Source organism: Engystomops pustulosus, chromosome 6 (assembly GCF_040894005.1).
Source record: "Engystomops pustulosus chromosome 6, aEngPut4.maternal, whole genome shotgun sequence".
In the NCBI taxonomy this organism is placed as follows: domain Eukaryota; kingdom Metazoa; phylum Chordata; class Amphibia; order Anura; family Leptodactylidae; genus Engystomops; species Engystomops pustulosus.
The window spans coordinates 184,615,710-184,733,688 of NC_092416.1; the positions used below are offsets into that span (position 1 = coordinate 184,615,710).

At 48.5% G+C, this 117,979-nt stretch overlaps 3 protein-coding genes and 1 long non-coding RNA gene across 7 annotated transcripts; all 4 read right to left on the reverse strand.

The window, feature by feature from the left end:
* Window positions 1-11,491: 11,491 nt before the first annotated feature.
* Window positions 11,492-66,705, reverse strand: LOC140065388 (uncharacterized). Of its 4 annotated transcripts, XM_072112989.1 has the most exons (9): window positions 46,746-46,900; window positions 46,045-46,159; window positions 45,864-45,961; window positions 39,505-39,595; window positions 38,866-39,284; window positions 38,562-38,652; window positions 37,110-38,342; window positions 18,454-18,657; window positions 11,492-18,285 (listed from the first exon to the last, which is right to left on the reverse strand). In XM_072112989.1, exons 2-9 carry the CDS (start codon window positions 46,130-46,132, stop codon window positions 17,708-17,710), a joined length of 2,802 nt encoding a protein of 933 aa, XP_071969090.1. In that variant the 5' UTR covers window positions 46,133-46,159; window positions 46,746-46,900; the 3' UTR covers window positions 11,492-17,707. The 4 variants fall into 4 exon arrangements, with proteins under 4 accessions (XP_071969090.1, XP_071969091.1, XP_071969089.1 ...); XM_072112987.1 differs by lacking the exons at window positions 11,492-18,285; window positions 18,454-18,657; window positions 46,746-46,900 and adding an exon at window positions 46,667-46,740 and having other exon boundaries at window positions 36,594-38,342; XM_072112990.1 differs by lacking the exons at window positions 11,492-18,285; window positions 18,454-18,657; window positions 38,562-38,652; ... (3 more) ...; window positions 46,045-46,159; window positions 46,746-46,900 and adding an exon at window positions 65,779-66,705 and having other exon boundaries at window positions 36,557-38,084.
* Window positions 66,706-66,845: 140 nt separating this feature from the next.
* Window positions 66,846-107,045, reverse strand: LOC140065412 (uncharacterized). Its single transcript, XM_072113032.1, has 5 exons — window positions 106,926-107,045; window positions 106,747-106,844; window positions 67,862-67,952; window positions 67,229-67,647; window positions 66,846-67,018 (listed from the first exon to the last, which is right to left on the reverse strand). Exons 1-5 carry the CDS (start codon window positions 107,008-107,010, stop codon window positions 66,920-66,922), a joined length of 792 nt encoding a protein of 263 aa, XP_071969133.1. The 5' UTR covers window positions 107,011-107,045; the 3' UTR covers window positions 66,846-66,919.
* LOC140065448 (uncharacterized) lies at window positions 75,529-76,596 on the reverse strand. The gene is made up of 3 exons (XR_011847914.1): window positions 76,500-76,596; window positions 75,809-75,923; window positions 75,529-75,727 (listed from the first exon to the last, which is right to left on the reverse strand). It is a non-coding gene; the product is annotated as an uncharacterized lncRNA (long non-coding RNA).
* Window positions 100,705-101,655, reverse strand: LOC140065408 (uncharacterized). The gene has a single exon (XM_072113026.1). The coding sequence runs from the start codon at window positions 101,627-101,629 to the stop codon at window positions 100,709-100,711; it is 921 nt and encodes a 306-aa protein (XP_071969127.1). The 5' UTR covers window positions 101,630-101,655; the 3' UTR covers window positions 100,705-100,708.
* Window positions 107,046-117,979: the final 10,934 nt, after the last annotated feature.

Consider the following 117,979-nt stretch of genomic DNA (forward strand, 5'->3'; position numbering starts at 1 on the left):
CCCCCCGGTAATCCTGACAGACAACACCGGTGACTACATACATACCTCCGCCTGCAGAGCTGTGCTCCAGATATATGTGAGAGGGGGAAAGGACCTGTGATTATGTCATAGTCATGTGATCATCCCTATGTGTGGGAGGAGTCCGGCTTTGGGGGTGGAGAAGCTATAGGACCTGTGATGATGTCATAGTCATGCATAGCTCCCAACCGTCCCGCTTTTGACGGGACAGTCACGGTTTTTCAGACCTGCCCCGCTGCCCCGGATAGATAAGATAATGTCCCGATAAGCTCTGCATTGTCCCGGAACAACTGGCTTGTGGTCCCGACACAATGCAGAGCGGAGAACACGCGGCAGGAGCTGCAGGTTGTAGTGTTTATTATACCTGGCAGTGCGGAGTCTTCTGCCTCCTCAGTGCAGGCTCCGCCCCCAGTGTCAGTCTCTGCCGGGGGATGACACAGAGTGGAGACACAATCTCCCGGGTCACAGCAGCAGGAGATGAGCTGATATGGGGCACAGTGTGAGACGTCTCCTCTGCAGCTCCGTTCAGTTGTCGGGTCACAGAGATGACAGAGGGAGAGATGTCTGACACCAGGGCTGCAGGTGGGAGCAGCCTCACAAGTAAGAAGTAATCCTGCTCTGTACTCCATGTGCTCTGACTCCTCTTATTCCTGCTCCGTGCTGTGTCCTCTCTTCCCCCACATTTAACCCTCTGTTGACTGAGGGCTCCACAGGAGACACCAATAAATAACTGAATAGGTGACTGCCACTTATGTCATAGTGTAACATGTCAGTGTATGATGGAGTACATGTGTCTATGTGTGACTAGAGTGTATTTATATGTGTATGTGTAACCTGAAGGGGTTGTTATGGAGATCAGCTATTAACCCAATACCACTGACTGGAGTAACAGTACGTCAGCAGGAGGCAAGGGGGTATGGAGAGGGGTCACAGACAGAGCGTTCTCCATACAGCAGGGATAAGTATTGCAGCTAACGCCCCAAATTGGTGCGAGCAAGGAGGACAGGGTTGGCTGGGACAATAGGATGAGGCTGGAGGATGCTGGGGGACAATAGGATGAGGCTGGAGGATGCTGGAGGACGATAGGATGAGGCTGGAGGATGCTGGGGGACAATAGGATGAGGCTGGAGGATGCTGGAGGACAATAGGATGAGGCTGGAGGACAATAGGAGGATGCTGGGAGGACAATAGGATGAGGCTGGAAGATGCTGGAGGACAATAGGATGAGGCTGGAGGATGCTGGGGGACAATAGGATGAGGCTGGAGGATGCTGGGGGACAATAGGATGAGGCTGGAGGATGCTGGGGGACAATATGATGAGGCTGGAAGATGCTGGAGGACAATAGGATGAGGCTGGAGGACAATAGGAGGATGCTGGGAGGACAATAGGATGAGGCTGGAAGATGCTGGAGGACAATAGGATGAGGCTGGAAGACAATAGGAGGATGCTGGGAGGACAATAGGATGAGGCTGGATGATGCTTGGGGACAATAGGATGAGGTTGGAAGATGCTGGGGACAATAGGATGAGGCTGGAGGATGTTGGGGACAATAGGATGAGGCTGGAGGATGCTGGGGACAATAGGATGAGGCTGCTGGGGACAATAGGATGAGGCTGGAGGATGCTGGGGGATAATAGGATGAGGCTGGAGGATGCTGGGGGACAATAGGATGAGGCTGGAGGATGCTTGGGGACAATAGGATGAGGCTGGAGGATGCTGGAGGACAATAGGATGAGGCTGGAGGATAATAGGATGAGGCTGGAGGATGCTGGAGGACAATAGGATGAGGCTGGATGATGCTTGGGGACAATAGGATGAGGCTGGAGGATGCTGGGGGACAATAGGATGAGGCTGGATGATGCTGGGGGACAATAGGATGAGGCTGGATGATGCTGGGGGATAATAGGATGAGGCTGGAGGATGCTTGGGGACAATAGGATGAGGCTGGAGGATGCTTGGGGACAATAGGAAGAGGCTGGAGGATGCTGGGGGATAATAGGATGAGGCTGGAGGATGCTGGGGGATAATAGGATGAGGCTGGAGGATGCTGGGGGATAATAGGATGAGGCTGGAGGATGCTGGGGGACAGTAGGATGAGGCTGGAGGATGCTGGGGACAATAGGATGAGGCTGGAGGATGCTGGGGGACAGTAGGATGAGGCTGGAGGACAGGAGGTTGCTGGGGAACAGTAGGATGAGGCTGTGTGACAGGAGGATGAGGCTTCGGACAGGAGAAGGCTGGAGGACAGGATGAGGATAGAGGAGGGAGGGACTGGAGGACAGGAGCAGGAGACTGGAGGACGGGAGAAGGAGGCTGTAGGACAGGATGAGGATGGAGCGGGCTGGGGAACAGGAGAAGGATAGATGACAGAGGGGCTGGGGGACAGGAGGAGGATGGTAGGAGGTGGCTGGGGGACGGGTGCAGGAGGCTGGGGGACAGGAGGCCACAGGGGGAGGAGGCTGGGGGACAGGAGGGCACAGGGGGAGGAGGCTGGGGGACAGGAGGCCACAGGGGGAGGAGGCTGGGGGACAGGGGGAGGAGGCTGGGGGACAGGAGGCCAAGGGGGGGAGGCTGGAGGACAAGATGCCACAGGATGAAGAGGCTGGAGGACAGGGGCCTACAGGAGGAGGCTGTGGGACAGGAGAAGGATAGTGGACAGGGGGCCTGATGGACAGGAGGAGGATGCTGGAGGACAGGAGGAGGATGCTGGAGGTGGAGGCTGGGGGACAGGAGGAGGTTGCTGAAGGAGGAGGAGGATAGGGGACAGTGTGGGCTGGAGGATAAGAGGAAGCTGGGGGACAGCAGGAGGAGACTGGAGAACAGGAGGAGAATAGAGTACAGAGAGGCTTGAGGACAGGAGGAGGATGGGAGGAGGTGGCTGGGGGATGGGAGAAGGAGGCTGGAGCAAAGGGGCCACAGGAGGAGGCTGGAGGAAAGGAGGCCACAGGAGGAGGCTGGAGGAAAGGAGGCCACAGGAGGAGGCTGGAGGAAAGGAGGCCACAGGAGGAGGCTGGAGGAAAGGAGGCCACAGGAGGAGGCTGGAGGACAGGAGGAGGATAGAGAACAGGGACCACTACATGTGAGGAGGGGTGGGGGTAGGAGTACAGATAGGATTATGTGTAAGTTTGGGGAGATAAATATAAGTGCAAAACCAAATGTAAAGGGAGGATAAAATTAAAGGGGGGTTTTGTATGTTGCAGAGTTGCATTAGGGGTATTTTACGGGTCCATGGGGGGGGGGGTTGGGCAAAGTTAGGGGCATCGTACTGTGGACTATGCCAGTAGGTGGGGAAATGGGTGTGGTTTAGAAAAAGGGGGAGGGGCTTTTGTCCCTCTTTCTCTCGACCAAAAGTTGGGAGGTATGGTCATGTGATTAGTCACATGTGTGGGAAGATTCCGGCTATCCCTGTTAGAGACTATCCCTGATCCTCATGTGAGGAAAAGTTCCGACCAGCGATTAGACTGATGGAAGCCCCACATGGTGTAATAATATACACCAATAGAACTATTGATTAAATAGAAAATTAAAGTGTCTTTTTCTATACCGAACACAAAAACCCCAGCGCGCCCCTTCTATTTCTCATCCACATTAGAGGGGTGCGACGTGGAGAATACCTGTTTCAACACCTAAGATGGGTTATTGAAAACACTTGGTCATGGTGTTAGACCTCCCACTGCAATACTTCTGCTGTATTTCCAGAATTTGTTAACACAGTTGCCTGAAATCTGTTATTCTGTTTGGTGGTGCACCCATGGGTCCTGGGCTGTATGAATATTATAGCTCCCACATGTCTGGAATCACTTCCTACATCTAGTATTTGAATTGAGCTTTTTGGGGAATGGGGAATGCGCCTCTCCTGCGGACACTTCAGGACATTTGGAAAACCTTCAAAGGTCCTGAAATGGCTGTTATGTACATGTGTATTGAGAGCATGAAGAAACGTACATGGCTTACATGGGTGAAGGTTAGAGATGAGTTCGCCCGCCCAAGAAGATGTTATCTCGCAGCGTTTAGATTTTTGGCGGCCAGAAACAGAGCCAATCACAAGCCAGGAGACTACAGTACACCCAGCATCACGTGGTACACTTACATGTCGATAGCAGTGGTTGGCTGGCCTGATCAGGTGACCCTAGAATAGACTAGCCCCTGCCCGCGCTGCTCGGATCATTCTCTGTCTGGATGCCGTTAGGGAGAGAGCTGCTGCTGGTCAGGGATAGCGTTAGGGTGTTCTATTAGATTACTGTTAGGCAGGAGTGATTCTCCAAGATCCTTACTGTTAGGCAGGAGTGATTCTCCAAGAACCCAACAGCCCTTGGTAGGGCTTTTCAAAAGTTAAAGTGACACACTCAGTCACAGCACAAAATCCACAGCACGAGGACGTGGTCGTCCAATTACTGCAGGGGTCAGAGGCCATGGTCCTTGGCGGGGTGAGACACCACCTGCTGATGAGGGAGCAGGGGAACGCCGCAGAGCTACACTCCCTAGCTTCATGTCTCAAGTTACTGGGACTCGTGGTAGAGCACTGTTGAGGCCAGAACAGTGCGAACAGGTGATGTTGTGGATTGCGGACAATACTTCAACTAATTTGTCCACCAGTCAGTCTTTCACGCAGTCCACCCATGTTACCCAAGTGAGCACTCCTCCAGCTCCTCCACCTCAACCTCCTTCCCCCAGTCTGCCCCCTCCCAGGAAAATTTGGAATTTGAGCCGACATACTCTGAGGAATTGTTTTCTGGACCCTTCCCAGAGTCACAAACCACTTGTCCGGTTGCTGCTGAGCTCTTTCCCGATGCCCAGGTTTTCCACCGGTCGCAGTCTGTGGGTCATGATGACAGTCTTGACGTAGTGGAAGAATGTGAAGAGGTGTCGGACGATGAGGAGACACAGTTGTCAGACAGTGGTGAAGTTGTTGTCAGGGCAGGAAGTCCGAGGGGGGAGCAGACTGAGGGATCAGAGGATGATGAGGTGACAGACCCAAGCTGGGTTGTTAGGCCGGGTGAATACAGTGCTTGTGAGACAGAGGCGAGTCCTATACGAGAACAGGTTGGAAGAGGCAGTGGTGGGGCCAGACGGAGAGGCAGGGCCAGAGCTGGTGCATCAGTGCCAAATGTTTCACGTAGTGAAGCTTCCGTGGCGAGGGCTAGATTTTCTGAAGTCTGGAGGTTTTTTAAAGAAACAGCAGATGACTGACGGACTGTGGTGTGCAACCTTTGCCACACCAGGATCAGCAGGGGTTCCACCACTACTAGCTTAACCACCGCCAGTATGCGCAGGCGTATGAATGCTAAACACCCCACTCAATGGCACCAAGGCCGTTCACCTCCGGCCGGGCCCACCACTGTTCCTTCCCCTGAGTCATTTGCTCCCCTGAGTCATTTGCTACCCCAGATGCTGGAGCGCAAGAGGAAATACAGTTCCTACCAACCCAAACGCCCAAGTCGTCAACATCCACATCTCCAAAATACTCAGCCTGGAGATGCTGCCCTATAGGCTGGTAGAGACCAAGGCCTTTCACAACCTCATGGCGGCGGCCGCCCCTCAGTGTTCAGTCCCCACTACTTTTTCCGATGTGCCATCCCAGCCCTGCACCAGCCCGTGTCAGACAACATCATCCGTGCCCTGACCATATACTGCCGACGCCGAGGATTGCGGGGCCTACCTCGGTCACGGTCTCTCAGGCCTACTATGCCTCCTCCTCCACCTCCTCCTCCGAATTACCATCCGTGGGCATGGCGCTATCAGTCGGTAGCTCTAGGCACAGCAGCAGTGCCGTCGCTAAGCGACAGCAGGCGGTGCTCAAACTGCTGAGCCTAGGCGATAAAAGGCACACCGCCCAAGAGCTATTACAGGGCATCACGGCACAAACCGATCTGTGGCTGGCACCGCTGAACCTGAAGCCAGACATGGTTGTGTGTGACAATGTGGCGGCTCTGCAACTCGGCAGACTGACACATGTGCCATGCCTAGCCCATGTTTTAAATCTCATAGTTCAGTGGTTCCTTAAGACATAGCCCAATCTGTCTGATTTGCTCACGAAGGTGCACCGCATCTGTGCGCATTTCAGAAAGTCAACCACAGATGCTGCCACTCTCAGGGCAGCGCAGCGCCGCCTACAACTGCCCGCTCACCGACTGTTGTGCGACGTGCCCACGAGGTGGAATTCAACATTAACCATGTTATCCAGAGTTTACCAGCAGCCAGGGGCGCACCAGCCATGAGGCGAGTTGAGACTTTCGCTTCAGGGCGGCACGCCTCCTGCTGGTGGAGGGGCGGCATTTTGCAGGCTGCTCCACTACTACTAACAACAGTATTTGCATCATTCAGATGCGAGTACTATTGCTGACAGCACCGCGCAGGACGTCCTGTGCGGCGCTGCTGTGACACAGGAAGCCCTTGCTAGCGCTTCCTGTGTCACTAGCACAGAGGCAGCCTGGAGGAGGAGGAGGAGCGGGAGCGCCACATTCAAACATGTGGCTGGTCTCCCTGGTGCAGCCCGGGCAGAGCTGACAGGAGAAGCCCCGCCCACCAGCCCGGGCCTCCTGCACAGAGGAGACAGCTCCATCCACTGCCATGATGTATCCCCTGCCTGACCTGGACCTGCTGCTGTATACCAGGTAAGTGACAAGTGTATATACATGTGTGTGTGTCTTGTCATGTGTATATATGTGTGTTTGTTCCCTGTTTATATGTGTTTTGTCATGTGTATATGTGTGTAAAACATGTCATGTGTGTGTATATAGAGGTATAACATGTAATAGCTGTATATATAGGTGTCATGTGTGTGTGTGTGTATATAGATGTATGACATGTAATAGCTGTATATGTATAGGTGTAGTATTTGTGTTTATATAGAGGTATGACATGTAATAGCTGTATATATATACGGTATATATATATGTGTAGTGTGTATATAGATGTATGACATGTAATAGCTGTATATATAGGTGTAATGTGTGTGTATATAGAGGTATGACATGTAATAGCTGTATATATAGGTGTAGTATGTGTGTGTATATAGATGTATGACATGTAATAGCTGTATAAATATAGGTGTAATGTGTGTATATAGATGTATGACATGTAATAGCTGTATATATAGGTGTAATGTGTGTATAGAGGTATGACATGTAATAGCTGTATATGTATAGGTGTAGTATTTGTGTGTATATAGAGGTATGACATGTAATAGCTGTATATATATATAGGTGTAGTATGTGTGTGTATATAGAGGTATGACATGTAATAGCTGTATATACAGGTGTAATGTGTGTGTGTGTATATAGAGGTATGACATGTAATAGCTGTATATGTATAGGTGTAGTATTTGTGTGTATATAGAGGTATGACATGTAATAGCTGTATATATATAGGTGTAATTCGTGTGTATATAGAGGTATGACATGTAATAGCTGTATATATATAGGTGTAATGTGTGTATATAGAGGTATGACATGTAATAGCTGTATATATAGGTGTAATTCGTGTGTATATAGAGGTATGACATGTAATAGCTGTATATATAGGTGTAATTCGTGTGTATATAGAGGTATGACATGTAATAGCTGAATGTATTGGTGTAATGTATTATATATGTGTGTTTATAGTGGTATAACATGTAATAGGTGTGTATATATAAGTGCCATGTATGTGTATATGCAGGTATACCATGTAAAGGGTGTAGATATAGGTGTAATGCGTGTATACTGTATATACAGGTATAACATGAAATAGGTTTATATATATATATATATATATATATATATATATATATGTATATGTGTGAAATTTGTGGTGTGTGTGTGATATGTATACAGTGATTGCTTGCTTTGGGGGGAGCTGTATACAGTCATTGATGGCTTGGGGGGAGCTTTATACAGTCATTGCTGGCTTGGGGGGAGCTGTATACAGTCATTGCTGGCTTGGAGGGTATATTACTGTTCCCTGTCTGGACTACATTCAATGGGGATCCTGGCTGTATATGTTTTCAACTACATGACGGTACTCTATGAATTTTATACTACATGGCTGTACACTGTATCTATCTTGCACTACATGGCGGTACTCTGTATGCATTTTGCATTGATTTATTTTCACACCAAACCAATATGATGGATCTGACACTCCCTTATATATTACATAAATTGGGGGGGGGGGCGTCTCTCTATGGCTCGCCTCAGGCAGCAGACAGGCTTGGTACACCCCTGCCAGCAGCGCAGAGCAATTGTAGACTGCCAGATGTCAACTTCCCCAAGAACTGATAGTCAGGTCAGTCAGCTTCGTCAGGTCTACAATGAGGAGTGGATGTGGATGTCTGATATCTGTCAGGTACTGAGTAACTGAGGAGTCAACACAGATGGTCAGTGGCGATGCCGCCATCATCAGCCTCACCATCCCGCTGCTTGGCCTGTTGAAAAACTCTCTGGTCAGCATGAAGTCGGAAGCTTTGTGCTCGTCACAAGAGACGAGGGGTAGAAGATTCCCTTGTTGATAGCCAAAGCACCCTCAGGTCTGTTTCTCAGCGCGTATCAGAGGAGGTGGAGGAGGATAAGGAGGAACAGGAGGAGAATGTTGGCGAGACAGAAGAGCATTGCTTAGTCCTTCACTGTTCAGCGTGTTTGGGCAGAAGAAGAGGAGTTGGAGGAGGAGGAGGAAATGGAGAGTCAGGCCAGTGAGGGGAGTGAATTCTTGCACGTTGGGACTCTGGCGCATATGGCAGATTTCATGCTAGGCTGCCTATCCCTTGACCCTCGCGTTCAAAGAATTTATTCCAGCACGGATTACTGGGTATTCACTCTCCTGGACCCACGGTACAAGCAAAATCTTTCCAATCTCATCCCTGTAGAGGAAAGGAGTGTGAGAATGCATGAATACCAGCAGGCCCTGGTGCACAAGCTGAAACAGTATTTCCCTTCTGACAGCGCTAGTGGCAGAGGGCGTTCTTCTGCGGGACAAGTAGGAAGGGAGAGTTGGAGAGTAGGCAGCTTGTCCAGCACTGGCAGGGGTTCTTGCCTGCCCTGCCGCTAGCGTGTTGTCAGAGCGGGTTTTCAGTGCAGCTGGTGGCATCATCACCGATAAGCGTACACGCCTGTCGACTGACAGCGCTGACAGGCTGACGCTTATCAAGATGAATAAAGCCTGGATTTCTCAGGATTTCCATTCTCCACCAGGTAAAAGCAGCTCAACCTGAATAATGTATGCACTCCTCCTCCTCCTTCTCCTCCTCTTTGTACACTAAAGCAGAGGAAACTGGATATTTTTTGCCAGGGCTATTGCCAGGGAATATATAGAGTAGCTATAGTGCTCTATGTATTTAATTTTTCTGGAGAGCCACCTACCCGCTCCTCTGGTTTGAAAACTTTTTTGGAATGCCACATACAGGCACTATCCAAATGTAATTGTTTCCATAGCAGCCTCCACACGTCATCTCCATAGCTGCCTCCAAAAGTCTTCCACATAGCTGCCTCCATACATCGTCCCCTTAGCAAACGAGCTGTGTCAGGCAGAATTTTGGGTTGTTATCACGGCTTCCACATCAAACTTGTTAACTTTGTCGCCACCCTGCTGTGTTATCCAAAAAATATACCGCCAATCTTTTATCATTTACCGATATTATTTCAGCGCTATTTGCGCATCTGTTTACGTTCCCCTCCCCCGCTATAACCAGGCCAATTACATATAAGAAAAGTACTACACTTGATATTATAAAAAAGGGTCTTAGAAGTGCTGTTTGTAGCCCCCGCCTGCTTTGAAAATTATAATTTAGTAAACGCTTCTGGCCCCCAGGCCCATTTTGGGTGGGGAGGAGCCGAGAGACAGGGGCTTGGACAGGCGAAAGCTCTCCTGGCAGCGGACCGCCAGCTCCATCCCAAGATTAGGCAGCCTCAGAGGCATCCATGCATGCTGCCCCTGCTGTTTCCTGTCCATTTTGCCTCCACGATCCTCCACAGCGTCCACCAATGTCTCCATGCGCAACTTTCAACTGTCTATACCCCAGACACTGGAATGCGAGAGGAAATCCCCTTATCAAACGAGCTGTGTAAGGCAGAATTTTCGGGTGTTTCACCAGATACATAATGGAACTCTGCCCATCTGTCGCCACCATGCTGGAGACCTGAAGTTTCAATCATAGCAGCGCAATATGGATGCCCCGTACTGTCGCTCTTAATCATGGAAGTCGTCTCCATGGCTGCCTCCACATGTCGTCCCCTTAGAAAACGAGCTGTGTCAGGCTCATTTTTTGGGTGTTTCACCAGATACGTTATGGAACTTGGTCACTATGTCGCCACCATGCTGTGTTATCGACTAAATATACCGTCATCCTTTTGCTCACATAGGAAATCATTTCAGTGCTTCTTGCTCACCTCCTTTGGTTCCTCTCTGCCGCCTTAACCAGGCAAAATACCTATACATACAGTGCTACTCCCTATCCTCGCCAAAAGGAATTTTTTTAATTGGTTTGAAGCCCGAGTCCATTTGGGGTATGTCGCCATGCCACTCTCTAGCCTGCCGCTGCTGCCGCTGCCTCTGCATGCTGTCCCCTATAGTGTCAGGGTCAATTATTGGATGTTTTAGATGCTATCTAGCCTCATTCGGTCACTCTGTCATCGCCATGCTGTTGCCCATAATTTTGGCATAATGGTGCGATTAAACAGCCTCAGAGGCATCCATGCATGCTGCGCCTGCTGTTTCCTGTCCATGCCCCTGCTGTTTCCTGTTTACGTGGTTTTTCTCCATCATTTTCTGAGGTTTCCAGATGTTTGGCCAAGCTTCCCTGTGCAGAGCCTTGGTCCCCTTAAAAAATGCTCGAGTCTCCCATTGACTTCAATGGGGTTCGTTATTCGAAACGAACACTGGAGCATCTAATCGAGTAACGAGCGCTCGAGCATTTTAGTGCTCCCTCATCTCTAATCTCATTATTCTTGAGGTCTTGCATGAATTCATGCAATTCACCTTCAGTCCCCTGCCAGATCATTATCATGTCATCAATGAAGCGTGACCAATTATGAACTTTGTCAGCATGGCGTGTAGGATTATTCAAGAAAATTTCCCTTTCCCACAGCCCCAGGAAGAAATTGGCATATGAGGGCGCACAAGACGCCCCCATCGCCGTTCCCTAGAGCGGTGGGTAAAGGGTCTCACGAAACATAAAAAAATTATGTGACAAAGCGAATTCCAGAAGTGTAACTAAAAACGCTATCATTTCTGGTTCCAGATATTGTGAGAAAGTATTGTGTGTCTCTCCATCAGCATGGCGTATTGATGTATATAGTGATTCTACATCACATATAACTTACCACATATCAGGCTCTAACTGGATTCCTTCCATCTTTCTCAATGGGGAAGATTTACTTATCCGGCCCAAGAGTCAGTGTGGTTTCTAAGGGACGATATCACTACATTTATGAGAAATTATCTTCACACAGGAACATTTTTTTAATGACATCTAATTGAAGAAATGTATATATATGGCAGATTAATGAAACTGAATGTAAATGCCCAGATGAGAATACCCTTTTAAGGTATGATGGAAGCAGCTCCACCAATGGTCGAAGAAAGGGATCAACGTACTTGCAGATCGGTTCACATAAGCTTCCTATCCCGGAAATGTTCGGACATCCTGGAGGGTTATTCAATGCTTTATGTACTTTGGGAAGTAGGTAGAAACTTGACACTTTTGGGAATTGTGGTAACAGTGCAGATGCTTAATTCTTCGTGATGATTCCATTCTCCACGGCATCTGTAAGAAGGAAGAATTATGGACAGTTCATCTGTATACTTAAAGAGTGGATTAAATGTTAATCTTTTGTAACATGCCACATCCCTCAGTTGACATAGGGCCTCTTTTTCATAGGCCCTAGTTGACCAAATCACCACATTACCCCCTTTGTCAGAGGATTTGATTACAATGTCACTCATTCTGCTCAACTCTCTTATCGCTTCCCTTTGGGCCAATGAACAATTACCCATTTTTCCCATCCTAGATAGTTTCTGTAAATCTCTAGTCACCAGTTTGACAAATAAGTCAATACTCTGGTGTCCTGAGAATAGCTTAGATTTGGGGAGCAGAGAGGTAGGAAACTTACCCGTTGTCGCCAGTCCCTCTTGTTCGTTCATCAATTCATCCAGGGATCTTAATGCTGCCTGTTCATATGCTGCTGGAAAGTGGTGTGGGTCAATTTCTTTGTGAAAATTTTTAAAAAATAAATAAATTTCCGTGCGAAAAGGTGGAGATCCTTTGGTGAAGTAGTTGAGAAAGACATGCCCAAACTAAGAACCTCTATCTGAGTTTCCGTCAAAGTCTTTCTGTCCAGACGCATTACAGAAAGAGGTAGAGGAAGAACTGTCTGGCAAGACGTGGAGCAGATGGCAAACCTGGCAGAGGAACAAAGTGGGACATCTTCGAAAAATGTTCAGTCACCACCCAGATGACGGTATTGCCTGATGAAGGCGGCAGGTCCGTGATGAAGTCCATGGCCACATGAGTCCACGGACAGCTGTGTATCGGCAATGACATCCGAGTCACGGCAGAGGGCGTCAGTCTTGATGTTCTTCTCAGCCGGACAGAAATGAATGATGAAATCGAACTGGGAGAAGAGTGACCAGCGAGCTTGACGTGGATTGAGTCGCTGAGCAGTCTGGAGATAGAGGAGGTTCTTGTGGTCCGTGTAAATGCTGACCGGAAAACAAGCTCCCTCCAGGAGGTAACGCCACTCTTCTAAGGCGAGCTTAATCGCCAGCAGTTCTCGATCTCCTATAGAATAATTCACAGGTGAGGGTTCGACCTTTGGGACCCTTCTGCGTGAGCACCACACCGGCCCCTACTGAGGAGTCATCCACTTCCAGATGGAAAGGCCTCTCTGTGTTGGTACGTAGAAGAACTGGAGCTGAACAAACATAGACTTTAAGTTCGACAGCTGAGGAGGCCTTCAAGAAGGCCAGAGACGGGGTTGGCACCCTTCTTGGTGGGTGCCACAATAGGAAACACCAGAGAGGAGAAGTGCAGGATGAACTGCCGGTAGTAATTCACGAAGCCCAGAAACCACTGTATAGCGCGTAGTCCTACAGGGCGAGGCCACTGAAGAACTGCAGATAGCTTGGCAGGATCCATCCGGAGACCTCTTTCGGAGAGCATATAGCCAAGATATGGAAGACTCTGCTGATGGAATTGGCACTTCTCAAGTTTGGCGTAAAGGCAATTGGCCCTTAAACGACTGAGGACTTGCCGTATGTGGGTCTCAAGGTCCGGAGAGGATACCAGAATGTCGTCCAAATAGACCACTACACAGACATAAAGCAAGTCTCTAAAGATGTCATTAACAAATTCCTGGAAAACGGCAGGTGCGTTACAGAGTCCAAACGGCATTACCAGGTACTCGAAGTGTCCATCACGGGTATTAAAAGCAGTCTTTCACTTGTCTGCCTGGCGGATACGAATGAGGTTGTAGGCCCCACGAAGATCCAATTTGGAGAAGATCTTGGCTCCACGAAGACGGTCAAACAGATCCGTGATCAACGGCAATGGATAGCGGTTCTTAACTGTGACCTTGTTAAGACCGCGGTAGTCAACTCAACTTTTTGGACACAAAGAAAAAGCCTGCACCAGCCGGAGAAGAGGACTTACGTATGAATCCCCTCTGCAGGTTTTCTTTGACATAGTCCAACATGGCTGCGGTTTCTGGTACTGAGAGTGGGTACACACGGCCCCGCGGAGGGGACGTATCCGGCAGCAGATCCACAGGACAGTCATAGGGGCAGTGAGGCGGCAACGTCTCGGCCTGCTTCTTCGTGAAGACGTCAAAAAAGTCCTTATAGCAAGCGGGAAGACCCTCCAGGGGCTTGAGAGTCACAGAAGAAACCAAGACTGGCACTGGATGAGGTATCTCCACACAGCGAGACTGGCAATCAGGACCCCACTGAAGGATCACCCCCATCTTCCACTTAAGAACGGGAGCATGGAGCTGCAACCATGGTAGACACAACAGGATGGAGGGCGTGGACCGTGGTAGAAAATAAAAAGACAGTCTCTCCTTGTGCAGCACACCGTCCTGCAAGGACAAAGGCTTGATGCAGTACTGGACCGGGTCAGAGAGGATTTTGCCACTGACAGAGGAGATGACTAAGGGCTTCTAGAGGCAAACCCAGGGATGTGATGCCGGGAGACAAGAGCGGCATCCAGGAAGTTCCCTGCAGAACCGGAGTCCAAGAAGGCAGAGACCTGCAACTGGGTTCCAGTGCCAATGCTGAGAAGCACTGGAATAATGAGGTGTGCAGAAGCTTTGCTTACACCTAGGGACACTTCTCTCAAGAACCCTAGGTGCTGGAGTTTCCCAGACGCTGGGGACAGATAGGGCAGGACCCAAGGAAGTTTCCCTGACATCTTCCTTTATGCTCCTGGGAAGAGAGTCTGGCTCTGTCCACCTCCATAGGCTCCTCTGCAGATGGTACGACCGGAGGCTGGAGCGGCCATTGGAAAGCAGGAGCCAGGTGAGGAAGGTGTCGTGGGCAGGCTTGGGGTTGCTTCAGGTGTAACTGTTCGGCACGCTCCCTAAACCGCATGTCAATCCGGGTGGCAGGGTGATGAGACCACTTGGGGTAGATAGACGCCAGATCACGAGCGGCCAAGCGTATTTAACGGGAGAGGAGGGTCCCTTTTTAAAAGCTGTGGCAGGGCCGTGTTTTTCCAGGAGAGTTCCAAGGCCAGGGTATAGAACTAGACAGCATATTCTCCCACGGAAGTGTTCCCCTGGCGCAGATTCAACACCGCAGTCAGCCGAGGAGGCTCGTGCAGGTTCTTTAAACACGGACCGGAGCTCCACCAGAAATGTTGTGACAGTAGCCGTGACCGGGTCGTCTCTGTCCCAAACAGGGGTAGCCCAGGCCAGGGCTTTCCCAGAGAGGAGACTGACGATGAATGCCACCTTGAATCACTCTGTGACAAATTGAGATGGCACGACTTCAGCACTGGGTTACATAGACATGGGTTGGGCATAGACAGCCGTAGCCTAGGTTCAGCGGCAGGAAGACAGGTTGGGGTAGCAGCAGCTGCAGGAGCAGTCTCTGGAACCTGTTGCTGATGTTGAGCGGCTAGCAGCTGTTGCAGCATGGTGGTGACCTGTCCCACCTGTCCCGCGTTAAGTGACAACCGGCGGGATTGCTGAACCACAATGGTGGCAAGATCAGCTCAACCGGGAAGCAGAACCTCGGCCCAGAATCTTACTGTCAGGATTCGGGATGAGTGGATCCTCTGGACCACCGCGGGAGGTGGTACTAGCCGACACCTGGGACCGGAATCTAAGTGGTCTTCAAAAGAGCCCGCTGCAAAGCAAGATGGTCTTGAGGCAGGGTACCACCAGGTCGTTCCACAGGTGCGACTAGCCCGCGGTGGCAGCCGAGGTCGAGGTACCTTACCAGAAGACAGTCTCGTGGTCGGGTCCAGGCACAAGTTCAGGACAGGCGGCAGAGATGCAAGGTCATGTCCAATCCGGGGTCAGCAACGGGAGGTCCAGGCAGATGGGAAAGGGAACACACGCACACGGGACACAGGAAATCAGGAACACAGCAACACGAAGGAACTCTGGTAACACAGGAACACGGAGGGACTCTGGTAACACAGGAACATGGCAACACAGGAACACACTGGAATGCAGGAATACTCAGGAATGTCGCAAATCCTAGTGAAGCTGGCGCGCGCGCCTCTAGGACTCGGGTACACTCGTGCTTCCAAAAGGCAGAAAATTCTACCTTGGGGTCGAAATAAAAAACTGTCTGGTTCCCCTGGACTTTATTACTGATCTGCTAATATAATCTAGAAGTTCTAGTGCTTGGGTGGCAGATGATAAGTTCTCTATGACGGCCTAATAGCACTCTTTTTTTTTATAATTGTATTGTTATTATCATTTTTCAAAAAAGACATAACAAGAATTATCAAGTACATATGTTTCAATAATAATACGAGAGCAAGACAGAGTTGTTCCATGGAATGTTAAAAATTGCACTTTCCATTGGGATAACAAGAGGCTTTGAACCTAAGCCTAACAGTATAATGGCTGGACCATTATACAACCTCTTGTGTCACCCCCTCATCCTCATAGTCTGTAAGCTCTTGTGAGCAGGGCCCTCACTCCTATTGTTCCATATGACTGTTTGTTCTTTGTAATGTAATATAGTTGTATATGTCCCCTATGATTTGTAAAGCGCTACGGAATTTGATGGCGCTATATAAATAAAGATTATTATTATTATTATTATAATGTTCCCATAATATTAAAGCTTTACAGAAGAAGCCATTAAAATTATACTCAACAGGCCCAAGTCCCGCAAGATATTTCATTTCTACAAGTCTCCGTCTAAAAATCTGTGGGTAGATACAAACTGCGATATCTTTCTCCTACATTGGAGGGACCTGGAGGACGTAGAAAAGGACAAAAAAAAAACAGACAGAGGGAAGCCATTCATACTTAACAATAACAACAAATAACATTTCAAATGGGGGTATTCATATCACTCTCCCACCCTTCTACCCAGAAGCGATCCCATTGCTCACATGTTTTATCAAACAATGAAATGCGATTATTCAGGGAGGCAGTCAGGGATTCCATACTGCGAGTTTCCCTTACCCTGGAGAGTAGGTCCATTCCAGAGGGAAGGGGCTTGCCTTTCCCAGAATTGCGCTATCAAACACCTCGCAGCTGTGAGTATGTGTAAACTCAGTTTATTAGCTGTCTTGGCCATGGGCTGAGGGGAGACATTCAACAGGTAAAATAAAGGAGAGAGTGGAATATCCACCGCTACCACCGCCTGGAGGAGAGTCTTCACCTCCTGCCAAAAAGGCTGTGTGAATGGACATGTCCAGAAGATGTGCTGAAGAGTCCCCCCAACTCCATAATTTTATTGTGAATGAAATAGGGCCTAGCTGAGAGCTGGGTAACGCGGGTGCCTCTTTAGGACAGAGATAGGAGTTAGGGTGAAAGGGGGCCCACCACAATTTTTCTATCTCCATCCATTTAGAAAATGCCAACAGGGTGGACCATGCCGGAATACGCCACCAGTGTGTCGCCCAGTAATACCTGGTTATATTCGGCACCGATAAACCCCCCCTTGGATTTGTGAGAGATCAAAACAGTCCTAGAGATCCTGTGTCTCTTCTTCGCCCATATAAAGTGTAATAGCGCCCAGTGACACCGATACTGGTAACGTCTCGAAAACATAAAGCAGCTTAGGCAGGATAGTAATTTTTACCACCGCTATCCTGCCAAAAAGGGAAAGGGGAACTTCTCTTTATTCTATCATCCTCAGACTACAGGACAAACTGCATTTTTGGCAGCCTGTGCTCCATGTAGTGTCACTTTTGCACTGCTATCAATCCTGAGATGCCTCAGCAGGAAATGTGGAAAAGCCTCAGCACTACATCAGAAAACACTATCAGGGCCAAGTCCATCCCTAGTGTTAAGGTGTAAAATGAAGTTATTTATTTCTGTCTGTTTCATCATTTTAATTTCTTTAAAGATGGGGCAGCGACAATTCTATTTTATAAGTTTATGTCTGGTAACTAGTAACAAATTCTTAGATCTTAAAATTAAATATAGATATGACTTGGAATCATCCGTTTTTTAACGTGTTCCTCTTAGTACGTTACACAATCTAAGGCTAAAACATCTGCGATCTGTTGCCCAAACGTTTCCCCCCGATTTATAACGTGAATTCTGCTTTACCACTGTGTACACACGTTTTATGGTTAACAAAATCCGGTTTCCGAGAAAAACATTTTCCGCAATCTAAACATGAAAATGGCTTCTCCCCTGTGTGACTTCTCAGATGTCTAACAAGAGCTGATTTCTGGGCAAAACATTTCCCACATTCTGTACATGAAAATGGCTTCTCCCCCGTGTGACTTCTTTGATGTAAAACAAGATTTGTAATGCGGGAAAAACATTTTCCACATTCTGAACATGAAAATGGTTTCTCTCCCGTGTGAGTTCTCTGATGTCTAACAAGAGTTTCAGTGTAGGAGAAACATTTTCCACATTCTGAACACGAATACGGCTTCTCCCCTGTGTGAATTCTCTGATGTCTAACAAGATTTCTCATGGTTGGAAAACATTTCTCACATTCTGTACATGAAAATGGCTTTTCCCCTGTGTGAATTCTCTGATGTCTAACAAAATTTCCGAAAAGTAGAAAACATTTCCCACAATCTGAACATGAAAATGGCTTTTCCCCTGTGTGAGTTCTCAGATGTTTGTTAAGATGAGATTTTAGCCTAAAACCTTTTCCACATTCTGAACATGAAAATGGCTTTTCTCCTGTGTGGTTCATTTGATGAATACGGAGCTCATCATTTTGATTAAAACCTTTCCCACATTCTGAACATGAATACGGCTTCTCCCCTGTGTGAATGATCTGATGGCTAACAAGATTTCTCATGCTTGGAAAACATTTCTCACATTCTGTACATGAAAATGGCTTTTCCCCTGTGTGAATTCTCAGATGTCTAACAAAACTTCCGAAGTGTAGAAAACATTTCCCACATTCTGAACATGAAAATGGCTTTTCCCCTGTGTGAATTCTCAGATGTTTGTTAAGATGTGATTTCAGCCTAAAACCTTTTCCACATTCTGAACATGAAAATGGCTTCTCTCCTGTGTGGTTCATTTGATGAATAAGGAGCTCATTATTTTGATTAAAACATTTCCCACATTCTGAACATGAATACGTCTTCTCCCCTGTGTGAATTCGCTGATGTCTTACAAGACTTCTTTTCTCTGTAAAACTTTTCCCACATTCTGAACATATAAATAGCAGTTTCCCTGTATGACTTATGATAATGTTCTTTGCAGTTCCTGATGATTCTGTAGATGGAACCAATTTAATAGGATCAGGCGATGGATTGGTCCTGTGAAGGTCTGACGATTCATCTGGGATGTTGTCCTGCTCTTCGGATGTATCTTCTGTCATATAAGGTTCCTCTGCTTCAGATTCTGATATCATATGTTCCTCTGAGCTCTTGGTACAGTCATCTGCAAAAAATGAACATTGGCTGTGAGAAAACTCTTTCCTGCTTACCATAAGGTTCTGTATTATTACTGATATAACATCACCGCCTCTTCCTCCGAGGTCCTGGTGAGCAGTATTCCTGACCCTCATAGCTCCCACCTTCCAGCTTTTCTTAGTCTATGTCTCCATGTTCTGTATTGTGTTATCACTCGTCTCTGCTTTATCTAGTGGTTACTACTGACCTGGGCAGTTACCTGTGGGAATCTCCTCCTTACATCGCTCATCGCCCCTCACATATGTCTCTGGAGCAGTAATATTCTTCACATCTTCATCCTGATACAAAGAAAAAGGTGAAAAATTGGAAAAGTCACCAGACAATGAAGAAGGTTCTTTTTAACCCCCAACTTGGACACTATAAAATCTGTCCTCCACTCAGGGCAGATGAATCTGTGACCCTGTATACCCCTTTACTAAATGTCTTGAGAGGCCTAAGAATTTTACTAGGGATTGCTCCACCAGATCTATAAAGGGAAACATCCAAAACTTACTATAGCAGTTTGCCCAGAATATGAATACGGCTTCTCCCCTGTGTGAATGCTCTGATATCTAGCAAGATATGATTTCTGAAACAGTTTTGTTTTTCCACATTCTGAACATGAAAATGGCTTCTCCGCCGTGCGAATTCTTTGATGTCTTAAAAAATTTCTTTTCCCTGTATAACTTTTCCCACATTCTGAACATATAAATAGCAGTTCCTCTGTATGACTTATGATGATGTTCTTTGCAGTTCCTGATGATTCTGTAGATGGATCCAATTTAATAGGATCAGGCGATGGATTGGTACTGTAAGGGTCTGAGGATTCATCTGGGATGTTGTCCAGCTCTTCGGATGTATCTTCTGTCATATAAAGTTCCTCTGCTACAGATTCTGATATCATATGTTCCTCTAAGCTCTTGTTACAGTCATCTGCAAGAAATGAACATTGGCTGTGAGAAAACTCTTTCCTGCTTACCATAAGGTTCTGTATTATTACTGATGTAACATCTCAGCCTCTTCCTCCAAGGTCCTGGTCAGCAGTATTCCTGACCCTCATAGCTCCCACCTTCCAGCTTTTCTTAGTCTATGTCTCCATGTTCTGTATTGTGTTATCACTCGTCTCTGCTTTATCTAGTGGTTACTACTCACCTGGGCAGTTACCTGTAGGAATCTCCTCCTTACATCGCTCATTGCCCCTCACATATGTCTCTGGAGCAGTAATATTCTTCACATCTTTACCCTGATACAAGAAAAAGGGTGAAAAATTGAAAAAGTCACCAGACAATGAAGAAGGTTCTTTTTAACCCCCAACTTGGACACTATAAAATCTGTACTCAGGGCAGATGAATCTTCGACCCTGTGTACCCCTTTACTAAAAGTCTTGAGAGGCCTAAGAATTTTACTAGGGATTGCTCCACCAGATCTATAAAGGGAAACATCCCAAACTTTCTATAGCAGTTTGCCCTCCCTAACTGGTTGTGCATGAAACCAAGCTTTTTTTTCATACAGGTTTCAATTACAAAAACAAAAACTAAGAATAAAGAAAACTCGTCATTTGGAGTGCAAAGAGAATGTCACGGGTTCTCCTGCGACCCATGTCCCAAGCTGCAGGCACACCAAAGTGCCTCCCTGTGCCCCCTCACGCCAGCAGCAGGTTTACTTACCTAGCTGTGCTCCAGCGATGGTCTTCTCACTGCAGCGTGCGCGCCCGCCTCCTAGAGCTTGTGTGCCGGCCGTCTGAAATTTAAAAGGGCCAGTGCACCACTAATTGGCGTTGGCCATCTGATCTATAAATAGGCAACCTCTTTCCTTATGCTCCGCCGGATCTTTGTGCCCTTATACCATTGAGAAAGCTTTCCCTGACTGTCTGTGCAGTACCCATTGTGAACTTCTAGTATGTTCCTGACATTGATTCTTTGCCGCCTGTCTTGACCTTCCTCTCCTTCCCAACTCCGCTCCTGTCCTGCCTGTCCTGACCTTCCGCCTGACAACAACTGTTGACTCTGTACCCCGCCTTGGCTGCCTGTGAAGCAAGTCGCGCCTGTGAAGTGACCTGGTGGTATCCCGCCCCAGCAAGTATAATCCGCTTTGTGGCGGGTTCTGGTAAAAACCAGGTGTCACTTAGATCCTGCTCCCAGGTGTCGGCTAGCGACATCGCTCGCAGGGTCTACTACCCCGACCCTGACAGTAAGATCCGGCCATGGATCCCACCAAGGTTCCCTTGCCAAAACTGGTTGACCTCACCACCATCGTGGCTCAGCAGTCACAGCAGATTGCAGGACAAGCAACTTTCCCATCTCACCGCCATCATGCAGCAGTTCCTGATCACCCAGCAGCATCCTGTTCCTACGGAACCATCTGTTACAGCAGTTACTCTGCCGCCTACTGAACCCCATGCAGTCCAAATATGACAGAGGCGCCAAGTCGTGCAGGGGCTTAATCACCCAGTGCTCACTGCACTCTCCGGGAAAGCCCTGGCATGGGCCACCCCCCTTGGGATAGGAACAACCCGGTCATTGCCAACATCACCGCGTTCCTCACGGAATTCCGGGCCATCTTTGATTAACAAGCCCAGGCATTTTCTGCTGAGACCACCTTGTTGAAGGATGACCTGCAGAAGGGGTTTATACACGAGTCCTCTCCTCCTGCTGATGCAGGGTTCTTTTTTCGTGGCCAAAAAGGATGGCTCACTCCGTCCATGCATAGACTATTGTGGCCTTAACAAAATTACAGTGAAGAGTCGCTAACCATTGCTTTTGATCACAGAACTTTTCGACCGCCTTTGTGCAGCCAAGGGGTTTACCAAACTAGACCAACATGGCGCGTATTACCTCATCCATATTTGCGAAGGCGATGAGTGGAAGACTGCCTTCAATACTCCTAATGGGCACTTTGAGTATCTCGTCATGCCGTTTGGACTCTAAAGCACCAGCTGTATTCTAGGAGTTCATCAACAACATTTTCAGAGATTTGCTATATACTGTGTTGTGGTCTACCTGAACGATATCCTGGTGTTCTCTGCAGACCTCGAGTCCCATCAGATTCAGGTACGACAAGTTCTCAGGTGCCTAAGCGCCAAACTCGAGAAATGTCAGTTTCATCATAAGAGTCTTCCATTCCTCGGTTACCTCATCTCTCACAAAGGACTACAGATGGATTCTATCAAGTTATCTGTGGTACTTCAGTGGCCTTGCCCAGTAGGACTTTGTGCTATCCAGAGATTCCTGGGCTTCACTAATTACTATCGGCAGTTCATTCCGCATTTCTCCCATTGTGGCACTGACAAAGAGAAACACCAATCCTAAGCTGTGGCCTCCGGCGGCTGAAGAAGCTTTCTCTGCCTTTGCCTCTGCTCCTGTTCTCAACCAGCCCGATACTGAGAAACAGTTCCTGCTCAAGGTTGGCGCCTCCTCGGTTGGTGCTGGAGCTGTTCTCACCCAAAAAGGGACCAAAAGTCGAACCCTTACATGCGGCCTCTTCTCTAAGACCTGCAGAGAGGAACTACTTTATTGGTGATCGGGAGCTTCTGGCCATAAAACTTGCTTTGGAAGAGTGGCATTATCTTCTGGAGGGAGCTCTTCATCCAGTCAGTATCTATACTGATCACAAAAACCTCCTGTACCTCCAGACTGCTTAGTGTCTTAATCCACGACAGGCTCGCTGGTCCCTCTTCTTCTCCCGTTTCAATTTTTCGATAACATTCTTCTCTGCAGGATGGAAATGTAAAGCCTATGCCCTCTATCGTGCCACTGACGAAATGGGGGAAGAACCCGTTCCTAGACACATTGTTCCTCCTGAACGTTGTTTGTTGTTGCTCCTGTGGACCTACAGCAGCTTCCTCCTGGCAAGACCTATGTCCGATCCTCTCTATGGAGGAGGATATTAATTTGGGGACATTGCTCTAATATGGCTGTGCACCCTGGTGTGAAGAGATCTGTCGCTCTCATATCTCGTTTCTACTGGTGGCAAGATCTGGTCAAGGACGTTCGAGATTTTGCGAGTTCCTGTACTTTGTGTGCCCCTAACAAGTCATCACTTCTTAAGCCAGCAGGTCTGCTCCTGCTGTTGCCGATATCCAGTTGTCCGTGGACTAACATAGCCATGGACTTTATTATCAATCTCACATCTTCTTCCAGTAATACAATCATTTGGGTGGTAAGAGATCAGTTTTGTAAGGTGTCCCACTTCATTCCTCTGCCTGGTCTACCTTCGTCTCCTCGTCTTGCTAGCCTGTTCCTTCCTCCATATCGTCCGGCTTCATGGACTTCCCCTGCGCATTGTCTCAGACCATGGGGTGCAGTTTGTTTCCCATTTCTGGACTTCTCTGCGTACCCTCCACAGTCCAATGGGCAAGTTGAGAGGGTTAATCAGACCCTGGGCTGCTGCTATCTCCACCTAACAGGACGACTGGTCCACTCTGCTGCCATGGGCAGAATTCCCCTACAACTCTCTAGACTCGAGTCTGCCAGTGCGACTCCTTTCTTTGTTGGTTATGGACGACATCCACGCCCACCTCTTCCTCCCACCGTGTCTGCTGATGTTCTTGCCATAGAAGAGTTGGTAGAAGACCCTTCAATTTCTACTTCGGGCGTCCGCCCGAACCAAAACTCAGACCTCCCCCAGTTTATTCTCCAGATGATAAAGTGTGGCTCTCCTACAGATATGTCCGGCTGAAAATTCCCAGCTATAAACTTGGGTCCTTTAGAGGTGCTGAAGCGCATCAATCATGTGGCCTATAAGCTGCTCCTTCCTCCCACCCACCATGCGCATCCCGAACTCCTTCCATGTCTCTCTCCGGAAGCCAGTCATCCTAAACCACTTCTCCCGACAAGTACCTCCTTCTGTTCCTGAGGCTGATGCCACCAATGTATATGAGGTAAAAGAGGTCCTGTATATGAAGTCGGTCAGAGGGAAGCGGTTCTTTCTCGTCGTTTCGGTCCAGAGGAGAGGTCTTGGGAGCCTGAGGACAACATCCTGGACCATGCCCTTCTGCAGAGGTTTCTTCAGACCATAAGGAGGGGGGGAACTTCACGGATCCTCCTGCGACCCATGTCCCGGGTTGCAGGCGCACCAGCAGCAGGGTCACGTACCCCGCCACGCTTTAGTGGCGGTCTCCTCGCTCCAGCGCACGTGTCCCCTCCTCCTAGGGCGCGAACGTGCTGGCCACCTGACAATCTATAAATAGCCAACCTCTTGCCTCATGCCCCGCCAGATCTTTGTGCCCTTATGCCATTGAGAAAGTGTTCCCTGACTATCTGTGTTCAAGCCGTTGTGACCTCCTGCTACATCCCCGACTCCGATCCTGTGCCGCCTGTCCTCACCTTCCGCCTGACAACTACTCCGGCGCCCTGCAGAAGAAAGAAGACGGGCGCAGATGCCTGAAGATGAGCTGCGCGGACATTGGGGGAACAGCGCTACGCATCAGAGCCACCGGAGGGTGAGTATATAAGTTTTTTTTTTTTTTTTAATGCTGGGCTCACTGTATACTACTGGGGGCAGGCTGTATACTACTGGGGGCGGCTGGGGTGACTCTATACTACTGGGGGCAGTGCTGTATACTACTGGGGGCAGTGCTGTATACTACTGGGGGCAGTGCTGTATACTACTGGGGGCAGGCTGTATACTACTGGGGACAGGCTGTATACTACTAGGGGCAAGCTGTATACTACTGGTGGCAAGCTATATACTACTGGGGGTAGTGCTGTATACTATTGGGGGCAGTGCTGTATACTACTGGGGGCAGTGCTGTATACTACTTGGGGCAAGCTGTATACTACTGGAGGCAAGCTGTATACTACTGGAGGCAGGCTGTATACTACTGGGGGCAGGCTGTATACTACTGGGGGCAGGCTGTATACTACTGGGGGAAAGCTGTATACTACTGGGGGCAGGCTGGGCTGGCTGTATACTACTGGGGGCAAGCTGGCTATATACTGGGGGGGGGGGGGGGCTGTGACCAATGCATTTCCCACCCTCAGCTTATACTCGAGTCAATAGGTTTTCCCAGTTTTTGGTGGTAAAATTAGGGGCCTCGGCTTATACTCGGGTCGGCTTATACTCGAGTATATACGGTACATAATTTTATGAATAAAATAATCCTCCGCAGATCAGTGAAGATGTCATGAAGTCTTATATCCATCTACCTGATGATCCTGTGGGACATATTTCTCCTCTGAACAATCCTGTGGTAGAAGAAGAGGACTGGGACATCTCTCCAGTGATGTTCTCTTACTGGATCTACCTGTAGGAAACACATCCAGAGACTGAATTCCTTCTTTCCATACAGATATGAAAGGACGTGTGGATTTAGTCCTGTCTATTACCTGCTGATGTGAGGGGCTGGTGGTCCTCCATCATGACGTCCTTGAGGGTGAGGTTTATTATTCTCTCTGACATCTTGACTCTGTCCATCGTTGACGGGCCAGTGAGGAAATTTTTCTGGAATGAAAATAATCAGAACCAGAGCCAAATCATAAGGAACTCTGTACCATGGCTCAGCTTAAGCGCCGGTACTTGACAAAAGTGAAGCTACGGGCAATGTCTCCTCTGCCAAACCAATAGCAGCAGCAGGACACCACTGATTTACCCCAATCACTGTTAGTGCCGCACCGGCACCCCTTCTGTAGTAACCCTTATGCATGTCTATCGAGATTGTGTCCATTTGCCACAACACTATGTACAAAACTATTTCCCCCCAGGGGATCAATAAGGTTTTATTGTATTGTATCATAATAACATTCAGTAATTACTGTAAACATTTTACCAGATAGATAGAAGTGAGGGGTCACTGATGCCCCAGTAATCCTTACAGACAACACCGGTGACTACATACATACCTCCGCCTGCAGAGCTGTGCTCCAGATATATGTGAGAGGGGGAAAGGACCTGTGATGGTGTCCCTATGTGTGGGAGGAGTCCGGCTTCAGGGGTGGAGAAGCCATAGGACCTGTGATGATGTCATAGTCATTTGATTATCCCTATGTAAGGGAGGAGTCCGACTTTGGGGGTGGAGAAGCGATAGGACCTGTGATTATGTCATAGTCATGTGATTAGTCACATGTGTGGGAGGAGTCAGGCTCCAGGACATGTTACTAGAGGCAGGACTATCCCTGCTCCTCATGTTAGGAGAAGGTTCCGACCAGGGATTAGACTGAAGGAAGCCCCACGTGGTGTAATAACGGACACCAATAGAACTATTGACTAAATATGAAATGAAATTGTCTGTTCCTTTACCGAACACAAAAACCCCAGCGCGCCCCTTCTATACAATAAGCAAATTACTGACAACACGTGGGAGGATCATTACATGAAATGGAAGATATTTATATAAATGGGCAACTTTTTTTTTTACCTTCTCTACTTTACCTGCAGGAGCAAACATGTTCTTGTGTACATGACAGACGTCTCCCTTATTATCTATATTTCATGGCTTGCACAAAATGTCTGTCAAGAACAAATCTCTCATACACATAAAGGGAAAGACGTGGAGAAGACCAACACCTAAGATGGGTCATTGAGAACACTTGATCATGGCACCTCCCACTGCAAAACTTCTGCTGTCTGTCATGGGTGCCCCCGCGATCACACCTGTGCCCCTCTCCATGGCGTAGCTCCCCCGGCCTTCACTCACCTCTACACGCTCCTGCTCCCGGCTAGGCCGGGCGCTCGCACCCGTTCCCTAGAGCGCGTGCACTGGCACTCAAAAATTTAAAGGGCCAGCACACAGCTGATTGGCGCTGGCCACTTCTGGGTTCTGATTTAAACCGGCAGCTCCCATCACTCCCCGCCGGATCTTTGAACTTTATGGTGAGAAGAGAAAACTTCCTGTTCCTTGTGCTTGTTCCTATCCTGTACCTTGTTCCCGTTTCTGCTGATCTCCTGTTGCTGACCACGGACCTGAACTCTGTATCTCTGTCGCCAGCCCTGACAACCTGCCTGTTCCTGACTACGAGACTATCTCCTGAATTGGTACCTCGACCTTGGCTGCCTCCGTGGGCTGGTTGCACCTGTGGAGCCACCTGGTGGCACCCTGCTGCAGCAAGTCCATCCCAGTTTGCAGCAGGCTCCGGTGAAGACCAGGTGCCACTTAAATTCCGCTCCCAGGTGTCGACTAGTACCATCTCCCGCGGTGGTCCATGGGGTTTCGCTGACCCTGAGTCCTGACACTGTCTTTATATAATTTGTTAACACTGTTGCCTGAAATCTGTTATTTGTGTGTTTTGTTGCACCCATGGGTCCTGGGCTGTATGAATATTATAGCTCCCACATGTCTGGAATCACTTCCTACATCTAGTACTTGAATTGAGCTTTTTGGAGAATGGGGGATGCGTCTTTTCTGCTTTTGTTTTCAATCTGCAGTTTCAGGACATTTGGAAAATGGCTCTTATGTACATGTGTATTGAGAGCATGAAGAAAATGACAAGGCTTACATGGGTGAAAATTTGGTGGGTTGTTTGGGTGGCCATGGGCACCAGGCTACTGTCCAAGTCACCTATATTTTGATCCACTACTGATGACATCCTGATATACTTGACTGATTTGAGATAGAAGGGAAAAAGATCTTTACAGCTTTTTCTGCATAGAAAAAAAAACAAAAAAACAGAACTGATGGTGATAAAACTCCCAAAGAGCAGAGATATCTGCTGGAAAGAGCTAAACATCCTGTAGTCATCTCCCCAAACCATGAGAACCTCCAGACTGACTGACGCGTAAACCCTCCATAAGCGAGATGGGCTCTGGTTTCTTACTTCTTGTTACATTCAGGACATAAAAAATGAGATGGCTGGTGCCTTATCACCATCATTTAAAAGTACTGACCTACGCAACTGTTCAAGCTTGCATCCTTGATTTACACTCACCGGCCACTTTATTAGGTACACCATGTAGTAACGGGTTGGACCCCCTTTTGCCTTCAGAACTGCCTCAATTCTTCATGGCATAGATTCAACAAGGTGCTGGAAGCATCCTTGCCAAAAGGAATTTTTTAAATTGGTTTGAAGCCTGAGTCCATTTGGGGTATGTCGCCATGCCACTCTCTAGCCTGCCGCTGCTGCCGCTGCCTCTGCATGCCGTCCCCTATAGTGTCAGGGTCAATTATTGGATGTTTTAGATGCTATCTAGCCTCATTCGGTCACTCTGTCATTGCCATGCTGTTGCCCATAATTTTGGCATAATGGTGCGATTAAGCAGCCTCAGAGGCATCCATGCATGCTGCCCCTGCTGTTTCCTGTTTACGTGGTTTTTCTCCATCATTTTCTGAGGTCTCCAGATGTTTGGCCAAGCTTCCCTGTGCAGAGCCTTGGTCCCCTTGAAAAATGCTCGAGTCTCCCATTGACTTCAATGGGGTTCGTTATTCGAAACGAGCACTCGAGCATCGGAAAAAGTTCTAATCGAGTAACGAGCACTCGAGCATTTTAGTGCTCCCTCATCTCTAATCTCATTATTCTTGAGGTCTTGCATGAATTCATGCAATTCACCTTCAGTCCCCTGCCAGATCATCATCATGTCATCAATGAAGCGTGACCACATATGAACTTTGTCAGCATGGCGTGTAGGATTAGTAAAGAAAATTTCCCTTTCCCACAGCCCCAGGAAAAAATTGGCATATGAGGACGCACAAGACGCCCCCATTACCCTTCCCTGGAGCGGTAGGTAAAGGGTCTCACGAAACATAAAAAAATTATGTGACAAAGCGAATTCCAGTAGTGTAACTAAAAACGCTATCATTTCTGGTTCCAGACCAGATATTGTGAGAAAGTATTGTGTGGCTCTCAAGCCATCAGCATGGCGTATTGATGTATATAGTGATTCTACATCACATATAACTAACCACATATCAGGCTCTAACTGGATTCCTTCCATCTTTCTCAATATGTCTGTCATGTCCTTAAAGGGGTTTTCCCATCTGGGCATTTACATTTAATTTAATTCATTTGCCACATGTAAACATTTCTTCAATTGGATGTTATTAAAAAAAATGTTCCTGTGTGAAGATAATTTCTCATAAATGTAGTCATTTTGTCCCTTAGAAACGAGATAGCTTCCTCGGATACGACCACCTCACAATTTGGCAGCAGTGACCAGACATGCGCTATCGAGCCCTGCCTGACCACCTGGATTCAGCGATCATTACCACAGGACGGCTGTAGTATATACAGTAACTCCTGGACATTTCATGTACCAAAACTGTTTGTTTCTTTGTGCAATCTCTCCAGCAGAGTTGGCCGTAACCAAGGAGTCAGTGTGGTTTCTAAGGGACGATATCACTACATTTATGAGAAATTATCTTCACACAGGAACATTTTTTTAATGACATCTAATTGAAGAAATGTATATATATGGCAGATTAATGAAACTGAATGTGAATGCCCAGATGAGAATACCCCTTTAAGGTATGATGGAAGCAGCTCCACCAATGGTCGAAGAAAGGGATCAACGTACTTGCAGATTGGTTCACATAAGCTCCCTATGCCGGAAACGATCGGGCGTCCTGGAGGGTTATTCAATGCTTTATGTACTTTGGGAAGTAGGTAGAAACTTGACACTTTTGGGAATTGTGGTAACAGTGCAGATGCTTAATTCTTCGTGATGATTCCATTCTCCATGGCATCTGTAAGAATTATGGACAGTTCATCTGTATACTTAAAGAGTGGATTAAATGTTAATCTTTTGTAACATGCCACATCCCTCAGTTGACGTAGGGCCTCTTTTTCATAGGCCTTAGTTGACCAAATCACCACATTACCCCCTTTGTCAGAAGATTTGATTACAATGTCACTCATTCTGCTCAACTCTCTTATCGCTTCCTTTTGGGCCAATGAACAATTACCCATTTTTCCCATCCTAGATAGTTTCTGTAAATCTCTAGTCACCAGTTTGACAAATAAGTGAATACTCTGGTGTCCTGAGAATAGCTTAGATTTGGGGAGCAGAGAGGAAGGAAACTTCCCCGTTGTCGCCAGTCCCTCTTGTTCGTTCATCAATTCATCCAGGGCTCTTAATGCTGCCTGTTCATGTGCTGCTGGAAAGTGGTGTGGGTCAATTTCTTTGTGAAATTTAAAAAAAAAAATAATAAATTTCCGTGCGAAAAGGTGAAGATCCTTTATGGCTGCAAAGCAATCAAATGGTGAAGTAGTTGAGAAAGACATGCCCAAACTAAGAACCTCTATCTGAGTTTCCGTCAAAGTCTTTTTGTCGAGACGCATTACAGAAAGAGGTAGAGGAAGAACTGTCTGGCAAGACGTGGAGCAGATGGCAAACCTGGCAGAGGAACAAAGTGAGACATCTTCGAAAAATGTTCAGTCACCACCCAGATGACGGTATTGCCTGATGAAGGCGGCAGGTCCGTGATGAAGTCCATGGCCAAATGAGTCCACGGACAGCTGTGTATCGGCAATGACATCCGAGTCACGACAGAGGGCGTCAGCCTTGATGTTCTTCCCAGCCGGACAGAAATGTATGATGAAATCGAACTGGGAGAAGAAGAGTGACCAGCGAGCTTGATGTGGATTGAGTCGCTGAGCAGTCTGGAGATAGAGGAGGTTCTTGTGGTCCGTGTAAATGCTGACCGGAAAACAAGCTCCCTCCAGGAGGCAACGCCACTCTTCTAAGGCGAGCTTAATCGCCAGCAGTTCTCGATCTCCTATAGAATAATTCCTCTCTGCGGAGGAGAAGGTCTTGGAAAAAAATTCACAGGTGAAGGTTCGACCTTTGGGACCCTTCTGCGTGAGCACCACACCGGCCCCTACTAAGGAGGCATCCACTTCCAGATGGAAAGGCCTCTCTGTGTTGGTACGTAGAAGAACTGGAGCTGAAGCAAACATAGACTTTAAGTTCTTGAAGGCCTCCTCAGCTGTCGAAGGCCAGAGACGGGGGTTGGCACCCTTCTTGGTGGGTGCCACAATAGGAAACACCAGAGAGGAGAAGTGCGGGATGAACTGCCGGTAGTAATTCACGAAGCCCAGAAACCACTGTATAGCGCGTATTCCTACAGGGCGAGGCCACTGAAGAACTGCAGATAGCAGGATCCATCCAGAGACCTCTTTCAGAGAGGATATAGCCAAGATATGGAAGACTCCGCTGATGGAATTGGCACTTCTCAAGTTTGGCGTAAAGGCAATTGGCCCTTAAACGACTGAGGACTTGCTGTATGTGGGTCTCAAGGTCCGGAGAGAATACCAGAATGTCGTCCAAATAGACCACTACACAGACATAAAGCAAGTCTCTAATGATGTCACTAACCAATTCCTGGAAAACGGCAGGTGCGTTACAGAGTCCAATTACCAGGTACCAGGTATTCAAAGTGTCCATCACGGGTATTAAAAGCAGTCTTCCACTTGTCTCCCTAGCGGATACGAATGAGGTTGTAGGCCCCACGAAGATCCAATTTGGAGAAGATCTTGGCTCCACAAAGACGGTCAAACAGATCCGTGATCAACGGCAATGGATAGCGGTTCTTAACTGTGACCTTGTTAAGACCACGGTAGTCAATTCATGGATGGAGTCACCCTTCCTTTTTGGTCACAAAGAAAAAGCCTGCACCAGCCGGAGAAGAGGACTTACGTATGAATCCCCTCTGCAGGTTTTCTTTGACATAGTCCAACATGGCTGCTGTTTCTGGTACGGAGAGTGGGTACACACGGCCCCGCGGAGGGGACGTATCCGGCAGCAGATCCACAGGACCGTCATAGGGGCAGTGAGGCGGCAACGTCTCGGCCTGCTTCTTCGTGAAGACGTCAAAAAAGTCCTTATAGCTAGCGGGAAGACCCTCCAGGGGCTTGAGAGTCACAGAAGAAACCAAGACTGGCACTGGATGAGGTATCTCCACACAGCGAGACTGGCAATCAGGACCCCAATGAAGGATCTCCCCCATCTTCCACTTAAGAACAGGAGCATGGAGCTGCAACCATGGTAGACGCAACAGGATGGAGGGCGTGGACCGTGGTAGAAAATAAAAAGACAGTCTCTCCTTGTGCAGCACACCGTCCTGCAAGGACAAAGGCTTGATGCAGTACTGGACCAGGTCAGAGAGGATTTTGCCACTGACAGAGGAGATGACTAAGGGCTTCTAGAGGCAAACCGCAGAGATGTGATGCTGGGAAACGAGCAGCATCCAGGAAGTTCCCTGCAGAACCGGAGTCCAAGAAGGCAGAGACCTGCAACTGGGTGCTAGTGCCAATGCTGAGAAGCACCGGAATAATGAGGTGTGCAGAAGCTTTGCTTACACCTAGGGACACTTCTCTCAAGAACCCTAGGTGCTGGAGTTTCCCAGACGCTGGGGAGGGATAGGGCAGGACCCAGGGAAGTTTCCCTGACGTCTTCCGATATGCTCCTGGGAAGAGAGTCTGGCTCTGTCCACCTCCATAGGCTCCTCTGCAGATGGTACGACAGGAGGCTGGAGTGGCCATTGGAAAGCAGGAGCCAGGTGAGGAAGGTGTCGTGGGCAGGCTTGGGGTTGCTTCAGGCGTAACTCTTCGGCATGCTCCCTAAACTGCATGTCAATCCGGGTGGCCAGGGTGATGAGACCACTTAGGGTAGATAGACGGCAGATCACGAGCGGCCAGAGCTTATTTAACGAGAGAGAAGGGTCCCTTTTTAAAAGCTGCGGACAGGGCCGTGTTTTTCCAGGAGAGTTACAAGGCCAGAGTATAGAGCTAGACAGCATATTCTCCCACAGAAGTGTTCCCCTGGCGCAGATTCAACAGCGCAGTCCGCCGAGGAGGCTCGTGCAGGTTCTTTAAACACGGACCGGAGCTCCACCAGAATGTCCTGAGAGTAGCCGTGACCGGGTCGTCTCTGTCCCAAACAGGGGTAGCCCAGGCCAGGGCTTTCCCGGAGAGGAGACTGACGATGAATGCCACCTTGAATCGCTCTGTGACAAATTGAGATGGCATGACTTCAGCACTTGGTTACATAGACATGGATTGGGCATAGACAGCCGTAGCCTAGGTTCAGCGGCAGGAAGACAGGTTGGGGTAGCAGCAGCTGCGGGAGCAGTCTCTGGAACCTGTTGCTGATGTTGAGCGGCTAGCAGCTGTTGCAGCATGGTGGTGACCTGTCCCAGCTGGTCGCGTTAAGTGACAACCGGCGGGATTGCTGAACCACAATGGTGGCAAGATCAGGCCGACCGGGAAGCAGAACCTCGGCCCCGGATCTTACTGTCAGGATTCGGGATGAGTGGATCCTCTGGACCACCGCGGGAGGTGGTACTAGCCGACACCTGGGACCGGAATCTAAGTGGCACCTGGTCTTCAAAAGAGCCCGCTGCAAAGCAAGATGGTCTTGAGGCAGGGTACCACCAGGTCGTTCCACAGGTGCGACTAGCACGCGGTGGCAGCCGAGGTCGAGGTACCTAACCAGAAGACAGTCTCGTGGTCGGGTCCAGGCACAAGTTCAGGACAGGCGGCAGAGATGCAAGGTCATGTCCAATCCGGGGTCAGCAACGGGAGGTCCAGGCAGATGGGAACGGGAACACACGCACACGGGACACAGGAAATCAGGAACACAGCAACACGAAGGAACTCTGGTAACACAGGAACACGGAGGGACTCTGGTAACACAGGAACATGGCAACACAGGAACACACTGGAATGCAGGAATACTCAGGAATGTCGCAAATCCTAGTGAAGCTGGCGCGCGCGCCTCTAGGACTCGGGTACACTCGTGCTTCCAAAAGGCAGAAAATTCTACCTTGGGGTCGAAATAAAAAAACTGTCTGATTTCCCTGGACTTTATTACTGATCTGCCAATATAATCTAGAAGTTCTAGTGCTTGGGTGGCAGATGATAAATTCTCTATGACAGCCTTTTTTGAAAAATGATAATAAAAATACAATTATAAAAAAAGAGTGCTACTCTTTTTTTTATAATTGTATTTTTATTATCATTTTTCAAAAAAGACATAACAAGAATTATCAAGTACATATTTCTCAATAATACGACAGTAAGACAGAGTTTGTCCCATGGAATGTTAAAAATTGCACTTTCCATTGGCATAACAAGAGGCTTTGAACCTAAGCCTAACAGTATAATGTTCCCATAATATAAAAGCTATGCAGAAGAAGCCATTAAAATTATACCCAACAGGCCCAAGTCCCGCAAGATATTTCATTCCTACAAGTCTCCGTCTAAAAATCTGTGGGTAGATTCAAACTGCGATATCTTTCTCCTACATTGGAGGGACCTAGAGGACGTAGAAAAGGACAAAAAAAAGAACAGACAGAGGGAAGCCATTCATACTTAACAATAACAACAAATAACAAATGGGGGTATCCATATCACTCTCCCTCTCCCGCCCGCTCTTCTTCCCAGAAGCGATCCCATTGCTCACATGTTTTATCAAACAATGAAATGCGATTATTCAGGGAGGCAGTCAGGGATTCCATACTGCGAGTTTCCCTTACCCTGGAGAGTAGGTCCATTCGAGAGGGAAGGGGCTTGCCTTTTCCAGAATTGCGCTATCAAACACCTCGCAGCCGTGAGGATGTGTAAACTCATTTTATTAGCTGTCTTGGCCATGGGCTGAGGGGAGACATTCAACAGGTAAAATAAAGGAGAGAGTGGAATATCCACCGCTACCACCGCCTGGAGGAGAGTCTCCACCTCCTGCCAAAAAGGCTGTGTGAATGGACATGTCCAGAAGATGTGCTGAAGAGTCCCCCCAACTCCATAATTTTATCATGAATGAAATAGGGCCTAGCTGAGAGCTGGGTAACGCGGGTGCCTCTTTAGGACAGAGATAGGAGTTAGGGTGAAAGGGGGCCAACCACAATTTTTCTATCTCCATCCATTTAGAAAATGCCAACAGGGTGGACCATACCAGAATACGCCGCCAGTGTTTGCCCAGTAATACCTGGTTATATTCGGCACCGATAAACCCCCCTTGGATTTGTGAGAGATCAAAACAGTCCTAGAGATCCTGTGTCTCTTCTTCGCCCATATAAAGTGTAATAGCGCCCAGTGACACCGATACTGGTAACCAGGGGTGTACCAAGCCTGTCTGCTGCCTGAGGCGAGCCATAGAGAGACGCCCCCCACCCCAACATATATGTAATATATAAGGGAATGTCAGGACCAGATCCATCATATTGGTTTGGTGTGAAAATAAAGCAATGCAAAATACATACAGCGTACAGCCATGTAGTATAAAATGTACGCAGCTCCCCCAGCAATCACTATATACAGCTCCCCCAGTAATCACTATATACAGCTCCACCAGCAATCACTATATACAGCTCCCCCAGCAATCACTGTATACAGCTCCCCCAGCAATCACTATATACAGTCCCCCAGCAATCACTGTATACAGCTCCCCCAGCAATCACTGTATACAGCTCCCCCAGCAATCACTATATACAGCTCCCCCAGCAATCACTATATACAGCCCCCTGCAATCACTGTATACAGCTCCCCCAGCAATCACTATATACAGCTCCCCCAGCAATCACTATATACAGTCCCCCAACAATCACTGTATACAGCTCCCCCAGCAACCACTATATACAGCTCCCCCAGCAATCACTATATACAGCTCCACAGCAATCACTATATACAGCTCCCCCAGCAATCACTGTATACAGCTCCCCCAGCAATCACTATATACAGCTCCCCCAGCAATCACTATATACAGCTCCCCCAGCAATCACTGTATACAGCTCCCCCAGCAACCACTGTATACAGCTCCCCCAGCAATCACTGTATACAGCTGTATACATACCTCTATATACACACACACATTACACCTATATATACAGCTATTACATGTCATACCTCTATATATACACACACACATTACACCTATATATACAGCTATTACAAGTCATACCTATATATACACACACACACACACACACATTACACATGTATATACAGCTATTACATGTCATACCTCTATATACACACACCTGACATGTTGTACACACATATATACATGACAAAACACATATAAACGGGGAACAAACACACACATAAACACATGACAAAACACAGATACACAGGGAAGACACACACATATACACATGTCACTTACCTGATATCCAGCAGCAGGTCCAGGTCAGGCAGGGGATACATCATGGCAGTGGATGTCTCCTCTGTGCAGGAGGCCCGGGCTGGTGGGCGGGGCTTCTCCTGTCAGCTCTGCCGGGGCCTGCACCTCCAGGGAGACCAGCCACATGTTTGATTGTGGCGCTCCCACTCCTCCCCCTACTCCTCCCCCTCGCTCCTCCAGGCTGCCTCTGTGGTAGTGACACAGGAAGCTAGTAAGCACTTCCTGTGTCACAGCAGCGCCGCACAGGACGTCCTGCGCGGCGTTGTCAGCAATAGTACTTGCATCTGAATGATGCAAGTACTATTGTAAGTAGGAGCAGCCTCGCATCCTGCAAAATGCCGCCCCCTCCTCCACCAGGAGGCGCACCGCCCTGAGGTGAAAGTCTCAACTCGCCTCATGGCAGGTGCGCCCCTGCTGGTAACGGCTCGAAAAGATAAAGCAGCTTAGGCAGGATAGTAATTTTTACCGCCGCTATCCTTCCAAAAAGGGAAAGGGGAAGGCTGTTCCAGCTAATAGCGCTCTTTAATCTGTTAGATTTCAAGTTGAACTTCTCTTTATTCTATCATCCTCAGACTACAGGACAAACTGCATTTTTGGCAGCCTGTGCTCCATGTAGTGTCACTTTTGCACTGCTATCAATCCTGAGATGCCTCAGCAGGAAATGTGGAAAAGCCTCAGCACTACATCTGAAAACACATCAGGGCCAAGCCCATCCCTAGTGTTAAGGTGTATAATGAAGTTATTTCTGATTTCTTCAGCCACTATAAAGAGAGACCAAGCTGTCTGTTTCATCATTATAATTTCTTTAAAGATGGGGCAGCGACAATTATATTTTATAAGTAAATGTCTGGTAACTAGTAACAAATTCTTAGATCTTAAAATTAAATATAGATATGACTTGGAATCATCCATTTTTTAACGTTTTCCTCTTAGTACGTCACACAATCTAAGGCTAAAACATCTGCGATCTGTTGCCAAAACATTTCCCCCTGATTTATAACGTGAATTCTGCTTTACCACTGTGTACGCGCGTTTGATGGTTAACAAAATCCGGTTTCTGAGAAAAACATTTTCCGCAATCTAAACATGAAAATGGCTTCTCCCCTGTGTGACTTCTCAGATGTCTAACAAGAGCTGATTTCTGGGCAAAACATTTCCCACACTCTGTACATGAAAATGGCTTCTCCCCTGTGTGACTTCTTTGATGTAAAACAAGAGTTTCAGTGTTGGAGAAACATTTCCCACATTTTGAACATGAATACGGCTTCTCCCCTGTGTGAATTCTCTGATGTCTAACAAGATTTCTCATGGTTGGAAAACATTTCCCACATTCTGCACATGAAAATGGCTTTTCCCCTGTGTGAATTCTCTGATGTCTAACAAAACTTCCGAAGTGTAGAAAACATTTCCCACATTCTGAACATGAAAATGGCTTTTCCCCTGTGTGAGTTCTCAGATGTTCGTTAAGATGTGATTTCAGCCTAAAACCTTTTCCACATTCTGAACATGAAAATGGTTTTTCTCCTGTGTGGTTCATTTGATGAATAAGGAGCTCATTATTTTGCGTAAAACCTTTCCCACATTCTGAACATGAATACGGCTTCTCCCCAGTGTGAATGCTCTGATGGCTAACAAGATTTCTCATGGTTGGAAAACATTTCCCACATTCTGTACATGAAAATGGCTTTTCCCCTGTGTGAATTCTCTGATGTCTAACAAAACTTCCGAAGTGTAGAAAACATTTCCCACATTCTGAACATGAAAATGGCTTTTCCCCTGTGTGAATTCTCAGATGTTTGGTAAGATGTGATTTCTTCCTAAAACCTTTTTCACATTCTGAACATGAAAATGGCTTCTCTCCTGTGTGGTTCATTTGATGAATAAGGAGCTCATTATTTCGAGTAAAACCTTTCCCACATTCTGAACATGAATACGGCTTCTCCCCGGTGTGAATCATCTGATGGCTAACAAGATGTGATTTGTGGTAAAAACCTTTTCCACATTCTGAACATGAAAATCGCTTCTCCCCCGTGTGAATTCTCTGATGTTTACGAAGATTTGATTTTAGGGTAAAACTTTTCCCACATTCTGAACATATAAATAGCAGTTTCCCTGTATGACTTATGATAATGTTCTTTGCAGTTCCTGATGATTCTGTAGATGGAACCAATTTAATAGGATCAGGCATATAAGGTTCCTCTGCTTCAGATTCTGATATCATATGTTCCTCTGAGCTCTTGGTACAGTCATCTGCAAAAAATGAACATTGGCTGTGAGAAAACTCTTTCCTGCTTACCATAAGGTTCTGTATTATTACTGATGTAACATCTCAGCCTCTTCCTCCGAGGTCCTGGTCAGCAGTACTCCTGACCCTCATAGCTCCCACCTTCCAGCTTTTCTTAGTCTATGTCTCCATGTTCTGTATTGTGTTATCACTCGTCTCTGCTTTATCTAGTGGTTACTACTCACCTGGGCAGTTACCTGTAGGAATCTCCTCCTTACATCGCTCATCGCCCCTCACATATGTCTCTGGGGCAGTAATATTCTTCACGTCTTCACCCTGATACAAAGAAAGGGTGAAAATTGGAAAAGTCACCAGACAATGAAGAAGGTTCTTTTTAACCCCCAACTTGGACACTATAAAATCTGTCCTTCACTCAGGGCAGATGAATCTGTGACCCTGTGTACCCCTTTACTAAATGTCTTGAGATGCCTAAGAATATTACTAGGAATTGCTCCACCAGATCTATAAAGGGAAACATCCAAAACTTACTGTAGCCGTTTGCTCAGAACATGAATACGGCTTCTCTCCTGTGTGAATGCTCTGATGTCTGGCAAGATATGATTTCTGAAACTGATTTTTTTTTCCACATTCTGAACATGAAAATGGCTTCTCCCCCGTGCGAATTCTTTGATGTCTTAAAAGATTTATTTTTCCTGTATAACTTTTCCCACATTCTGAACATATAAATAGCAGTTCCTCTGTATGACTTATGATAATGTTCTTTGCAGTTCCTGATGATTCTGTAGATAGATCCAATTTAATAGGATCAGGCGATGGATTGGTCCTGTGACGGTCTGAGGATTCATCTGGGATGTTGTCCTGCTCGTCGGATGTATCTTCTGTCATATAAGGTTCCTCTGCTTCAGATTCTGATATCATATGTTCCTCTGAGCTCTTGGTACAGTCATCTGCAAAAAATGAACATTGGCTGTGAGAAAACTCTTTCCCTGCTTACCATAAGGTTCTGTATTATTACTGATGTAACATCTCAGTCTCCTCCTCCGAGGTCCTGGTGAGCAGTATTCCTGACCCTCATAGCTCCCACCTTCCAGCTTTTCTTAGTCTATGTCTCCATGTTCTGTATTGTGTTATCACTCGTCTCTGCTTTATCTAGTGGTTACTACTCACCTGGGCAGTTACCTGTGGGAATCTCCTCCTTACATCGCTCATCGCCCCTCACATGTGTCTCTGGAGCAGTAATATTCTTCACATCTTCATCCTGATACAAAAAAAGGGTGAAAAATTGGAAAAGTCACCATACAATGAAGAAGGTTCTTTTTAACCCCCAACTTGGACACTATAAAATCTGTCCTCCACTCAGGGCAGATGAATCTTTGACCCTTTAGTAAATGTCTTGAGAGGCCTAGGAATTTTACTAGGGATTGCTCCACCAGATCTATAAAGGGAAACATCCAAAACTTATTATAGCAGTTTGCCCTACCTAAATGGTTTGCATGAAACCTTTTTTTCATACAGGTTTCAATTTCAAAATCAAACAAAAACGAAGAATAAAGAAAACTCGTCATTTGGAGTGCAAAGAGAATGTCACGGGTGCTCCTGCGACCCATGTCCCAGGTTGCAGGCACACCAATGTGCCTCCCTGTGCCCCCTCATGCCAGCAGCAGGTTCACTTACCTCACCGTTTTCCAGCGACGGTCTTCTCACTGCAGCGCGCACCCTTCTCCTAGAGCTTGTGTGCCGGCTGTCTGAAATTTAAAGGGCCAGTGCACCACTAATTGGCGCTGGCCATCTGATCTATAAATAGGCAACCTCTTCCCTTATGCTCCAACGGATCTTTGTGCCCTTATAATATTGAGAAAGCATTCCCTTACTGTCTGTGCAGTTCCCTTGTGAACTCCTACTATGTTCCTGACATTATTTCTTTGCCGCCGGTCTTGACCTTCCACACCTTCCCGACTCCAATCCTGTCCTGACCTTTCGCCTGACAACAACTGTTGACTCTGTACCTCGCCTTGGCTGCCACCGTTAGCAAGTCGCGCCTGTGAAGTGACCTGGTGGTATCCAGCCGCAGCAAGTATAACTCGCTTTGTGACGGGTTCTGGTGGAAACCAGGTGTCACTTAGATCCTGCTCCCAGGTGTCGGCTAGCGACATCGATCGCAGGGTCTACTACCCCGACAGTAAGATCCGGCCATGGATCCCACCAAGGTTCCCTTGCCAAAACTGGTTGACTTCACCACCATCGTAGCTCAGCAGTCTCAGCAGATTGCCGTGCAGGACAAGCAACTTTCCCATCTCACCGCCATCATGCAGCAGTTTCTGATCACCCAGCAGCATCCTGTTCCTACGGCACCATCTGTTACAGCAGCTACTCTGCCTTCTACTGAACCCCATGCAGTCCAAATATGACAGAGACGCCAAGTCGTGCAGGGGCTTCATCACCCAGTGCTCACTGCACATTGAGCTGATGCCTCCACAGTTCCCCACAGAGAGGCTTAAGGTGGCATTTGTGGTCAGTCTACTCTCCGGGAAAGCCCTGGCATGGGCCACCCCCCTCTGGGATAGGAAAATCCGGTCATTGCCAACATCACCGCGTTCCTCACGGAATTCCGGGCCGTCTTTGAGGAACCAGCCCAGGCATCTTCTGCTGAGACCACCTTGTTGAAGGAGGACCTGCAGAAGGGGTTTATACACAAGTCCTCTTCTCCTGCCGATGCAGGTTCTTTTTTGTGGCCAAAAAGGATGGCTCACTCCGTCCATGCATAGACTATTGTGGCCTTAACAAAATTACAGTGAAGAGTCACTGCCCATCACAAAACTTTTCGAGCCAAGGTCTTTACCAAACTAGATCAACATGTGGTGTATAACCTCATCCATATCTGTGAAGGCGATGAGTGAAAGACTCCCTTCAATACTCCTAATGGGCACTTTGAGTATCTCGTCATGCTGTTTGGACTCAGCTGTATTCTAGGAGTTCATCAACAACATTTTCAGAGATTTGCTATATACCGTGTTGTGGTCTACCTGAACGATATCCCGGTGTTCTCTGCAGACCTTGAGTCCCATCAGATTCAGGTACGACAAGTTTTCATGCGCCTAAGGGCTAAACTCGAGAAGTGTCAGTTTCATCAGAAGAGTCTTCTATTCCTTGGTTACCTCATCTCTGACAAAGGGCTTGAGATGGATCCTATCAAGTTATCTGTGGTACTTCAGTGGCCCTGCCCAGTAGGACTTTGTGCTATCCAGAGATTCCTGGGCTTCGCTAATTACTATTGGCAGTTCATTTTGCATTTCTCTTCCTTTGGGTCTCCCATTGTGGCACTGACAAAGGGAAACGCCAATCCTAAGCTGTGGCCTCCGGCGGCTGAAGAAGCTTTCTCCAAGCTTAACTCTGCCTTTGCTTCTGCTCCTGTTCTCAACCAGATTCTGAGAAACAGTTCCTGCTCAAGGTTGGCGCCTCCTCAGTTGGTGCTGTTTTCACCCAGAAAGGGCCCAAAAGTTGAACCCTTACATGCGGCTTCTTCTCTAAGACCTGCAGAGAGGAACTACTTTATTGGTGATCGGGAGCTTGTGGCCATAAAACTTGCTTTGGAAGAGTGTCATTATCTTCGGGAGGGAGCTCTTCATCCAGTCAGTATCTATACTGATCACAGAACCTCCTGTACCTCCAGACTGCTTAGTGTCACTATCCACGACAGGCTCGCTGGTCCCTCTTCTTCTCCCGTTTCAATTTTTTGATACATTTCTGTCCTATAGAGAAGAATGTTAAGGCCGATGCCCTTTCCCGTGCCACTGACGTAATGGGGGAAGGACCCGTTCCTAGACACGTTGTTCCTCCTGAATGTTGTTTGTTTTTGCTCCAGTGGACCTATGGCAGCTTCCTCCTGGCAAGACCTATGTCCGATCCGCTCTACGGAGGAGGATATTAACTTGGGGACATTGCTCTAGTGTGGCTGTGCACCCTCGTGTGAAGAGATCTGTCGCTCTCATATCTCGTTTCTACTGGTGGCAAGATCTGGTCAAGGACGTTCGAGATTTTGCACATTGTGTGCCCCTAACAATCTGTCACTTCTCAAGCCAGCAGGTCTGCTCCTGCTGTTGGCGATACCCAGTTGTCTGTGGGCTCACATAGCCATGGACTTTATTAGATCAGGAAAAGGCAGCACTCCGTAGTTGGTGTCAAATAAAGTGGGTGTCTTTATTCCATGCATGATAAAGCATGATATTCCATGCATGATTCAAGCATGATAAAGGCTCGAAAGGAGCTGAAACATTGCTCATGGAATAAAGACACCCACTTTATTTAACACCATCTACGGAGTGCTGCCTTTTCCTGATCTTATAGTACAGTCCCCTGGCCTGGGGACTTACGGTCTGTGCACCCACCGAAGTTGCTGTGCTGCTCCGAACTTTCCCTTACCTCATGGACTTTATTATGGATCTCCCATCTTCTTCCAGTAATACAATCATTTGGGTGGTAAGAGGTGTCCCACTTTATTCCTCTGCCTGGTCTACCTTCGTCTCCTCGTCTTGCTAGCCTGTTCCTTCTTCCATATATTCCGGCTTCATGGACTTCCCCTGCACATTGTCTCAGACCATGGGGTCCAGTTTGTTTCCCATTTCTGGCAATCCCTGTGTGGTCAACTTCAACGTGATGCTGGACTTCTCCTCTGCGTACCCTCCACAGTCCAATGGGCAAGTTGAGAGGGTTAATCAGACCCCGGGCTGCTGCTGCTATCTCCACCTAACAGGATGACTGGTCCACTCTGCTGCCATGGACAGAATTCCCCTACAACTCTCTGGACTCTGAGTCTGCCAGCGCCACTCCTTTCTTTGTTGGTTATGGACGACATTCATGCCCACCTCTTCCTCCCACCATGTCTGCTGATGTTCCTGCCATAGAAGAGTTGGTAGAAGACCCGTCAATTTCTAATTCGGGCATCCGTCTGCACCAAAACTCAGACCTCCCCCAGTTTTTTTTCCAGATGATAAAGTGTGGCTCTCCTACAGATATGTCCGGCTGAAGATTCCCAGCTGTAAACTTGGGTCCTTTAGAGGTGCTGAAGCGCATCAATCATGTGGCCTATAAGCTGCTCCTTCCTCCCACCCATCATGCGCATCCCGAACTCCTTCCACTTCTCTCTCCAGAAGCCAGTCATCCTGAACCGCTTCTCCCAACAGGTACCTTCTTCTGCTCCTGAGGATGATGCCACCAATGTATATGAGGTAAAAGAGGTCTTGGATATGAAGTCTTTCTCGACGTCTGGAAGGGGTTCGGTCCATAGGAGAGGTCTTGGGAGCCTGAGGACAACATCCTTGACCATGCCCTTCTGCAGCGATTTCTTCAGACCACGAAGAGGCGGAGGCCGATGGAGGGGGGGGGGACATCACGGATCTTCCTGCGACCCATGTCCCAGGTCGCAGATGCACCCACGTGCCCTCTCACACCAACAGCAGGTTCATTAACCCCGACGCGCTCCAGTGGCGGCATCCTCGCTCCAGCGCGCAAGTCCCCTCCTCTTAGGATGCGCACGTGCCGGGCGTCTGAGATTTAAAGGGCCAGCGCACCACTAATTGGCGCTGGCCACCTGACAATCTATATATAGCCAACCTCTTGCCTCATGCCCCACAGGATCTTTGTGCCCTTATGCCATTGAGAAAGCGTTCCCTGACTATCTGTGTTTTAGCCGTTGTGACCTCCTGCTACGTTTCTGACTTTGATTCTTTGCCGACTGGTCTTGATCTTCTGCTACATCCCCGACTCCGATCCTGTGCCGCCTGTCCTCACCTTGTGCCTGACAACTACTCCGATTTTGCCTGTTGACTCTGTACCTCGCCTTGGTCACCGCGACCAAGTTTCGCCTGTGGAGCGACCTGGTGGTATCCCGCCGCAGCAAGTCAAACCCACTTTGCGGCGGGCTCTGGTAAAAACCGGGTGCCACTTAGACTCCGCTCCCAGGTGTCGGCTTGCATCATTGCTTGCAGTGGTACAGTGGGTCCACTACCACGACCCTGACAGTGAAAGCTGTAAACAGCAAGAAAGAAGTTGTCCGTGGCACTTAAGTAAGATCACAACGGGGCATATTTATTATACACTGGCACTCGTGCGCCAGTGTATGATAACCCCGCCGTTGCTTAGTCGCAGCTCGATACATCAAGAGGCAGAAGCCTCTTGATGTATCGGGGCAGCCAGCTGCGTAGCATGTATTCCACGCCAGGCGGCAGCAGTGAGTGCGCCGGTGCGAGGACAGTAATGCCCAGCGTCGGCCCACACCCGGGCGGGTAGTATATGTAATATATATTCTGCTTGCCCCCTGTAGTATATAGACAGCCCCTGTAGTATATAGCCTGCCAGCCCCTATAGCATATAGCCCGCCAACCCCTATAGCATATAGCCCGCCAACCCCTGTAGCATATAGCCCACCAGCCCCTGTAGCATATAGCCCACCAGCCCCTGTAGCATATAGCCCACCAGCCCCTGTAGCATATAGCCCACCAGCCCCTGTAGCATATAGCCCACCAGCCCCTGTAGCATGTATATCGCTGGTTCCTGTAGTATCTAGCCAGACGGCCCCCTGTGGTATCTAGCCAGACGGCCCCCTGTGGTATCTAGCCAGACGGCCCCCTGTGGTATCTAGCCAGACGGCCCCCTGTGGTATCTAGCCAGACGGCCCCCTGTGGTATCTAGCCAGACGGCCCCCTGTGGTATCTAGCCAGACGGCCCCCTGTGGTATCTAGCCAGACGGCCCCCTGTGGTATCTAGCCAGACGGCCCCCTGTGGTATCTAGCCAGACGGCCCCCTGTGGTATCTAGCCAGACGGCCCCCTGTGGTATCTAGCCAGACGGCCCCCTGTGGTATCTAGCCAGACGGCCCCCTGTGGTATATAGCCAGACGGCCCCCTGTGGTATATAGCCAGACGGCCCCCTGTGGTATATAGCCAGACGGCCCCCTGTGGTATATAGCCAGACGGCCCTCTGTGGTATATAGCCAGACAGCCCCCAGTCTGCCCAGCACATAAAAAAATAAACTTATTAAAAAAACTCACCCTCCGGTGGTCCCTGATGCTTGCCACGGCTCCCCGATCCTCCCGTCATTGCAGCTCCTCCTCTTTCTTCTCTATGCTGTAACAGCCGGCAGAGCTGCGGCCATGCCTTCTGCCCGTCGGCGCACACTATGAAGTATTCAGCAGCGACACATAGTGTGCACCGGCCGGCAGAGTGGCCGCATCTCTGTCGGCTGTTACAGCAGAGAGAAGAGAAGCCGTGGGGAGCCACACCGGAAGGTGAGTATGTGCGTTTATTTTTTAATTGACTCCTGTATAAGCCAAGACAATTTTTGTGCTTAAAAACTCAGCTTATACACGAGTATATACGGTACGTTATATGACACAGAGACTATATATGGGGATGGCATTTTACAGTAAGACAATTTTAAGATTTCATAGGTTTTACAATATACATAAGTTTATGATTAAAATAAATCTCCACAGATCAGAGAAGATGTCATGAAGTCTTATCTCCGTCTACCTGATGATCCCATGGGACATATTTCTCTTCTGAACAATCCTGTGGTAGAAGAAGAGGACTGGGACATCTCTCCGGTGATGTTCTCTTACTGGATCTACCTGTAGGAAACACATCCAGAGACTGAATTCCTTCTTTCCTTACAGATAATGAAAGGACGTGTGGATTTAGTCCTGTCTATTACCTGCTGATGTGAGGGGCTGGTGGTCCTCCATCATGACGTCCTTGAGGGGGAGGTTTATTATTCTCTCTGACATCTTGACTCTGTCCATTGTTGACGTGCCAGTGAGGAAATTTTTCTGAAATGAAGATAATCAGAACCAGAGCCTTATTGCAAATCAGGAGGAACACTGTACCATGGCTCAGCTTAAGCACTGGTACTTGACAAAAGTGAAGCTACGGGCAATGTCTCTTCTGCCAAACCAATAGCAGCAGCAGGACACGACTGATTTACCCCAATCACTGTTAGCGCCGCACCGGCACCCCTTCTGTAGTACCCCTTATGCATGTCTGTCGAGATTGTGTCCATTTGTTACTGTCACTATTGTATTTCGTACTGTAATTGTTTCACCTTATGTCATGTAATGTGGTATTGTTGACCTGTACTGTCCTGTAAACGTTTGCTTGTAACTAAGGAACTAGCAACATGTAAGAACGCGCCTCTCGTAGTGTATGTATGTAACTGTAAAATTACATCTGTCTCTGTGATTAACATCTGCCACAACACTATGTACAAAACCATAAGGTACTAAAATATTGTATCATCATAATAACATACAGTAATACAATTACTGTAATCATTTTACCAGATAGATAGAAGTGAAGGGTCACTGATGAATATTCCCCGGTAATCCTGACAGACAACACCGGTGACTACATACATACCTCCGCCTGCAAAGCTGTGCTCCAGATATATGTGAGAAGGAGAAAGGACCTGTGATGGTGTCCCTATGTGTGGAGGGAGTCCGGCTTCGGGGGTGGAGAAGCTATAGGACCTGTGATGATGTCATAGTCATGTGAACCTAACTATGTAAGGGAGGAGTCCGTCTTCGGGTGGAGAAGCTATAGGACCTGTGATGATGTCATAGTCATGTGATTAGTCACATGTGTGGGGGGGATTCAGGCTCCAGGACATGTTACTAGAGGCAGGACTATCCCTGCTCCTCATGTTAGGAGAAGTTCCGACCAGGGATTAGACTGAAGGAAGCCCCACGTGGTGTAATAACCGACACCAATAGAACTATTGACTAAATATGAAATGAAAGTGTCTGTTCCGTTACCGAACACAAAAAGCACAGGGCACCCCTTCTATTTATACAATAAGCAAATTACTGACAACACGTGGGAGGATCATTACATGAAATGGAAGATATTTATATAAATGGGACAGTTTTTTTTTACCTTCTCTACTTTACCTGCAGGAGCAAACATGTTCTTGTGTACATGACAGACGTCTCCCTTATTGTTTTTATTTCATGGCTTGCACAAAATGTCTGTCAAGAACAAATCTCTCATACACATAAAGGGGGAGATGTGGAGAAGACCTGTTTCAACACCTAAGATGGGTAATTGAGAACACTTTATCATGGTGTTCGACCTCCCACTGCAATGCTTCTGCTCTCTGTCATGGGTGCCTCCGTGATCACACCTGTGTCCCTCTCCGTGGCGTGGCTCCCCCCGGCCTGCACTCACCTCTCCCTAGACCGCGTGCACTGGCACTCAAAGATTTAAAGGGCCAGCGCACCGCTGATAGGCGCTGGCCACTTCCGGGTTCTGATTTAAACCGGCACCTCCCATCATCCGGATCTTTGAACTTTATGGTGAGAAGAGAAAACTTCCTGGGACAAATTTACTTACCCGGTCCATTCGCGATCCAGCGGCGCGTTCTCTGCGGAGGATTCAGGTCCGGACGGGATTCACTAAGGTAGTGTGCCCGATGACCACCATGTGTCGCTGCTGCGCTGAAGTCCGTCAGAGTGCACTGAACTTCAACGCTGGGTGCAGGTAAGCGCGTGTCAAGCGTCCCTTTTTTTTTTTAATGCGGCGGTTTTTCCGAATCCGTCGGGTTTTTTACAGCCACACCGATGCCGGCACCGATGCGCCACAATCCGATCACATGCGCCAAATTCCTGGGGCAATTCAGGGAAAATCGCCGCAAATCGGAGATATTCATATAATCCGCCGGAAAAACGTGATTCGGGCCCTTAGTAAATGACCCCCCCCCTTGTCCCCGCTCTTGTTCCTATCCCGTTCCTTGTTCCCGTTTCTGCTGATCTCCTGTTGCTGACCTCGGACCTTAACTTTGACCTCTGCATCTCTGCCGCCAGCCCTGACAACCTGCCTGTTCCTGACCAGGAGACTGTCTCCTGAATTGGTACCTAGACCTTGGCTGCCACTGCGGGCTGGTTGCACCTGTGGAGCGACCTGGTGGCACCCTGCTGCAGCAAGTCCATCCCGCTTCGTGTGGTGATGCACCCATGGGTCCTGGGCTGTATGAATATTATAGCTCCCACATGTCTGGAATCATTTCCTACATCTAGTACTTGAATTGAGCTGTTTAGAGAATGGGGGATGCGTCCTTTCTGCTTTTGTTTTCAATCTGCTGTTTCAGGACAATTATAAAACCTTCCTTCCTGAAATGGCTCTTATGTACATGTGTATTGAGAGCATGAAGAAACGTACAAGGCTTACATGGGTGAAGGTCCTTCTTAGTATAAAATTTGGTGGGTTGTTTGGGTGGCCATGGGCACCAGGCTACCGTCCAAATCACCTATATTTTAATCCACTACTGATGACATCCTGATATACATGACTGATTTGAGATAGAAGGGAAAAAAGATCCTTACAGCCTTTTCTGCATAAAAAAAAATAAAAGATATCTGCTGGAAAAAGCTAAACATTCTGTAGTCATCTCCCCAAACCATGAGAACCTCCAGACTGACTGACGTGTAAACCCCCATAAGCGAGATGTGCAAGCTTGCATCCTTGATTTAAATCTTATAAGGTATGGATAGAACTGGAGACTATACTTGCCCCAAGCCTTCTGCAATCCCTCCTTTACACACGAACACCACCTTTCAAAGCTCCATTACGTCATGGAGCAGACCCTAAAGACTTTAAGAAAGCTACCTGAGCCTTACCAACTCTTTGCCGGCGACAGCCCTCTTACTGGTCTCGTCAACCTATCTGTCACCCCTCAGAGCCAATGATAGGCTTATTTTTCACACAATCTGCCTCAATCTCATCCATTGAGGAATTGTTACTTGATCAACTGGTCTTGGTGCGCTCCAGGTGGGAATACTCAAAATTACTCCACTTCTACTCATCCTCTAAATCTACACTACACCTGCACAGAGACATCAACCCATTTTAAAAGATGTGTATTGCCCCTTCGCCCACCTTCTGCTATATACGCCATCTACTTAGACAAATTGCCATAGAGGCTGTCCCACCCTATGTTGGTGCCTGGGAACACGAGTTAATGGTCTCCTACATCCTCGAAGACTGGGCGGCAAATTATTTGAATTGTGCCATAAGCTCTCCATCTCTAACAAAGCCCAAGAAACCAACTACAAAAATTATTTCTAGGTACTACTGGGTCCTGGCTACACTGCATTTGATTTCCCTTCTTGCCAAGCGGAGAGCTGGAGATGTAAGCAAGCCCCCAGTACAATGTTACATATCTGTTTGGAGCTACAAAATGACCTGCCACCCTTGCTTTTATCCATAATATCCCGCTCACTACCTTCAGTCAGATGCTCTCTCATGGGCTTCATCTTAATTGCGGTGCGTGTCCTGATCCCCAGGTTATGGAAAACTTACTATAGAAATCCTCCACGAAATATTATCACTCCAAAGAATGGAGGAGCTTACGGCATTCAAAAATGCTACGTTAGTAAAACAACTCCAGACTTGGGGTCCGTGGATGGCTTTTCACCGACCCCCTGAGTTCAACACCTTCACCTGAGCTAGTTATCTCTTCTGCTAATCGATCAATCAATTATACCTGAACTACTTAATTCTACAGGTTTTTTGTCTTTTAGTACCCGCCCCCTCTCTTTCCATTGCCCCCCCTTCTCTTATAGTAGATATGTTTTTATGTATTGTTTCCGTTTTTTTTGTTGTTCATATATATCTTCTCAGACACATTGATATGAATAGGTCTGTAGAAACACTGTGTAAACAACACTTAACTGATAGTACCTCATTGGCTGGTTATGTACCTACAGATGCTTAGGGTAGAAATTTTGATTGACCTCTGTTCCACCTTTCTTTCATTCCTTGGGAGGATAACTGTTGCTTGTCTATTAGTGTCAGGATTCGGGATGAGTGGATCCACTGGACAACCGCGGGAGGTGGTACTAGCCGACACCTGGGACCGGAGTCTAAGTGGCACCTGGTTTTCACCAGAGCCCGCCGCAAAGCGGAATGGTCTTGCTGTGGCAGGGTACCACCAGGTCGTTCCACAGGTGCGACTAGCCCGAGGTACCTTAACAGAAGATAGTCTCGTGGTCGGGTCCAGGCACAAGGTCAGGGCAGGCGGCAGAGATGCAAGGTCATGTCCAATCTGGGGTCAGCAACTGGAGGTCCAGGCAGATAGGAATGGGAACAGGCACACGGGATACAGGAACGCAGAAACACAGCAATACGGAGGACCTCTGGTAACACAGGAACACACTGGAATGCAGGAATACTCAGGAATGTCACAAGGAAACTTTCTCAGTGGCGTAAGCACAAAGCTTCGGTAGGGTTATCAGGAAGAGGCAGGCTTAAATAGATTACCTGATAATGGGCAGCGCCAATTAGCGGCACGCTGGCCCTTTAAATCTTTTGAAGACATCAGGAACGATGAGAGAGGGGCACGGGTGTGTCTGTGACCTGCGATATGGGTCGCAGGATCACCCGTGAAAGTACCCCCCTTTGGCCCCTCTCTGCAGGAGGTCCTGGTCCTGGATATTGTCCTCGGGCTCCCAAGATCTCTCTTCCAGTCCGAACCCCTTCCAGTCAACCAAGAAGAACTGCTTACCCCTCACCGTCTTCATATCAAGGATCTCATTTACCTCATAGATGTCAGAGGAGTCGGCCACGGGAGCAGGAGGAGACACTTGTCCAGTGAAGCAGTTCATGGTGACAGGCTTGAGCAGGGAGACATTGAAGGAGTTTGGGATGCGCATGGTGGGAGGAAGGTGCAGCTTTTAGGAAACCGGATTGATGTGACTCAGCACCTAAAAAGGACCCAGGAACGAGGACCAAACTTGTAGCCAGGGATCTTAAGCCGGACATACTTGGAGGACAACCAGACTTTGTCACCAGGAGCAAAGAGGCCTGCATCTTTTATCGGCCTAGAACTTGGTTCGGGCCGAAGCCTGTAATAAAGAACTGTCACCTGAACCTTAGTTACGCGGTTCGCGGCTCTATTGTCCAGTTCCTGGATACCCCTCAAGATCCTGGACCGGCCGCGTTTTTTTTCCAAGATGGCGCTGGACCACGAGGTGCCAACCGCTGCTCCTAATAAGATGGAGCCGAGAACACCACCCGTTCCTCACCCAGGCTCAGCAGAGACACCAGCAGCCGACATAGCCTTAACGGGAGATGAACTATGCAACACAGAGGTATGCTCCCCCTCACATGAAGCACCCCCTGAGCTGTCCTCGTCACACATTAGTGGGGGAGACGGGGACTTCCCACCACTATGGGCCTCAGCACTGCGGGATAATGGAGCAACATGGAGGGGCAACATGCCAAAACCCCGATCCTCTCGGGGGGCCAGCAACCTATCTCTATGGCCCAAATCAGGCCAAAATATAAGCTCACCACACGGGGGGGCACCCATCCTCCCCCCATCTTAGCGTCTCGCCCCGTCTTTCCTTCAGACTATGGGGCTCACAGGGCTCATCCCCAGCATGGGCAGCAGCCTCACCATCACCGCCACATGTGCCAATGGCAATCCCAAATCTTTTGACACAGGACCCCGGATGGGACTGGCAAGCCCACCTACGCTCCATAGCGACCAAAGGTGTCCTAGAGACTCTCCTGGCCAAACTTGAGACCTCACATAAACGGGACATGGATATCCTGCGACAAGATATACATCATGTGGGTGCTAGAGTAGTGGAGATAGAAGAGTCGCAGGAACATACTCTTAAACTCATAGCGGACCACCATCAAGTAATACAGGCCCACTCCAACCAAATCTCTGATATTCTGACACATATTGATGACATTGAAAATCGCCACAGGAGAAATAACATCCGGATCAGGGGCCTGAGTGAAGAAGTGGAACCCTCTCAGCTGGAAAAGTGGGCCCAAGGCTTTTTTGCATCTATCCTCACTGCCGCTAAGGACCGCCCTATTGAAATTGATCGCATACACAGGGCGTTGGGCCCCAAACCTACTGATGGCTCTAGGAATGGAGATATTATTTGTCACATCCATATTTTCAAAAACAAAGAAGCCTACAAAGGCCAGTTAACAATACTACCAGACCTGGCGAGACGCACATTGCAATTACGGAAAGCCTTAAAACCGTTATTGACCCTTCTTCGAGAAAAAAATATCACATATAGATGATATATCTATCCAAAACTCTAATGCTTCCTTATTATGGGAGACATTAAAAGGCAATATAAGAGGCGTCCTGATGTCCCATGGCTCCTGTCTTAAGAAGGCTCGTACACACGAACTTAAAACGTCATTAATTGACTTAGAGCGACTTTAATCTAATAACAAATCCTCCCCATGTGACCTCACTAAGGCAGAACTATCCGCTGTGAGACAAAAGATTTTGTCTATCCTAGACCAGAAGACACAATGCGCGCGTAACCGACTATTATTATTACCTATTACGAATATGCAGTTCGTGGCTTGCAAAGGCACTACACCCAAAAGCTCCACGCACACACTTTCTTTCTATTACCTCAGCAGATAAAGGCATAATCCGTTTGCCTGGATGAATTCCGAGACTTCTACAAACGCCTTTATAATCTAGGCAGGATGCAGGAGCGCGGCCTCGGAGGAAGCCAGCGTGGGACCCAGACGGGATCGACGTGGAGTCCGGAGCCAGGTGAGGTGAGTATAGACCTGGAGGAGTGGGGACCGCCGCAGCACAGTGGAACGCGGGTGCCCCCGCGATCCAAAACATGGATCGCGGGGTCACCCGTCACAGTACCCCCCCCCTTTAGGGTCCCTCTTCTCTTCTTCTTCAGCTCGCTGTTCTTCCTTCTTTGCCTCCTCCAATTCTTCTTGGTGATGAGACACCTTAGGAGGAGAGCAGGCACCCAGAAGACTTGGGAAGCTGCAGGCTGGGTCGGCTCTAGACACACCAGAGCGGCCTCAGGGGAGGCCGGTGGAGACTCTGGAGTGGCCCCGGGAGACCGGTGGAGACTCTGGAGTGGCCTCAGGGCTCAGGGGAGGCCGGTGGAAACTCTGGAGCGGCCTCAGGGGAGGCCGGAGCAGCCGCGGGAAGCTGCGGAGTCACCAGAGCAGCCGTTTGAAGCTGCGGAGTCACCAGAGCGGCTTTTGGAAAAGCCGGAGCAGCTCTGGCAAGCTGTGGAGGCTGGGGTGACTTCTGGAGAGCCGCTGGATCAGCAATGGCAAGCTGCGGAGTCTCTGGAGCAGCACTGAGAAGCTGCAGAGTCTCTGGAGCAGCAATGGGAAGCTGCGGAGCCTCTGGAGCAGCACTGGGAAGCTGTGGAGCCATTGGAGCAGCACTGGGAAGCTGTGGAGCCATTGGAGTAGCTGCAGGAAGCTGCGGAGCCACTGGAGTAGCTGCGGGAAGCTGGGGAGCCACTGAAGCAGCTGAGGGAAGCTGCGGAGCCACTGGAGCAGCTGCGGAAAGCTGCGGAACCACGGAGCAGCTCTGGGAAGCTGCGGAGTCACGGGAGCAGCTCTGGGAAGCTGTGGAGGCTGGGGTGACTTCTGGAGAGCCGCTGGATCAGCAATGGGAAGCTGCGGCGTCGCTGGAGCAGCACTGAGAAGCTTCAGAGTCTCTGGAGCAGCAATGGGAAGCTGCGGAGCCTCTGGAGCAGCACTGGGAAGCTGCAGAGCCACTGGAGTAGCACTGGGAAGCTGTGGAGCCTCTGGAGCAGCACTGGGAAGCTGTGGAGCCATTGGAGTAGCTGCGGGAAGCTGCGGAGCCACTGGAGTAGCTGCGGGAAGCTGCGCAGCCACTGGAGTAGCTGCGGGAAGCTGGGGAGCCACTGGACCAGCTGCGGGAAGCTGCGGAGCCACTGGAGCAGCTGCGGAAAGCTGCGGAACCACGGAGCAGCTCTGGGAAGCTGTGGAGTCACGGGAGCAGCTCTGGGAAGCTGTGGAGGCTGGGGTGACTTCTGGAGAGCCGCTGGATCAGCAATGGGAAGCTGCGGCGTCGCTGGAGCAGCACTGAGAAGCTTCAGAGTCTCTGGAGCAGCAATGGGAAGCTGCGGAGCCCCTGGAGCAGCACTGGGAAGCTGCAGAGCCACTGGAGCAGCACTGGGAAGCTGTGGAGCCATTGGAGTAGCTGCGGGAAGCTGCGGAGCCACTGGAGTAGCTGCGGGAAGCTGCGGAGCCACTGGACCAGCTGCGGGAAGCTGCGGAGCCACTGGAGCAGCTGCGGAAAGCTGCGGAGCCACGGAGCAGCTCTGGGAAGCTGCAGAGTCACGGGAGCAGCTCTGGGAAGCTGCGGAGTCACTGGGGTCACTGGGACCAGGCAGGAGGACGTCAGTTTGATGTACAACGAGCATTGGACAACAAAACTCCTGCAAAAATTGGGGTTGCCATCAAATTTGTTAGGCATCAAAAAATATGGTCCAGAGTCTGCTGCCGAAAAACATGGCTGTGAGACAGAAGCAACAGGAGGAGTCGCAGGAGCCTGCTGCTGAGAGGCAATAATCCGCAGGGTCGCAGAGAGTTTGTCCAAGAGTTCTTTTTGCTCAGCAATCTCTTGGGACTGCTGGGTAATAGTGCTGGGAAGGTCACCCAGAATCTGGTACGGATCCTTGACGCTGTCCATGGCTTTTGCAGAGATCATGACCTTGGTGGAGTCCATGGCCGGATCTTACTGTCACAGTCTATGGGAATAGTCAGTGGACTCCCTGGACCATACTAGCCGCAACCCGGGAGCGGAGTTTAAGTGAACTCCTGGTCTTTGCCAGAGCCCGCCACAAAGCGGGATGGTCTTGCTGCAGTGGGGAGTCACCAGGTCGCTCCACGGGTGTGACTTGGCCTGCGGTGGCAGCCAAGATAGGGACACGGGGACCACAGGAGGGCTGGACCACGGGAAGGCAGGACCACGGATGGCTGGCAGGACCACAGGACACCAGGACCGCCACAGGACACCGGATCGCCACAAGACACCAGGACCGCCACAGGACACCGGGACCACCACAAAACACCACGGAACACGGGAGCACCGCGGAACACAGAAAACACAGGGGCATCTGGAAACGCTCGGGAACACTGAGGGCTTTCTCTTCAGTAACAGGACATGAAGATCCGGCAGGGGATGCTAGGAGTCACTAGGCTATATAGCAGAGCCTGGATGCCAGCTCCAATAAGGAAGACGCTGGCCCTTTAAATTCCTGAAGAGCCGGGCGCGCGTGCCCTAGCATCGGGAGCGCACTGCCTCGGTAGGAAGCAGGAGAGTGGCTTCGGAGGAAGCCAGCATGGGACTCGGACGAGATCGACGTGGAGTCCGGAGCCAGGTGTGGTGAGTATGGACCTGGGGGAGCGGGGACCGCCGCAGCACAGCAGAACACGGGTGCCCCCGCGATCCGAGACACGTATCGCGGGGTCACCCGTGACAGGAGCTATGCATGAAGCATGGTGTTCTTTCTGGAAAAATTGTCTGAAAATGTCATTCTTGGTTTACCCTGGCTCCGGATCCATAATTCGGTATTTAATTGGGAAACTCTGGAGCTGGTTCATTGGGGTCCTCACTGTAAGGATCACCTGCCCAGAGTTTCATTATGTACAGTAGTGGCGAAAGGTCAGAGTCTTCCAGGTTTTCTCTCTGATTACTCAGATGTGTTTTCAAAACCCTTGTCTCAAGTCCTTCCTCCTCACAGGGAGTTTGATTGTAATATATAACCTGTCAGTACCAGAAAGGGAGTCACTGAAGAGTTATATTGATGAGAGTTGGGCAATCGGACATATCCGTCCCTCTGGGTCGCCCACTGGGGCCGGGTTCTTTTTTGTTGAGAAAAAAGATTGTGGTTTACGGCCATGCATTGATTACCGAGAATTAAATAAGATAACGGTAAAAAACTCCTCTGCCCTTGATCCCGGATCTCTTAAATCAGGTTTCTGGGGCCCAAGTTTTCTCTAAATTAGATCTCAGAGGGGCTTATAACCTGATTCGCATCCGGGAAGGGGATGAGGGGAAGACCGCATTGCCCCAGCGGTTTTTCAAGGGTTTATGAACTCCAACTTTCATGATTACATCGGTGTGTTTATGGTGGTGTATCTTGACCATATTTAGATTTTTTTTCTCCTGATATGGTTTCTCACCAGCAACATCTCCGCTAAGTACTTACCAGGTTACGCAAAAACCACCTCTTTGCTAAGCTGGAAAAGTGTGTTTTTTGTGTCCAGAAGGTTTCCTTCTTAGGTTATGTTGTTACTCCCTCTGATGTACAGATGGAACCGAGTAAGGTTCAGGCGCTCACAGACTGGGTACGGCCTACCAATCTTAAGGCCTTACAACATTTTTTAGGTTTTGCTTAAAATTATCGGAACTTTATTAAGAACTTTCCCGTGATCCCCAAACCCCTCACGGATTTAACCCGTAAGGGTGCTGATCCACGTAATTGGTCCCCTGCTGCTTGCTCTGCGTTTGAAACTCTAAAAGCGGCTCTCTCTTCAGCCCGTTTTGATTCAACCTGACATCTCTCAACCATTTGTTGTGGAGGTAGATGCCTCCGAGGTTGGAGTAGGTGCAGTGTTGTCTCAGGGGGTCCTCCACTGTCACCAGAGTTAGGCCCTGTGCATATTTCTCTAGAAAGTTTTCTTCTTGTGAGAGGAATTATGATATTGGTAATTGAGAGCTCCTTGCCATTAAGTGGGCATTTGAAGTCTGGCAACACTTTTTGGAGGAATGCTCTTCATCCTATAAATGTGCTCACTAATCATAAGAAGTTAGTATATTTGGATACTGCTAAGGACTTGAACTCATGTCAGGCTAGGTGGGCCTTGTTTTTCTCTCGCTTTAATTTCGTGGTCACCTACCGACCTGGGTCAAAAAATGTGAAGGCTGATACCTTGTACAGAAGGCTGATGCCTTCGGGACTCCTGAGCTTCCAGAGGCTACAGACAGTAATATTTTATCTCCAGGTGTTGTCCTGGCAGCTGTCTTCTCCCACCTCTCCTCTCAAATTTTAGCAGGACAAAGATCTGCACCTAAAGACCTTCCGGAAGGCAAATTATTTGTTCCTCTTTCTTGTCATTTGAGAGTGTTGGAGGAGACGCATTGCTCGGTATAGGCAGGTCATCCGTGAATGCAGAGTACCTTGAATCTCTTTAAGAGAAGTTACTGGTGGCCTCACATGACTAATGATGTGCACGCATTCGTCTAAACCTGTCAGGTGTGTGTGCGAGGAAAGACTCCCAGGAGACATCCTGAGTTGGCTGAATTGTTTATACAGAATATTGTATGCCTCCATGGTGTACCAGATAATATTGTGTAAGATAGAGGCGTACGATTTGTTTTCAAGTTTTGGCGAGAATTTTGTTCTAGACTGGAAGTGGAGAATTTTGTTCTAGACTGGACCAGTGGTTTTTATCCTCGTTTCTCCTTTTCATCTGTGCCTGTCTCTAATATTCCTCGGGCGGAAGCTATTACGTCCAAGTTGCGCACACTCTGGTCACAAGTTCAGCAGAATATTCAGAGGGCACAAAATTCTATGGTCCAACAGACTCAAAGAAGGCACACTAACTCTGATATGTTTGTGGTGGGGGATAAAGTGTGGTTATCCACAAAATACCTTAAATTGAAGGTCCCCTCTTTGAACTTTGCCCAGGTTTGTAGGTCCTTTTGTTGTTACTCAAATTGTTAACCCGGTTTCCTTCAAGATTACTCTTCCAGCAGGGTTGGGTGTTCATAACACCTTCCATAAGAGTCTTCTGAAGCGCTACTTTGAGCCTGTTTTGCCTCTTCCTGACCCTCCTTCTCCATCTATTGTGGAGGGGAATTTGGAGTTTGAGGTGAAAAAGGTCATGAATTCCCTGCAGTACCTGGTCCATTGGAAAGGTTTTGGTCCTGAGTATAGGTCTTGGGTTCCGGCTAGAGATGTTCATGCTCCGCTGATACTCAGGTTATTTCATCAGGCCCATCCTCAGAAGCCATCTTTACGATCCAGGGGTCCGAAGGCCCCCGTCAGGGGGGGGTACTGTTAGGTGCGCTAGGGAGAATGCTGGGACTTCTGGTTCTTCTGGTGGTGCTAGCAGTGTTCTCCGACCTCCGGCGCGTATCCGCGCAAACTCCACCTCTCGTCTGCTACCAGCGGTCTCTGGCGTGCTCCCCGGGCAGTGGCTGCTAAGATCTTGCGCTGTCTAGGAGTTGTGTTCGGAACTGCTGGGACTTGTGGTACCTCTGCATGGTGCCTGCTATTGTGCTTGGTTATGCTGCACCATGAGGGGTGAATTCCCAGAAGTTGTCCAGCTCCTATCAGTTTCTGGAGGTGGGGTTCTGGCTGCATAAATTGCAGCTTCATTAGTCACCTGTGCCAGTGTTTGAAATCCCTTTCTTCACTTGCTCCTTGCTGTTAGTTTGACTTGCTCTGTGTCTGAATTGTTGTGATCTCGGCTAGTTTTTTAACATTGACTCTTTGCTTACTGATTTTGCTTTTGACGTAACTCTCGTTGTGACTCCGGCTAGTTTTTTTTTGTGTTTTATGTTTGTCAGTCTGTTCGTGTTTTCCCATCCCACACTTATCCAATGTATTTCGAGTCTTCAAGTAGTCGCCCCACAGTTTAGTGTGGGGGGGCTAAAGGAAGGGACAGAGGTTGGGGCAAGCTCAGGGCACACTATCGCCTGTCTTCTGTGTTACTCAACCCTAACAGTTCCCCTCTGTCCCAGACACCTGCTGGCATTGTGGAGCGGGAGTGGGCTCCATGCTCCACATTTGGTGGGAGTGTGGGCCCATCCAGGATCTATGGGGGGCTGTCTTCGATCTCTACAACACTATCTACAAAGGAAAGATTGTTCCAACCCCTGAGTTGGCGCTCCTATCCATGTATTCTGGAACTATCGCTAAATACAAAAAAAAAAGCACTACGCCACTTCCTTATGGCCACACGACAAATAATTCCCAGACTTTGGAGATCGACCGAGACACCCACCAGGTTGCAATGGATAGAGGCGCTTGACTCAAACACATGGAGGAATTGAAGGCGAGTGACGAGGGCAGATATGAACAATTCAATAACATATGGCCTGTTTGAATTGATTACCGCCACACCCCTGCCTTACGCGATTGGCTGGCCACAGACAACGACATACATGACCCGCAAATATTGGTATGCGGCGCTGTTCACCCCTCACCCCCCATATCTCTCTACCCCCGCCCCATCCCCTCCCTACCCTCTCCCAAACCCTACTACTCTTGTGTGTGCTGTCTTGTCTTATGTTTGCCAACCACTTCCAAGTTTTTTCAGCTACCCTTGACAGGCTGTACTGTTGTTTTGATAATTGTTATTGTTTAAAAAGTTTACTTCTTGTTCCAAGTACGATGTATACCACTACGAAGGTCCATATATACTAACAATCTGAGTGTATAAGTATATCTACATGTTGCAAACTGAGCAATGTTTTACTACATGTTGTAATAACGTGCAACAATCAATAAAGTTTGGTGTTGAACTACAAATTCCTCAACAGCAGGAACATCAGATGACACAGGCAGAGGAAGAAATGGGGCGGAGCCCGCGGATGCAGAGTCCAAGGAGTTTCTTGTTTCTGTCCTGACCGGCAGGAACAAAGTGGCGTAGATATCAGCCCAGGGTCTGATTAACTCTTTCCACCTGCCCATTAGACTGGGGATGATAGGAGGAAGAGAAGTCCAATTTCACTTGAAGTTGGTTGCAGAGAAAACGCCAGAATGTAGAGACGAACTGAACCCCACAGACAGTCCATGGAGTCGGAAGATGTGATGGAAGAACTGGCTGGCAAGACGTGGAGCAGATGGCAAACCTGGCAGAGGAACAAAGTGGGACATCTTCGAAAAATGGTCAGTCACCACCCAGATGAAGGTATTGCCTGATGAAGGTGGCAGGTCCGTGAAAAAGTCCATTGCCACATGAGTCCACAGACAACTGTGTATCTGCAATGGCAGAAGAAGACCAGCAGGATTGAGACATGACGGCTTATTCTGGGCACAGGAAGCACAGGAACCCACAAAGTCCCGAACATCCTTGGCCAGATCTGGCCACCAGTAGAATCGGGAAATGAGGACGATAGAGTGTTGCACCCCAGGATGCCCAGCGACACGTGAGCAATGTCCCCAAGTCAGAATCTTCCTCCGTAGAGCAGATCGTACATAGGTCTTGCCAGGAGGTAGTTGTCGAAGATCCACAGGCGCGGCCAGTGCCAGTCGTTCAGGAGGATGTGCGCCAATTGTTCTTGACCCCACTATACCGACAGTCGTTCAGGAGGGATGACATACTGAGGAGCTGGTTCTTCCCCAATGACATCCGAGGCACGAGAGAGGGCTTCAGCCTTGATGTTCTTCTCAGCCGGATGGAAATGAATGATGAAATCGAACCAGGAGAAGAAGAGTGATCAGCGAACTTGATGTGGATTGAGTTGCTGAGCAGTCTGGAGATAGAGGAGGTTCTTGTGGTCTGTGTAGATGCTGACCGGAAACCGAGCTCACTCCAGGAGGCAACGCCACTCTTCTAAGGCGAGCTTATTCGCCAGCAGTTCTTGATCTCCTATAAAATAATAATTCCTCTTTGCGGAGGAGAAGGTCTTGGAAAAAAATCCACAGGTGAGGGTTCGACCTTTAGGACTCTTCTGCGTCAGCACCGCACCGGCCCCTATTGAGGAGGCATCCACTTCCAGATGGAAAGGCCTCTCTGTGTTGGTACTTACAAGAACAGGAGCTGAAGCACACATAGACTTTAAGTTCTTGAAGGCCTCCTCAGCTGCCGAAGGCCAGAGTCGGGGATTGTCACCCTTCTTGATGAGCGCCACAATAGGAGACACCAGAGAGGAGAAGTGCGGGATGAACTGCCGGTAGTAATTCCCGAAGCCCAGAAACCGCTGTGTAGCGCGTAGTCTTACAGGACTACACAGACATAAAGCAAGTCTCTAAAGATGTCATTAACAAATTCCTGGAAGACGGCAGGTGCGTTACAGAGTCTAAACGGCATCACCAGGTACTCAAAGTATCCATCACGGGTATTAAAAGCAGTCTTCCACTTGTCTCCCTGGCGGATACGAATGAGGTTGTAGGCCCCACAAAGATCCAATTTGGAGAAGATCTTGGCTCCACGAAAACGGTCAAACAGCTCTGTGATCAACGGCAATGGATAGCGGTTCTTAATTGTGACCCGTTAAGACCACGGTAGTCAATGCATGGACGGAGTGACCCGTCCTTTTTTGGTCACAAAGAAAAAGTCTGCACCAGCCAGAGAAGAGGACTTGCGTCTGAATCCCCTCTTCAGTTTTTCTTTGATATAGTCCAACATGGCTGCGGTTTCTGGTACTGAGAGTGGGTACACACGGCCCGTGGATGGGGACATATCCGGCAGCAGATCCACAGGACAGTCATAGGGGCGGTGAGGTGGCAACTTCTCGGCCTGCTTCTTCGAGAATACGTCAAAAAGTCCTTATAGCAGGCGGGAAGACCCTCCAGGGGCTTGAGAGTCACAGAAGAAACCAAGACTGGCACTGGATGAGGTATCTCCACACAGCAAAACTGGCAATCAGGACCCCACTGAAGGATCTCCCCCCGTTATTAGCAAATAAAAAGACAGTGTCTCCTTGTGCAGCACACCGACCTGCAAGGACAAAGGCTTGGTGCAGTACTAGACCGGGTCAGAGATGATTTGGCCACTGACAGAGGAGATGACCAAGGGCTTCTCAAGGCAAACCACAGGGATGTGATGCCGGGAGACCAGAGCGGCATCCAGGAAGTTCCCTGCAGAACCGGAGTTCAAGAAGACAGATAACTGGAACTGAGTACCGGTGCCAATGCTGAGAAGCACTGGAATCATGAGGTGTGCAGAAGCTTTGCTTACACCTAGGGACACTTCTCCCAAGAACCCTAGGTGCTGGAGTTTCCCAGACGCTGGGGATGGATAGCGCAAGACCCAAGGAAGTTTCCTTTCACGTCTTCTGATATGCCCCTGGGAAGAGAGTCTGGCTCTGTCCACCTCCATAGGCTCCTCTGCAGATGGGACGACTAGAGGCTGGAGCGGCCTTTGGAAAGCAGGAGCCAGGTGGGGAAGGCGTCGTGGGCGGGCTTGGGGTTGCTTCAGGCATAACTCTTCGGCACGCCCCCTAAACCGCACGTCAATCCTGGTGGCCAGGGTGATGAGACCACTCAGGGTAGACAGCAGATCACGAGCAGGCAGAGCGTCCGTAACGTGAGAGGACAGGGTTGTTTTGTTCCTGGAGAGTTCCAAGGCCAGGGTATAGAACTGGACAGCATAATCTCCCATGGAAGAGTTCCCCTGGGGCAGATTCGACAGCGCAGTCTCAGCCGAGGAGGCTCGTGCAGGTTCTTTAAACATGGACCTGAGCTCCACCAGAAATGTCGTGAGAGTAGCCGTGACCGGGTCGTCTCTGTCTCAAAGAGCGGTAGCCCAGGCCAGGGCTTTCCCGGAGAGGAGACTGGCGATGAATGCCACCTTGGATCGCTCTGTGACAAATTGAGGTGGCATGAGTTCTATGTGCAGGGAGCACTGGGTTACAAAATCCTTGCACAGCCTGGGATCTCCATCATACTTGTTGGGCATAGACATCCGTAGCCTAGGTTCAGCTGCAGGAAGACAGGCTGGGGTAGCAGCAGCTGCGGGAGCAATCTCAGGAACCTGTTGCTGATGTTGAGCGGCTAGCAGCTGTTGCAGCATGGCGGTGACCTGTCCCAGCTGTTTGCGTTGAGCGGCAATCTGCCGGGATTGCTGGACCACGATGGTGAAAAGATCGGGCTGACCGGAAAGTGGAACCTCAGCAGGATCAATGGCCGGATCTTACTGTCAGGATTCGGGATGAGTGGATCCTCTGGATCACCGCGGGAGGTGGTACTAGCCGACACCTGGGACCGGAATCTAAGTGGCACCTGGTCTTCACCAGAGCCCGCCACAAAGCAAGATGGCCTTGCTGAGGCAGGGTACCATCATGTCGTTCCACAGATGTGACCAGCCCGCGGTGGCAGCCGAGGTCGAGGTACCTTAACGGAAGACAGTCTCGTGGTCGGGTCCAGGCACAAGGTCAGGGCAGGCGGCAGAGATGCAAGGTCATGTCCAATCTGCCAATGGCACACGGGACACAGAAAATCAGGAGCTCAGCAACACGAAGGAACTCTGGTAACACAGAATCACGGAGGGACTCTGGTAACACAAGAACACGGACACAGAAACATACTGGAACGCAGGAATACTCAGGAATGTCACAAAATCTTTTGAAGCTGGCGCGCGCGCCTCTAGGACTCTAGGACCAAAAGCCAGAAAATTCTACTTCGGGGTCGAAATAAAAAACTTGTTTCTCTGGACTTTATTACTGATCTGCTAATATAATCCAAAAGTTCTAGTGCTTAGGTGGCAGATGATAAGTTCTCTATGACGGCCTAATAGCACGGCCTTTATGATTGTATTTTTATTATAATTTTTCACAAAAGACATAACAAGAATTATCAAGTACATTTTATGCATTTAAGATTTTCAATAATAATACGAGAGTAAGACAGAGTTTGTCCCATGGAATATTAAAAATTGCACTTTCCTTTGGGATAACAAGAGGCTTCAAACCAAAGCCTAACAGTATACTGTTCCCATAATATTAAAGCTATACAGAAGAAGCCATTAAAATTATACCCAACAGGCCCAAATCAGGCAGAGGGAAGCCATTCATACTTAACAATAACAACAAATAACATTTTGGTAGAAAGAAAAGGGGGTATCCATATCACTCTCCCGCCGCTCTTCTTCCCAGAAGCGATCCCATTGTTCACATGTTTTATCAAACAATGAAATGCGATTATTCAGGGAGGCAGCCTGGGATTCCATAATACGAGTTTCCCTTACCCTGGAGAGTTGGTCCATTTGAGAGGGAAGGGGCGTGCCTTTTCCAGAATTGTGCTATCAAACACCTCGCAGCCGTGAGTATGTGTAAACTCAGTTTATTAGCTGTCTTGGCCATGGGCTGAGGGGAGACATTCAACAGGTAAAATAAAGGAGAGAGTGGAATATCCACCGCTACCACCGCCTGGAGGAGAGTCTCCACCTCCTGCCAAAAAGGCTGTATGAATGGACATGTCCAGAAGATGTGTTGAAGAGCCCCCCCAACTGAGCCACATCGCCAGCAATTGTCCGCATGTCTGGGAATAATTTATGAAACAAGGATGGAGTATGATACCATTGCGACATTAGCTTGTACTGGTTCATAAGGAGGTTTTAGCCGCCCTCACCAAATCAGTTGCCATGTTTCTTGTGATAGAGGTCCCCCCACTATGTCCTCCCACTTGGCCATGTATGGGTGTGCCATAGGTTCATCTGAGTTCGGGTGCAATAGTATCATGTAGATATCTGATATAAGGCCGGAGGTGTGGGTAGCAGTACTGAGACTGTCTTGGTACTATCCAAAGATTGCAGTAAGTGTCTAATGCGTATGTAATAGAGATTGGCCGAGGGCGGGAGGTGAAATTTTTCCTGTAAGGCGTCAAAGGGCAAGATCTTCCTATCTCGGTAGTCTACAATGTCTGCAAACCGGAATAATCCCTTCTCATGCCAGGGTTCGATTTCCTGCCCAATTCCTGCTTGCTGCATAGAGGTAGTGTGTAAGAAAGACTGCACAGGAGAACACTGAGATACCAGTGGAAACCTGTTCAAACATAATTTTATCGTGAATGAAATAGGGCCTAGCTGAGAGCTGGGTAACGCGGGTGCCTATTTAGGATAGAGATAGGAGTTAGGGTGAAAGGGGCCAACCACAATTTTTCTATCTCCATCCATTTAGGAAATGCCAACAGGGTGGACCATGCCGGAATACGGCACCAGTGTGTTGCCCAGTAATACCTGGTTATATCCGGCACCGATAAACCCCCCTTGGATCTGTGAGAGATCAAAACAGTCCTAGAGATCCTGTGTCTCTTCTCCACCCATATAAAGTGTAATAGCGCCCAGTGACACCGATACTGGTAACGTCTCGAAAAGATAAAGCAGCTTAGGCAGGATAGTCATTTTTACCGCCGCTATCCTGCCAAAAAGGGAAAGGGGAAGGCTGTTCCAGCTAATAGCGCTCTTTAAGCTGTTAGATTTCAAGTTGAACTTCTCTTTATTCTATCATCCTCAGACTACAGGAAAAACTGCATTTTTGGCAGCCTGTGCTCCATGTAGTGTCACTTTAGCACTGCTATCAATCCTGAGATGCCTCAGCAGGAAATGTGGAAAAGTTATTTCTGATTTCTTCAGCTACTATAAAGAGAGTCCAAGCTGTCTGTTTCATGATTATAATTTAATTAAAGATGGGGCAGCGACAATTATATTTTCTAAGTAAATGTTTGGTAACTAGTAACAAATTCTTAGATCTTAAAATTAAATATAGATATGACTTGGAATCATCAGTTTTTTAACATGTTCCTCTAAGTACGTCACACAATCTAAGGCTAAAACATCTGCGATCTGTTGCCAAAACATTTCCCCCGGATTTATAACGTGAATTCTGCTTTACCACTGTGGACGCGCGCTTGATGGTTCACAAAATCCGGTTTCCGAGAAAAACATTTTCCGCAATCTAAACATGAAAATGGCTTCTCCCCTGTGTGACTTCTCAGATGTCTAACAAGAGCGGATTTCTGGGCAAAACATTTCCCACATTCTGTACATGAAAATGGCTTATCCCCTGTGTGACTTCTCTGATGTAAAACAAGATTTTTAATGCAGGAAAAACATTTTCCACATTCTGAACATGAAAATGGTTTCTCTCCCGTGTGAGTTCTCTGATGTACAACAAGAGTTTCACTGTAGGAGAAACATTTTCCACATTCTGAACATGAATACGGCTTCTCCCCTGTGTGAATTCTCTGATGTCTAACAAGATTTCTCATGGTTGGAAAACATTTCCCACATTGTGTACATGAAAATGGCTTTTCCCCTGTGTGAATTCTCTGATGTCTAACAAGATTTCCGAAGTGTAGAAAACATTTCCCACATTCTGAACATGAAAATGGCTTTTCCCCTGTGTGAATTCTCAGATGTTTGTTAAGATGTGATTTCAGCCTAAAACCTTTTCCACATTGTGAACATGAAAATGGCTTCTCTCCTGTGTGGTTCATTTGATGAATAAGGAGCTCATTATTTTGAGTAAAACCTTTCCCACATTCTGAACATGAATACGGCTTCTCCCCGGTGTGAATGATCTGATGGCTAGCAAGATGTGATTTGTGGTAAAAACCTTTTCCACATTCTGAACATGAAAATCGCTTCTCCCCCGTGTGAATTCTCTGATGTTTACTAAGATTCGATTTTAGGGTAAAACTTTTCCCACATTCTGAACATATAAATAGCAGTTTCCCTGTATGGCTTATCATAATGTTCTTTGCAGTTCCTGATGATTCTGTAGATGGAACCAATTTAATAGGATCAGGCATATAAGGTTCCTCTGCTTCAGATTCTGATATCATATGTTCCTCTGAGCTCTTGGTACAGTCATCTGCAAAAAATGAACATTGGCTGTGAGAAAACTCTTTCCTGCTTACCATAAGGTTCTGTATTATTACTGATGTAACATCTCAGTCTCCTCCTCCGAGGCCCTGGTGAGCAGTATTCCTGACCCTCATAGCTCCCACCTTCCAGCTTTTCTTAGTCTATGTCTCCATGTTCTGTATTGTGTTATCACTCGTCTCTGCTTTATCTAGTGGTTACTACTCACCTGGGCAGTTACCTGTAGGAATCTCCTCCTTACATCGCTCATCGCCCCTCACATATGTCTCTGGGGCAGGAATATTCTTCACATCTTCACCCTGATACAAGAAAAAGGGTGAAAAATTGGAAAAGTCACCAGACAATGAAGAAGGTTCTTTTTAGCCCCCAACTTGGACACTATAAAATCTGTACTCAGGGCAGATGAATCTGTGACCCTGTGTACCCCTTTACTAAATGTCTTGAGAGGCCTAAGAATTTTACTAGGGATTGCTCCACCAGATCTATAAAGGGAAACATCCAAAACTTACTGTAGCAGTTTGCCCAGAACATGAATACGGCTTCTCCCCTGTGTGAATGCTCTGATGTCTAGCAAGATATGATTTCTGAAACTGATTTTTTTCTCCACATTCTGAACATGAAAATGGCTTCTCCCCCGTGTGAATTCTTTGAGGTCTTAAAAGATTTATTTTTCCTGTATAACTTTTCCCACATTCTGAACATATAAAAAGCAGTTCCTCTGTATGACTTATGATAATGTTCTTTGCAGTTCCTGATGATTCTGTAGATAGATCCAATTTAATAGGATCAGGCGATGGATTGGTCCTGTGAAGGTCTGAGGATTCATCGGGGATGTTGTCCTGCTCTTCGGATGCATCTTCTGTCATATAAGGTTCCTCTGCTTCAGATTCTGATATCATATGTTCCTCTGAGCTCTTGGTACAGTCATCTGCAAAAAATGAACATTGGCTGTGAGAAAACTCTTTCCAGCGAATCAAAAGGTTCAGTATTATTTCTGATGTAACATCTCAGCCTCTTCCTCCGAGGTCCTGGTGAGCAGTATTCCTGACCCTCATAGCTCCCACCTTCCAGCTTTTCTTAGTCTATGTCTCCATGTTCTGTGTTATCACTCGTCTCTGCTTTATCTAGTGGTTACTACTCACCTGGGCAGTTACCTGTAGGAATCTCCACCTTACATCGCTCATCGCCCCTCACATATGTCTCTGGAGCAGTAATATTCTTCACATCTTCATCCTGATACAAAAAAAGGGTGAAAAGTTGGAAAAGTCACCAGACGATGGAGAAGGTTCTTTTTAACCCCCAACTTGGACACTATAAAATCTGTCCTCCACTCAGGGCAGATGAATATTTGACCCTGTATAACCTTTTACTAAATGTCTTGAGAGGCCTAAGAATTTTACTAGGGATTGCTCCACCAGATCTATAAAGGGAAACATCCAAAACTTACTATAGCAGTTTGCCCTCCCTAACTGGTTGTGCATAAAACCAAGCCTTTTTTTCATACAGGTTTTAATTCAAAACAAAACAAAAACTAAGAATAAAGAAAACTCCTCATTTGGAGCGCAAAGAGAATGTTACGGGGGCTCCTGCGACCCATGTCCCAGGTTGCAGGTGCACCAAAGTGCCTCCCTGTGCCCCCTCACACCAGCAGCAGGTTCACTTACCTCGCCGTGCTCCAGCGATGGTCTTCTCACTGCAGCGTGCGCACCCGCCTCCTACAGCTCACGTGCAGGCCGTCTGAAATTTAAAGGGCCTGTGCACCATCTGATCTATAAATAGGCAACCTCTTCCCTTATGCTCCGCCGCATCTTTGTACCCTTTTACCATTGAGAAAGCATTCCCTGACTTCTGTGCAGTACCCGTTGTAAACTCCTGCTATGTTCCTGATATTGATTCTTTGCTGCCTCTCGACTTTCCACACCTTCCTGACTCCGAACCTGTGCTTCCTGTCCTGACCTTCCACCTGACAACAAATGTTGATTCCATACCTCGCCTTGGCTGCCACCGCTAGCAAGTTGCGCCTGTGAGGTGACCTAATGGTATCCAGCTGCAGCAAGTATAACCCGCTTTGTGGCGGGTTCTGGTGGAAACCAGGAGTCACTTAGATTCTACTTCCAGGTGTCGGCTAGTGACATTGCTCACAGGGTCTACTACCCCGACCCTGACAGTAAGATCCGGCCATGGATCCCACCAAGGTTCCCCTGCCAGAACTGGTTGACCTCACCACCATCGTGGCTCAGCAGTCCCAGCAGATTGCTGTGCAGGACAAGCAACTTTCCCATCTCACTGACATCATGCAGCAGTTCCTGATCACCCAGCAGCATCCTGTTCCTATGGCACCATCTGTTACAGCAGCTACTCTGCCTTCTACTGAACCCCATGCAGTCCAAATATGACAGAGACGCCAAGTAGTGCAGGGGCTTCACCCAGTGCTCACTGAACATTGAGCTAAAGCCTCCGCAGTTCCCCACATAGAGGTTTAAAGTGGCATTTGTGGTCAGTCTACTCTCCGGGAAAGCTCTGGCATGGGCCACCCCCCTCTGGGAAAGGAACGACCCGGTCATTGCAAACATCACCGCGTTCCTCACGGAATTCCGGGACGTCTTTGAGGAACCAGCCCGGGCATCTTCTGCTGAGACCGCATTGTTGAAAGAGGACCTGCCGATGCAGGTTCTTTTTTGTGGCCAAAAAGGATGGCTCACTCCGTCCATGCAAAGACTATTGTGGCCTTAACAAAATTACAGTGGAGAGTCGCTACCCATTGCTTTTGATCACAGAACTTTTCGAGCCAAGGTCTTTACCAAACTAGATCAACATGTGACGTATAACCTCATCCATATCTGCGAAGGCGATGAGTGAAAGACTCCCTTCAATACTCCAAATGGGCACTTTGAGTATCTCGTCATGCCGTTTGGACTCAGCTGTATTCTAGGAGTTCATCAACAACATTTTCAGAGATTTGCTATATACCGTGTTGTGGTCTACCTGAACGATATCCTGGTGTTCTCTGCAGACCCCGAGTCCCATCAGATTCAGGTACGACAAGTTCTTAGGCGCCTAAGGGCCAAACTCGAAAAGTGTCAGTTTCATCAGAAGAGTCTTCTATTCCTCGGTTACCTCATCTCTGACAAAGGACTTCAGATGGATCCTATCAAGTTATCTGCGGTACTTCAGTGGCCGTGCCCAGTAGGACTTTGTGCTATCCAGAGATTCCTGGGCTTCGCTAATTACTATCGGCAGTTCATTTTGCATTTCTCTTTCCTCGTGTCTCCCATTGTGGCACTGACAAAGGGAAACGCCAATCCTAAGCTGTGGCCTCCGGCGGCTGAAGAAGCTTTCTCCAAGCTTAACTCTGCCTTTGCCTCTGCTGCTGTTCTCAACCAGATACTGAGAAACAGTTCCTGCTCAAGGTTGGCGCCTCCTCAGTTGGTGCTGGAGCTGTTCTCACCCAGAAAGGGCCCAAAAGTCGAACCCTTACATGCGGCTTCTTCTCTAAGACCTGCAGAGAGGAACTACTTTATTGGTGATCGGGAGCTTCTGGCCATAAAACTTGCTTTGGAAGAGTGGCATTATCTTCGGGAAGGAGCTCTTCATCCAGTCAGTATCTATACTGATCACAAAAACTCCTGTACCTCCAGACTGCTTAGTGTCTCAATCCAGGCTCGCTGGTCCTTCTTCTTCTCCCGTTTCAATTTTTTGATACATTTCCATCCTGCAGAGAAGAATGTTAAGGCCGATGCCCTCTCCCGTGCCACTGACGTAATGGGGGGAGAACCCGTTCCTAGACATGTTGTTCCTCCTGAATGTTGTTTGTTTTTGCTCCTGTGGACGTAGGGCAGCTTCCTCCTGGCAAGACCTATGTCCGATCCGCTCTACAGAGGAGGATATTAACTTGGGGACATTGCTCTAGTGTGGCTGTGCACCCTGTTGTGAAGAGATCTGGCGCTCTCATATCTCTTTTCAACTGGTGGCAAGATCTGGTCAAGGACGTTCGAGATTTTGTGAGTTCCTGCACATTGTGTGCCCCTAACAATCTGTCACTTCTCAAGCCAGCAGGTCTGCTCCTGCTGTTGGCGATACCCAGTTGTCCGTGGACTCACATAGCCATGGACTTTATTATGGATCTCCCATCTTCTTCCAGTAATACAATCATTTGGGTGGTAAGAGATCAGTTTTCTAAGGTGTCCCACTTTATTCCTCTACCTGGTCTACCTTCGTCTCCTCGTCTTGCTAGCCTGTTCCTTCTTCCATATCTTCCGGCTTCATGGACTTCCCCTGCACATTGTTTCAGACCATGGGGTCCAGTTTGTTTCCCATTTCTGGCAATCCCTGTGCGTATGCTGGACTTCTCCTCTGCGTACCCTCCACAGTCCAATGGGCAAGTTGAGAGGGTTAATCAGACCCCGGGCTGCTGCTGCTATCTCCACCTAACAGGACGACTGGTCCACTCTGCTGCCATGGGCAGAATTCCCCTACAACTCTCTGGACTCTGAGTCTGCCAGTGCCACTCCTTTCTTTGTAGGTTATGGACGATATCCATGCCCACCTCTTCCTCCCACCGTGTCTGCTGATGTTCCTGCCATAGAAGAGTTGGTAGAAGACCCGTCAATTTCTAATTCGGGCGTCCGCCTGCACCAAAACTCAGACTTCCACGAGTTTTTTCTCCAGATGATAAAGTGTGGCTCTCCTACAGATATGTCCGGCTGAAGATTCCTAGCTATAAACTTGGGTCCATTAGAGGTGCTGAAGCGCATCAATCATGTGGCCTATAAGCTGCTCCTTCCTCCCACCCACCATGCGCATCCCGAACTCCTTCCACTTCTCTCTCCGGAAGCCAGTCATCCTGGACCGCTTCTCCCAACAGGTACCTTCTTCTGCTCCTGAGGCTGATGCCACCAATGTATATGAGGTAAAAGAGGTCCTGGATATGAAGTCTTTCTCGACGTCTGGAAGGGTCTCGGTCCATAGGAGAGGTCTTGGGAGCCTGAGGACAACATCCTGGACCATGCCCTTCTGCAGAGGTTTCTTCAGACCACGAAGAGGGCGAGGCCGAAGGAGGGAGGGGGGACATCACGGATCCTCCTGCGTCCCATGTCCCAGGTCGCAGAAGCACCCACATGCCTCCAGGTGCCCTCTCACACCAGCAGCAGGTTCATTAACCCCGCCGCGCTCCAGTGGCGGTATCCTCGCTCCAGCGCGCAAGTCCCCTCCTCTTAGGGCGCGCATGTGCCAGGCGTCTAAAATTTAAAGGGCCAGCGCACCACTAATTGGCGCTGGCCACCTGACAATCTATATATAGCCAACCTCTTGCCTCATGCCCCACAGGATCTTTGTGCCCTTATGCCATTGAGAAAGCGTTCCCTGACTATTTGTGTTTTATCCGTTGTGACCTCCTGCTACGTTCCTGACTTCGATTCTTTGCCGACCGGTCTTTATCTTCTGCTACATCCCCAACTCCGATCCTGTGCAGCCTGTCCTCACCTTGTGCCTGACAACTACTCCAGCAGAAGCCTCTGGATGTATCGGGGCAGCCGGTGCGAGGACAATAATGCCCAGCGTCGGCCCACACCCGGCTGGCCAGGTAGTATATGTAATATATATTCTGCTTGCCCCCTGTAGTATATAGCTAGCCCCTGTAGTATATAGACAGCTCCTGTAGTATATAGCCTGCCAGCCCTTGTAGCATATAGCCCGCCAGCCCTTGTAGCATATAGCCCGCCAGCCCCTGTAGCATATAGCCCGCCAGCCCCTGTAGTATATCGCTGGCTCCTGTAGTATATAGCCAGACAGCCCTCTGTGGCATTTAGCCAGGCAGCCCTCTGTGGCATTTAGCCAGGCAGCCCTCTGTGGCATTTAGCCAGGCAGCCCTCTGTGGCATTTAGCCAGGCAGCCCTCTGTGGCATTTAGCCAGGCAGCCCTCTGTGGCATTTAGCCAGGCAGCCCTCTGTGGCATTTAGCCAGGCAGCCCTCTGTGGCATTTAGCCAGGCAGCCCTCTGTGGCATTTAGCCAGGCAGCCCTCTGTGGCATTTAGCCAGGCAGCCCTCTGTGGCATTTAGCCAGGCAGCCCTCTGTGGCATTTAGCCAGGCAGCCCTCTGTGGCATTTAGCCAGGCAGCCCTCTGTGGCATTTAGCCAGGCAGCCCTCTGTGGCATTTAGCCAGGCAGCCCTCTGTGGCATTTAGCCAGGCAGCCCTCTGTGGCATTTAGCCAGGCAGCCCTCTGTGGCATTTAGCCAGGCAGCCCTCTGTGGCATTTAGCCAGGCAGCCCTCTGTGGCATTTAGCCAGGCAGCCCTCTGTGGCATTTAGCCAGGCAGCCCTCTGTGGCATTTAGCCAGGCAGCCCTCTGTGGCATTTAGCCAGGCAGCCCTCTGTGGCATTTAGCCAGACAGCCCTCTGTGGCATTTAGCCAGACAGCCCTCTGTGGCATTTAGCCAGGCAGCCCTCTGTGGCATTTAGCCAGGCAGCCCTCTGTGGCATTTAGCCAGGCAGCCCTCTGTGGCATTTAGCCAGGCAGCCCTCTGTGGCATTTAGCCAGGCAGCCCTCTGTGGCATTTAGCCAGGCAGCCCTCTGTGGCATTTAGCCAGGCAGCCCTCTGTGGCATTTAGCCAGGCAGCCCTCTGTGGCATTTAGCCAGGCAGCCCTCTGTGGCATTTAGCCAGGCAGCCCTCTGTGGCATTTAGCCAGGCAGCCCTCTGTGGCATTTAGCCAGGCAGCCCTCTGTGGCATTTAGCCAGGCAGCCCTCTGTGGCATTTAGCCAGGCAGCCCTCTGTGGCATTTAGCCAGGCAGCCCTCTGTGGCATTTAGCCAGGCAGCCCTCTGTGGCATTTAGCCAGGCAGCCCTCTGTGGCATTTAGCCAGGCAGCCCTCTGTGGCATTTAGCCAGGCAGCCCTCTGTGGCATTTAGCCAGGCAGCCCTCTGTGGCATTTAGCCAGGCAGCCCTCTGTGGCATTTAGCCAGGCAGCCCTCTGTGGCATTTAGCCAGGCAGCCCTCTGTGGCATTTAGCCAGGCAGCCCTCTGTGGCATTTAGCCAGGCAGCCCTCTGTGGCATTTAGCCAGGCAGCCCTCTGTGGCATTTAGCCAGGCAGCCCTCTGTGGCATTTAGCCAGGCAGCCCTCTGTGGCATTTAGCCAGGCAGCCCTCTGTGGCATTTAGCCAGGCAGCCCTCTGTGGCATTTAGCCAGGCAGCCCTCTGTGGCATTTAGCCAGGCAGCCCTCTGTGGCATTTAGCCAGGCAGCCCTCTGTGGCATTTAGCCAGGCAGCCCTCTGTGGCATTTAGCCAGGCAGCCCTCTGTGGCATTTAGCCAGGCAGCCCTCTGTGGCATTTAGCCAGGCAGCCCTCTGTGGCATTTAGCCAGGCAGCCCTCTGTGGCATTTAGCCAGGCAGCCCTCTGTGGCATTTAGCCAGGCAGCCCTCTGTGGCATTTAGCCAGGCAGCCCTCTGTGGCATTTAGCCAGGCAGCCCTCTGTGGCATTTAGCCAGGCAGCCCTCTGTGGCATTTAGCCAGGCAGCCCTCTGTGGCATTTAGCCAGGCAGCCCTCTGTGGCATTTAGCCAGGCAGCCCTCTGTGGCATTTAGCCAGGCAGCCCTCTGTGGCATTTAGCCAGGCAGCCCTCTGTGGCATTTAGCCAGGCAGCCCTCTGTGGCATTTAGCCAGGCAGCCCTCTGTGGCATTTAGCCAGGCAGCCCTCTGTGGCATTTAGCCAGGCAGCCCTCTGTGGCATTTAGCCAGGCAGCCCTCTGTGGCATTTAGCCAGGCAGCCCTCTGTGGCATTTAGCCAGGCAGCCCTCTGTGGCATTTAGCCAGGCAGCCCTCTGTGGCATTTAGCCAGGCAGCCCTCTGTGGCATTTAGCCAGGCAGCCCTCTGTGGCATTTAGCCAGGCAGCCCTCTGTGGCATTTAGCCAGGCAGCCCTCTGTGGCATTTAGCCAGGCAGCCCTCTGTGGCATTTAGCCAGGCAGCCCTCTGTGGCATTTAGCCAGGCAGCCCTCTGTGGCATTTAGCCAGGCAGCCCTCTGTGGCATTTAGCCAGGCAGCCCTCTGTGGCATTTAGCCAGGCAGCCCTCTGTGGCATTTAGCCAGACAGCCCTCTGTGGCATTTAGCCAGACAGCCCTCTGTGGCATTTAGCCAGACAGCCCTCTGTGGCATTTAGCCAGACAGCCCTCTGTGGCATTTAGCCAGACAGCCCTCTGTGGCATTTAGCCAGACAGCCCTCTGTGGCATTTAGCCAGACAGCCCTCTGTGGCATTTAGCCAGACAGCCCTCTGTGGCATTTAGCCAGACAGCCCTCTGTGGCATTTAGCCAGACAGCCCTCTGTGGCATTTAGCCAGACAGCCCTCTGTGCTATATAGCCAGACAGCACTCTGTGCTATATAGCTAGACAGCCCCCAGTCTGCCCAGCACATAAAAAAATAAACTTATAAAAAAAACTCACCCTCCGGTGGTCCCTGATGCTTGCCACGGCTCCCCGATCCTCCCGTCATTGCAGCTCCTCCTCTTTCTTCTCTCTGCTGTAACAGCCGGCAGAGCTGCAGCCATGCCCTCTGCCCGTCGGCGCACACTATGAAGTATTCAGCAGTGATACATAGTGTGTGCCGGCCGGCAGAGTGGTCGCATCTCTGCCGGCTGTTACAGCAGAGAGAAGAGAAGCCGTGGGGAGCCAAGCCGGAAGGCGAGTATGTGCGTTTATTTTTTAATTGATTCATGTATAAGCCAAGACATTTTTTGTGCTTAAAAACTCAGCTTATACACGAGTATATAGGGTACGTTATATGACACAGAGACTATTTATGGGGATGGCATTTTAAAGTAAATCAATTTTAAGATTTCATAGGTTTTACAATATACATAAGTTTATGATTAAAATAATTTTCCACAGATCAGAGAATATGTCATGAAGTCTCATCTCCATCTACCTGATGATCCTGTGGGACATATTTCTCCTCTGAACAATCCTGTGGTAGAAGAAGAGGACTGGGACATCTCTCCGGTGATGGATCTACCTGTAGGAAACATCCAGAGACTGAATTCCTTCTTTCCATACAGATAATGAAAGGACGTGTGGATTTAGTCCTGTCTATTACCTGCTGATGTGAGGGGCTGGTGGTCCTCCATCATGACGTCCTTGAGGGTGAAGTTTATTATTCTATCTGACATTTTGACTCTGTCCATCATTGACGGGCCAGTGAGGAAATTTTTCTGAAATGAAAATAATCAGAACCAGAGCCTTATCACAAATCAGGAGGATCTCTATACCATGGCTCAGCTTAAGTGCCGGTACTTGACAAAAGTAAAGCTACGGCAATGTCTCTTCTGCCAAACCAATAGCAGCTGCAGGACACCACTGATTTACCCCAATCACTGTTAGAGCCACACCGGCACCCCTTCTGTAGTAACCCTTATCTGTCGAGATTGTGTCTATTTGTTACTGTCACTATTGTATTTTGTACTGTAATTGTTTCACCTTATGTCATGTAATGTGGTCTCGTTGACCTGCACTGTCCTGTAAACGTTTGTTTGTACCTAAGGAAGTAGTAACATGTAAGAATGCGCCTCTCGTAGTGTATGTATGTAACTGTAACATTACGTCTGTCCTGTGTGTAACAACTGCCACAACACTATGTACAAAACCATAAGGTTCTATAGTATTGTATCTTATCATAATAACGTACAGTTATACAATTACTGTAATCATTTTACCAGATAGATAGAAGTGAGGGGTCACTGATGAATGTGCCCTGGTAATCCTGACAACACCGGTGACTACACACGTACCTCCGCCTGCAAAGCTGTGCTCCAGATATATATGAGAGGGGGAAAGGATCTGTGATGGCGTCCCTATGTGTGGGAGGAGTCTGGCTTTGGGGGTGGAGAAGCTATAGGACCTGTGATGATGTCATAGTCATGTGATCATCCCTATGTAAGGGAGGAGTCCGTCTTCGGGTGGAGAAGCTATAGGACCTGTGATGATGTCATAGTCATGTGATTAGTCACATGTGTGGGAGGGGTCAGGCTCCAGGACATGTTACTAGAGCCGGGACTATCCCTGCTCCTCATGTGTGGAGAAGTTCCGACTAGCGATTAGACTGAAGGAAGCTCCACGTGGTGTAATAACGGACACCAATAGAACTATTGACTAAATATGAAATGAAAGTGTCTGTTCCTTTACCGAACACAAAAACCCCAGCGCGCCCCTTCTATTTATACAATAAGCAAATTACTGACAACACGTGGGAGAATCATTACATGAAATGGAAGATATTTATATACAGTTTTTTTTACCTTCTCTACTTTACCTGCAGGAGCAAACATGTTCTTGTGTACATGACAGACGTCTCCCTTATTGTCTTTATTTCATGGCTTGCACAAAATGTCTGTCAAGAACAAATCTCTCATACACATAAAGGGGGCGACGTGGAGAAGACCTGTTTCAACACCTAAGATGGGTCATTGAGAACACTTTATCATGGTGTTTGACCTCCCACTGCAATGCTTCTGCTGTCTGTCATGGGTGCCCCCGTGATCACACCTGTGCCCCTCTCCGTGGCGTGGCTCCCCCCGGCCTGCACTCACCTCTACATGCTCTTACTCCCATCCCGGCTAGGCCAGAAGCGCGTACCTAGAGTGCGTGCGCTGGCACTCAAAGATTTAAAGGGCCAGCGCACCGCTGATAGGCGCTGGCCACTTCCGGGTTCTGATTTAAACTGGCAGCTCCCATCACTTCCCGCCAGGTCTTTGAACTTTATGGTGAGAAGAGAAAACTTCCTGGGGCAGATTTACTTACCCGGTCCATTCGCGATCCAGTGGCGCGTTCTCTGCGGAGGATTCGGGTCCGGACGGGATTCAATAAGGTAGTGTGCCCGATGTCCACCACCTGTAGCTGCTGTGCTGAAGTCCGTCGGAGTTCACTGAACTTCAACGTCCAATGCTGGGTGCAGGTAAGCGCGTGTCAAGCGACACTTTTTTTTAAAAATGCAGCGGTTTTTCCGAATCCATCGGGTTTTTTACGGCCACACCCCCTGATTTCCTGTGTGCATGCCGGCACCGATGCGCCACAACCCTATCGCATGCGCCAAAATCCTGGGGCAAAATCCTGGGATAACCCGTCGGAAAAACGCGATTCGGGGCGTTAGTAAATGACTCCCCCTGGTCCCTGCTCCCTGTTCCTATCCCGTTCCTTGTTCACGTTTCTGCTGATCTCCTGTTACTGACCTCGGACCTGAACTTTGACCTCTGCATCTCTGCCGCCAGCCCTGACAACCTGCCTGTTCCTGACCAGGAGACTGTCTCCTGAATAGGTACCTCGACCTTGGCTGCCACAGCGGGTTGGTTGCACCTGTGGAGCGACCTGGTGGCACCCTGCTGCAGCAAGTACATCCCGCTTTGTGTGGTGTTGCACCCATGGGTCCTGGGCTGTATGAATATTATAGCTCTCTGGAATCTGGAATCAGTTTCTACATCTAGTACTTGAATTGAGCTTTTTGGAGAATGGGGGATGCATCCTTTCTGCTTTTGTTTTCAATCTGCTGTTTCAGGACATTTATAAAACCTTCAAAGGTCCTGAAATGGCTCTTATATACATGTGTATTGAGAGCATGAAGAAACGTACAAGGCTTACATGTGTGTAGGTCCTTCTTAGTATAAAATTTGGTGGGTTGTTTGGCCATGGGCACCAGGCTACCGTCCAAATCACCTATATTTTAATCCACTACTGATGACATCCTGACATACTTGACTGATTTAAGATAGAAGGGAAAAAAGATCCTTACAGCTTTTTCTGCACACAAAAAAAATAAAAAAACAGAACTGATGGTGATAAAACTCACAAAGAGCAGAGATATCTGCTGGAAGGAGCTAAACATCCTGTAGTCATCTCCCCAAACCATGAGAACCTCCAGACTGACTGACGCGTAAACCCCCCCATAAGCGAGATGGGCTCTGGTTTCTTACTTCTTGTTACATTCAGACTGGTTATTAAAAATGAGAAGGCTGGTGCCTTATCACCATCATTTAAAAGTACAGACCTACGCGACTGTTCAAGCTCGCATCCTTGATTTATATCACAACAAATCTTATAAGGTATGGATAGAACTGGAGACTATACTTGCCCCAAGCCTTCTGAAATCCCTCCTTTACACATGAACACCACCTTTCAAAGCTCCCTTAAGTCATGGAGCAGACCCTAAAGACTTAAAGGGGTATTCCGGGAATATAAACGTCTGACACAAAAACCAGTGATGATATAAATAAATGAATGCAACAATACTCAATGTCATTAGTCACAAAACGGAGCTTAAATAATTTGATTTTATGATTTACAAAATTTATGGCCTCTCTAAAGTAGGTGGAGTTATCACTAAGATGGCCGCCACTGGAAACTACAAGTTCCATGATCCTTTAGTTCTCAGTAACTCCTCCTCCCTCTTATGCTCTGCTCCCAGTGATGATGTAACAGGTTTTCTTGCTCTGTTACCATAGTAATGATGTGTAACTGCTATTATCACAACACCGGCCATACTGGATGCACTGCAACCAACCGACTACAGCCTAACATAGTGGTGGTCACATGACCCTGCCCAGGCAGGTACAGGACATGTGATGTGGACATATGACTAGCAGCCATCTTCTGTCCTGCAACGGACAACGCGGAGGAAATTAACGGACTGATTAAAGGGCCAGTAGCATTTTAATTCTTCATTACAGTCTATGTCATCAGCATTTTCTGCTAAGGGGAGCAAAATTTTAAATAACAACTAATTACACATTAGCTTATATTTTGAGTGCCCACTTGTATATGAATTATGCTGATTAATGGAATACCCCTTTAAAGAAATCCACCTGAGCCTTACCAACTCTTTGCCGATGACAGCCCTCTTACTGGTCTCGTCAACCTATCTGTCACCCCTCAGAGCCAATGATAGGCTTATTTTTCACACTATCTGCCTCAATCTCATCCATTGAGGAATTGTTACTTGATCAACTGGTCTTGGTGCGCTCCAGGTAGGAATACTCAAAATTACTCCACTTCTACTTGTCCTCTAAATCTAGACTACTCCAGCACATAGTCATCAACCAATTTTAAAATATGTGTATTGCCCCCTCGCCCACCTTCTGCAATATACGCCATCTACTTAGACAAATAGCCAGAGACTTTCCCACCCTATGTTGGTGCCTGGGAACACGCGTTAGTGGTCTCCTACATCCTCGAAGACTGGGCTGCAAATTATTTCAATTGTGCCATAAGCTCTCCATCTCTAACAAAGCCCAAGAAACCAACTACAAAAATTATTTCTAGGTACTACTGGGTCCTGGCTACACTGATTTCCCCTCATGCCAAGCGGAGAGCTGGAGATGTAAGCAAGCCCCCAGTACAATGTTACATATTTGGTGGGAGTGTCCCCCATTACAAGCATACTGGCATCTAGCCATAAGATGTATTCATAAAGTCACTGGAATTAAGCTACAAAATGAGCCGCCACCCTTGCTTTTATCCATAATATCCCGCTCAATACCTTCAGTAAGATGCTCTCTCAAGGGCTTCATCTTAATTGTGGTGCGTGACCTGATCCCCAGGTTATGGAAAACTATGGACATCCTCCGAGAAATATTATCACTCCAAAGAATAGAGGAGCTTACGGCATTCCAACATGCTACGTTAGTAAAACAACTCCAGACTTTGGGTCCGTGGATGGCTTTTCACCGACCCCCTGAGTTCAGCACCTTCACCTGAGCTAGTTATCTCTACTGCTATTCGATCAATCAATTATACCTGAACTACTTAATTCTACAGGTTCTCTTTTAGTAACCCCCTCTATTTCCCTCGGCTACCCCCCTTCTCTTATAGTAGATATATTTTCTTGTATTGTTTCCATTTTTTTGTTTTTCATATACATCTTCTTAGACACATTAATATGAATAAGTCTATGGAAACACTGTGTAAACAACACTTAACTGATAGTACCTCATTGGCTGGTTATGTACCTACAGTTGCTTATGGTAGAGATTTTGATTGACCTCTGTTCCACCTTTTTTTCCTTCCTGACAAGGATAACTGTTATTTGTCTATTACATATGGTCATACCTATGTGAGAGATATCATATTTTTCTCCAGACACCATTTTGTCCAACTGGAGGCCATCTAGTCTTAGCCGGGGGCCATGTTGTCCACTGTCTAGCCATGTCATGATTCAAAAATCTTTTTTTGTGAACTGTTTAGAAATTACTTTGTCCTCGCTACTGTTTGCCTTGTCTTTTTCTGCAGCTTCTCTGCTTGAAGGTTATATTGTGACTACACAGGACATAGTATAAACATTCTATTTCCCTCTAGTTTAGTATTTTTCCAATAAAAACTATACATAAAGTTCATTTGGGAAAATGGCTTAAAGGGGAGGTTCTGGTATATTCAAGCTAACCTATAGCATTTTAGTATTTTATCAACTTTTCATGCCATCTGCAAGGTTTTTTTTGTTTCTGGGCTGAGAACAAAGATCTATAAATTTGGCAATCACCTTACAGTTGTAGAAGGTCTGTTTGAGCCCTAGATCAAACAATTTACATAAAAGATCTTTGACAAATCTGGCGTCGCTGGGTTGAGCGTTACTAAAAATGGACATTCGACCGTCGAGGTGACCTCTGCAGGAGTCCAGACTGCCAGTGACCAGAATTGACAAAGAGCGCTCGGGGTAAGCCTACTTTTATTGTCTACCATGACTGTCACTTGTTTCACTGACCAGATGGACTGGGTGAGGTCATTTCTTTGTGTGAAATGATATACTTTGCCTTTAAACGTCCATTAATGACACTACGCTCACTATAATTGTGGCAAAGAATCATTTGTAAGGCTATTGGACAGTGACGGACAGATAGACAGTCTGTGATGTTAGCTAAAGCTGTGAGATGGGATGGAGGAAGCAACCTTTAGATGTCCAGAGATCTGCAGTGCTTGAGTGGGGGATATTGTGTTGTGATTGTCATAGTGTCTGTGATACTGTTCGTCATTTGGGTTGCCCACAGATATGGGTCTCAGATATTTGCAGAGACCTGCCCTTGGCCAGGTGTGCATTCCACTCCCTTCGGGGTTTGAACGTTTTTATAGGACTTTAAGTCTGAAAGAGTCAGTCTGAAGGCAGTGACTTGGTATAAAGACAGTCTAATCTTTACTGTGTTAACATCACTAGGGGATTGAGATGTGAGAATTGTCTTTCATGTGAAAACACCTTTAAATTCTCTCCACATCAAAAACTTTGAAATGTCCGTTATCGCCAGTCTCTTTCTTCAGGTGAAACTCTGAAGGATTTGTAACAACTAAGGCCTTCTGGACTTCTGTCACTCTGTTCTGGTTCATCTATTAAACTCAGAGGTTCTAAGTGTCTGGAAATCTGATCAGGTTTCTCAAGGAATTTTCTGAGATATTCAAAACATTCATAACTTCACTACTACTACCCTTATGTTCCATTATGTCAACATTGCACTTTTCCATCAGTCCTACATAACTCTCGCCCTCAACAACCAACTGTCTACTTACATCAAGTCAATCTTCTGTCTGTTCATCTTTCCCTTTATGTGAGACACAATCTGAGATGCTTTACTTGGTCCGCAGTGCCCTTCAGTGACCTTACTCTGTTCACTACCCATCACAAAAAGTCTACTACTCCAATGCTGTCAAAGGAACCTGTCCCCACAGACTCAAAAGGGTTTCACAACGGATGCCGCCAGCTCGATTTACTAACCCCCAAAGAAAGTAGACACCTGAGACTTTCATAGATGACTCTACACTGAGTCACTGCCCTCATTTTAACCCCTTACTTTACTATTTTACTCAGTTACATTGCTGTTTTAGTTTTATCACTCTCTAGGCTGGTTAGTGTAATATTCCAGGGAGTACACAAAAAATAGAGAAAATTTTTTTCTATAACCGGAGCTCCAAGGAATCTTCTTCTCCCTCTTATTTTATCTTAAAACTTCGATGAATAGCACCAATCCGCCCGGGGCGGAGTATGAGCATGAGTATGATTAATTGGAATAAATTTTAACCTTATTGGAACGTACCACACCATCTGCCCGCATATTTTCTTCCAGTTACAATACAATTAAAAGAGGAGAATGAGAATGCGATGGTGCTAGTCTGAATGGTGACATACTTTCAGCAGGAGAAATTGAAGATTGGTGCTATTCATCGAAGTTTTAAGATAAAATAAGAGGGAGAAGAAGATTCCTTGGAGCTCCGGTTATAGAAAAAAAATTTTTCTCTATTTTTTGTGGACTTTTTCAAAGACTGTGTGGACCGGTCTTATACCGTGAGTAGCTCCTTAAGGGGCAAACTGTGCACCACGAACAACTGTGTTTTTATTCCAGGGAGTAGGCGGGGCCTCTCTGAGCAGACACGTTACTGTATTATCCATCTAGTTCTGTGGGGGGACAATGTGGTTACATTATCAGGGTACAGGTGTATATACACTTTGATCTGGCTTCTGTACTAAGACACCGAAACAGAGATTGAGATGAGACCCATCAGAGATGCATGGTGCCGATTACACATAGACTGACAGACTTTTACAATGTTACACTGTGAGCTCTGCTACATCTCACAGATCTATGCCTGCCTCACCCTTCCCCCTGATCACTTATGTCCTCGTAACTTGTAATTTGAAGCCTCTCTCTCTCCTCACGATCTCCTGGCCAGATGTGAGTGTCTCTGAGCTCCGTGCAGGGAACGTGGTTACAGACATTTAGCAGAGACAGACTGAAATCTGATCTCCATGCTGCAAATACAAATCCAAGATGGCGGCCCAACCCTAAGTCAGAAGTTACAGGGTTGTGTCAAGGGGCAACTGAAATTGTCTACAGCAGGACTGATAGAGACAGGTTGGACTGTGAAATTCTGCATTTTTGTTAATGTGAATTAGAGAATGTGTTATTTTGTTATCCTGAGTACATATAAGAAACTTGTCTTCATGGGAGGAAAACCCCTTTACGAAAAAGAGATTTTATGTATTTTCCTTCCTGAAACAAAGGAAAAAGGATGGTGTCTAGGATCCAGACCAGACCAGTATCCATCACCTGCAGCACATTGCACCGGGTGTATCCATCGCCTGCAGCACATTGCACCTGGTGTATCTGCAACATCCCCCACCGGGGCCTAGACTTTTCTTGGGGCCTGGAGACAGCCAGGGCCCGGAATACCTAACTGGCTGGCGGTTGCGGCCTAGGCACGCTAGTGTAACGGTGCTTGGTATGGGGAACCGGAGGGCTGGCCTACAGCCTGGCAGGTCTCCAGCAGGGTAGTGTTGGCAAGAAATGATGAGGGAGAGGCTGCTATAGCGGTTCTCCCTGGGGCAACCCTTTGGTGTCTGTAGTATGACTCTCTGTGTGGTGGATAGGGTGCCCGTGATGGTGACAGCTGTAGTAGCAGGGACCAGACGGAGGTAAACGTTGAACAAAAATAGCTTACAGTTCTTTATTGGAACCGACAGGAACAGTAGCAACGTGCCTTGACAAATGGTAGAATGCTAGGGCTGCAGTTGGAGATGGAACCACAGGAGTAGATCATCAGCCTGGATGCAATGGCAGGCTGGGAGATAGCTGTGTCCTAGTAGGATGCTTCAGCTTGTCCTGGGTTGCTTCAGATATCACCCTTAAAGGTAGGATGATACCCCTATCTCTCACTAGCTAGCTCCTCAGAGCTGCTCAGGCAGTGAGCCGAGCTCTGGCTGCACTGGTCTGCTCTCTACTCTATTCTGCCTCTAGAACTTTCCTGACCAGGGGTTTTGTTACTCCCACTGGTCAGGTGGTGGTTCCTCCTCCAATCACATCCCAGCTCACAGATACAATAGGATAACACTTGTGATTGGTTGACACATATTACCTCACATAAAACCTGCCTTACCAGGCAGACTCTACCGCTGCAGTGTTCCCCTGTGTTATGTAGTGACATGCTGTGGGGTTGATCAGACCCTACACAGGCTGCAAGCTACATGTTGGGACGTATTTGCAACAACCCCTCTGCCTTGCATTGGCAGGGGTGTTGTATACCCCCGGGGCAGTTGAAAGAGCCGCCCTCGGCTCGACTACTGACTGGTTATGGCGCAGAGGACCAACCGCTGGCCAGCAGCGGGGACCTCCGGGGGGTCCGTGTAAGCAATGGCCGGTAGAGGTAAATTACAAAAGGGCACTTCTGTGAAGTGCAGGCTACTTGATCTGTAGGGACAAACCGCCCATGGTCCTGGAGACAGGCACCTGGGTTGGTGTCGGACTAAGACAAGGACATGTGTATGCGAAGGGTGACAGTTGGTCGCTGACGCCATTAAACCAACCTGTACAGTAGGAAAGGTGTGGTGTCATGTACTGTAATCCACTCCTTGCACCAAGGCCTGTATATTTGTTTTATAAACACTTCTTCCCTGGCGACAACTATATAGTGTATATATGCATTCCATTGGCATATGTGACACAATAAGACATTATACAATGTACAAGTACCTGCCGACTGACATTCTTACACCTGTATTAGTGGTATCCAGGTTCTACAAATTTAACACCCCCGGTCCCCTAAGGACCCGCAGTTTACAGACTACCCCCACTTAAGCAGCTTCTGTTTGAGGCATAAGATAGCGGTCAGGGTTTACATAGAGACGGTCCGACACAGCCACACTACAGTCTGGAAAGTCTATAAAAGGTTAGTGCAAACTACTGACATAAATTGACAGTGTGCAAACATTTTTTGGTAAACTCTCATTGGCTTAGAAGCCCAATGGGTACACATCTTAAAACATTAACGTTGCAAACGTTACAGAGGTAGGATACTCAGGGTAGCAGGATAAAATGTCTCTTTACCTAAAAAGGGAAAGGCATAATAGTGCATGCAGAATGTCCATACCTAAAAGGAAGGCATTAAGTGCAATACAATGAGATAGGTAGCAACTTTTCCTTTGAGTTGGCAAAAGTCTCTCATAAGGTCTTTAATAGCAAAGTCCATCTTCTGGGTACGGCCCTTGATGTTGGGAAAAGTGCAATAAAGGAAGAAGGGTCTCCTCTATGTGTAGAGGGACAGAGTTCTTTGTAGGAATCTCTGCTGTGGCAGAGGAAGGGGTGCTCTCATAGCACATGACAGTGGGCAGTTCAAGGAAAGTCTCTTGACTGAGATAAGTAAATAAGGGAAAGAGTCTCAGGAAAGTTTCTGGCTCTATAGAGTTAGGGGCGTTCAGCCCAATTGGGAGTAGCAGAAATAAAGAAATAAACATATTTACAATATTCACAGTACCTGAAGAAGGCTACAGCCCATCAGGGGTTATTCAGTATCTTCTTCGGTGGTAAGTACTTTGGTGTCAGAAAAATGTACCTGCCTCCTCCTTCTATGTGACACCAGTTGATATTCCTGCAGGTAAGCAGGAGCTTTACCTTTTGTCTCCCTTTGAGACCTCCGAAGTTCCGGTTGAGAGAAGATAACAACCTCCTCATCGTCCTCCTCCGAGTCGGGCGCTAGAGTCGGAGTCTCAGCTGCCTCTGAGGCTGCAGGGGTTGCAGATTCTGAAACCGGATCATCCTCCACGGGTAGCAGTATTGGAGACTGCGGTGGGGATGATGGTCTCTCTGGGGTACCTCTTACTGGAGTGGAAACAACAACACAGAGTTGAGGCACAGTCACAAGTTTTAAGAAACTGGGGGTAGGTGAACACAATGAGGTCTGTAAGTTGGGGGTTGAGGTGAGAGGTGTGGACATAGCGGCGAAAGGACGAAGACATCTTTTCAACCGGTTCCTATGCACCCGGAGTAGTCGACGGTCTCCTCTTGAAATCTCGTAGACTTCAGGGGAGAGACTGTCCTTAACTATGTATGGCTCACGCTCCCAACGCCCATCTAGCTTACTGGTGGGATGGTTGTTGCGCAGCCACACTCGATCTCCTGGGGCAAGAGGCTCAGCACAGGCATTACGATCGAAGTCCCTTTTTTGTTTCATTCAGGCCTCTTCCAACCGCAGATCCACAACTTCTCTGGCATCCACCAGCCGCCTCTGGTGTTCGTGAACCCAGTCAGTCTGGGGGAGTAGAGACTGGGAATCAGGGGACTCCATGTCCCAGGTCATATCAGCAGGGAAATGGCCGTGCTTCCCGAACATCAGATAATATGGGGTGTATTCTGTGGAGCAATGAGTGGTGTTGTTGTACAGTTACACTAAGTCGGGCAACAGTTTTGGCCAGTCAGCCCTTTTTGCAGGGGTCAGAGTCCTAAGCATGTTGATTAGAGTCCTCAGCATTAGATTCATCTTCTCACAAAGCCCGTTGCCTTGAGGGTGATAGGCTGTGGTCCTCAGCTTTTTACGAGTGCACAGTTCTTGGAAGACTTGGGACTCAAATGCTGTTTCTTGGTCCGTAAGGATCTGGTCCGGACAGCCATAGGGGAGGATGGAGCTCTTCCACAGGGCCGCTGCGGTGGTCCTTGCAGATAGGTCTCTGACGGGGACTGCAACCATAAATTTGGTATAGTGGTCGATGATCATGAGAGCATAAGTGTGACCGGATCTGCTGGGCTCCAACTTCACATGATCCAATGCCAGGATCTCTAAGGGACGTTGGCTCACAATGGGATGTAGAGGGGCCCTTTGATTGTGTCGCTCTCCTCGAGCGATGGCGCAGGCTGGGCATTCCCGACACCAGGCTTCGATGTCGGGCTTCATGTTGACCCAGTAGAAGCACCCTCGGAGGGTGGCTTCCGTCTTCTGAGCACCAAAGTATCCGGACCGGTCATGGTACATATCCAGTACTATCTTGGCGTCCCTCCTGGGAATCACAATCTGATACAGCCGGTCATAAGTGATAGGGTCCAGAGTTCTTCTCTTTAACAGGCCCTGATGCATGTTCAGAGTCTTTCTCTGGTGCCACAATTGAGACAATTCTCCATCAGCTCTTCTCCGGCGGATTCTTTCAGGCACTCGCCCACTAGAGAGATAGTCCATCACTTCTCCTATTGCGTGGCTATCAGCCTGAAGACTAATCCAGAGGTCCTTTTCCGCAGGGGGCTCTGACTCTTCTTGAGAAGTAGTTGGCGCTGCCTCTGCCGGTAAGAAGTAAACTCTTTGGGCATCTTGGCGCACAAACCGGGCTTAGAACGCTGGCATCTCCACATCTTCCCGCTGAGCATCCGTGGAGGGTCCCTTCCACTGGTCAGGGAGACAGGACAGAGCGTCGGCGTTGTCATTGGTCTTGCCAGCCTGATACTTGATGGTAAAGTTGAAGTTGGCAAGTCTGGAGGCCCACCGTTGTTCCAGTGGTCCAAGGTGAGCGGTGTTCAGATGCGCCAAGGGATTATTGTCTGTGAAGACAGTGAAGAAGGATTCAGTCAGGTAGTCCTTGATCTTTTCGGTCACAGCCCAGACTAACGCCAGAAACTCCAACTTGAATGAACTGTAGTTCTGGTCATTTTGCTCCGGTTCTCGGAGGGAACGACTGGCGTAGGCTATGACCCTTTCAGTTCCATTCTGGAGCTGGGATAGTACAGCCCCTAGGCCTTGCTTGCTGGCATCGGCGTATAGGGTGAAAGGCAGATTGTAGTCTGGATATCCCAACACCGGAGGCTCAGTCAACCGTTGCTTTAGCATCTGGAAGGCAGCTTCTCGTTCTGCTGTCCATTCGATGGATGCTCGGGAACGTCGGCCCTCTTTCGGCAGGCCCCTTAGAAGTTCTTGCAAGGGAGCCGCAAGCTGGGCAAACTTCGGGATAAAACGCCTGTAATAACTGTCAAATCCCAGGAAGCTTTTGATGTCCCGTATGGTTGACGGGGTAGGCCAGTCGTGGACAGCTGCAATCTTCTCTGGATCTGGCTCAATTCCATGAGCGCTCACCACATGTCCCAGGTTCTTGACGCTAGATTGTAGCAGGTGGTACTTGGACAGCTTGACCTTCAAACCATGTTGGGTCAGGATTTGGAAAACTTCAGCCAGATGGTGGAGGTGGTCTTCATTGGCATTGGAGTAGATGCCAAGTATAGCAGGACGGTCTCGAAGTTTCAATGACCCAAACATCTCTCCATCAGCCGTTGAAATGTGCCTTGGGAGTTGCATAGCCCGAAAGGCATGTTGTTGAACTTGAACAGACCCATTGGGGTGGTGAAAGCCGTCTTCTCTCTGTCTTCAGGCGCCATGGCCACTTGCCAGTAGCCACTGGTCAGATCCAGGGTAGAGAAGAAGGCAGCTGACACTAGGGCTGCGAGGGATTCCTCAATTCGAGGCAACGGATAGGCATCCTTGTGGGTGATATTGTTAATCTTCCTATAGTCAACACAGAATTGAAGGGTTCGAAGGGTTCCATCCTTCTTTTTCACAAGGACCAGTGGGGCAGCCCATGGGCTGTGACTCTCCCGGATAACATTGGCTGTCTTCATCTCCTGTACCAGCTTTTTCACCTCTTGGTAGCGGGCTGGAGGCTTCAGGCGCGGCCTGTGCCGAAATCCAAGATGGCCGATTAACCCTCTTTGTTGCCGGCCGCAAACGCTCCAGCTCCTCCTCCACAGTACTTCGCGCCACTCACACAGTGGGTGGAGCTCGATGATACCTCTGGATTCCCTGCCAGTGTAGATTTTTGGCGGGCTGGAAATGCTTGCTGCGCCACCGCCTCTGAGGTAAATGCTTGAGGCGTGGCAGCGCCGGATGTAGCAGAGCTGACAAGGTTCTTTGCAGGGTTTAACCTCCTAAGTGCTGGATCGATGCTCAACAGCACGTGGCAGCAGTAATACAGTTCATTGTATAAATGCACACAATCACTTGGGCCTAAACCCGGATGGCAGCAGCGTTAGGCAGCACAGTCTTTGTAATAAAAGACAGTTTATAGTGCCAGTATAAGGCACAGAAGTATAAATCCTGTTCGTGACGCCACTTGCAACATCCCCCACTGGGGCCTAGCCTTTTCTTGGGGCCTGGAGATAGCCGGGGCCCGGAATACCTGAGTGGCTGGCGGTTGCGGCCTAGGCACGCTGGTGTCACCGTGCTTGATATGGGGAACCGGAGGGCTGTCCTACAGCTTGGCAGTTCTCCAGCAGGGTGGTGTTGGCAAGAAATTATGAGGGAGAGGCTGCTATAGCGGTTCTCCCTGGGGCAACCCTTTGGTGTCTGGAGTATGAGTCTCTGTGTGGTGGATAGGGTGCCCGTGATGTTGACAGCCGTAGTAGCAGGGACCAGACGTTGAACAAAAATAACTTACAGTTCTTTATTGGAACCGACAGGAACAGTAGCAACATGCCTTGACAAATGGTAGAATGCTAGGGCTGCAGTTGGAGATGGAACCACAGGAGTAGATCATCAGCCTGGATGCAATGGCAGGCTGGGAGATAGCTGTGTCCTAGTAGGATGCTTCAGCTTGTCCTGGGTTGCTTCAGATATCACCCTTAAAGGTAGGATGATACCCCTATCTCTCACTAGCTAGCTCCTCAGAGCTGCTCAGGCAGTGAGCCGAGCTCTGGCTGCACTGGTCTGCTCTCTACTCTATTCTGCCTCTAGAACTTTCCTGACCAGGGGTTTTGTTACTCCCACTGGTCAGGTGGTGGTTCCTCCTCCAATCGCATCCCAGCTCACAGATACAATAGGATAACACATGTGATTGACACATATTACCTCACATAAAACAATTAACTCCTGCCTTACCGGGCAGACTCTACCGCTGCAGTGTTCCCCTGTGTTATGTAGTGACATGCTGTGGGGTTGATCAGACCCTACACAGGCTGCAAGCTACATGTTGGGACGTATTCGCAACAACCCCTCTGCCTTGCATCGGCAGGGGTGTTGCATATCCATCGCCTGCAGCACAGTGCACAGTCTGGTATATAATAACTTCTGTTGAGAGAATTTTTGGAGTGGGAAGTTTTGTTGTTTGTTTTGCTTATGGTGCAGTTAAAACGTATTTGATTTTGACGATTATAGAAACATTACCATGTGTTTCAGCATCTCCTGTACGTCGAAAAGGGAGAAGGGGGGGTGGCTCTGAATCTGGGGTGCTTTGGATTGGAATGTTATGTCTGTGTTATGCTCAGAGCTCAGACCGTGTACAACCTTGGAGGGAGAAATTTCTACCTGAGATTGATAATGCAGTGCACCCAGATTATACCACCTATTGTCACCCTATGACAGAGTCTATGGGGCAGATTTTCTTACCCGGCCCATTCGCGATCCAGCTGCGCGTTCTCTGCACAGGATTCGGGTCTGGACGGGTAGTTCCTCCGCCGCCCACCAGGTGGCGCTGCTGCGCTGAACATCTGAACGCTCCCGAATACACCGAGCCGAACCAGGTGAAGGTAAGCGCTTCCGAAACGACACATTTTCGGTTTTTAAATGCAACGGTTTTTCCGAATACGTCGGATTTTCGTTCGGCCACGCCCACCGATTTCCGTCACGCGCATGCCGGCCCCGATGCGCAACAATCCGATCGCGTGCGCCAAAATCCCGGGGAAATTCAGGTACAATCGGCGCAAATCGGAAATATTCGGGTAACACGTCGGGAAAACGTGAATCGGGCCCTTAGTAAATGACCCCCTATGACTTTTGTTTCCCTTTTGACCAAGACTTTACCTAAGTATACCTGGCAAGACTTTGGCGAGACGTTGAGTAACATGTGTTTCCCTCACTTTGCCAGCTATTTTGTTAATGGACTAGAAACTTCTCTGCCAGACTGGCATACAGAGGAACCGACAAGACTGTTACAGAAAACCAGGGGGAACAGAGACCAGGATTGTCAGTTTCACAGACCACTCCCTAAATGGGACTGACAGCAGTTCCGGACCAGGAGCGCGAAGCTCATGGAGAGACATTACTGAAGTGACTGCCCACACTCTAGGAAACCGAGACGCCCCCAATAGGGAGGAACTCAGGGAGGGGCAGTAACGGACGAGGACGTCAGCAAGCACAATCTCCCTAAGATACAGCTGCAGGGCGCTCCTTCCCTTCTGCGCCTCGCTGTGCCCCCATAAAACAAATAACGTCCACATGTGGGGGGTCTCTGTACTCAGGAGAGATCGCATAACAAATTGTACAATGAGTTTTCTCTTTTTATCTTCTGGAGATGTGGACATTTTAGGGCTAAATGAACGTATAACCAACAAAATTTGACCATTCTAAATTTCACCTCCATTTTGATTTAATTACTATGAAGATCTCAAGGGGTTAACAGTCTTCCCAAAAGCCATTCCTGATAGTTTGAGGAGTGCAGATATGAAATGGGTTGATTATATAGGGGGGAGTTTGATGTTAAATATTTGAAATTTCATCAACAACAGTAATTATCCCCCAAATAGTCAATTCTGAAAATACGGAAAAGCGATATTCGATTTGTAAACCCTGTGACGTCAAAATAAATTATCCAGACATTTCAAAAATTATGAAAATGTAAAGTAGACAAATGGAAAATGGCAAATTTTTTTAAAATTCAAAACTTATCATGCAAATCTCAGAATCGTTTTGATAAGTAACAGTGTCCTGGGAGAAACCTCCCAGGAGCAGTGTTATTCATGTGCATGAAGGGTCGGCTTATCAATATTATGGATCCTGGATAGCTCCTCCTTCAGGCATGTCTTTTAACAATGAGGAATGAGAAGAGGAGGGATCTCGGGAAAAGGGACGGTCACCAGACTTCCTGTGTGCGCCAGTGCTTGGCTGCACGTCACATCCGGCTGTGTTTCGTGTCCGTACCTCGTGTGTGTCCATGTGTGTGTCCGGGAGCAGAACGCTGAGGGAATCACTGCGATCGTTCGAGATCCGGGAGCAGAACGCTGAGGGAGATTTTCTGAGATCCGGGAGCAGAACGCAGAGGGAGATCGTCTGAGACTTGGGAGTAGAACGCAGCGGGAATCACCGGGATCGCGGATAGTGGAGTGCAGGAAGCGAGGAAAGAAATCGGAGCGTCGGTTGTGGAGAAGCTGGGAGTGTAACTGCGGGTGAAAAAGCCATCGTCTCTGCCGCGAGTGGAGTGTGGAGAACATTGTTTGGACATGCAGTGAAGGACGCAGCAGAAACGGCAGCAGGGACGCAGCAGGGTCGGTCAAGTAGGTACAAAGTTGGCTCTGTTTTTCTTCACTAGGGCAGGGTGACGCTGCGGTGGGATTGTCCTGACTGGCTCATATGGGGGACACTGTTGAAGGTGTCTCTGGCATGGTGCCCGCAGGCGGAGGGTCCACCTATCTCCGGTGTCTGCGGGGCGCCCCTTGTCACTCAATAGGTGATTACGTGGGGGTTCCTCGGGTCTCAGATGTGCTGTGTGGTGCGTCCCGGGACTCGGGCGTTTTGGACCTTCCCGATATGCCTGTGTGTGCGTCTTTGCCAGACCCATGTGAGACCAAGGGCCTTCCCAGCTATGTAGATTCCGCGTAATTTCATCCAAACTGCACATGTGGGTTCAGGCCAGCGTGTATCAAACTGACTGACTCGGCTTTTGCTGCTGAGGCTCCCTTAGTCTACCCATGCGTACTCAAGTCAGAGCATTCGCATCAAACTGAACTGTCTGTCATAACCCATAACAATACTAATATTTTTACTAACCGTGCTGGAACTAATCACCGTGGTTTGTTGTCAGTGGAATGTAAAGAACTCATCATCTATAGGAAAGACTCATTATTAGGAATTAAGTCATCTATGCCAAAAGCTATGTTAAACTCATACTGGGTCCCAGCGTGTGTACGTAAACGCTATAGACGATGCAGGGCTGGGTTGAGGAGGAAATTATCTAGGAGAGGGATGAGACCGTTTGTACCGTCTGTTTTAACAGGGAATCACTAACAAAATGGATGAACTACATGCCATTGTGACTGATAAAGGACTTTTATTTGATTATCTATGTAAATACCAAGTGGTGCCGCAGTAACCATATTACAGTACGAAGCAAAATATGTCTGCCTGACCTAGAGTTGTTGGCACTAGCACTCAGGCCGGGTTATCTGCCTAGAGAATTTCAGGCGGTGATTGTGGTAGTGGTGCATATCCAGCCATCAGGGAATGGGGCCACCGCAAAAGAGTTGTTATCAGCAGAGTTAGGTGTGTTACAGAACAGATACCCAGAGGCTCTCTTCATAATCACAGGTGATTTTAACTGGGTAATCCCAACATTACCGAAATTTGTGCAATATATAACTATGCCAACGCGTGGCGAAACTGTGTTAGACCTCTTTTTCGCTAATGTTACAAACGCTTTTAGACCGGTTCTGATGGCACCTTTGGGTCTCTCCGATCACAACCTGATATACCTACGCCCCACGTACAGTCCGGTAAGGTTGCGGTGTCCGGCCACCGTTAAGGCTGTGTGTCAGTGGACTGACTCCGCAATCGGGGAACTGAGGCTCTGCTTTGACACGACAGACTGGAACTTATTTTTAGATGGCTGCATTGAGAACATGGACGCTTGTGTGGATACTATCACTGACTACATAAATGTTTGTGTAAAATCTATTGTTCCCGAGAAAGTTGTAAGACTACATCACAATAATAAACCCTGGGTTAACACTGAATTAAGAGAGTTATTCAGAAAGCGCTGTCATGCGTTTCGTAGCAAGGACGATGTGTACTTCCACACGTTGTCTATGGAGGTCAAGTCAAAAATTAAAGACTTCAAGAAGCAGTACAGGGATAAACTGGAGAAGAAGTTATCTGTGGGTGATCCTAGGGAGGTATGGAGGGGCTTAAGAAACATCACGGGATTGCCTGGTAAGGTAAGGCGAGTGGAAGAATGTGGCAAATTAGTCAAGGAACTAAATAGGTTCTTCAACAGATTCACAGCAGAAGCTGAAGGAAATTACGAAATAAGTAGTGAGGTTCCCCAATCGTGCAATCCGCGGAATACGGTAATCAGGAACATAGAGGTGTGGGAGGTCCAAAAGGAACTAAGCAAATCAAAATTGAGAAAGGCCCCGGGTCCCGACGATATTCAAGCTAGGGTCCTAAGGGAATGTAGTCAGGAGTTAAGTACGGTGTATGCTAGAATATTTAACAGCAGTCTAGACTCTGCTTATGTGCCAAAACTCTGGAAGACATCTATGATAGTCCCACTGGCTAAAGTTAATAGGCCGACAAATTTGAATGACTGCAGACCAATTGCACTAACTGCCCTGATCATGAAAGTCTTTGAACGACTAGTGTTATATAGACTGAGTGCTGTTGTTTCTCCACTTCTGGATCCGTTAGAGTTTGCCTATCGGCCTGGACTAGGTACTGATGATGTGTTGATCTATTTGCTGGAAAGGGTGTACTCACATCTGGACAATGTAGGGAACATGGTACGCCTGATGTTTTTTTATTTTAGTAGTGCTTTTAATCGTATTGTGCCAGAGTGTTTAGTTGAGAAACTACAAAATTATCTGTGGACAAGAAAACTGGATTTTAAATTACTTGCTAAACAGGCCGCAAAGGGTAAGAGTTGGAAATTATTGGTCGGGGGAAGCTCTGTCTAGCATAGGAGTCCCCCAAGGGACAGTTTTGTCGCCTTTTTTATTTTCGGTTTATACTGCGGATTTCCGAAGGAACGACCAAGAGTGTTTCGTCCAGAAATACTCAGACAACACAGTCTTGGTTGGACTGATAAAAGACGGAGAGGATGGGGGGTACAGGACAAGTGTGTCCGAATTCTTTGACTGGTGTACTGTAAATAGCCTGCAGTTAAATCTGTCAAAAACCAAAGAGATTATAGTTGATTTTTCAAGAAAAAGGAATTCCTCATTCGAACCACTGAACATCGGAGGGGTTGATATTGAACGTGTAGGGGAATATAAATACCTGGGTATAATGATTGATGATAAATTAAAGTGGAAAACTCAGACTGATTACGTTTATAGGAAGGCGACTAGTAAGTTGTTCTTCCTGAGGTCGCTTAGAGCCTTTTCAGTGAACACCCATCTTCTTATCGCTTTTTTCGAGTCTGTGGTACTTAGTACTCTTATGTATGGGGTCTGTGCATGGGGCCCCTGTCTGTCTGCCCAGGACCAATGCAAATGCAGGAAGATCCTTAAAAAAGCGGAAAGCATCATTGGTGTGAAAATGGAGCACTGGGAGGCCAGGCTGCGTCGTTGCGTGCTAGGATATTGTCAGATTCTTCACATCCTTCATTTAGCCTACTTGAATTGCAACAAAGCAGTTTTAGCGGCAGACTAAAAGAAATCAGGTGCAGGACTGACAGATACAAAAAATCATTTGTGTCGACTTCTATCCATCTGTTCAATAAAAATAAGGGGGCGAAGATAGCTTCGAGTGGCGAATAATTTCCGGGTCTCTTAGATCAGTAAACTTTGAGTTTGTTTCGTATTGTGTATATTTTAGTAGTTTTTATTCAATATATGTTGTATGTCCGTGGTATTTTTGTAATGTATTTAAAATAAGTCTCATAGCCTTTTGTGACAACTTTCTTTTCCTCTGTCGGGGAATAATAAATTGTTTATTATTATTATTATTATTATTATTATTATACAAAGCGACGCAAGTCAGAATACAAAAAAATGGGGCTGAGCCTTAAGCTATAAAATGGCTGCGTCCTTAAGGGGTTAAGCATATATCCTGGTCTCGTTTCCATAATATTTCAATATTCAAGATTTTAAATGAAAACTAAAAAAAACTACTGTTGTGTTTCCCCTCTGGCAGGATCTGCTCTTCTATTAGCTTCTCATGCCCTGTGTCACGGGCGCCCCCGCGATCCATACCACGGATTGCGGGGGCAACCGTGCCCCTGTCACGGGCACCCCCGCGATCCATATCGCGGATCGCGGGTGCGCCTGTGCCTCTCTCCGCTGCCCCGGTCCCGCTCCTGTGCACTTACCCCTCCTGGCTCCTGCTCCCGTCCGGACTAGGTCTCCCATCATTCCCTGCCGGATCTTTGTGCCTCATAGCCTTAGAGAAATCCTTGACTTTTCTTCTGCTTACCACCCTCAGTCGAATGGTCAAGTAGAGAGGGTGAACCAGACTTTGGGCTGCTACTTGCGCCACTTCGTCTCAGCCTGTCAAGATAATTGGACTGACCTTCTACCTTGGGCTGAGTTCTCTTACAATTCACTGGACTCGGGATCTACTGGTTCGGCTCCGTTCTTTGTGGTCTATGGACGTATTCCTCGCCCACCTCTCCCGCTGTCTACTCCCTCTGTTGTCCCTGCGGTGGAGGATCTGGTGCAGGATCTCAAGGCTGTTTGGGACCAGACCCGCCAGTCCCTTCCACGAGCTACAGACCGTACCAAGACCCAGGCTGATAAAAGACGTCGAGCTCCTCCTGTCTTCTCTCCTGGTGACAAAGTATGGCTATCCTCCAGATACATCCGGCTTAAGATACCCATCTATAAACTTGGGCCCCGGTTCCTTGGCCCCTTTGAGGTAATCAAGCGCATTAATCAAGTGGCACTCACCAAGAAGGGTGCCAATCCACGTGCCTGGTCTCCAGCTGCTGAAATGGCCTTCTCCAAGTTAAAGTCTGCTTTTTCCTCGGCTCCCGTGCTCTCTAGGCCAGATATGGACAAACCCTTTCTTCTGGAGGTGGACGCATCCTCCATTGGAGCTGGAGCGGTGCTCACTCAGAAAGGGCCCAAGGGCCGAACTTTGACTTGCGGTTTCTTTTCCAAGACTTTTTCCCCAGCTGAGAGAAATTATTCCATTGGAGACAGAGAATTATTGGCCATCAAACTTGCTCTTGAAGAATGGCGGTATCTTCTGGAGGGAGCTCTCCATCCTGTTTGTGTGTACACTGACCACAAGAATCTTCTGTACCTCCAGACAGCCCAGCGCCTGAATCCCAGGCAAGCCCGGTGGTCTTTGTTCTTCTCCCGCTTTGACCTGCTGATTCATTTTCGTCCGGCAGACAAGAATGTCAAGGCTGATGCTTTGTCCCGTTCTTCAGATGTTGTTGGAGATGAACCAGTTCCTCGGCACATAATTTCTCGTGATCAGCTTGTTGTTGCAGCTCCGGTGGACCTTCGGCAGCTACCTCCTGGCAAGACGTATGTTAGACCTGCTCTCAGGAAGAGGATTCTGTCTTGGGGACATTCTTCTCGTCTGGCTGGGCACCCTGGGGTGCAACGCTCCGTGGCCCTCATCTCCCGCTATTACTGGTGGCCAGACCTGGTCAAAGATGTTTGGGAGTTTGTGGGATCCTGCTCCTCCTGTGCCCGCAATAAAGCCTCTCGTCTCAAACCGGCTGGACTGTTACTCCCGTTACCGATACCCAGTCGCCCGTGGTCTCACGTGGCTATGGACTTTGTTACCGATCTGCCTGTCTCCTCGGGCAATACTGTCATCTGGGTGGTGACGGACCTGTTTTCCAAAATGTCCCATTTTGTTCCCCTTCCAGGTCTTCCGTCTTCACCACAGCTTGCCAGTTTGTTCTTCAATCATATCTTCCGGCTGCATGGCCTTCCGCTTCACATTGTGTCCGATCGAGGAGTCCAGTTTGTGTCAAGATTCTGGCGTTCTTTATGTAACCAGCTGCAGGTCATCCTTGACTTTTCTTCTGCTTACCACCCTCAGTCGAATGGTCAAGTAGAGAGGGTGAACCAGACTTTGGGCTGCTACTTGCGCCACTTCGTCTCAGCCCGTCAAGATAATTGGACTGACCTTCTACCTTGGGCTGAGTTCTCTTACAATTCACTGGACTCGGGATCTACTGGTTCGGCTCCGTTCTTTGTGGTCTATGGACGTATTCCTCGCCCACCTCTCCTCTGTCTACTCCCTCTGTTGTCCCTGCGGTGGAGGATCTGGTGCAGGATCTCAAGGCTGTTTGGGACCAGACCCGCCAGTCCCTTCTACGAGCTACAGACCGTACCAAGACCCAGGCTGATAAAAGACGTCGAGCTCCTCCTGTCTTCTCTCCTGGTGACAAAGTATGGCTATCCTCCAGATACGTCCGGCTTAAGATACCCATCTATAAACTTGGGCCCCGGTTCCTTGGCCCCTTTGAGGTAATCAAGCGCATTAATCAAGTGGCATACATGCTCCGCCTTCCTCCATCTATGCGCATCCCGAACTCCTTCCATGTATCCCTCCTGAAGCCAGTCGTCTTGAACCGCTTCACCCAGCAATCCCCTCCTCCGGCTCCTGAGGCTGATTCTCCAGGAGGACGAAGCATCAGCGACACGCGCGTCGGGGTGTAGTTCATTGGCCTCATGGGGACCCCCATCATACCTGTCATTATGCTTACGGGTAAGAACTCTATTTGATTTTGTGCAAAGTGGGAGCCGGAAGGTAATTTCTCTACCCATTTTCCCGTTTGCATCATTTACCATTACTTATTAGACATTTTTTGTCTTTATATTATTATTTACCTATAGGTTTTGGGGTGTCTGCAGGGGCTTATGCTTTTCGTGGTTGCCCCATTTTTCATCAGGGGCCACTTGTTTCCCATTATTGTCTTTCCCTATTATGTGATAGAATTTTCTTGTACATTGTGTATCAATTTCATAATAAAATACATTATTAATTTTATTTTTGATGATCTTTTGTGGCTCTCCTTTTTGGGTCATTGATTATGTTGTGTGTTGAGAGCTATAGTGATATTCTATGAGGCTCTTTTTCTTCTATTGGTTTTTGTTGTATATGAAGTCAAGGAGGTTCTGGACATGAAGTTCGTAAGGGGTAAGCGGTTCCTTGTAGATTGGAAGGGGTTCGGGCCTGAGGAGAGATCCTGGGAGCCTGAAGAGAATATTCTTGATCGGACTCTCCTCCAGAGGTTTCTTGGGACAAAGAAGAAGAGGGGGAGACCAAAGGGGGGGGGGGGGTACTGTCACGGGTGCGCCCGTGCCTCTCTCCGCTGCCCCGGTCCCGCTCCTCTGCACTTACCCCTCCTGGCTCCCGCTCCCGTCCGGACTAGGTCTCGCGCACGGCCCCGCTCCCTATGGCGCGCGCCACTGTCTCAAGATTTAAAGGGCCAGCGCGCAGGTGATTGGCGCTGGTCATTTCCTGTCTTGTATTTAACCCTTTGTCTCCCATCATTCCCTGCCGGATCTTTGTGCCTCATAGCCTTAGAGAAAGCTTCCTAGCGAGTATTCCTGTGTTCCTGTATTCCTGTGTATTCCTGTGTGTTCCCATTCCTGAGTCCTGTGTTGCCGTGTTACCTGAGTTCCTCCGTGTTGCTGTGTGCCTGTGTTCCCGTTCCCACCTGCCTGGACCTCCTGTTGCTGACCCCGGACTTGGACCTGACGTTGCATCTCTGCCGCCTGCCCTGACCCTGTGCCTGGACCTGTCTACGAGATTGTCATCCGCTAAGGTACCTCGACCTTGGCTGCCACCGTGGGCTGGTCACACCTGGGAACGGCCTAGTGGTATCCTGCCGCAGCAAGTCCAACCCGCTTTGCGGTGGGCTCTGGTGAATAGCAGGTGCCGCTAGGCTCCGGTTCCGGGTGTTGGCTAGTTCCATCTCCCGCGGTGGTCCAGAGGATCCACTAATCCTAACACCCTGGTTGTTAAAAAAAAAGGCTTTCAAAATTATGCAAATGTGCCTAAGGGGCTCCAGGTTCCATGGGTGCTAATGGAGCATGGTGCCCATCAGGCTCATTTGTGTCATTTTTAAAGACTTTTATTCATAAAAACAAGGCCATAGGAAGCTAAAAGAAGAGCAGATCCTGCCAGAGGGGGCGCACACCAGTATGTCAGTGTGCTTGGTTTACAGTCCTTCATCCTGGTGGTATATTTCCTTTAAGCTGTTGGACTTCTCAATATTCTATCAACCTCAGACTATGTTACAAGTGGAGCAAATGAACTGCATTTTTGGCAGCCCGTGCTCCATGTACTCTCATTTTTGCTGTCAATCCTGAGATGCCTCAGCACAAAATGTGGAAAAGCCTCAGCACTACATCAGAAAACACTGTCAGGGCCAAGTCCATCCCTAGTGTTAAGGTGTATAATGAAGTTATTTATTTCTGATTTCTTCAGCCACTATAAAACTATAAAGAGAGACCAAGCTGTCTGTTTCATCATCATAATTTCTTTAAAGATGAGGCAGTGACATCTGTGATCTGTGGCCAAAACAATTCCCCCCCCCCCCCCCCCCGATTTATTACATGGATTTGGCTTTACAACTGTGTGTGAACGTCTGATGGTAAACAAGACTTGATTTCCGAGAAAAAAATCTCCCGCAATCTAAACATGAAAATGGCTTCTCCCCTGTGTGAGTTCTCAGATGTCGATCAAGAACTGATTTCTGGCTAAAACTTTTCCCACATTCTGAACATGAAAATGGCTTCTCTCCCGTGTGACTTCTCTGATGTCTAACAAGTTTTTCGGCGGCTGAAAAACATTTTCCACATTCTGAACATGAAAATGACTTTTCCCCTGTGTGACTTCTCCGATGTCTTGCAAGATCTGATTTCTGGCTAAAACTTTTCCCACATTCTGAACATGAAAATGGCTTCTCTCCTGTGTGAGTTCTTTGATGTCTGACAAGATTATTGATGCTTGAAAAACATTTCCCGCATTCTGTACATGAATATGGCTTTTCCCCTGTGTGAATTCTCTGATGTCTAACAAAACTTCTGAAGTGTAGAAAACATTTCCCACATTCTGAACATGAAAATGGCTTTTCCCCTGTGTGAATTCTCAGATGTCTTGCAAGATCCGATTTCTGGTTAAAACCTTTTCCACATTCTGAACATGAAAATGGCTTCTCCCCCGTGTGAATACTTTGTTGTCTAACAAGATTTGCTTTCGCTGTATAACTTTTCCCACATTCTGAAGATATAAATTTCAGTTCCTCTGTAGAACTTCTCTGAGACACAGGAACGCTAATATGATTACCATAATCTAAACTTATCATAACGTTCTTTCCAGTTCCTGATGATTCTGTAGATGGAACCAATTTAATAGGATCAGGCGATGGATTGGTCCTGTGAAGGTCTGACGATTCATCTGGGATGTTGTCCTGCTCTTCGGATGTATCTTCTGTCATATAAGGTTCCTCTGCTTCAGATTCTGATATCATATGTTCCTCTGAGCTCTTGGTACAGTCATCTGCAAAAAAATGAACATTGGCTGTGAGAAAACTGTTTCCTGCTTACCATAAGGTTCTGTATTATTACTGATGTAACATCTCAGCCTCTTCCTCCGAGGTCCTGGTGAGCAGTATTCCTGACCCTCATAGCTCCCACCTTCCAGCTTTTCTTAGTCTATGTCTCCATGTTCTGTGTTATCACTCGTCTCTGCTTTATCTAGTGGTTACTACTCACCTGGGCAGTTACCTGTAGGAATCTCCTCCTTACATCGCTCATCGCCCCTCACATATGTCTCTGGGGCAGGAATATTCTTCACATCTTCACCCTGATACAAATAAAAAATGGTGAAAATTTTTTAACCCCCAACTTGGACACTATAAAATCTGTCCTCCGCTAAGGGCAGATGAATCTTTGACCCTGTAGGAATTTTACTAGGGATTCTCCACCAGATCTATAAAGGGAAAGATCGAAAACAAACTCTACCAGTTTGCCCTCCCTAACTGGGAACCAATGCAATGCATACAGGTGCGTGTGGGACAATTCTAAGAGTTAAACTGGGGTCCCCACAATATCAGCCTTAAACTAAAAGAGAGTCAAGTTTACTCTGCAACGGTGAACCTCTTGCAGTGAGGTACAAAGACAAGAAAGATGTTTTTCTTTTAACGATCATTCGGTCACCAGAATTTTACCCCTCACATCAGTAATATCTGCTGATAAAGGGTTAAAAGTCCCGGCATATCACCTAAAATTATCTACCACCGAGGCTCTGTGCTTTCATTACAGCCTTTTTCTTGGTATGCAAATGAGCAGACGCGAGTCAGCTTCTGAAGAGAAGAGTCAAGTTTTCACCACGCTGCCAGGGAACAACGTCTCCATCTTTTGACAGCTCTGTTTCTCTTCAAATCTCGACCTTGTTAGACAGCGAGTCCTCTCTCTGTCCTTACCAGAATGCCTTCCCTCTTACTCCATGTTTTTTTTTTTTAGTGGTGAACACTGTGTGGGGAATTTCCAGATCTTCTCACCATTTCATGTACCCCCACGATGGGTGGGGGGTAATTGGTGGTGGGCAGAGCCACATACAGGTGGCGCACTTTTACAGATCTATAGTCAGAACAGGAGCACATTGAGCGTGTGCGGCATGACGGAACACAATCCGCACTGGCTCTATCTCCTCCTCCATGTGGTCGGGCTACGGCGAAGAATACCCTAAACAGACATACCCTGACTTTCCTTTACGCCCAAAACCTATCCTTAGCCAGAGCCTGCGACTCTCTGCTACGATTGCCCTCAGCGGGCTGGCTATCGGGAGTGAGACTTAAACGAAATATTGCAGATGGACCAGAGGTCTCTTTTGTGGAGAAAATCTTTTGTGCGTGCAAGCGCGGGAGGATCAGTGCCGACCTGGTGGTGGACACAGTTCACTGAGAGTGCATGGCAACGTGGACGGCGCAGTCAGCTCAAACGGAGTCTTGATCTGGGAGAGGAGTGGAGCACCCAGTCTCCTTGCCCTGGTGGGAATTCGTTGGCTCCCCCTACCTGGCTCCTTCGGATGACGGCTTCCGTGGATAGATAAGTACTTTCTCATGCTACTATACACAAGCCTGTTTAGTCCATAAGAAACCGTTTTTGCTTTTCGATCTCCCCTGGTGTATAGAGCTGGTTTCGACCTATATTACGCACTAGAGCGTCTGCCAAAAGTTCTCCAACTCTGGACTTTGTCAAATCTAGAACGGTCTTTAACTTGGTGTCATTTCTCAGCACGTACACTTGCAAAAATTTTTTGGACTAGAAGCTTTCATCGTACATAAAGACTGCTCGGTTCATAACAATATTTGTCTGCGAAAGCACGTACAGAATCCTTCATGGTGAAAGTATCAGCCAACCATAAAGTGAGAGATATTATTATTAGCCTGACTCAGAACTTTTTTATACTTTGAATCGGCCTCCGCTGTGGGATATTTTAAAGCACTTGTATCTGTTTACATCTTTCCTTAAAAGTCTTTTTTTGGCGTAAAAAGACTAATTGGTTTGTTACACCGCGTATACTTATCTTTTATGGTGAAAGTACTGGACACTCATAATTGGAAAACAGCAGACTGGAATTTTGTTATGTATTGAATCGGCCTCTGCTGTGGGACATTTTGAAGCATTTGTATTTGCTTACGTCTTTTCGCAAACTTTTTTTTTTTGACATGTCAAGATGAACTGGTTCGTTACACCATGTATACTATCTCTTGCGGTGAATGTACTGGACACTTGGGTTACGTACCAGATAGGTTCCATAGGTTTGTTCTTAAGTTGAATTTGTATGTAAGTCGAAACTGCATATTTTAGAATTGTAGATCCAGACCAAAAATTTTTGGCTCCAGTGCCAGTTGAAGTTTCAAAATTCTTTACTGTGATTGGAACAAGGATTATCAATAAAGCTTCATTACAGACACTTTACAGCTGATCATTGCAGTCTGGGACTATGGTAAAGCATCCAGAGAGGTCACCAGAGGTCACAGTGGGCAGGGGGGTCCGTCTTTAACTAGTGGTTGTCTGTAAGTCGGGTGTTCTTAAGTAGGGGACCGCCTGTAATTGGAAAATAGCTGAATGGAACTTTGCTATAGTTCGCCGGACACTCTACAGCAGGGCTCCCCAAACTTTTTACATAGGGCACCGTTCACTGTCCCCCTCAGACCGCTGGAGGGCCGGACTAAAGTCTAAAAATAAATAGCGGTACTTGTGACCGCATCCATAATACACTGGTACCCCCCTCAATTAATTATTTAATATACCGGTACTGCACCCCCTTGTGAACTATTTTATATATTGGCCCAATTAATTAATTAATATACCGGGACCTCTCTCCATTAATTATTGAATATGCCTCCCCCCCCCCATTAATTACTAAACTGCCCCTCATAATTAATTATTTCCTATACCCGCACCATTAATTATTTCCTATGCTGCCCCCACCATTAATTATTCCTATACTGCCCCTCATAATTAATTCATTCCTATGCTGACCCTTATAATTATTTCCTAATCTACCCCTCATAATTAATTATTTCCTAAGCTGCCCCTTATAATTAATTATTTCTTATTCTGCCCCTCATAACTAACTATTGGCCCCCCCAGTCGCCACAATCTTTTTACTGCCCTTTTTAATAAAAAAATAAAAACCCTGTACTCACCTAAGTCTTCTATCTTCTTGCCGTGTCCGGGCAGGAAGGGGTGCGCGGCCGCGTGATGACGTCATCGTGCGGCCGCGCAGCCTAGTTCATGGAGCGATGTGCGCCGGGGTTGTATTCCGGCCACATCGCTCCAGTGATAGTGCTCGAGCAGCCGTTTCCGCCTGCACCGAGCACTATACAGTGACGAGCAGGAGCTTCCTGTCCGGACGGACGGAGGCTCCGGCCCGACTGTTGCGGGCCGCGAGAGCCCGGTGCTGGCGCGCCAAGTGTCGGTGGCCAGATCAAAATGGCCCGCGGGCCGTAGTTTGGGGAACCCTGCTCTACAGCATCCGTAGCTGTTAATATCTTTGCTTTAAAGGTTTTTACTGTGCACAAAGATCATTTGGTCTACTACTTCTACACTAAACTTTGTGGTGAAAGCATTGGTGAAATATAAGTGGAAATTATCAGTCTGTTTGTATTGTAGAGTTTGCACTAGGATTGTTTAGGGGCCAGTAGTCGGCTTACTACTCTCTACTATAGCGGTAAAACAAAGAAGTTACTATTTACTTTGTTGGATAGGGATCATCTGATTCTGTGTATACTCTGACGCCTAAAGGGAGCACTAGGAAGTCCATTGGGCCCAGTCCTGAGTCTTGAGGAGACAAACCTTCAAGATTTAGAAAATTTTTTAAAAAATCCCCTCCCACCAAGATTCACTCCTTTACGAAGCAAAACTGAGGAAGAAAAGGGAGGGTAACTCAGCAATAGGGGATGCAATCCTGACTGGGAGCGTTTAAAAGAGCAGGAGGAAAGGCTCTCCAAAGTCGAAAAGACTACATTGAGGAGTAATAAAAATTTGGAGAGGGAATTTAGGGAAATACAGGAGAAGGTCATTGATTAGGTGGATAGGTCTAGAAGGTGTAACGTTAGACTGATAGTCTTCCCTGAGGAAGATGAACAAAAGAATACGGCAGAATTTGGCTATTGGACACACTGGGTAGTGAGTGTTTCTCTTCAACTTTCGCGATAGAAAGAGCTCACCATGTGCCAGGACATAAAAACTAAAAACTAATCCTGCAAAATCTGCTCTCCAAAAGCCAAAATGGTGCCCCTTCCCTATCATAGCCCAAAAAGCAGGTTACCTTCCCAAATGAGCTATTACTATCCTCCGGATGGATTGTTCTTTGCTCACCCCCTTGGGACGATGTATATTGTGGAGCTGAACAAACATATTCCAGAAAACCCCCCAGAAATATCTCATTTTCAACTTGATTTTGGTTTAATTCCCGAGAAAGGGCTTAAAAGGTGAACAATTTTACAAAATGTTGTTTTTAATAGCTTGCTGGATACGGTTTAATACAAGGGGGGATTTATGGGGGCTGAGGAACAATTATAAAATGACCATTACCATAATTATGCACTCCTCCAGCATGCATAAGACTGCCTCATCCCTCCCCCCATAAGCCTTCCCAAGAGCCTGTTGACTTTATCCAGCATTCCCAGTATCCTGCAGATCATTATTCTGCAATTTCATTCAGGAACTTGGGAAAGCGAGATGCAGAAACACATTACTTCCACATGTCTGCACTGTCCAGGCAGGACTAATAAACCTGAGCTGGATGACTCATACAGCAGCTGATGAATGGTGCAGTGATTGATTACTTCTGCCTGTCAAGGACAACACAGTGATGAGTATTCTCGCCTTATGCTGGGCAGAACAAGACTGGAGCAGTGCATAATTAGGGTAAGAGGAAGAGCACTGGGGCAGCCACATAAGCACCAGAGACTCATTATAAACATTTTATAATAATTTTTTATGCAAAACCGCTAAATTCAGGGATTAAACAAGATATGTTTCTGCATTAGTGTAGCTACAGCATTCTCAAGGTATGTTTGCTTCATACTGCATAAAAGAAAATGGTAGATTTCCTTTAAGCCTTACCTACCTGATGATCCTGTGGGACATATTTCTCCTCTGAACAATCCTGTGATAGAAGAAGAGGACTGGGACATCTCTCCGGTGATGTTCTCTTACTGGATCTACCTGTAGGAAACATCCAGAGACTGAATTCCTTCTTTCCATACAGATAATGAAAGGACGTGTGGATTTAGTCCTGTCTATTACCTGCTGATGTGAGGGGCTGGTAGTCCTCCATCATGACGTCCTTGTACACATCTTTGTGTCCTTCTAAATACTCCCACTCCTCCATGGAGAAATAGACAGCCACATCCTGACACCTTATAGGAACCTGACACACACAATGATCCCGTCATCACCCAGATCCCTTCATAGCGTTACTGTATAATGTCCCAGCATTCCCAGCAGTGTCACCTCTCCAGTCAGCAGCTCCATCATCTTGTGGGTGACTTCTAGGATCTTCTGCTCATTGATGTCAACATGTATCAGGGGGTGAGGTGGAGGAGCCGGGATTGGGCTCAGGGTTCTCCCCCGTCCTTCATACACAGGGGCCTGACAGCGCCCACTAGAGGTCTTCTTCACTACTGTGTAATCCTGGTTATGGAGAGACACAGTGATAAATCTCCCTCCATACATTTCCAGAATCTCTCACCTCTCCAGTCCTATCATCTGTTATTCCCATAGATAATGATGTCATGTGACCTCATCACAATCTCTCACCTCTCCAGTAATATAGAAGAGAATCTCTAGGGTGAGCTGGAAGATTCTCTCCACCCTCGTGTCTCTGTCCATTGTCTGATCCTGAAGAGAAAAAAGATAAAGTAAAAACATATAAAGTATCATGTAAAAATACAATTGCTGAAATCAATAAGAAAACACTGAGAAGATCCTGATGATCAGTGATGGATTTTGGATCTTCTATGGATTACATTGTGAGTTTCTCTATGACGTAGATGAAATCTGTGTAACATCCTGACATCTCGTAGAGATCTTCATGAATTAGTGTTAGGGTCCAATTCAGACAGAAATATTCAGGATGGAAACCATGACCCATACGTGACATTTCCCGGCACTACTGCGGCTCCTCTGAGATGAAGTAACAGTATGATGGTGATAATGATGCTGGGAGTCCCCTCTCCTCTCCTCACATGACGCTGTGTATGGACCGGCAGTGGTTCTGGTACTGACAGCGTTATATATCACTATCGTGGTGCCAGGTTATTACATACACTCACCGGCCACTTTATTAGGTACACCATGCTAGTAACGGGTTGGACCCCCTTTTGCCTTCAGAACTGCCTCAATTCTTCGTGGCATAGATACAACAAGGTGCTGGAAGCTCCTCAGAGATTTTGCTCCATAGTGACATGATGGCATCACACAGTTGCCGCAGATTTGTCGGCTGCACATCCATGATGCGAATCATGGATGTGCAGGCGCTGGTGATACCCGAATGATGGAGTCACAATGTAGGAGAGAACTTCATCCATCTAGGGCTCAGCCAGAGGATTCCCAAATCCATCACTTAGGATCAGACTTCTGTAGGGATTTGCTATTGCTGCTAAGGGTACATTCACACGCGGTATGCCCGCTGTGCGGGCATACCGCCGTATGCTGGAGGTGAGGAGGAGGTGGCCCCTCCTCCCTCCATAGGAAAAAGCGGCACACACCCACACATCCGCCGAAAGATAGATCATGCTCTATCTTTTTGCGGTGTGCGGCCCGGATCCCCGTTGTGCTGCTATTGCCGTCTATGGGGACGTACATACAGCCCCGCAGACGGCAGTGTGAATGAGCCCTGAGAAATAGTGTAATTAGCCTGTGGCCCGTGCTACATTACCTCAGAAACACCATAGATACAGACAGGAGATATTTAGTAAATAGAGTCTGCAGGAGGACATGAGGCTGGAGAAGGAGACAGAGAGAGATGTCTGCAGGAGGACATGAGGCTGGAGAAGGAGACACAGATAGAGATGTCTACAGGAGAACATGAGGCTGGAGAAGGAGACAGAGAGAGAGATGTCTACAGGAGAACATGAGGCTGGAGAAGGAGACAGAGAGAGATGTCTGCAGGAGGACATGAGGCTGGAGAAGGAGAAATAGAGAGATGTCTGCAGGAGAACATGAGGCTGGAGAAGGAGACAGAGAGAGATGGCTACAGGAGGACATGAGGCTGGAGAAGGAGACAGAGAGAGATGTCTGCAGGAGGACATGAGGCTGGAGAAGGAGACAGAGAGAGATGTCTGCAGGAGGACATGAGGCTGGAGAAGGAGACAGAGAGAGATGTCTGCAGGAGGACATGAGGCTGGAGAAGGAGAAATAGAGAGATGTCTGCAGGAGGCCATGAGGCTGGAGAAGGAGACACAGATAGAGATGTCTACAGGAGAACATGAGGCTGGAGAAGGAGACAGAGAGAGAGATGTCTACAGGAGAACATGAGGCTGGAGAAGGAGACAAAGAGAGATGTCTACATGAGGACATGAGGCTGGAGAAGGAGACAGAGAGAGAGATGTCTACAGGAGAACATGAGGCTGGAGAAGGAGACAGAGAGAGATGTCTGCAGGAGGACATGAGGCTGGAGAAGGAGACAGAGAGATGTCTGCAGGAGGACATGAGGCTGGAGAAGGAGACAGAGAGATGTCTGCAGGAGGACATGAGGCTGGAGAAGGAGACAGAGAGAGATGTCTGCAGGAGGACATGAGGCTGGAGAAGGAGACAGAGAGAGATGTCTGCAAGAGACCATGAGGCTGGAGAAGGAGACAGAGAGAGATGTCTGCAGGAGGCCATGAGGCTGGAGAAGGAGACAGAGAGAGATGTCTGCAGGAGAACATGAGGCTGGAGAAGGAGACAGAGAGAGATGTCTGCAGGAGGCCATGAGGCTGGAGAAGGAGACAGAGAGAGATGTCTGCAGGAGGCCATGAGGCTGGAGAAGGAGACAGAGAGAGATGTCTGCAGGAGAACATGAGGCTGGAGAAGGAGACAGAGAGAGATGTCTGCAGGAGGACATGAGGCTGGAGAAGGACACAGAGAGAGATGTCTGCAGGAGGACATGAGGCTGGAGAAGGAGACAGAGAGAGATGTCTGCAGGAGGACATGAGGCTGGAGAAGGAGACAGAGAGAGATGTCTGCAGGAGGACATGAGGCTGGAGAAGGAGAAATAGAGAGATGTCTGCAGGAGAACATGAGGCTGGAGAAGGAGACAGAGAGATATGTCTACATGAGGACATGAGGCTGGAGAAGGAGACAGAGAGAGAGATGTCTACAGGAGAACATGAGGCTGGAGAAGGAGACAGAGAGAGATGTCTACATGAGGACATGAGGCTGGAGAAGGAGACAGAGAGAGATGTCTGCAGGAGGACATGAGGCTGGAGAAGGAGACAGAGAGATGTCTGCAGGAGGACATGAGGCTGGAAAAGGAGACAGAGAGAGATGTCTGCAGGAGACCATGAGGCTGGAGAAGGAGACAGAGAGAGATGTCTGCAGGAGGACATGAGGCTGGAGAAGGAGACAGAGAGAGATGTCTGCAGGAGGCCATGAGGCTGGAGAAGGAGACAGAGAGAGATGTCTGCAGGAGGCCATGAGGCTGGAGAATGAGACAGAGAGAGATGTCTGCAGGAGGACATGAGGCTGGAGAAGTGGACAGAGAGAGATGTCTGCAGGAGGCCATGAGGCTGGAGAAGTGGACAGAGAGAGATGTCTGCAGGAGGCCATGAGGCTGGAGAAGGAGACACAGAGAGAGAGATGTCTGCAGGAGGCCATGAGGCTGGAGAAGGAGACAGAGAGAGAGATGTCTGCAGGAGGACATGAGGCTGGAGAAGGAGACAGAGAGAGATGTCTGCAGGAGGACATGAGGCTGGAGAAGGAGACAGAGAGGGATGTCTACAGGAGAACATGAGGCTGGAGAAGGAGACAGAGAGAGATGTCTGCAGGAGGACATGAGGCGGGAGAAGGAGACAGAGAGAGAGATGTCTGCAGGAGGCCATGAGGCGGGAGAAGGAGACAGAGAGAGATGTCTGCAGGAGGCCATGAGGCTGGAGAAGGAGACAGAGAGAGATGTCTGCAGGAGGACATGAGGCTGGAGAAGGAGACAGAGAGAGATGTCTGCAGGAGGACATGAGGCTGGAGAAGGAGACAGAGAGAGATGTCTGCAGGAGGACATGAGGCTGGAGAAGGAGACAGAGAGAGATGTCTGCAGGAGGACATGAGGCTGGAGAAGGAGACAGAGAGAGAGATGTCTGCAGGAGGACATGAGGCTGGAGAAGGAGACAGAGAGAGAGATGTCTGCAGGAGGCCATGAGGCGGGAGATGGAGACAGAGAGAGAGAGATGTCTGCAGGAGGCCATGAGGCTGGAGAAGGAGACACAGAGAGATGTCTGCAGGAGGCCATGAGGCTGGAGAAGGAGACACAGAGAGATGTCTGCAGGAGGCCATGAGGCTGGAGAAGGAGACACAGAGAGAGATGTCTGCAGGTGACCATGAGGCTGGAGAAGGAGACACAGATAGAGATGTCTGCAGGAGGACATGAGGCTGGAGAAGGAGACACAGAGAGAGATGTCTGCAGGAGGCCATGAGGCAGGAGAAGGAGACAGAGAGAGATGTCTGCAGGAGGACATGAGGCTGGAGAAGGAGACAGAGAGAGATGTCTGCAGGAGGACATGAGGCGGGAGAAGGAGACAGAGAGAGATGTCTGCAGGAGGCCATGAGGCTGGAGAAGGAGACACAGAGAGAGAGATGTCTGCAGGAGGCCATGAGGCTGGAGAAGGAGACACAGAGAGAGAGATGTCTGCAGGAGGCCATGAGGCTGGAGAAGGAGACAGAGAGAGATGTCTGCAGGAGGACATGAGGCTGGAGAAGGAGACAGAGAGAGATGTCTGCAGGAGGCCATGAGGCTGGAGAAGGAGACAGAGAGAGATGTCTGCAGGAGGACATGAGGCTGGAGAAGGAAACAGAGAGGGATGTCTACAGGAGAACATGAGGCTGGAGAAGGAGACAGAGAGAGATGTCTGCAGGAGGACATGAGGCGGGAGAAGGAGACAGAGAGAGAGAGATGTCTGCAGGAGGACATGAGGCTGGAGAATGAGACAGAGAGAGATGTCTGCAGGAGGCCATGAGGCTGGAGAAGGAGACAGAGAGATGTCTGCAGGAGGACATGAGGCTGGAGAAGGAGACAGAGAGAGATGTCTGCAGGAGGACATGAGGCGGGAGAAGGAGACAGAGAGATATGTCTGCAGGAGGACATGAGGCTGGAGAAGGAGACAGAGAGAGATGTCTACAGGAGGACATGAGGCTGGAGAAGTGGACAGAGAGAGATGTCTGCAGGAGGCCATGAGGCTGGAGAAGTGGACAGAGAGAGATGTCTGCAGGAGGCCATGAGGCTGGAGAAGGAGACACAGAGAGAGAGATGTCTGCAGGAGGCCATGAGGCTGGAGAAGGAGACAGAGAGAGATGTCTGCAGGAGGCCATGAGGCTGGAGAATGAGACAGAGAGAGATGTCTGCAGGAGGCCATGAGGCTGGAGAATGAGACAGAGAGAGATGTCTGCAGGAGGCCATGAGGCTGGAGAAGGAGACAGAGAGAGATGTCTGCAGGAGGACATGAGGCTGGAGAAGGAAACAGAGAGGGATGTCTACAGGAGAACATGAGGCTGGAGAAGGAGACAGAGAGAGATGTCTGCAGGAGGCCATGAGGCTGGAGAAGGAGACAGAGAGAGAGAGATGTCTGCAGGAGGACATGAGGCTGGAGAAGGAGACAGAGAGAGATGTCTGGAGGAGGACATGAGGCTGGAGAAGGAGACAGAGAGAGATGTCTGCAGGAGGACATGAGGCTGGAGAAGGAGACAGAGAGAGATGTCTGCAGGAGGCCATGAGGCTGGAGAAGGAGACAGAGAGAGATGTCTGCAGGAGGCCATGAGGCTGGAGAAGGAGACAGAGAGAGATGTCTACAGGAGGCCATGAGGCTGGAGAAGGAGACAGAGAGAGATGTCTGCAGGAGGACATGAGGCTGGAGAAGGAGACAGAGAGAGATGTCTGCAGGAGGCCATGAGGCTGGAGAAGGAGACAGAGAGAGATGTCTACAGGAGAACATGAGGCTGGAGAAGGAGACAGAGAGAGATGTCTGCAGGAGGCCATGAGGCTGGAGAAGGAGACAGAGAGAGATGTCTGCAGGAGGACATGAGGTGGGAGAAGGAGACAGAGAGATATGTCTGCAGGAGGACATGAGGCGGGAGAAGGAGACAGAGAGAGATGTCTACAGGAGGACATGAGGCTGGAGAAGTGGACAGAGAGAGAGATGTCTGCAGGAGGCCATGAGGCTGGAGAAGTGGACAGAGAGAGATGTCTGCAGGAGGCCATGAGGCTGGAGAAGTGGACAGAGAGAGATGTCTGCAGGAGGCCATGAGGCTGGAGAAGGAGACAGAGAGAGATGTCTGCAGGAGGCCATGAGGCTGGAGAAGGAGAAAGTGAGAGATGTCTGCAGGAGGCCATGAGGCTGGAGAAGGAGCCAGAGAGAGATGTCTGCAGGAGGACATGAGGCTGGAGAAGGAGACAGAGAGAGATGTCTGCAGGAGGCCATGAGGCTGGAGAAGGAGACAGTGAGAGATGTCTGCAGGAGGACATGAGGCTGGAGAAGGAGACAGAGAGATATGTCTGCAGGAGGCCATGAGGCTGGAGAAGGAGACAGAGAGATGTCTGCAGGAGGACATGAGGCTGGAGAAGGAGACAGAGAGAGATGTCTGCAGGAGGCCATGAGGCTGGAGAAGGAGACAGAGAGAGATGTCTACAGGAGGACATGAGGCTGGAGAAGGAGACAGAGAGAGATGTCTACAGGAGGACATGAGGCTGGAGAAGGAGCCAGAGAGAGATGTCTGCAGGAGGACTTGAGGCTGGAGAAGTGGACAGAGAGAGATGTCTGCAGGAGTGTAAGGTAAGTGACAGAAGAAATAGATGATTGCCCCTGAATATCTACCTACCTCAGGTCAGTTAGTTAGTGTTGAGGGCATATGATGAAAGACGGCCACTTGCTCCTCTGTATCTCCCTCATATAGAGCTAGAAGTCTGCTGAGTGTCATGCATATACTTACAGAACTTAGTCAGAGGTTGTAGTGAAGGATATATGTATATGTGGGAGGTTAGGCTTCTGTTAGGCTTGTTGCATCAGGACAGTAACCCTTACACGGCTGTTGCCCATATCACATAGGTAAGTCCCAGGAAGAGATGTAATACAGAGGCTCTATCTTGGGTGGAGGTGCTGACTCCTGTAATACAGAGGCTCAGTCCCGGGGGGAGGCGCTGACTCCTGTAATACAGAGGCTCTATCCCGGGGGCAGGCGCTGACTCCTGTAATACAGGGGCTCTATCCCAGGGGAGGCAGTGACTCCTGTAATACAGAGGTTCTATCCCGGGGGAGGCGCTGACTCCTGTAATACAGAGGTTCTATCCCGGGGGAGGCGCTGACTCCTGTAATACAGAGGTTCTATCCCGGGGGGAGGCGCTGACTCCTGTAATACAGAGGTTCTATCCCGGGGGGAGGCGCTGACTCCTGTAATACAGGGGCTCTATCCCAGGGGAGGCAGTGACTCCTGTAATACAGAGGCTCTATCCCGGGGGAGGCGCTGACTCCTGTAATACAGAGGTTCTATCCCGGGGGGAGGCGCTGACTCCTGTAATACAGAGGTTCTATCCCGGGGGGAGGCACTGACTTACTCTCTGACATTCCCATCTTCCCTTCTACAGAGACTCTAGGCCCCGTGTTACCCACTGGTCAGAGCCGGAGTCTTCACTTCACAGATTGTCTTGACACTAGTCCACAGTTTAGGGAATTACAGTCACACAAATGTAAAAATATGAAGCATCTCATCTTGTCACTGGTACAGAAGCTCTTTCAGCCCCTGTACGTATAATACATCATTCAGAACTTGTGGTACTTAGTTAAGTGTGAACAGCGACCAAGAGGAAGCCCCAAGCTAGAGAGATGGAAGTGATAAATGTCCCTGGTGTCTCCACACCTACCTCCACCTGCAGAGCTCCAGATACATTTGGAGGAAGAGGACCTGTGATGATGTCATGACCATGTGATTAGTCACATGAGTGGGAGGAGTCAGGCTCCAGGAAGTGTTGCTAGGGTCAGACCATCCCTGCTTCTCATGTGAGGAGAAGTTGTGACCAGCGCTGAGACTACTGTGGAACACTGAAAGAAGCCTCGTGTGGTGTAATTACGGACCCAGTGCCCCCACACGACCTCCTGTGGGACACAACACTCGCTCACTGGGACTCGTAAATCAGAGCCCTGTCGGCCTATAGAATTTCCACCAACTTCTTGTCAGATATAATCCTGGTCCGGAGCAAGATAATAAACCAGACCAGAAAGCAGCCCAGGTAGCATCTAACATTAGACCAAGAACATGTCGTGTGGATTTGTTGATCGAGATAAAATCACAGGTTAAAGTCCCTTCAAAGAGAACCCGTCAGGCAAATTAACCCCCGAAACTATAATATATTTTCATAAACTGCAATTAGAGAGCATTGCCTCTATCCCTTCATTGTCCCTCTACATGCCTGTAAGCTTAAGCAATGAGGCTAAAGCTGTATGCAAATGACCTGTGAGATGACCAATATGTCATTATCATATTTAAGCTGTCCAGTTTATTCATGATTGGGAGGCACAGCCACACCCCCCAGTGCTTGACTGACAGCCTGTATAATGGTGTGAGGTATAATGGAGTAATGGCTGCTCCATGTGCTTCCTGGTGCTGGCACCCCCTGCAGCCTGTGTGTGTATAGGAGAGATACATCAGATACTACTTGTGTAGCTGATGTCTGTGTCTCTCACATGTGTATATAGCAGTGTCACGGACACAGCCGCAATCCTTGGTATGGATCACGGGTACACCCAAGCCCTTCCATGTGGCGCAGCACCCCCGGCCCAGACTTACTTCTCCAGCTCTCCTGCTTCCCGACTAGGCTGTATACTCACTCCTGCTGCCTGCAGGAGGGGCTAGAGTCCTGTTGGCGCTGGCTAATCCGGCTCAGCCCTTATAATCCGGCACCTCCTTTCACTCCCCACCAGGAGCATTCTTCATAGAACTGCCAAGGTTTCCACAACTCGCTTCACACAGTGGATCCTGTTGAAGTGATTGCCCATCAGCGTTTCCAGACACTCTTGTCCTTCTGCGTCACCAGATGCCTCCTTGTTTCCTGTATGTCTTCCAGGGTTTCCAGACGCCTCCGTGTTCCCTGTGTTCCTCCAGCGTTTCCAGACGCCTCCGTGTTTCCAGTCTCCAGCATTCTCAGATGCTCCTGGTGGCTGCCATGTTCCCAGCATTACCTGATGCCTCCAAGCCACCAGCTCTCCTCCAAGGACCTCTCCGTGCCTGCCTGGGTCCTGTGCCAGCTTCTGCCTGCTTGCCTGCCATGCATTCCAGCTCTTCCGGTCAAGCCGCTTTCCTGCTGTCATCACAGGCTCGGACTGTGTCCTACATCCCTGTCAACCCTGGCTGCCACCGCGGGCCTAGTCGCACCCGTGGAACAACCTGGTGGCACCCATCCGCAGCAAGACCAGGTTCTGGTGGGGTCGGGTGAAGACCAGGTGCCACGTAGACTCCAGTCCCGGGTTGCGGCTAGTACTCTTTCCGTCTCCCACGGTGTTCCAGAGGGTCCACTGGTCCACAGACTCCTCCCTCCGGACTCTTCCTATAGAGACTTTTATTTCTGTTGTCTGTGGACCGTTACATCAAGATCCAGCCATGGACTCAGCCAGGATCCGGGACTCCGCCAAGGATTTTTATCAGTTGCTGCTTGTTTTATTCTGGATTGGTCGCCCAGCAATCCCGCCTGCTCTCTTTCCGGGAGGAACAACTAGGCAGAGTTGCATCCACGCTTCAACATCAGCTAGAACCCCAGCAACTTCGAGGTCGGCTTCCACGTCCGCCTTGCTTGGCTCCGGTTTTCCCAGAAGCCACTCCAGAGTCTCCGGCTTTGCAGAGCCGCTCCAGCCTCAGGCGTACCCAGAAGCCACTCCAGAGTCTCCAGCTTTTCCAAAAGCCTCTCCAGTCTCCGGCTTCCCAGAGCCATTCCAGTCTCCGGCCTTCCAAGTGCCATTCCAGGTTCCACGGCTGTCGGTCCCAGTTTTCATTCAGAGGTATCCTGTCACCTTGAAGAATTGGAGGAGACGGAAGACAAAGAGGGGCCCTAAAGGGGGGTACTCTCACGGACCCACCTGTGATCCTCAGTACGGATCGCGGGTACACCTGTGCCCTTCCATGTGGAGCGGCACCACCAGCCCGAACTTACCTCTCCAGCGCTCCTGCTTCCCGACTAGGCCGCATCCTCTCTTCTGCTGCCTGCCGTCTCTCCAAGCCTTAAAGGGCCAGCATCCTTCTGATTGGCGCTGGATAATCCGGCTCAGCCCTTAAAATCCGGCACCTCCTTTCACTCCCCGCCGGATCTTCAGTATTCTTCATGGAACTACCAAAGTTACCACGCCTCGCTTCCCACAGCGGTTCCTGTTGAAGTGATTGCCCATCAGCGTTTCAAGACGCCTCCGTGTTTCCCGTATGTCTTCCAGCGTTTCCAGGCGCCTCTGTGTTCACAAGAACATTTAATGGAGGATGAGGGTGTGGATGTTGGACCATCAGAAAATACCTATGATGACAATGAAACACAAATGCCAGTGGTTGTGGCTCTCTGTGATGTACCGATGGAAAAGGAGAATGGAAAAGACTCGGTTGTAGAAGAAGAGAGGGATAATGATGAGGTCCTAGACCTGACATGGGTAGAAAGCAGTTGTATTTCAGGCGAAGAGATGGTGGCCAGGTAGCCATGGGCAGAACCGGCGAAATGGCACCATGGTGCAGTGTTCAGCCCGTAGCCACATTGTCTACTGTCCAGGGACCCAGGAAACAAAGGCCATCCCACAGGGTGTCTGCATGGCATTTTTTTGTTACAGAATGCAGAAGATAGGACATGTCTCATGTGCAGGCTGGGCCACCAGTCCATAAAGTGTGGCCAAAGCATTAACAATCTGAGCACCTCATGTATGACCAGGCACCTGCGGCGTGATCATGAGCTGCAGTGGCTGACCCACCAAAAAAGCCTGGAAAAACGAAAGGCTCCGCCACCTGCCAAATCACAAGACCACCTGTCTCCCCACAAAGGTATGTGATACTGCCACCAACACCATTACCACCATCAGCAGCACTATGGTCGTCAAGCCTGTCCACACCATCTGCTCAGCTCTCCACCTCGACAAATCATGGAGAGAAAGCAA

Excerpts from the sequence above, each read along its gene's own strand:
- LOC140065388 (XM_072112989.1), bottom strand. The coding sequence starts at position 46,132 with ATGGACAGAGTCAAGATGTCAGAGAGAATAATAAACCTCCCCCTCAAG. Across the intron at positions 39,285-39,504 it reads TCCCACAGGTAACTGCCCAG|ATGACTGTACCAAGAGCTCA; the intron begins GTGAGTAGTAAC and ends CATTTTTTGCAG. Across the intron at positions 18,286-18,453 it reads ATGTACAGAATGTGAGAAAT|GTTTTAGGCTAAAATCTCAT; the intron begins GTTTTCCAAGCA and ends AATGTGGAAAAG.
- LOC140065408 (XM_072113026.1), bottom strand. The coding sequence starts at position 101,629 with ATGATATCAGAATCTGAAGCAGAGGAACCTTATATGACAGAAGATACA.
- LOC140065412 (XM_072113032.1), bottom strand. The coding sequence starts at position 107,010 with ATGGAGGAGTGGGAGTATTTAGAAGGACACAAAGATGTGTACAAGGAC. Across the intron at positions 67,648-67,861 it reads TCCTACAGGTAACTGCCCAG|ATGACTGTACCAAGAGCTCA; the intron begins GTGAGTAGTAAC and ends CATTTTTTGCAG. Across the intron at positions 67,019-67,228 it reads GTTCTGGGCAAACTGCTACA|GGTGAAGATGTGAAGAATAT; the intron begins GTAAGTTTTGGA and ends TTCTTGTATCAG.